This window comes from Serinus canaria, chromosome 4 (genome assembly GCF_022539315.1).
Source record: "Serinus canaria isolate serCan28SL12 chromosome 4, serCan2020, whole genome shotgun sequence".
Lineage (NCBI taxonomy): Eukaryota > Metazoa > Chordata > Aves > Passeriformes > Fringillidae > Serinus > Serinus canaria.
This window is the reverse complement of record NC_066317.1, coordinates 32,923,169-33,060,328: the sequence shown is the minus strand read 5'-3', so window position 1 is coordinate 33,060,328 and position 137,160 is coordinate 32,923,169. Positions and strand designations below refer to the sequence as shown.

The following is a 137,160-nucleotide window of genomic DNA, read 5'->3' as shown; positions in this document are numbered from 1 at the left end:
GTGAAGAGCTATTTCAGTTTTATTTCTGGTGATAAAGCATGAGCCATGAGAGATTAGAAAGTACATCTCAGTGGCTCAAAAAGACATAGCAGGAAGGCATGAAAAGAAACCTTTTACAGTAGAAATAAGGTTTAGCAGTAGTTCTTCATGCTGAATAGAGGTTTAATGGCAAGAACATACTTTTATTATAAAAAATAGGAAGGTCAGGACCTAAGCACAAAATAGCAGGGATATTTCTGTTTGAAACATCTAGAAAGTGGAGAGGAGACTCCTGTGGCATGGATATTTCTGAAGTTGTTTTGTTTTATTCAGCAATGTAATAAACATATTTTAATTTCTTTTTTTCCTGACTGAGATGCAATAAATACAACTGGTGATTTTAGATCATATTTATTTCTCCTTCAGGAGTCTTCACTTCCAGCCTAACAACTCATGGAAGAAATTAACATAATTTGTGTAAAATGCTACCCCTAGAAAGGGTATTTGCATGGGCTGAATCCAATAAAAACATACTGCTGTCTAAGCAGTGATATATTTGAGCAGCTGTATAATGCCCTGGGATATGTTTGATCACGGACTGTAAGGATGTTATGGCAAAGCTTCAATTAAACACAGTGACTTCATCTCAATCTCTGCCAATTTAGCACTTCCACGTCTTTTATTAGGGGTTTGTGATCTGACATCTGCTAACTGGTTACAGTCCACTGGCCAATGGAAATCAATGCCTCTATTCTGAAATGATGTAGGAAATTCTCCAGCTTCAGACCAAAAAAATTAAACTTCCTGACTCACCATTCTTAAAATATTCCTAGAACAGAATAATAACTTAAAATGAAAATTATTGAAAGATTACCAAGTAATGAGAAACTGACCTATCCAACTCATCAGTCCCTCTACTGTGTGGAGCAATATCCCTCAATGGAGGGGATAGCTATAACCATAAACTGGTTTGTGGTTCTCAATAAAATTTCCTTAGAATAACTTCTTCTAAAAAAGAAATACATACATAGAATCTGGCACTAGACTAAAGGACAAACCTTATAATAGTCTACTAGTTTATAAGGTTTGCAAAAAAAAAAAAGCTCTCAATAAACATATCTGTTTTCTCATATGACTCTGTGGGCTCTTTTAATGTGTTTGAGGGTTAATTACTGAGCTATTCATTGGGGGTTGGGAAGGGTGGTAGGGGAAACAGATACTGTTTTATTCTTCCCTTTCCCCTGGGGAAGTAAGCTTTAAAATTGTTTCAAAATGTAATTCTATTCTATTCTATAAATTTTTCATACCTGAAACTTGGTTCCAAGTATAGAATAAGGATAACTATTCACTATGTTCTTGCATTGATGATCCTTGATTTTAACACCTACATCTAGAAATTGAATTCCTGCATTTTTTTTTCCTTTGTCATTTAAATATTTTCTGATAAGTCCTGGTATGAATCTGGGTTTAAATTTCTTGTTAGCCAGATACATTTTCAAACTTCTAAGTTACAGTAATTGACACTAATTATTTAAATTCATCAGAACACTTGTTTAGCTTTGTGTTCTATTTTGCAGTACTGTTCTAACATTTTCTTACAACCAGACTATTTTCTGCCCAGCACAATTTCTTCATGTCTTTTTGGGCTTCTTATGGGTTGTCTAATTGGACACCAGTTCCCATGATTATTTTCTCTTTTGAAGTCATGGTCCTTGTCACTTACAGCAATAAGGCATTAAATTTTGGGAGACTGTTACTTTTAAAATTGCAAATATATAAACTGATCTGCATGAAATATGATCACAAGTACCTGGGTGACTGCTACTTCTAAATCAGTGATTAACTCTTTTCTATCTTTCTGAGTAGGGTCAAACATTTGGTAACACCCTTGTGGACACCAATTTACAGAATATCAACATTTAGAGAATATCAAAAGAAAATTGGCTTCTAGTCAATACTGGACCTAATAAATCATCTAAATTTAATTTACTACTCAGAGGGGATAGCTGGAAATCCTCTCAGAGGAAAAATTGAAGAGCAATTATAAAAATCAACCAATTAACCAAAACAGAAAAACCCCAAACAATCCTAAAAACTCCAAGAACTTTCCAGGATTAAGGTGTTTTACACTGAAAAATTAAGGGACACTGGATTCAGGGCAGGCCCCAAGAAAACCATGGCTCAGGCTACTCTTGGGCTCTGATTCTTGAGCAGCCCAGGTGTTCTTTCTTTCCTGATTGTTTTCTTTGCTTTTTTTTTTTTTTTTTCAGGCTATTTTACTTGAGGCTATCTGTTGCAAAGATAGGATATGGAATCTGAAAAATCCAGGACTAGCCTGGAGCTCTGTATCTCTGGTGGGCAAGAATTCTTGACAATGGATTTCCTGCAAATTCTCCTTGAATGAGACAAAGTGAAGCATTTCAGGACTTGCTACTGGCCTTTGAAAAAGCTCACAGAGATAAACCACACAAGAATTCCAGTTAATTAGAACTAATACTGCAGATAGTTGTATAGCCAGACGCATAACAACTTTCCTTTAGAGAAGACCATGCATGCTAAATGTTTTCAAAACCAAGTTTTTTTGGAAATTTTGGCTAATTTCTAGCAGAAAGCAGAAGAATCATAGCACTCATACAGTTCAATCTAAAACCATCTAAGCAAAATCTTAATGAAAATTAGAAGATCAGAAAATATACTTTGGATCGCTCAACAAGAGTGCAACATCCAAGATGTTTGTTTGTTGCCTTTTTTTCCCCATAGACATTGATGGTACAACTTTCAGAATCAATTTTTCTTATTTTCTAGTGACCTTTTGAGTGCCCATTCTTAAGCAGCAAACTTGAGATGTGTGCTTTCAATACCAACAGCTGATGGATCTCCACTTTACTGAAAAACATGGCTCTGAGTTATCAGGGCTGCTTGTAGCCTTAAAATCCAGAAGCTCTGCTCTTCCTAGTGCAGCCCGAGGCAGATTTTAAGGCTAAGTGAAATATAATCCATGGAAAATCTTTTTCTATAACATGGATACAGTTGTCTTCTTACCACCTTTTTAGTCTTTTATACTTCACAACCTGATCACATGTCAGAGTGGCATGATGGGGAGTAACTGATAAAAAAAACTGGAATTCATTAATTTAAAACTCCTCTGCTGTGTAGAGCAAGAATAACATAGGCATTTCTGGTTGGGAGAAATGACCATCTATTTCATGCAAGGTATAAACACTTGAGTTGCATTAAACATGAATATTTAATGTAGAAGTGCCAGCAATTTGTTGTTGACATAGTCATGCACATGCCTATTACTTACAGAAAGTTAGTGCAAAAAATAGCTGTGTAGTATTTCAAAGAGGTAGGCACACTTTTTCCAGAGACACCTGCACTGACAAATGGATTCTTACATTTGTGCATTGACTGTTGGAGGGTGAACTGAGATTTAAGTGCTTGCTCAGATAAGCTGACATGTGAATCTGAGACTTTACATGTGCAATTCATTTACGTGGCCTCAAATTTTCAAGGGAGAATTATTCAGGGAAAAACTGCCTGAAAAACATTCTTCAAGCAATCATTTTAGTTCCTTGGGAATACATAAATGATACCATAATGTTCAGATATTATTGTTGAGACGGCCTAGAATTACTGATTCAGCATGTAAGGCTTTATAGTAAAGAGAAGAGTTATTGTCTGTCTGACCTAGAAGCAGAAGCTCCCTTAAACTCAATAGACTTTAAAAATTCTCTTTTACCAAGTTACACAAACACAGATGATTTGGCTTCTGGATACTGAATGACAGCCAAAGAATACTGTACTCAGGGATTTGGGTGTGGGGTGGAGTTAAAGTATACAGAATACAGCTTTTGCTCTGTGGTGGAGCTAGCTCTGCATGGGAAGATGGCCCTGGTGAATTTTACAAGAACAAATTAGGCTTACTTATATGAAATTCCATGAAAGATGTTGCCATTTTGCATGATTTTTATGTCTGGCTTCAACTTTTGATCCATATGTCATAAAAATCCAATGGAAAATCCAAAGATGTCAGTAACATTTCCATTTCTGAATGTCTTAAGGGAGACTTATTTCTAGTCAAAACCAAGCACAACATAAGTGGTCACTATTGATCACTGCACAGTCATTTGCTATTTCAGTTCTAACAATATGCTACATTTCTAATACTCTATATTGCAACACTTAACTGTTGACAGAATTTTGTTAAGACTAGGTTTGAGGTAGCTTTATAAATGAAACAAAAAAAAATTATCAGGCTGAAAAAGCAAAGTAACTCCATGATAAACAAAACAAAGAAGTCCTTAATTCCTTAGAGAAAATAATTTGCATGTTGTGAAACAAAATAAGAAACTGAAAAAGCTTTTCTCATCTCAACTAAGCAGCTAAAATCACTTCAAAAGCTGTACCAATTGTCAGCACACCGCATTAACAGGCTGCTTAAAAAGAGACATGGACAAGTTACACAGCTCCTTGTGGTCTTCCCTTGTCAGAAAAATAAAGTGTGTCTTCAAAATTTTTGAGACTGTCTGGCAGAAATAAATTTCAATTATTTATCTCTTTGTTGTGTCCTGCTATGAAAGCAAATTACTCAGCTAAGTTTTCCATCACATGAGTAATTTAATTTCTTGGGTGTTCTAAGCTACAACAGATTTAATTTTACTGTTAGGTTCTTCAGTGGTAACGAGGATAAAACCTGTCCAGAGCTGCTAGTGGCAGGCACTAAATGCAGGTCAGATCAGCAGCAGGAATAGATTTCTATAGCTTAATTGATAAAAATGGAGCTACTTCACTGAGTGGTCATTGCTGAGAACTTTTTGGTCTTTGAAGAATTAACCTGGCAACAGCAACGAAGGTGACCAAGTTAATCTCAAACCTCATGACCTTAAAATGGTTCATCTAGAACTCATTAAGTTCTTGCAAAATCATTTGGAAAATACTTGCAAATTTTAAAGCTGGGTACTGTTTTTTAAACAACAGTTTGCAAGAAACTACAAAACACTGGAAATACAAATGTTTTGTATTTGCAAATGTAAATATCAGACTTTTACACTTGTGTTGTACTCCCATTGCTTTGATACCAGCTACAAGAAAATGAATAATGTTCCTCTTTTTCCCTTCCCTTTGTCTTTTCAAAATCTCTCCATACTTTCAGTACACAATGGCAAAGTTTCAAAAGGGGTTTTTTTCCACTTTTTCCCATAATTATTTTTCTAAGCTTGGCAAAGATTTGAAAAGTCAAAATAAAAGGCAATATATACACAACAGTCCCAGATGACATAATTCCTTCTTCTTTTAATGAGGGAAGAAAGGGAAAATTAAAGTTCAACCTGAAAATACAGGGCTTTAAAAAAAATTATGTACATTCTACTGTAGTTTCCCTTTAAAAAATAGAATTAAAAGCGGTATTTATCAAGATATTTCCAAAGAATAAGCCTGTACTATTCCATAAAAAAAGCCATTACTTTTTCTACTACATCTAAATTATTCTTTATCTATTCCCATCAGCAAAATATTCCTGAGCTGCTATGAAATTCAACCACATACACCAACAAAATTGAAAATTTTGTACTGATACAGACACTGATATGTCTGTATCAGTGTGAAAATGCAGTGCTAATCTGTGAAGAAGATACTAGTCACTAAGTAGTTGCTCAAACAGTGCTTGATCCCTTTACCCTTTGAATTTTAGTTCTCACTTGCTTAACTAATGATGAGATGAAAGAAGATCAAATAATGTTTCTTAAACTCCAACAAAAAGAATTTTTTTCCTTCTAGTTGTACATTAAATGTTCTCTATTTTAATTCTAAGGGCAGCACCTTCGTGACTCTTCCAGAATTTTAGGCACTTGCCTCAGTTGCACTACTGGCAATTAAGAAAATCCCCATTTTCTGGCTTGGAAATTGAGCACAGTCCATCCTCCAGGCATTTGAATTTCCAGGGCAGAAAGCCATTGTGCCTTTTTTACAGAAATCTAATATGGAACTTCATTTTGTGACTGGTCTACTCTGCAATGAAAGGTTTATACTGGGATTTGTTCAAAAGAGAGCTCAGGGAATTTTGACACTTCCTCTGCTGTGACACCACATATGGATGTGTCACTGCATCCCATTACAGATGCATTATTTTTTGTTTGAACATCATAAGTACCCAAGTGTGTAGAAACAAAAAATTATATATGTTCTATCCCAAAGTCATAGTAACATAGATAATTTTTGGTGTAAATCATTTCAATTTGTCAAGGCATTAGTAAAGCTGTTGAGGAAAAACACATTTAGAGTAGTCACAGGAGCTGATAATAGAATTACCAAGAGAAGCAAAAGACTGTTCTATCTGTCCAGTCTAGGCTCAAATTAAAGCAACACTACTTTTTCTTTCTGTCCAGAATCCTGTCATTAAAAATGAGAACTGTATTAAAAAAGGACAGCACTTGCCCTCAGATTTAAATTTAAAAAACAGTTATTGATTTAGGGCACAGAGCCATCAGCATCTCTGGAACTATTTATACAGATTGGAAGAGGAAGAGTAAGCCATTATCCACCTCTTCTGCTCAAACATTTATCACATGATGAGTTAAATGCCTAACAACACACTTGTCTTCCCTGTAGCAGATGTGGGGGAAATTGTGTTTTCCTAATGCATGAGTGTGAGCTTGAGAGGAGACTCAGCTGTCCCAGCAGGCTGCTGTAAAGGAGACTAAAGCTCTTGTCTGTGCAGTGCTTAACTCATTCTGCAAAGGAAAACAGTACCAACCTCTACGCAGTAATGCTGAGACCCTCACCAGCCATTTCTAAGCACAGCAGCAAAACCTGGTGGTGACAGCTCTACATTTTCTGACAGAATGTTGCTCTAAACAAAAATGCTACTTCCTTGAAAATTAACTACCTCCCAGGAATATGTCTTTCCAACAAAATTCCTGGGAAAAACAGACGGGTCTGATCATAAATGTACCTGGTTTCCTTCTAGATTACCTCCTTACCTTTTTGTGCATATGTGTATAATTCAGGAAACTGTGAATCTGGATCTGAATTAACCTCGAACCCCAGGCCATTTTCAGAATGACTGGGAGTGCTTAACATATGTCCCAATAGAGTAAAAAAAACAAAACCCTAATTCGTATGTTAAAAAATCTGAAATGTAGCTGTCGTAGAAATCCTTGGGCCTGGAAGACTTCAGCTGCAGGCTCTCAGCATGCTAAAGACCTCAGAGAGATATAACAGTGCCTTCAAAATTTGTTCATGCTCCAGTGCATTATAAATGCCTCTCATTACTCAAAATAACAATATAGCAGAGCTTTTCAGGCATAAATCCAGATTGAAGTTGCAATAAAATGTCAATGTTTGCATAATACTCCGTCAATTCTTTAGAAGTGCGTTTCTTAGGGATTCTTGACAGTGTGTAGGAACACAGAAATATGAGATTGGATCAATGCACATTTTATTTTTAATCATTGTTCAACTATAAAGCTATTTTATACGTGCAATATATATCACAGCTCTTTTCTGTATAGATGATCTTGTCCTGTTTACTTTAGGAAAAGTTATATAGTGCACTCTGTAGGATACAAATTGAATGTGCAGCAAGACAAAAATAAAAGGATCAATATTATCATTTCCCACAGATTTATAAGGCTTTAAAAGTAATAGTTCTTTCAAAACTGAAACAGACTTTAATAGCTTAGAGCAAAATGCCTGCATGTTATTTGAAACCTTGCTGGTTTGTGACTATTGATCCAATATAATTTTTGCATGTGCTTCCACGAATAATTTATAAATGCCTCAAGCAATAGCTAGATGCTCCTGATGAAGAAAAATAAGACTATGAAATATATTTTGAATGGATTGTATGCTGAAGTACAAGGTTAGCTCCAACTCTGTTCAAAGCTTGGGAATATACAAAATACAGAAACTGTCCCAGAGTATTCATTTCACGTGTGGTATCATTAAAAATATGGTAGCAAGGAGTTTAAATACATTAAGATGTGAATGAGGGGTTTTGAAACCTCTTGCCTCTCTATTTAGGAATGCAAGGACAAAGTGTTCAGATACAACTCCCCAGAGCAACCCTCAGTGGATGCAGTAATGAGATCTGCATCTGCAGTGATGACAGCAAACCCTGCCTTCAATGAGCACACTTTATAAAATGAAATACTTCAATAAACCCCGAAAGACTCACAGCATTTTAAGCACTTCTGCACTGGTCAAAAGAGAGGGACAGATTTACTAAACGTAGGATGTGGGACTGCTGCCCTGGCCTAGATACTTTGGGTATCTCTGCACTGCACAGTGCTGTCTGATGGGAGATTGCCTGAGCCATTTTGGTTCCAGGAGTGTATCCTGGTGCTCCTGCATGGCACATACAACAGCCAGCTACCTACCTGTCTTACTGCCCACAGGCTTTGTTAAACTGCTGTGCTGGGCTGGGGCACCAAATGCTCACTCTCAGGCTGACTTCCATCATATTTGTTCCAACTTAAGACAAAATGGCAGGTGAAAATCAGTTCAGTGACCTAATAACTATGATATTTTCCTAAGCATCTGAGGCAAAATAAAAAGAACTAGGCAGAATCCTCCAAGTTCTGACCTGAATCACCATTCAGCTGCTGCCTGTGCCTACATTTGTTGAACTGCTGCAGGAGATTTGAGCTGCATTTACACTGCCATGGCAGGGTATCACTTGCCCATCTCCACAGCCACCCAATGTGCTTCCATTCCTTTTTGTCTGGACTCCACTCTAAGGGGAAATACAGAGGTAGCATGTTAAGGAAAACCAGGTGCTAGCAAGACATGCTGGTGTCCTAAACATACAGAAGGTGTCAACACAACCTGCTGCAATTTCTTTTTTCCCCAACCTGCCCAAAATTAATATGTCAGTGTGTCTTAAAACATGCTTCATGTCCCAGTGCAACAGAACACAACCAAAAGAGCCATCCACCAGGCTCCTTCTTCTCACACACACTGCTGTCATGGCAGACAGAGACATGCACAGCAGGCCCCATCTGCATCTAGAGGTTTCCTTCTAGGAACATTTCCAAGTGGCAAAATGAGAAGACATCAGCAGAGCTGGCACACACAGACTGTGGCATCGTGTTTTTAAAGATTTGTTATTATTATTAGTGTTAGTTGTTTTGTTTTAAGAAAATGGTTTGGTCCTTAGTTCCCCCCATGTTCTCCCCTCACGGTGGTTTGTCCCAGGTTGTCTGTTACTTTCCTTTCCCGCCACTTGCCTGCCCATCAAACCCAGTGATCCTTCCCTCCTCCCTCCCTGCCCTTATCAGTCCTCTCCCCTCCCAGTGGTGCCACCTACTCCCCTTGTCACTCACTGTAACCACCCCCCTTTTGTTCGAGGTTTTTCCATGTCAGTCACCCTTACTGTGCTGTATGATTTGCCCCGGGGCTTTTCCCCTCCCATATATGATCTTTATTGGTTCAGATACGTTGTTCGTTCCTCCCCTACCCTATTCTTATTGGTTACTTTGAGTCTCCCCCTTTCACACCCACTCCCTGTATCAGCTCCCCCCCAAGCTGGAACCATTAAGGAATAAAGCCTCCTTGACAGCCATGCTTTTCCTTTGCCTTGGACTCCTCGTGGTCTCCTCCTCGCCTGTGCCACCCACACCACAAATGGCACCACCACCTGGGGTCCTCTAAGGGAACCTGGGGGTGGCAAATCTTGTGGCTTCCTCCAGCCAAGCTTGGGGAGCAGCTAGCTGGGACTGCTTTGCTCCTGTGGCTGCAGGGAAGAGCGGCAACAGACCACTTCAACCACACCAGGGCAAGTCTGAAGCTGAAAGCCACATGCTGGCCAAGGGATGTCAGTCAGCAGTGGCATACAGCTCAAAATTTCCAAGAATTCCTGTGGTAAAGACGTAGCTTGTCATAATCTATGAGCATTTGTGTTGAGGCTACAAGTCCACATGCCAACTGGTTATTTCACCCCTGAATCAGAAAATACATTTTTCAATTGGTAGGAAGACACCTTCCTGTCATTCCACTCCTCTGAAGCAGTTTATGAGAAAGCTGATGGCCAGAAGCACCACAGCCAATAAGGTTGGATCCTGTGCTTATAAAATGAGGCTTTCAGAGACTCCCTGGGCTCTCCCACAGCCTTGTCAGTCTCTGCAGGGAGCAGGACCTAAGGATAACACCTCAAACACATCCTTGAGCCCTCACTGTCCTGGCAAACACTGCCCAGTCCTGGCCCAGCTGAGGTGCAGATAAGGATCTCCACTGCTGCTCTGGAACCACAGGAGCTTGCATGTCATTTCTTGTTTGTCATACAAAAGGATTCTGCTTTTCAGTGTGTGCTGTTGTCCCTTTCGAGGGAAGGTACTACAATGAGAAAACTGTTCCTCTCACAACTTCCATTTTACTAACACTTTTCTATGAATGGCCTCCTCATTGATTTGGAAACTAAATTCATTAAGGTTTCACATTTGATCTTAACTACTTTGAGTTTTGTTTTAAAGAAAAGAAAAAACAAAAAATAGGAAAATCAGTATTACTCCCTTTTCCTGGGTGTGGGGTTTAGACAATAAAATTTCAATCAAAATAAAAACTTGTATCTATAAAATTAAAAAATAATAACAATAATCAGACCTGTGTAGGTACAAATACAAGTTGAATCAGGAAACGTGGTATTTCAGATCCCAAACAACTTGGTTTTAATTGTAAATAACACAGGGTCATGCATGGCTGGGTGCAAAAGGATCTATTACAGAGCAATTTTTTAAAACCCTACCAGCCAAATTATGTGTCAAAGAAATTTTGACAGGATTTAGCTAGCCAATGGACTTTTCCTACACCCATCAGCCAGAATCACTATTGGCCACACTCTGCCAAAATTATTACGTACTGGTGAAAGAATTTGCCAATAATAACAGGCTAGAGTAGGGCTAGAATCCATTACCATGCCCTGTGTGATGTGCTGAACGCACATTAAAAGACTAATCAACTTACAAACCAGTAAATATTCATCTTTTAAGGTGCAATATCACACACATCTAACTGAAGTTTAAAATTACTTTTCATTTCAGCAAGTTTTTCACTGAAGAGATCACAGTTTGACAAGGTCAGGTGTTTTGATTTCTCATAAAATCTGATGGGGTTTGATTTTTTTTTCCTTAGATGTAAGGATGCAGTTGAAGAGAAACATTGGCTGCCAGTCCTCTGGCCAGCTCATGCATTGACTGCATGTTTGATAATAAGATTGGAAAGGGATTAATTTTAGACTCTCAGACAGGAGGTACTGTAATGGAGGGGTCATGTTTCAGCTGCACTCTTGTGTACATCCCTGCAGGGAGATCCATCCACCACCTGTAATGCCTGCTGGACCTCCAAGAACGCAGGAATTTGTTACCAACACCAGCTGCTGCAGAGCAAGCCCAGAGACAGAGAAGGGGTGTCTACTTCTGTGTTCTGAAAAACTCCCTGTGAACTATTTCCTGGCACTGCTGTCCAGGCAGGACTACCACTCCAACAGTGCTATTTCCACAGTGCTGCAGGGGCTGCTGAGGAAAGAAGGGCAGGACACAGTACGTGTTGGTCTCTACTTAGTGCTTGAGATAATTTTCTTCTGGCCTTGCAGAAGAGCTGGAGTGTTTCCATTACCCACCTTAATGTCCATGATAAAGAAATTTTAAAAGCCATGTGCTACCAAAGCTCCCAAGGACAGTCTGCAGCCACAGGCTGAGCAGTGCCATTTGTATTTAGGGGCTTTGAAGACACCATACTTCAGCCCTCATGTTATCAACCATGACTATTTGCACAAGTGCTCTTAATAAAACTCTACCTCCAAATTCACAATAGCAGCTCATAAATTAGTAACATAACATCTGCATTATTTTTGGGTCTTTTCTACAAAGCATTGTTCCTATAAACATAGTTGTAAGCCATTCTCACCGAGGCTAACTTGAGAAAGAAAACAGGCACAAGTAATTACAGAAAAACATCTGAAAAAAGTGCCAAATGCTATTGCAGCCCAGCCTGCCTGTGTGGGAGAAGGTAACAGGGAGGGAGGTGCTGCTGAAGCCATTTTGCCTCAGTTAGGAAAGAACAGTTACTGATTAAAAATCTGTACATAATGGGAAAACCTGCACTGACCTTAATATTTAGGGACCAGAGTGCAGTGAACATCTTCAGGGGGGCAGAGAGAATGAATAAGAACTTGAAAAAGGAGGTTCAGTGGAACAATTAGACTTTGTCTTTTAATTAGAAGACAGGTCATAGTTTCTCATCCTCCTTTTCTTCCAATCATGCAATACACCATAAAAGAAATAAGTTTCAAAGTTGTACTAGGGGTTTTCATACTTTTTCTTTCTTGTTTTTCTTTCTTGTTTTTCATTGTGTCTTCAGTAAAAATATGATATCAATCATACAGTAAGCTTTTCTCTCAGAAGTGCTATTAAACATGGTATGGTTAGGAAACACATATCAGACACTCTGGTATTTCCACAGAAATAAATACATACTGAAGTAGTATCACAGGGCATTAGAAGGGATAAACTAATAGTTTAAGCAAGCTTCTGAATGTTTTTTGAGTTTGGGTCTCTTTTCCTCACCTAATCTGTGTCAATAATATTAACTAAAAACAGATCTACAAATATTTACCATGTAAAGCAGAAACACATGCAAGACACTTCAGAAAGCTCTGTTCAGCAATCCAATATTTGTTTTATTCAGTTCAACACCGATACACTGGGATGTGTGCCAAGGTTATGCATGCTGTTGAATGAATCCCAAAGTGTCCTTTTCCGCTCTGTTTTGAATCCCCATTCGGATAGTTCACTGCAACAATAAACCTCACCCGCTTCTCACCCATCTGGCTCCCTGTGGGGCAATACTCACTTTGCTCAAGGACCTACATCTACACAGAAACACACTGATCCTGCATTCCCAGCAGAGGACTGGCAATTGCATCAGGCAAGAGAAATCATTAACGCAAGTAATTTCAGATGGAAACAAGATTGCAAACACATATAGCCGATAGATGATCTCTTTCAAAACACCAGCAAACCCATTGGGTAGGTAGGACTGATACCCCGAGGAAAACTTGACACAACTACAAAACCCTTGAGGAAACCCAAGGCTGATGAGTTTTCCCAAATCTCAGAAAATACAGGGGAAATTTATTTCATTAGTAAAACTGGATGGTTCTAGTAAGAATGATTTTACAAGAAGATTTCATCAGCACAGAGGCAAATCCTGCCTCTTTCACGTAGAAATAAAAACAGCAGAACTGGTAGAGCTCATGTTTTCAAGATGAGTATGTGTGTATCACATAGTCTATCCCACACTCTGCTATTTTCCCCACTAAGTACACAGTAACTGAGGAGCTGCCTAGTAGCCTGTGGGCAAGGATTCCCCACTTCCAGATTAGGCAATCCCAAGATCCTAAGGATTCTTTAGTGTTACAAGTCCTGCAACAGCAGAATAGGTTAATGCTTGTTCCACTCAAAAAATCTGCTTAGAGAGGTTTATTTGCCTGCCATAAATAGGAATGTTTCATCCACCCAGTACGTTTCTGTGTTATCATCACTTATATTAATACATGATGCAGAAAAAAGCTTTATCTGTTGATATAAAAATTACCTGTCTTAAAAAAAAAACACACAACAAAATCTGCTTTCTTTATAATAAAGAGAAACTCCACCCTCACCCATCCCTAACTTGCAACCCTAACATTTTTTGTTCTTTCATTTGAGAACATCTGAGCTCCGGTACTCTCATGCCCCTTGTGAGTTCACCATCCAATTACCTATCATCACCCAGCAGTGATTCACACCCTGAAGTTAGATTTAGTAGTTTGAAAATTCATTTCCAGCAAAGTTCAAATGAAACAGGTCAAAGGGACACATCACTGGTAATTCTGAGAGCACAGATGTTTAGCAGAGACAAGTTTAAATTTCATTCTGGCAATAGTTTAGCCTTTGAACTCACAAAGAGCGTAGTCTGTTTTGCAAGAGAGTATTCATGACGATTTCATTTTCATATATTTGTTTGAGTCAAATTAAACAAGAGCAGTGGGGTTGGGGTTTCTTTTACAATGAGAAATTACTTTGCAAAACATGGAAAATTAGCATTTTGTTCTGTGTGACACATTCTATTGAGCAAATCAGATAGGGATGAAAGAATTCAGTGATTTTTATCTCTTAAACATTAGTATTAATACTCTTCCATACTTCTGTGTCAGTACAAGACTTAAGTACCTGCTTATGCTTCTCACCTAAAGAAATAAGTTTGAAACATGCCCTTGTCAGGAGACTGATAGGAAGTCGTAAATTAGAATGCAGAATAAAATGTAAGTATTAGTCACACTGAATAATTCTACTATGCTACTACTATGAGTCAGTGTGTTGAAGACACACTGACTATGAAACTACAAAACTTATACTTTACTCTGTCATATAACTGTCTATGTTCTACAGACCCTAACCCTAAATGTGTTATAACTCTTTTTGTCTGCTCCTTGATCTGTGGCTAAGGAGCAGGGCTGGGTTTGACAGGCCTGCATCTCATACCAGAAAATATGACACACAATTCTTTGGGGATTTTGCCAGGTCTCTCTGAACATTATTCCCAACAGTTGCAGCCCTCATTGAAGTATTGCAGTGCTAAATTGCTTGTGAACTGCACTGATCACCTGTGGAGGAGAGTTATTAAAGATGCAGCTTCAAGGACTGACACCAGTTAATGAAACAAGAAAAGCCAAAAATAAAGGGGAAATTGTCCTGGCCAGAGGAACATTTAGTCCACTTTATAAATATTGACCTCTACAACAGGCTCAAATAAAAAGCACAGGATCCTTCTACTATCGTTCTGCGTGTTTAAAAGGTATGGTTTCCCTAACACAGTGAGTTTGCTATTACCTTTCTTTCTTCAATTTAAAACATAATATCACGTACATGAGATTAAAAAATAATACAATTTTATTTGAAAGTATTTATTTCATAGGAAATTGGGGAAAATTATCCTTCTAAGTCATCTACTTTTCCCACAATGTGTGAGGAAAATATTTAGTGTATTCAGTATATATACAAAAGAGATCCCAGATTGCATGTTCTTTCTATTTTGGTGCAAACATACAAAGAAACATTAGCATGATTCTGTTCCCCCAAAAAATCAGGTGAGGATAAAGGGCAGGATAATATTTCTTTCTCTACCAACATAGCCTATGGAAAGGGTACAGCATTCATCATGAACTCAGATTTGAATTGAAGCAATTAGAATATTGAAAGATAATATTCTCAGAAAGTAAATTCAAATTCTAAATCACTGAATAGTGGAGGACAAAAATAGAAGACACAGTAATGTGTTATTACTCTAAAACCTGGAAATTGGAACCCTTTCCTCACACTAGTATTTAGATATCTACTTTGGTCTGTATCCTGCCTAAGAATTTAAAGGATATTAACACATCTTGTGCCTTATGCCTCACCTTGTGAATGGCACTTAAGTTCCTTTGTGATTTCAGGTAAAAAATTGAAACATCTGTTGGAAAAAGCTAAAGTAGATTCAATATTTTCTATTTGGTTTTGACTGTACTCCAAAACTCTTCTCCAATAACAGAAATATTTTCTAACATCCTGGAAAAGCATTACTCTAGTTTAGGGAATGGGAAGAAGGGGAAGGAGAGAAAGCGGGTTTGGCAAGTAAGGTTTGGTCAGTTGCTGGATAAAATACTATAAAATTAGTAAGGGGACAAAACTTTTAGCAAGGTCTGCTGAAATAGGACAAGAGATAATTTTAAAATGAAGATGGGTAGCTTTAGAATAGGTATAAGGAATACATTTTTCTACAGTGAGGGTGATGAAACACTGGAATAGGTTGCCTAGAGAGGTGGTAGTTGTCCATCCCTGGAAACATTCAAGGTCAGTCTGGACAGTGCTCTGAGCAACCTGGCGTGTTTGAAGAAGGCAGGGTTTGGACTTTTAAAGATCCCTTCCAACGCAAACTATTCTATGATTTTTTTCTATGCTCTGAATGTAAATTTGTAGCCAGTAACAAATAAGCTAATGGACAACTTAGTGGCCCCAGAGTAAAGTGGCCAGGCAAAAAACTTCACATGGTATCTCAGTCTTTGGATTTTTATCATAGGGTGCAGAGAGATTCCAGGAACAAATCCTATGAGCTGAACAGGAGGGGATTTGATTCAGTGCTTTTGAAGATGGAATCTACTTTCATGAGTGGCTTTTCTGCAGGAAATTATTTCAATCTGCGACTAATTGCAGTAAACACAGTATTTCTATTCAGTTTTTGTTAAATGGCATAAGGTTGGCTGAAAGTGCAGCCAACACTCCTGTGTTGTTAGAAGAGGTGGAAGTTTGATATTTTCTCGAGATTCACCATTTCAGTAGTTTTTCACCATTTTAGTAGTTAACCATAAGGAAACACAGAGGCCTCGTGGTAAGAGTTAATTTCTGACCAGTACTAATTTAACATGTATCTTATTTCACAAGATGTTAATGTAAACCTGAGAGTGCAATTATGCCCTTTAAAATATTTTTCTTAAAATGAGATACAGTTTAAACAAAGGAATCGTAAACATCAAAATTAGATTAAGCTGAACTGCTAAAGAGTATTAAGAAAAAGTATCAAAAAGCCAGCGTATATCTGATCCAGGGAAAAATTAAGTTCTGTGGCCACCAACCAATAAAAACTCTTTGGACTGTATATTTTTTATGAGCCATCTGGATTCAGAAGAATAATTCTGTTTCTTTGCAACCCAGATACTAATTGGAGTCCATTACCACTTTTTTCAACAGGAACACTACAATGCCTTCAACACAAAAATCAGCCTCCTGAAAGTTTCACATTTCATTGTCGCTTTGTAGTGTGGTTTCAAATCCCACACATGAAAGGCAAACCCATAAATATTAAAATGGAGCAATAAAATATTTTCATATATTCCATTACAGTCCTGGGAGGCAGTGAAAATGCTGACCTTTACTGGTGTCAAGGAAATTTTACACCATACAGCACCTTGCAAGACCTGCTCCTTCTTTTCTACACACATAATAGATAACTGTGCAAATCCAGTAGCCAATGGAAACTGGCTGAACATATCAAAATCTCATTAATATATATAATGATAAACTAGAAAAACTGTGAAACCATCAACCCTAAAAAATATTTTTACTTATGCGAATAAATTATCTGCTCATTGACCTAGTTTCAGTCTAGTAGGGAAATTCAGTCATATCCAAGGGGAAAAAAAATAAAATTCAGGACTTAAATATACTCAAAACAATTTTTAGCTCCATGGCATCTTTCATCTCATTATTTCTTACTAACATTAATCCTGCACATAACACATACTCCCTTTTATATAGAAAAAATATATACAAGCCCACCAAGAATAATAAATAGAGATTCCAGTATCCAGGCCATGACTGAACTATTTCAAGCATGAATCAAGTTTTCTCAGTTCAATTGTGCTAGGGACTCATTCTTTGAAGTTTCTACCACTGTCTCAGTGAATTGATTCCCCCTTTTCTGAGGCACTAGGAGGCAGGATATACAGAGTCATACAGAGCTGTCATAGAAAACTGTGGAAAAAAGGGATGTAAAGCCCTTACTTGCTCTCTATGTAATCAGAAGATCTACTTTTTAATTAAAAAAACACCCAAACAAAACAAAAAAAAACCCTCAAACAACCCAAAAAAATTTGGCTGAGGATGATATTACAGTGGTTTGTAGTACACCACCTCAATCACAAAACTATCCTTTTCTCATGAAGATATTTTACTTCCTTGGAAAAACAAAATCAGAAAAAAAAGCCCACAAAGTCAGAAAACTTTTGAGTACAATGGGATTCTAGCACTTCAGAAGGATTAAACTGTGCTCACCTATGTGAGTAACCTGTAGGGGGACAATCCTACAGGTTACTCACACAGGGCACAGCAAAGTAGTCAGAAAGCAGGAACCTAACAGTTCTAACATAACAAATAAAACACCCCACACTGTAAGAAACAGACAATAGGAATGATTGTACCTATTGGACAGTAACTCCAAGTAAATTTTTAACAGTTGATGTCCAGTAACCAAGTTGGCAAAGTATGACTAATGTGTGGTAAAACTACACTGTAAATTTTTCTCCTTTCCTGCTTTTCTTTTTGTTTTGGTTTTGGGGTTTTTTTTGTGTGAATTTATAACTTTGTATCACCCCACAAGACTGAATTGAGTGCTTTATTTATGATTTTTGCAAATAAAATTGATAAGAAGACTGATCTTAAATACAAAAATCTGAATACACTATTTAATAACACTGGCACTTCTGCAGAATAGTATCACCAGTTGAAAGCACTGACCTAAATGCAAATTGATTTTTAAAGATAATTTTTAGAAAGATAATTCCCTCTAAATGGGCATTAGTTTTGAAAACTGAAGTTTCAATCAAAAAATAATATAAGTCAGTATCATGGGATCATTTCAAAGTCCACTGTTGAAACATCTCTTGTAGGTTAGAAACAGAAAGGGAAGTTTGAGAGAATACTGAAGTGTTAAAGGGCAGTTGTTTAAGTTTAATCTGTCTTATAACAGATGAAAATTCAGATGTCAACATAATAGATAAGAAAAAAAACAGGCTGATTAGATAAACAGATCAGTAGATCGTTTGGAGTCAGAGGAGATGAAAAACATTTCAATTTATGTTCCCTAAGAGAATTATTTATCTTGGCAAAGGGCTGACAAAAGTTTCTGTATGAAAAATATAGAAAATCTGACATAGCTCCAGTTTCAAGAAAAAAAATAAGACCAAATCTAGAGCTGGTTCAGTTGAAAGCAAAATTATTACTACATGGCATCCGAACTTCACACCAAGGTCATCAAATGTAGAAAATGCCATTATCCAGGGCAGACCTATTCTGGCATGCCATTCACTTCCTGACAAGGGGACTCATCCCATCCAGTTAAAACCCAAGCACCCAGAGCTGAGTGGGAGCCAATGTTGAAGATCAGACCTTCAACACCTCTTGAGGATTTGGTTTTAATATTCGACTACCTGGCAGGCCACATCTCCTTGCCAGAGGCCCAGATCAGTAATACAAGACCAGGTAAGATTCAGAGGTCTGACAACACCCTGGGGCACTGCTCTGGCTCAAACTATGACCTTCAGACTTGACAAGATGCAAAGGAAAAAAGGGTCTTTTAAATCCCACCAGTCCTTCAGACTGGAAGAAATTGTATGAGAATTACTCTGAAAAAAATCCTGCAGTAGTATTATTGTGGAAAATTCAAGGGCTGAAAAAAAGATGAATTCATAATAATTCAGGCCCTGAACTAATGAATACAGTGGAGGATACAATGTTGTCAGACTGAAACAAAGAAAGTGTTTTCTTTCTTTCTAAGTTCATTTAAAAAAAAAATTATCTTCCATAACTTCACTATTATGTACAGAATTTAAGCCCCATTTTTATTTGCAATAATTAGTGTTCATTTTAAAAGCAAATTATCCTTTCAAAAAAAATACTTCAAAGATACTAAATCAAAAAAACACAGAATAAAATACAAAGGCTTTCCTGAAACTGTTTCGTTGGGGGTTTTTTGGTGGGATGGTGTTCAAATATCCTTATAAACTAGCCGTACTGTAACCAAAGGCTCACTGAACTAAATTGTTAGAAATTCTTTCATCTTCCTTCTATATCTCTTGCACAAGTGCTTCACATATATCACAGCAGTCCATATGGCACTAAATAGGGAAGTTTAGGCGACCAAACTGAGTCCAGAGAGTCCCAGAGGCACTAGAGAAGCATTTCAGCAGCCAGACAGTTGAAAATCTTCCTGAATACTAAGAGCTAAGATGATGGCAGAAACAAGGCACACAAAGAAAGAATCTAGTTACAAATTGAGAAAGGTTTTTCTGGAAACCCCAGCCCAATCCGTCATTTTGGGACTGGCAGTGGTCTAGAGGTGGGCTGGGTGGAAATGATACCTTCACTGAGATTAACAGTAGAACTCTTTTTGACTTTATTGTCTCCTCAGTGATACCTACATCCTTTAGCACAGGCTTTGTTACACATGCTTTCCTGTGACACTGTCATTTCTATATAATAGCTCAACAATGTATGGCAGAATAGAAGCTATAAATGAATGTAATCCAAGCTGTCACTACTGACAGTAAATGACTCAAGTTTTTTCCCAAAGCAGAGTTTTCATCCCGAAAACAAAGATTAACTTCTGACCTTTATAATTATTCAGCCTTTAAAACTCTGGTAGTGCAAGGCATCCTTAAGAAAATACATTTCTTTCATCTCTGTGTGCTGGTCTTACATAGCTTTTCCTGAACAAATTGGCAACTTCTGACTCACTCATATTTATGAGAAAGACTCTGAGTAGGCAACTTCTAGCACTGGTTCTCAGCATTATATTTCCTCCTCTATGAAAATAAGGAAGTATATTACGTAAGAAAACAACAAAAGGGGAATAACTTATTGCCCTTTTGGGGAGTCTGGGATATTTAAAAATCTACATCCTTGCTGACACAGTAAAAATACTAACTAGTAATCTTGAGAGACTTACTGTCCCCAGGGCAACGCTGTTTTTAATTCTCTTATTGTTATTTATCTAGTCATGGGAGAACCGCAGACTGGGAGGACTCACTTCATTTAATTCATGTTCCATCCATAAATGAGCAGATAAAATTTACAGTGAGACTTCCGAAACATTTGCTTCACTTTTTGGAGGACTGTCAACTGTTGTATATGCAACAGCAGTACCGAGAAGACGCAGATGTCATTTTGTTTCCTGCAAGTTCTTCCATTTATTAAAAGGAATATTCCCCCTGTTTCTTTGCTGCAGAAGCACTTGCATTCCCAGCCAGAGAAGAGCTCCAGGTAGTGCTCAGCACCTTCTCTGGCTGCAGGGTCCTCACAGCAGAGGGTTTCCTCTGTCTGTTAGCTGCCACGTTGCAATAATGATTAGTGCTTTGCAAACATCTTCAGGAAGTGGGTATTCAAACCAGCAGATTTTATTTAAAACCAAACAAAGCAAAACTAACTGCTCCCCAAACCTTGCCATTCCCAAACCTCGTAGTTAAAAATCTAAAAACCACAAAACTGATAAAAAACCAGGAGACAGTAAAGACAATATAATACTTTGACAGTAAAGTTCTTTGGTTTTTTAAAGCAAGCTGGATCATTCTGAAGGGGCTGTGACATGTTCAAAATCAAAATCCATCTTCCTTGAGAAGCAACAGAAAGACACAATTCCCACTGATGGTCCAAGACCCTGTTTTTCTGGCCCCTTCCACTGTTATTCACTCAGATACTACGTCTGAGTTTTTTCATCTAAGTCACAGTCATGACACATGAGAGACAAAAAAGTTGGTGTGAGTCATGAACATATTTTAAATTGTGGTTAGAGTTTTATACAGAAATTCTTGCACAAGTCTTTCCTTTATTTTAGAAACCGCAAAAGGGCAAAAAGCTGCCATAATACTACCAACAATTATTTCAGTGATAAGAGTTTTCATCTGTAGGACTGAATCTCTGATATGTGCTTGCTTTTATAGACTTTAAATTAGAATTTAATTTTTAACTTCACAAATGAGTGTTGAATAAAACACTTATTAACTTACTCTTTTATTAAAAAAAAAAATTAAATTACCATCCTGGATAAAAGAATACACGCCCTTTCCCTTTAGAATTGGCCACTCCTATTTTTGGGCAAAACCAAAAGCAGCACAAAATGCTTTCCCAGGCAACTGAATTTCCCTAGCTCCATAGCAATGAAATTGCAATGCCCTTTTCTATTTAGAGAGGAGCAGCCTAGAACTACCTGAAATAAGAAAAATTGCTCAGGATCATATCACAGATATGATGCTAAGCTTTTTTTGCCTGTGCTCCAAATGCACAGAAAGTAAATTCACAGCTTTTGCAATGAGCAGCACAGCTCAGTCTCATCCTCCTGACTCAGAAATTATGTAGGTGATTTCCCATGCTATTAATAAGCACAATGAATTTACTAAATCTGCTGATATGTAAAAGTACTGATAAACAGAGACATCGAATTCTGATAACGTTTTTCATTTCCTTCAAAATTTAAAGTATTCAAACCACTAAAGATACAATGGCTATTCACAAACTTGGCTCTAGGAGAAATACTTCTACCTTTAATACTTAGAAATTTATTCCTATCTGAATGAAACCATCTGACATTTCAGGGACACCTCTGACCACACCTGCAGTTTTATAGCATTACTCTACATACCACAAATATGAGCTGACCCAGCCAGTCAAGGAAAAAAAGCCCAAAACAAATCAACCCCAAAAAACTAAACCTGCTGTTTACACCACTGGTAAATGAATAGGGGTCCCCTTTGACTGTTTTATATAAGCTCTGTTAAAAATCTTCACTCAGCTAATTTCCCATCAATAAAGCACAACCTAAAAATAACAGATTATGCACTTGAGAAATGTTGTGCTCTCAAATTAATCCAAATTCCCACGAAGATATACTCAAACATAATTGAAACTCACTAAGATATATTCAAACATATCCATAACCCACTTTTTATTGATTCCTTTTAAAGGAAATTAAAATATTTTCCTTATACTTCTCATGTTTATGCAGCTACAGTACTTTTGATGTCCAGCTTACTGGAAAAGGTGAACAGTGCCAGAACAAAAATATCTTTAAAAATCTTAAACAATTTTGAAATGCCAGGTTAGAAGTATAATTTCTGAGCTTCTCTTGTCCAAATAGATTGTATATTACTACCTAGCAATGTTAACATGTAGAACACATTGCTTCATATGAACCTTCTGCACTTTTTTTTTACAAGCAAGAGAACAAAAATATTTTCATCTTAAAAAAAGAATAAAAGAAGAAAAAAAAAACACAGAAAACCCTTAGGCTTTTAATTTCCTTCCATTTATTTCATGTGTCTTTTCAAAAATTGTTTCTATTCTCCCTTTATAATAATAATAATATTTGGATTTCCTAAATAAACAGTGAACCTACATATTTCCTTATTCATAGCTCAGGCACAATCAGCATAAGATCAAGGTGTTGGGCCCTGATAGGTTTTTTTGATAAAAACTATCAGAAAATAGTTTTTATATAGTACTTTTTCCCTAAGAGCAACTCCAAGTCATCCATAAGTTTTCTTATGTTCAGAACAAATTAATTAATAAGAGAGAAGTCTTAGAAATAATCAGAAGAAAAAATATTAAGAATTAATGAAATACATGTAGAACTGGTTTCCTAGAAAGAGTTAGAATCAGCCATTATGACACATTCAGCTTTTAATCATTATATTTCATAATGATTCATTTTAGTATACCTACAACATAAAATGTAAAATAAGAAGAAGATTTTAGAACTTTTATAGACCTTCAAGAGGAAAATATGTTGAGGAATCTTACCTCAGAAGTGTAAAAAGTCAAGAAGATTGACTTGTGAAATTATGACAATTATTAATGAATTGTCAAAATACAAAGTATAAAAGGTTGGTTTGCTTAATGCACATCCAGTTGTTTAAAGATGCTTGTAATGGCTGCATTTATTCATTTACCAAACCTTGAAGATATTGCCTTTTTCCTTCAGTTTGTTTTCATTTCTTTAAGGTATGCCACCTTATTATTGCTAAGAAATATCACAATTCATTCATTTTCAGAGAATTAGGTGGTTGAGGAAAACTCACAATGAACCTGATAACAAAAATTTCAATAGTATAGTAGAAGAGACTATTCTTTCTTTTGCTGTGGCATTCTTCATGCACCAGTACTGATTTTACTGTATCTGACACCTAGCTGTGTCTACAAATACCCTTAGATTTCACCATTCTCTTTTTACTTCCTAAGGAATTTCTTCAGCATTCTTCTGCTTTCCTGGTGCTCAGAACCAAATGGATTCATGTAGCTATTATCATATTTAGGTACAGAGACATGAATACCATCATTGCAGCTAAATAAATCCGGTCCCTTCTTATCACAGGTCACAGGTTCAAGTTCAAGCTGTACATGAGCTCTAATCTCTATGTTGCATCCCAAATTTTTCTTTCACTAGAAAAGTTTATGTTGATTTGTGTTTTCCCAGACTAACCCCACCACCCCTACACTACCAAAAAAATGTTAAATTTCCCAGATCTCACATAATTCCCTAGTGATCCAGTTTTTTTGCCAGTAAAAGCACCTAATTTTCTTACTGCCTCAGTAAGAAAACTACTGCCCAGATCATTACTAGTTACACTGACTGCCCAGTAACAAACTTTCATCAACACTGTAGATTTATAGGTTGCTTCAGCTTATAGATCCCATTACTAAACACAGATTACTCCTTTGTTAATAATTTTTCTCTCTCTTGTTTCTGTTTTTTGTAATACTTGGAGAAGTATGTGGTGGTGTCATGTATTGCTACACACAGATAAACAATCGTGAATTCACAAGTCTCATATTCAAATTAGCACAATGAAAACATCCAGATTGTAAAAACATTTGAGCTTGCTGTTCAGGTCACTAGCTCACACTGCAACTAATTCTCTCACAAGAAATGTGTGCTGGGCTTGGAGAACAGATTGGAAAAGTGCTAGATCAGTGAATGATATTTTTAAAAATTTGAAAACTAGAACACAAAAAAAAAAAAAAAGCTTTTTTTATGCCACCTATCTGAATCCATTCTGAGTAAAATGGAAGAATCTGACTGATGGGAATGCAACAACCTGTAAAGCCTATTCCAACCAATAGAAACCCCTAGTAACCAGAAAAAGTCGCATTTAAACCGGATGAAGGCATGTTGTAATGTAGAAATATTTTCTTTAGCTGGCAGCCACATAATTGCATGCTTCTATTAAGATTTTTGTACAGAAAAGTTAGACTTTGACTGTCTGAAGAATAAAACTGGGCTTCTCTTTCTGTGTGGGTTCAATTTCTACAAATCAATAAAACCAGTTCAGCAAGAACTAGAGGCAATTAAAATCCAAATCCTGATACTTTACCTCTCCCCCCCTCCTCATTTCCCCCACTGGAAAAAAAAAAAAAAATCAGGCAGTTATGTTTCTACTTTCCAGATGTGAACAACTGGATTAAATTCTATGGAGAGCTTTTAAAAAATCATAACAAGTCAATGGGTCACGGTCTTCACAGCATAAAGCAAAAAAATGCTAAGGGCTCATTGCTGAGACAAAGCAACATGGCTACAGCAGCTGCAAGGTCACAGAGACTGAAACACAACCATGGAAGAGAAACCACAGCCGCAGGAACGACAACAGTTACTTGGAATTGATGTTTTTTCTCCCAGCATAGCGATGGAAGAACTGCATTCTTTTCTATAGCTATGCTGGCTCGATTGCTATACCAGCAAAATTGCTTCCCTGGTTTGGGAATGAAAAGGTTTTCCCACCTCTGTGAAGAGTTTTTGATATTTGAGTCAAGATCATTGAGAAGATTCAACAGAGCAAATAATGCTCTCTGAAACTTGTGAAGATTATTTATTGTGACAGTTATTCATGTTGAAAATAAAAGTGCCTGGGATGAAAGAAAAAGATTGACAACACAGGAGACGTTACCCAGAAATTTCAAAAGCACTTTTCCCTCACCAGCTTGGACTCTTCCTGTGAGTTCTGTCAAAGGTATAGCAAGATAAAAAAAGCCTATACTCTCAGCAGAAAGGTCTGATCCTTCTCCCCTCACTTCTTTGAAGAGGCTAAATAAAGCAAAGGCATGAGCAGCAGCCTTAAGGGCCAGAGTAAAGCTGCAGGAACACCACAAAAAGCTTTGGAAAAGGTATTTGAAGAGGAAATATTTAAAATTTTTGACTTGAGCTGTGAACAGTCAATAATAAAATTGCTGATTTTATTAGTGTTTAATAAAGACTAAATTTCTTTATGTGATTAAATATATAAATAATGCTATGATTTTTAAATAAACCAGCACATATGATCATACCAAAATGCTTTTTTTTTTTTAAGTACAAATCAAAGTTACATTTTGACTTGTCAAAATCTAAGTTCCAACATGTTCAATTGTTCTACTTTTTATACAGTGTCTGAGACTTAAAAACAAGAAGGACATTTCATAAGCCCTTTTATTGTCTTGTACTGAATAAAGAGAAGAAATACAAAAAAATACACCACGGAGTAACTGGTACTTTTTTTACATCTTTGGGTTTCTTAAGGAACTTTATATGTTTAAATACACATGAAAGCATAAAGGCATAAAGAAGATACCAAAAATATATCTATCTTTCTTTATCCAGAATTTTATCTTTCTCATAGGATACTAAATTAACTAGATTAACAAATCACACTGGCTTTGAGTAGCATTTTTCTCTATATTGACTTGCATTCAATGCACAAAGAAATAAATGTTTTTTTAATGTGCTTGCTGTTTCTGCAATGCAATTCTGTAATTACATAACCCTAAATGTTTACTGTTTCTAGCAATAAGAATTTAATATAAAAAATTTATACTTCACATCAATTAGCTGTTGGACTTGACCCTGTTAGTGGTCTTTTCCAATCTAAATGATGTTATGATAATTAATCCTATTGAGAAGATATATATATATGTATAACAGCAACACTACTTCATACTGAGCACTTCAATTTTTAAGAAGGCTGCAGGGAGAAATAGCTAAAATCATAATCACTTAAACATGCTCTTTCCACTGGGCTTTTCCCATTTGAGGAAAGAGTTCTTATCTTACAGGTAGAAAACAGACACACAGGGAAAATTTTGTCCTTTGTGTCCTATTTTTTCCTATTTCTCTAGGAGACAGAAATAACCTACTGAGCTCTTAAATTCTTAAAATGAAATTCAAGTTTTAAGTCAGTTACCCACATTCAAGGCCAGATCTATCTGTACATGGGTCGCAACTCACTGCCAGCAGCTAGTCTCACTAGTATTTTATGCTTCTGCCATGACATAAGGATTCATCATAATTATTTTTTAATAATTGCATATCTAAAATATAGTATACCTAGTAATTTTGCCTTGTGCTCAACTCCATTAGCATGCTCATTCCTCAGAAATCTTTGATCGTGCAAAACTGCCAACAGCTGGTTTACAGAACACCAACAGCAATGGTATACTAAATGGAAGATGATTCACTGTCCATAACAGTGTTATTTTCAGAGGCATTTGATTCTTGACTGACCAACTTCTTCTTGCTGTGCAGCATTCATGCTTAACCATTAAGATGTTCAAAGTTCTCCAGGATGCAAGGTCAGGAGAAGTAGCATGTGGCAATGTGATATGCTTGCTGAGCCTCAAGCAAGGGATGGAAATAAAGCAATACTTAATATTTATTCATATTTTCATGGCAGCAAATGTGAGCTGCCTGTATTTGCTGGCAGGTAATTTAAGTGGAGATGGATAGCTATGGGGCAAAGGAGAGCATCCTACTGCACAGTCACATACAGCTCCTCTCACGTAGGAGTTCAGTCTTTAACCTCATCTGACTTAAGCTGGCTTATCTTTGAAAAACTCAACCAAGAAATATGATAATGAGATACAACAGGAACTCCTTTTTGATTTTAAGGGTTCTACTGTGTTACATTTTTTGGATTTACTACTTAAAATCAGAAGGAAACCTGAGTATGATTCAGCAGCATCTATGCAAGCATAACAGCTGCAAGTGCTTAACCCACTGTTCACTGAAACTGGAGGATAAAGATATTTCACCATTTTTTACTTCTTAATAGAAATTGAACTGAGATTAGGGAAATATATCCCCAATGGAGAGTCAGTCCCAAATTATGTCAAGAGCTTTAGAAAAACCAATACTTTTCTGGCAGAAAGCTTGCTCATAATATGATCCCTGTGTACAGAGCATTGTTTAGAGATTTTTGAGCAGTCAGCTTTGATTTAAAAATATGAATAAATGTCATTTCTGTGTGAGACATATAGGTTAGTGTGTTACCCTCTGGCAAGAATTTGAAGTCCTATAAGACTGGAATTCAATCTGTAAAAGAAACATTTATTGTTCAATGTAAAGGTAACGGCCAGTCTTCCATCATCACTTTTGTCATCCTTCAATTTCAGTAAGTTACAGTCTGAGAAAAATTCAATCACACAGAAAATTATACTGGTCTGCTATTTTGATTTACTTTCTAAATTTGTGAAATATCTTTGAAATGCTGTATTTGCAGGAGCACCTTTACAAGTGCTGTGTCACTTGGAATTCAATTCAGGTCTAGCACTAGCACATAAATACCACAGACATCAGTTCAAGAATAGGCTTAGGGTCAAATTTCAGTATTTAAATCAACCTCATGCTAAGCCACTGCAAAAAAATCAGAATTGCTCTGGCCTTGTTTCCATATTAATACCTTTTTTCACTAATGACCTATACTTGAATTCCGTACTAAAAGTCTTTTCTTTAAATTTATACTTTTCCCTCTTTGAATTAACTTTTCACCTGCTTTCTGTATATTACAGTAGTGAAGTTAAAATGTTTAAATGTTCATGAAGCTAAAATGTTATTTCATTTTGGCATTTTTATTAAGAGAACTGAAAATGTCGCATGAGATTGTGAACACTTGTGGTTGGGCTCTGGCAGATGTTTTTAGAGCTCAGACCAAAAAACTCATTGGAAGGTCGTTAACAGAACTAACAATTTTAAAGCAATTTGCTTCCATATGTCTGGTGCAGGAAAACTTTATGACAATGTTGGAAAGTTAATCTTTCTTGGCCCTCTTGATCTTCAGCAGAAAGTTCTGACTGCAGATCAATGGAGCTCAAACCTGCATTAAGCTGACCAGCAGCAGGGTATAGTTGAACCAGCAGCACAAAGAGAGGTTATTCTTACTTTCAGCTCTGTGAGGAATCAGCTGGAGTCTTTCCTTTGACTCTTGATTGCTCTGACATTTAAAGGATATTTACCACTTTCTTGACAAAACTCTTAAGATTTGCAATACCTATAACAAGTGCTTAGGATTCAGAAATTCACTGTCAGAAATAACACTGTACCTAAAAGCATAAAGTGACCCTTTAATTTTCTTCCCTACTTGAATAATTAATTTTACAGAATTTCTTACAGCTCACAAGATACTTGTCAGTGTCTTGAGGTACTGACGTTTTAGAATTCCATATGTAATAATGTTGCTAGTCAGTGTTAAACTGAATTTCTGGTGCTCTGAGGTTTGACCTTTCAAGACAAGATCTTCCAGCTGAGTGCAGATTAGATGATAGGCTAGGAATCAAATTTCGGAATTATTTCAACAGCATCAATCTCAGATTTTTCATTAAGCTGAGATAAAAATTATATAGAAGATACTTGAATATACACATCTTAAACAGAAACTTTCTTTCCTGAAACAAGAGGGTGTCTAACAGGCTGCTGGTAAAGGCATGAACATACCTTAAAGCAATGTCAAAAATGTCCGGAAAATTTTGAGTTTCCACTAGAGTTAATTGGATTTAAAATGGTTGCCTTGGATTTAGTTAATAACCACCACCAGTAGATGCATGAATGTCAAGTGGAATGAAAAGATCATTTAATAGGAGTGTCTTGGGTAAGTCCTTTTCCTCAGGCAGAGTTCTTCTGCTCACTGTCAGCTTTCCAGCAAGAGAAAAATGTCCTTGCTTTAACCTTGGGCAGTCAGCTATTTTCCCTGTACTCAGTAGACAGCTGGATTGCAGTGCTGAAGAAAGGGAAGGAAAAGGTCCATTGGCAACAACTATAATTTATCAGAACAGTGAGAACTCTCATTGGGGGAAATGGAAGGCAGCCATCAGCACCAAACTAAACATCAGCTAGATCTGCAACTTCACTTTAGCACCAAGTACCGAGGTTGTACGTCCTATCAACAGTTAGGCAGATAAAAAGGATGAGGGAAAATAGCAAGCATATGTCTTAGCAAATACAATGCGATCACATTTCTGCTAAGTATCTGGGTGGGAAGCTGGAACTGAGAGAATTTCACAAGAACATTCAGAAACTGCTTCAGTTCCTGCTTTTCCAGCTCTTTGGTTCCAGCTCTCCAGTTATATTTCCTTTCCTTTTCCTATTCTTCATTCATCACCATTCTTTTGTTGCTAGTCAAAAGTAGTTTGTTTTGTTTGGTTCAGTGCTTTTCTTCCAACAAAATAATAGGAAAAAAGGTTGAACAGAAAATTTTCCAAGTATTTCAACAAATTATAAACAGCTCCAGGCTGATAGTCAAATAGGTACAGCTAGACTTCCCTCAGATGTCAATCTTTTCAATTTCATGCATCCTTGCTGTAAACCACCGTCCCCAGTAAATAAAAAAGGAATGCATCTGCCATCAGGAAGAATAAGTGGTATAATCCTGAACTATGGAAACTGTAGAATGGATAAGTAAAACACAACACTACAGAAGTATTTTGTGTCTTTAATATCATCATCTGAAAGATGATGCTAATTTGTGACAATTTTTAAACAATGGAAAAAATTAGAAATAGTGTGGGAAAACGGATACATTTTGCTATTCAGAAATAGCTAGCTTATTGAACTAAACTTATGTTTTTCAGGAGAAAGTATGCAGATACACGTGGCAGAAGGAGAACTCTTCATAAATCCAAAGACAGGACAAAAATTTAGTTCCAAACTTGAAAATCTCAAATATGGTAAGTTTAAAATTGATCCATTAGAGAGTTTAAATCTTCTTTTCTTTGGCTGTCTATGCATCTCAGTTAGCAGTCTTTTTTCCCTAGCACTTGGATATACTTAGAGCTCACTGATTAGAGGACACATCTTTTCTGCTTGCCAAAAGGACTGGGCACCTTGGGGCATCTGCTCTCTGTTCTCAGTTATTAGGGTCACTCATCTACCAACAATAGACTCCAACTGCAACAGAAAGAACCAAAGCAGGCTCTGCATTAATTTTATGATTCTATTTATGTGATAATAATATATAATCACAGCAATGGGAACCTCAAAAAAATACCTCAACATGATCCATTTCTGTTTTCTTCTACCAATGCCAGCCATCACAGTCATTCCTTACTAATTCAATGTTGCTCCCAGGGTTAGGTTTCATAGGCAAGAAGAGCCAAATAATCAAAAACTCTCAAGGGTCTTGGAAGTCCCTTTCACCAAAATACCAAAGAACCAAGGTTTTCATATTTTTTATTAGGAAAATTATTGACTTCTCTTGCTCTGAGGTCTTGGATGTTCCAGTTACTTGCAATGTAGAAGCATAGTATATACTAGTGTGTAATACCATACAGGGTAATATCTTTGAAATTAGATTAGCTGGTATAAGGTATTCTCAATATTTCTGTGGAGGTTTGTACAACAAACAAAAATTTCCTAAAATGAAGAAAAAAGCATCTTGGAAAAAAGAATTGTATTCACCCTAGATAAAGGAAAAGAGAAAGAATATTGCCCTCATCTTACTGGCTATACGCCCTGACTCTCCTTTTCATTGCTCTTTTAGCCTTACTAATAGGCTGTAATTACTCAGGTGTGTTTTAATCTTGTCAAGTATAGCCATGGTCTGGTTGCAAACCAGAAGAAAAGCAATGTTTAGGTAAGTGGAAATTAAATGTTTTCCATCCACTAACTGATAAAGAACAATGGCCCTGTGCTAATTGCAGTCAGTCATGTGATTTACAATCCCCACAAACAATCTTGTTAGGGCATTTCTGTTGTGTGTCTGTTGGGGGTTTTGGTTGATTTCCTCCTGTTATTTTTGCACTCCCAATCTGTATACCTAGATCTTGAGAATAAATAGTAAAATCTGAGAGCAAACAGCTCCATACACAATGTCCCTTCTATACCTATCCTTCCTGCCAAGAGCACTTGAAACCACAAAACACAGCATCTGCAAAATTTTTTTCTATTTAAAAAAGTATACAGAATAAAGTTAGCTGAAAATTGGCCAGAATAAATACTTGATCCAGTGACTGTTTGTTTTCCTCTCTAAACATCCAAACTAAATACTAGTTTGAAAATAATTGTTTTGCTGATAACATACAAATAATAAAATTCCTCTTCTGTTAAAAAAATTATCATACATTTGGTGGGAAAAGTTTGTGATTCTTAATAGTAACAATCCCTTTTTATATTTTTTTATATAACTATCTGGGGAGTTTCACTCTAAAACCTTAGGCTTAGGAAATTTCCATCTTGCTTCAGTGCAAACAGTACTTCCAGCAAAAGCTTCAGGTGAATTTCTTTAGGCACACAGATGGCCTCACTATATAATCAGAAAAAAAGTACAAAAAGAGTAGGAACAAAATCTGCATGTTTTAAGAGTCACATAACATGATAGTGCCCCCCTTGTGTGAGATCTACAACATCTCTGACAGCCCTCCAGATTTTTCAATACAATTCCATAGCTTGGAATCACAGTATCAAGGTTTGACTTCACATGGAATATCAAAATATATTTTATAAGTACAGCATGCATCTCAACTTTTTATAGGCAAAAGTTTAAAGACATCATAAGCAAGCAAACTCCAATTGTTTATAGATTACATTCCTATGAATTTAATAACATTTTTAAACTATTTATGATCATCAGCAGACACGACCTTTTGAATTTTGACTGCTGTACAGACAGTTTCCTCCTACATTGAAGAGGTCAAGCTGTCCCCAGTTACATCACTAGTTATCCCACAGACTTTTCAGCTTCTCATCTGGAAATCAGGCTGTGTTCATTTTTTACAGCAGTGTTGTCCTCAGGCCTTATCTGAGATAGGAAGCAGTGTCAGAAATACCATCCTAGGCACTGCCCTGTGATAGCCCCGACCCTTGCCATGACTGCCCTTTTGTTTCCACTGCTCTGTAGTGCTTAGCTGCAGTTAGCTGCACACCAGCCACAGCTGAGCCTGCACAGTGAACCAGACAAATACAGAACAGAATTTGTTAAATAGCACCTATAAAATCTTTTTCACTCCCGAATGTTTCTCTACACAACTCTACAAACAACTGCGTCGGCACTGCTGAAGAGGCAGCAGAACAGGAGGGCTGTGCACATTAAGGAGGTAATAGATATTGGCCAAGCTCCTATTGCATCTGATATCTCTCAGCATCAAAACACGTGTGATGATCTGTCTGGAGAACTAAATGGAGAGATAAGTACCAGAAGGGCAGAGGATAAGAAATGAAATCTGTGGGGAGGAGGATAAAAAAGAAAGGACATTTGCATAGAAGAAATAGAACAGGGAAGAAGAAACATGGCATGTAAGATGAGATTTTTTTTCTCTTTTTATAGCAAAAGAGCATCCCTTAGCAGCTATGTGCATCATGATCATACATGAGCATCACACACATATGTGCTAAGGGATGCTCTTTTCATACTCATATCAACATCTGTAGATTTGCAGAATTAAAGTGAGACACATGTATAAGAACCCTCCTGAAAAAAGTCACAGCTAGCACCTGTGTTAAGAAAATGGAACAAAATGTTACAGTCTTTTTTTCCCCTAAATTGGTTCCTAAGGAAATTGCACACGCATTTTAAATTAAAATTGTTTATTTCTTAAAGGCTCAGTGTTTGAAGGTGCAATAGAAAGTTCACAGTTCCTGCTTTGAGGATCAATTTTCTAAGGAAAAAGAAAGATATAATGTACCAGTTTTTCTGTACTAAAGGTAGTATCTCCCATTAGCCTGTGAAGCTGTAATGTATTATTAAACACTTGTAGGTACTGTTGATGGAATATACTACAATAATAGCATAGCTGGAAAAGACTTCTTTTTCAGGGTAATTTATTCCATATTGGGCCAACTGGAAAGCTTTCCAAAGACTGTCAGCACCATTAGCTCTTTACTGTTGAGGCAAAAGCAAGAGTATTGGATGTGTATTGATTTGATGTTATTCTGAGACTGCACAAGAATTGGAAGCTGGACAGAAATAGATATGTGGGTGTACCAGGAAAAAAAAAAAACACCAAAACCAAAAGAACCCTGAAAAACTACTCATCCACACCAAAGCACTGCAGAAAGCTTATCCAGGCTCTGAAAGCAATTTGATTGGGGATTTCTTATCAGCACATTGATTTCATTCTTCCTCTTATTTATATATCCAGATGAAAGGTCCATTGATGCTCAAAAACAAACAGAAAAAACCATATAAATAAGAACCTAATATTATTGATATTTTAAGCAGATTTATTTGATATGTCGTCTCTTGTATATTCAGAGATCTTAGATTTACAGCACAGAGATAATCACTGTTAGAATTTATTGCCAAGAATATTTTCCAAGAATAATTTTTTTCCGATATAGATTTTAACTGTAGTTGCTTCATCCACGTTACATCCTGCAATGTTTAATTACTGATATGTTTAGGCTCAGTTAAGACCATGTTGTGGTTGTATACATGAACCTGATCTAGATGGGTATATGAAGTATTTTTTACAATACATAGCTCTTCAATTACAAGTTTCAGAGGATGGAGACCCCTTGCACTGAACATACTTTATAAAGAAATTATGCTGATGAATAATAAGACCTTGAGGAGTTTGCTCTTAACCTGAACTATGTTGTGGACCTGTTTTATAACACATCCACACAAAAAGCTGTAACCACACCTGAGATGATAGCAAAGTGAAAATCCTGTCTGAATTATTCCAGTAACCAACCAAAGGCTTTCACATCAGTGTTTCCTTGAAAAAGAGGATACCTTGGACACTGACAAGATCATCAGGCCTTCCTTCCAACCACTGTCACCTGCAAGCTAGTCAGATACTTAGGATGCAGACATGACTTTTACATACAAAGGAAGGACAGACTCCTAGTAATTTAATGGGAAATTTATCAAAACCTTCCACCAAAAATTTAAACATGAAAGAAAATCAGGATCTGAATGGAATCCCTGGAAGACTCCAAGAAAGAATCTGGCTAGAAATGGAAGCACATTTCACATTTCCCTGGGAGTGGGATACTTCTGTGGAAATCAGTCACAGAATAAGAGAGAATTACAACCCTTAACAGCCAGAAAACTACTAGCAGAGAGCCAGACCTCCTGAGACACCTTGTTGGTTTGATCTGTCATTAAGTAGATCATAACAGTGGGATTTCCTTTCAATATGTTACCTATCTGAACAAACTTTTTGAACTATATTTTTAGTGTATTTTTGTTGTATTTTATCTTATGGTTGGCTTCCATAATACCCATACAAGTAGTTTGCATCAAGCAATTCTTCACAGAGTGAAGTGAGTCCACAAAGGTAGGTTTCCAAATACCTCAAGGTGTTCCCTGCTCCCCAGTATATTCTTTTTCTTCTGGCATAGAAAGAATACAGGCCTGTTGGAAAGCAGTTTCTTCCAGGACAGGGAATGAAGAAAAATAGCAAGAGAGAGGCATGTTTAACTTCTCAAAATCTCAAGGGAGTTGGAAGTAGACCAGAACCTTCTTTAGAGAAATAACTCTGATTCATGCAACTATTAATATAGCTCCAGTAAAGAAAACTCATTATAATAAATATCTGTCAGGATTTTGATCGTTATTTCATCTTGGAAAAGCCAGCATCATCACATGCTTTTCATTTTTATTTGATCCACAGTGTAGAATCTGGCCTCTATTAGAAAGATCAGATTTTATTATTGACAGACAAATGAGCTTTCAGGAAGTTCTGAGTCCTATCAGAAATGACATCTTGATTTGTTCGTAGTTAAAGAAGTTCAGAGACTTGGTATCTGAAAGAAAGCATGATCAGCACTTTACATTAAGGACTGAGCATGTAAGAAAGACATTAAAAATTAATCCTGAAATAGGAGCATGAATTTCGCCAGAGTATTCTGGTGAAATGGGTCATTTTTGGTGTACAAAAATGGATACATTTGCCCAAAAAGATAGGGATATTGAATTTTGAAAACCAGGCAAAACTAGATGTTTATGACTGTTCTGTTTACTTAACTTTCAGGAGTTCTCACTAAAAGTATCCTATTGAGTGAATTTACTTTTTTACCTGCTTTATTGAAGAGTCAGCTTTCATTTTTAAATGAAATTTGATTTTTCTGTCCATGTTATAGTAAACAGCCTTGACTGCTGTCATGCAGTAATGAATAAAAACTCACAAAGATTTTTTTTTAATGGGCATCAAAACTGTCAGATCCTATTTTGCAGCCTTAACCAATTTAAGCATTTTGCTGAAACACTCCGAAAGGAAAGCTCTGCCTCCTTCATGCCACATCCACGAGGGTTTTAGAGACCACATAAGTGAGAAATGGATAGCTGTATGATAACCATGTAGAAGATGATGTTGTTCTCACCTGGTTGCCCATCAAGTATATATTCACCTATTTTACATATCTCAACCCCTATAAGCACGAGGCAGAGTGTGAGCCAAGGGTCACTGATCTCAACAGGTGCATTTGATTCACTGAAATGGTTTTGGACATAAGTCAGAATGAGCACTGGTTCATTCTTTTGCTGATGTTGCAGTTTCAAATGTAGAAAGCCATATTAGATTACTGATTTTGAAAAGAGGGTCCTATAGATTATAGTTCTAATTTACTTTTTTCAAATAGGTATATTTTTATTTAATAAAACTTTATACCCTAAAGTGATTTTATACTCTAAATTTACATTTCCATAATTAACCAGCATAGACCTATGTGAGATTACTACCTGTGCAATATCACACATACCCATGGGTCCTGAGACAGAAGTGTAAGTATAATGGAGTATGGATTTATTGACATCACAGGGAGCCATGTCATTAGCATCAGCAACATCACCATGGCTCCTACTTTTTAATCTAAAATTCAACCAGAAGTGTAACAAAGGAATAACAAAGTGTCATTGGACAGCAATGGTAAGGAAGCAGACTTACTACAGTTTGAAGCTCCTGCAGAAAATAGTACCAATGCAAATAGCACCATTTTAAATCCTACTGCATATCTACAAATTTTTTTTATTTATTACCAAATTTCCAATCATAAATTGATAGTATTATTCTGTGATATCACAATTTTAAACACCTAAATGTTCTAATAAACTAGCAAATTTTAATATATAGTCCAGTTCTATTGTTCATACAGCTTGTGGTATGTAAACATGCTGATGACTTTTTTACATATTGCCTCAGAATTTAAACTACAGTCAAACAATGGAATCTGTTTTTTAGGTTGAATAATATATGGTTTGGGCCCCTGGCAAATTGATAGAATTGCAAGCCTTTTTCAATAGCTTCTCCTTCAATAAAAAAAAGAACACACAGATAAATCTGAAACCAGAAACCTGTGAGTACTTTGGTCTCCCAAACAGCTCCTTCCTAAATGAACTGGACTTACACATATTTAATAAACTAATTGTTTTATCACACTGCCTGCAATAACATCTTCCCTTGCACAGAAATAGACTCTTATGAGTACATTATCAAATGCTACAACCTTTCAACCTAACCAAAGATGTATTAAAAAAGAAACCGAAATTATGATTTTTTTCAAGTAGTATTGCTAAATTTGTAGATAAATCTGAAGGAGGAGTCAGGTTGGTATTTGGTAGAAGCAAATACCACTGATAAATAGAAAGGAAACTCCCTATGAGTGGGAAACTGGACGGGTATCAATATCTGTATATGAGCTGGCAAGCTGTCTTGAAAAACAGAATGAATTTCAGTAGTTCCCCTGCTAGTTCTGTAAACAATTATACAATAATTAGCCATGCATATCTGAAAAGAGAAAAAATAATGTATTTTTTCAAAGCTAAAGATCACATAGAGAAGTTGATGGCTTTCTGACAGCAGATTACTAGCAACCAACAAAACTAATTTCTGATATATGCTTAATGCAATTTCACTACGTTTATTCATCATGCAAACTTAAAAAAAATCAAAGCAAGGAATATTTTGTACGCGGGGGATGGGCCTTTTTCTGACCATTTATGAGAAAATGAATTCATTATGCAAATACACAATCACATGTTTGGCACAAGGAATTTACTCATTTCCTTAGCTTGTCACATTGTGCAATTTGTTTTTCAATGCAGACTTCTGCTTGTTATTAATAAAAAATAAATCAAAAGTTTTGTTTAGTGAATGTCTAGCAGCTGGCCCTTCATAAATCTAAAATGCCGATAACTATCAAGTACTGCAGATACGCCTTAGTGGGAACATTCCAACTGTTTTGGTCATACTGTAATTTTTGTTTCAGAAATATGGTTTTAATAGGGTTTTACTAGAGAAAAGGTTCAGTGGAAATGCTTCAGCTTTTTTTAAACTCAGGCTTGATATTATAAAGCAAATGTGGGAAAATAGGTGGAATCTGTGTTGTTAAACACTCCCCATAAAGTTCACAGTCTTGAGAAAATTTCTAGTACCACAAAAATATCCTCACAAGTGAAATAATATTTCTTTGTTCCATGTTAATCAAAAACCTCCAGGGGAGCCATTTTTATAGATGGGGGTGGGGGGAAAGATCTTTGGAAAGCATCAGCCACTCCATAAATCAGAAAATGCTATGGTATTACGGAGAAGAAGAGTCGCCCTAATTGCTAGCACATTGGAGAAAAGGAGATAGACATCTTCTAAAGGTTGCATGGGCCCATCTTTAAATTTTCTTGGATCTTGTCAAATAAACTTCACATGTGCCTGCTTTCAAAATGTGAATTTTGGCTCTTCAGAACATTCTCCACTGACTGAAATATAAAGCTATCTTTTTGCTCTGGAATCTATATTCTTTTCTTAAAACATAAAGCTGGAAGGGAAGCTAAAAGGTCGATCATTACACTCTCTACCTCCACCAAGCAGGGTCAGAGTGTATGTCAGATGTTCATGGCAAGTAGACACTTCTCTAACTTGGCTATTCAGGCCCTTAGTAATCAAAGCCTTTTCCAAGAATCTACCCCAGTACTTATTTACTCTTATGAGTAGCCCTCACATTTTGCTAAAATCTAACAAAAATCTTTCATGGCATAATTAGTTAATTAATTTCTTCTTGTGTTACCCAGCTTTAGTGGAAACATTTTACTTATTTGACGACTTAACATGCTTCCTTCTTCTCTCCCCTAGACTCAACAAATGTTTTCCCAGTTTCACAGGTTCTGACAATTACAAAACCAGCCACTGACCATCTCCAAGAGCCAATCCCTGCAGAAAGAGGAGTGTCCCAAGGCTGACCCCCCAGAGCAGCTCCAAGGCTCTCCCACCCCTGGGTGGAAGCTGTTGCACGCCCTGTCACACCTCCAGCATTCCCACTGACAGATATCAGTGTGGCATGAGCGTGAAACAAGCTCATCCTGTGGTCACAAGGCCAAACTGGCCTCTTGCCAAAGACAGAGGTTCTGTCCTGTGCTTGAGGGCCAACACCAAGATCCACCCCGTGACAGTGCTTATCTCCAAGTCCAACCCTGCCTGCAGGCTCTTGTTGCCTCTCCCAGGAGGATGCTGCTTACAGAGATAATAAGAACACTCCCTCACCTACCATCCAGATAGGTAATTAAAAGGTTGATAGTGGACTGCACAAAACTGCTGAGTATAGTCTTTGAGCCTGCATTCATCCTCTAATGATTCATTTTGTGTCTAGACTGCATCTCCTTTGCTTATGAAAACATCTACAGCCCTAATGTAACCACATGTAACACCTTTTCTCTACTGACAAGGGGTATTAGTCAGTCCTGAGTGGAAATTAATTAAATTTAATGTATTTTTGACAGGTCTGTATTGACTATAACTTACCTCCTTTTGTTACTCTCCTTTTTCAAAGTTCCTACAAATACTTAGGTTAATTTTTAGTCCCAGTATTTTCCATGGATTGAAGCAAAGCTGACTCATCAATAATAACTCTTTTTCAGTCCACTTAAAGGGAGACACTAGCTTTATCATTTTCGTAGAATATGCTGAGTTGGAAGGGATGCATCAGGACCATCGAGTCCAAGTGCACAGGACCATCCCCAGGAGTCACACCATGTGCCTGAGAGCACTGTCCAAACACTTCTTGAGCTCAGACAGGCTTGGCACTGTGACACCTCCCTGGGGTTTCTGTTCCAGTGCCCAGTCATCTTCCGCATGAAAAGCCTCTCCTGATATCTGACCTAAACCTCCCCTGACTCAGCAACACACCATTTCCTAGACTCCTGCCACTGGTCACAAGAGAGGAGAGATCCTGCTGGAGTAATATCCAATGCTCCTGATATTAAAAAAAAAAAAAAAAAATCCATAGTTTTTCCTGCTAGGCAAATTGCAAGTATTTACAAATCCTCTGCTTGAATCTCTTACAGTATGTCAATTGACACTTCCTGTTCTGTTAGATCATGGCAAAAATGAAATATTTAATTTTTCACTTTAATCAGAATTAGATATATGGGCATAATTCTATGTATTCTACATAGCTACACATTAATAAATTATTTTTAAAGAAAGTTTAAAAGGTAAAACAATGATAATAGTTATATTTTAGGAGTTCCCAGGTAAAATGCAATTAAGAAAAGAGACAATATTGTGAAAGAGGAATAAATTTGTAAGATAAAAGAAGAAAACAAGAAAAAAAAAAATCAGCATAAAAAAAATCCCCCAAAATCCCAAAGCAAACAACATCCTAAAAAACCAACCAAAGACAAAGACAGATGCATAAGTAGAACAAACAAACTGTTATTTAATCTGGATTTAAAGTATCTCTTCAACTTAATCATATTCAAGATTATTCTTTAGGGTAAAACTACTAAGAAAAATGTTCCAAACTGTATTAAAAATAATTTGAACAACTTCAAAAGTATTTCATTTCTGTTTTGCAGCTTTTGCTAGTACATTATTTATCATTTGGATCACAATAAGACAAATTCCCCAAATTAGCACAGCTTCACCAAAACAGAGAAGAAAAAAAAAGAAATATTTAAAGATACCAAGGTCACTCTTCCTTATGTTCCTTGGCCACACACTGCTCCTGAATCCCTTACACCAGCAGAGCTGACAGAATTATTCTGCTTAGCTTCTCATTAGGCAAAGGACAGCTATTGGTTTACAAATTTTTTTTCTACTGGAGAACCAGGCCCTGTGTTTGTTCTTACTTTTTTTTTTTTTTGCAGCAATATTTTAAATAAAGAGAATTCACTTGATATATGATATCCAATAAAAACTTGACATACATATGTGAATATAATTATGCATAAAAAAACCCAACTCTTTTCTGTATTTCAGACATCACATACTGTGACATCATCTTATATTCTTTTTGTGGAAAGCTTCCTATAGGTCCACAAAACATTACTAATACATTTACCTTATAACCTGCAATATTTTTAAGGGTTGGGTGGGTGCAGGGCCTTTTGTCACATCCCTCCTGTTTCGTGGAAATTTCCACTAGTCCTGAAATAGTGTTTTGTTTTCTAGAGTCCAACAGACACTGCACTTGGCAGGTCTTTAATGACCTTGCTGTTGATACTTTGAAGATCATCCCACGGCTTTTGCAGAGTGCCTCTGCATCCCAGAGGCAATGGGATACAGCATCCTCTCTGTGAGGAGCTCTGACAGAACTGTACCATCCTCACTGCTCCATACAGCAGCACCAAGCAGAACACAGTCTCATGCCAGATTATAGAATAACTAAAACCAAGAGAAAAATAAACAAACAAGACAAGACAGAATCCAGCTCTTTAAAAGACCAGTTAAGAAAACATTAAAGAGTAATTGGAAAATAGAGATTATGAAGTTAAGCTGAAGTTCTCCTATATCACATCTGCCAATCTGATAAACCCACGCAGTTCCTCCCCTGCCACCAACGAATGTGAAAATAATGTCTGCAGAGAGCAATTTGTCTTGCTGTGATGAGAAAACTGATCAGCAAGTGCCCAGTAAAATTAAGAACACAAGTGAGATTTTTCAAGAAAGAAGTAAAGAAAGCAATAGAGAGGACATGAAGTTGCTGACGCTGAATTTTTTCATCCAGCACTCCTTTTGGTTGAGCCAAAAAGCTATTTGTGGAAAAATAAAAAAATGCATAAAGCCAAGTAATAAGTGTCATGTCACAGTGGCATTAGACTGCTTTTTGTGTGAAGCAAAATCCTTTGCAAATGTTAGGCACAGTTCAGGAATCCTTTACTAAAATTTTATTTTTAAACAAACTCTAGGGAGGGAAGAATACTGTGACACAGAAATAAAACAATAAAAGATGACACAGCAAGCCAGTAAAGTAGCTGGTCACTCAGTCAGTTCCCCTGGTTCTGAATCACACAGAGGCTTCCCCAACATATCTCAGACTGACACCAACAGGAGAAAATCTAAAAAGAACCTCTCAGTCCTCATTTCTACCAAGCTTCTTCACTTTGTCATTCTGCAGAGGACTTTGGCAATGCTCATTTTATCAATTCTTGCATATTCACATTCTCCCTTCACTATTTTCGATCTGTACCACCTTCAATGCTCAGATTCAACACTGAGGACTCACAGAGGATTTGGGAGAGAAATCTTTGGGGGTATTGCCAGCAGCTTTTCAGATAGATGCTAACACAGTACTTGGGAGACTACTTGCAAAACTGAATGTTATGGAGATTATAAAAAGATAGAAATGCTGAAATTAATCTAATGTGCACTGAAAGAAAAAGCATTCACATTTACCAACAGAACTTCACTGAGCAAATTCACTTTTCTCACATTGTCCTACTCATTAAGGCAAATGTGTGACTGGGTGTTCTGCAGGTGGAATAGCTTGCTGCTGAGGTAGGGCAGCCAGGACACTGGTCATCATGGCAGCAGTTTCCACGGCAGCAGTCACCATGCCGCCGGCACACAGAGGCAGCGCCGGCTGGGAAGAGCACGCTGTGTGCTGCACACTGTGCCTTGCTCACAGCCTGGCTCCTCATTCTTCCATCCTTGCACAGAGGGAGATGCTGCAAGTCACCTGGGAGCTGTGCACAGCCAGCCAGACTGAGCCCTCAGGGGTTAGAGAGCAGAGCCCTGGCCCAGGATGCTGCCCAGGGTTGTGAACACCTGATTCAACACAGGGATCCATAACCTGGGCAGAGGACCTGCCATGGAGCTGTGTGGGCTTTGGGATGCTTACAGTGACCAATCAACATATCCTAACTCACATACTCCCAAACACAAACCAAAATGCAGTGAAAGGAGAGGATGACCAGAAAATTCCCTTTGAGAGGATATGTTTGATCCAAACAAAAAATATAACACAGGCATATCATTAGATCCAAAGAAGTTGGAGATTAAATTGCATTAAAGTCATATGAACTAGCATTTTGAAAACATTGTGAGGAAATCCCAAAACTCTGTGACAGAAACATTTTACAATCAATTTAAGGTAACAAAAACTGTGGTGACATTAAATAGCAAGCATAGTGAGGCAAACTAATGCTTTGAGTGCTGTCAGATGCACTTTATACTCTCTCCAATTTCAGATTCTCCTGAGCTGGGTGCCTAAGGGTGACAAATCACTTTGCTTTTACAAACTTTTGATGAAGCTTTGTTCCTGCACTCCAAATTAACTAACAAGATACACAGCCTGTGATTGCAAATCTTCTTACTGGAATGACTCACACCACAGTTCCTCAAAGCCTATTATACCCCCACAGTCTGTGACAAAGAGTCAGATAAAAATAGAGCAACTTTCCTATATTCCTTTAAATATAATTGCTTGGGTTTTTTAAGGATCAGTATACATTTGGGTGTGTCTGGAAACTCAGTTCTGCAGGAGGGAGGTCAAGACAGAGACAGAAACAAATTTCTGGTGCACACATACACTGGAATATACGATCTGTGTCGGTGCTTTCACCAGAACCATTGGACGGCAGACAGACATTGCACAGCATTAAAAATTATGCTAGTGATGGAAAATCACTAGAAGCTAATCATCTTTTGGAGTAGGTGGAAACTCCTACATCTGAACTGCATTAAGTAGGATGGGATGGACCTGCACAATCTGCTCAAGCCTAGTCCTTGGGAACTCTCTTCTATCCCCTTTTATAGGAGCTGAAAATTGATGGGCCAATTTCCCTAAGGACATAAGCAAAAACAGTTCTCTACTTCCATCAAGATTTTAACAAATGGATGTGTGTTACATTTTTTCAAAAGAAAAACAAAAACCACAAACCAATAGCTAATCATCACATTTAGACTGAAAAACATTGAAATGCATGTTTATAGTTTATTAACTGTTACGAGGACATAGCTTGCTATTTATTGAGTGCTAGATTTGTACAAATACAGAGATTTGGCAGCCATGAAAAGCAGTAATTTCCCTTTTCTCCCCATTTCTGGTCCTGACATGTTGAGGTGCTGAATGCTCATGCATCTTGTGGAATGCTTGAACTTGCATAATTAGATTCTTTCAGGATCAGGCTGAATGGCAATTGCCAAGTAATCTTCCTATCTTGCTCTCCTTAGTTCCTATGAAGCTGCAGGGCTGCTCCATGGAGCCCAGGGCTGCTCCATGGAGCCCGTTTCAGCCCAGCAGCCACACACCAGGAGATTCCTCCTGCCCTGACTTACAGGGCAGCCTTGGGCTGTGCTGGTGCCTCCTGCCTGCTACACCCTGCTGGTCCCACAGCCCATGGGTTAGGAGCCCTTCTCAACAGCCAGACACCTGCACTGCTCTTCCTCTCTGTACAGAGGGAGGAAAAAGGTTGCCTTGTCCATTTGGTACCTCAATAGATGTCGAGGTAGGGCTTCAGATCCTTGCCACTACAGGTTATCAAAAAGGTATTTAAATAGACATTAAAAAACAAGAAAACAGCCTCACTAATGCACTGCAGAAAACCTGCTGGTTATTTTTGTTTCTTTAAAGCTTACTTTTAAATTAGGTGCTGGGAGGACACTCCAGGCTTTATTATCCCCTGCCCCAGAAGCACCAGGGTGGGGAAATCAGCTTCCTTGTCAGAAAAGAACTAAAAACCTGTAGGACAAAGAAGACAGTGGAAAAATACACTACAAAGAAAGATATGTAATGTTTCCTATAATCCTTAGGAAACCAAAAATGACAATATAGAGTCAGATAGTGATCTCTCTCTTTGTGAAGTAGCACCCTTTAACATCAAGGGCCAGGAATGCCTGCTTTGAGTTGGGATTTTGAAAGGGGGCAGAGTCTGTTGTGTGAGGGGAGAAGAATCATCCTGGCTTCTTTAAAGGCCACCCTTACCGAGCTTTTTATCAACAGACTACATTCTAAAAATAATGCAGCATGTAGGATCACTATGAGAGAAAGGTGAAAAATAACCCTGACATTAGCATATCCTGCTCAGAAAGTCATTCCTAGATCTGCTAAATTCATTGTGTCATTGGACACACTGAGGTCTTTTAATTAATTAGCAAAACACTGAGAATGTGACAGTAATTATCAACAACCTTAATGACTTCAGTGCTGAGTTTCCTGGGCTGTTTTGGTTTTGATTTTTTTTTTTTTTCCATTCTGCAAACATCTTTAAATAAAATCAAATCCATAAGACCTGGAAAGATATGGCAAGGAGTTACTTTGTGCCTCAGGCACAGATATTTTCTTAGATACAACAAATTTACTGATGACCTGACATTTCTGTTTAAAAGCTACACAACGTCCACCCTTTTCTGTTGGAATTTGCAATACATGCTATTTCAAATCCAGAGTAGGCAGGGAACCACACAGATGTGCTTGGGAGAATAGGAGAAAACCCCAGACAAATCAGATACAAAAAGTGCGGACTTCAAGCAATTCCAGAACAGCTAGTCACAGACCCTTCAAACACTGCCTTCACTCAAGTTTTACTTTTCAGTCTACTTTGCTTTAAAATACATACATACATATTTACAGAGAGAGAGACAGAGTTGGAAATAGAAGCCATCCTGACAACATGCTGTGAAATGATCCTTGGATTTCAGAAGGTGAGGCTGATCATTCAATTAAATCAACTGAGAAATGTAGGGATATAGTAGCAATTCTACTTGAAAACTATAATTAATGATAAATTAGATTCTCAAACTGGATATCTAGGTGACACTTAAGAGGGAGGCACTTGTAGGATGTTTTCAACAGTATTAAAATAATTTTCTGATTATACTTTTGTTAAGGTTTTTTTCTTTTGTATCTTTTTAAGATCAAACTCATACTTGCTCATTCAGATAATTTAGGGGTTTGATTTTTGGGGTTTTTCTTTTTACATGTGGGTCATAGCTTTAAACAATACAGCTTTATAAGTGAAAAACAGACCTGCAATGTGCTTTAGGCTGAAATTTGGTTTGTTTTGCATTCTTAAGTTCTAGTTGTAACAAAGATGGCTTTAAAGGGTTGCTTGCCCTGAATATGAGAGATTCTGACAAAATTTAAAAGAATTTTTGTTGTAATACCCAGTTGCAGTTTTGAAGGATGCAGAAGACACACTTTGCAGGACTGACATAGATGAAATCTAGTCTGAAAGAGCCCTTGCTAGCTCAGCCAATGAGCCCTTCATGTTCCATGAGATTCAAATGTTCTAAATTCAGCATTTTCCTTCACTACTCTTAATCTGTAGAATAATTTATCTGAGGAGCAGACTGATGCAGAGAATCCAAGTCTTGAGAAGAATCTATTTTTTAATCACCTCTCTGTCTCTTAGAAGTCAGTTTGTTAACAATTTTTTTTTCTAGTACACAGTCAGAGGGGAAAAAACATTTGAGTGCAAAATTAATCCCAATGATGAATGGCAAATTGCCCATAAATGCAAGTGAAAAATAGACAAGGTCCTGCAAGTTGTTTCCATGGAATCAGTGAAAACTACTGATGTAGAAAATAAAGTTCTGTTCCAAAAAGTAAAGCCATTTTACCCAAGGGCATTGAAGACTCTGCTCATCCCAAAGAGCATCAGCAGGTGGTGACCACACCATCCTAGGAAGCCCAGAGTAAGGACACAGTATCAGAAATGGTAAGGCTGGGGGAGATAGAAATGCTTCAGGTTGTACTGGCCTTTAGCTCCCATGAGTCACCAAGGAGCTGATTTGTTATCAGCAGTAACAGCCTCTGTCCCTAGGAGAGGGGGATGACACAGGAAGCATATGCTCCAGGCTATTCATGAGCGTGTTGCCAGAAACGGGTGTAACGTTTTGAACGTGGTGACCTGCACTTGGAGACTGGAATTGCATGTGAAGTCATAAACTGGGCAGAAAGGACATGGAAGAGGGACATGGAAAGGAAATATAATGAAAGCCATTACTATGTGATAGTTTCCAACCCATTATTTTCTCAGGAAAAGAATAAAACGGCATAGTGCAGAGCTCCTGGACTCCACCTTTCAGTTCCTTTGGTCAGGAACAACTAAATTCAGCTCAAGTTTCTGTTTTATCTGTGGTAATGACAAGCAACTCCTCCAGCAGCAGGGTTATTTGCTCCTAGAGATAGCTGTGGATCTCTGGCAATGACTGGGTCACAAGAGCTGCACGGGTGGGTTCTGTGTCCAGAGGGGCAGCCAACACTTGCTTTCAGATACCTACAGACTCTGCACCCATTTCTAGGACCACTCAGAACAAACTGTCCGGGAACTTGTGCCAATTTCTTTGTAAGTTAGGGAATAATTTTCAATAACTTAGGCAAGTAAGCAGATGTAAGGTGGCTGAAATGCAATACCATTTAAGATTCACCTCACGTTCTCCTCAGCTATATCAGACATACAAAAATATTTCAGTGTTCACTAGCCATTTCCTTGGTCTTCACTCTCATGTCCTTCTTCCCTGGCCCCAGGGCTCACTAGAGCTGTGGATATTCAGTGCCTATGACTAGTTTCTCTGGGTTTATTTTCTGTATTACCCTGCTATCTATACCCAAGTAATCAAACTGACTTTTGTATTAGATAGAGTTTGTAATGACAGATAGGCTACAACATCCAATTTCTAACATTTAGGTCCTTCTATTGCTATAGAAGACTATTACTTGTCTTGCAGAGCAGCAGTAAGCACAATGTAAAATAAAATAATTAAAAAAGGCTGGATAGAAAAACCTGAAAGAATCTAATCTATGAAAGAATGAGAAACATTTTAATAAACCTTTGGAGATTTACTGGATGACTGTGCCACAATTAAATTCCTCACTAGAAAGACCTGGAATTCTCATTCATACATCTTTCCATATAAAACTTATCCTACTAAAATTGCCTTGATGTACCAGGAAAAACTCCAAGAGCTGTTACACAGCAAAACTGCCTGTGTGTTTTTAACCAGATTGGATGATCAGCTGTCACTGCTGTCTGATCATATGGAGTTCTGCATAGGAAAGCAGTGTCTCTGGGCCCAAATGCATTAAGCTAGAATTTCACCACAAATAGCATTGATGTGGTGTTTAGCAAGGGGGAGTTTTTTGTTAAGACCTTCATTCCTGTTACTTACTCTGAAGAAACAGATGGAATTCAATTTTTTCCCAACTGTTAAGAACGATGAATATCTTTTCAGTTAATGCTGAGGGAGTGCAAAGGTGTGACTAAACAGTCTGAAGACCAAACTATAAAATACAATTCATTAGTCAGGATAAATACAACCTTCTCCTGATTTGTTGACTTGCCCCATGACTTCCTTACACATAGCAGGCCACCAGCTTGCAAAAACCTAGTTTTAGTCCTTTACTGCTATAGGTGTTCTGACATAATAATTTCAACCCAATTTAAAGCCTGGATTCAAAGCCACTGAAAACAATGAGCACATCTCCTTTGATTTAAAATATTTTATTTGTCCCAAGAAATTTGATCTTCAAGTATTTTCCATTCTCACAGGTGGTCTTTAGTTTTAACCTCAGTTTTCTTACCCTTTGTACTGTTTTGCCATAATCAGTTTTTCTTCCAAGCCTTTCCTCTAACTGAAGATAAAAGCTCTCTTTTTTACTTCTAATGGTTGAAACTTCTAACAGTTCCTCATAGTTATAGTAATTTGGGGGGGGGGGGGGGGGGAATTGGGTGGTATTGTAGCTTCTGATATTGTCAAAGTAGTCACAACATGACTGGATGCATTTCATATTAGCAGTGAGAACCATTTGCATTAAATGTGGTTTATGTTTCCAGTCATTAAAAAGGGGAGGTGGACAGAATAAGCTAAAAAATATGTTCATAGTCTGTTTTCTCCATGCTGAATCTTTCTCTGAAGCCACTTGGAAGTTAGCCACTGATTTAAATAGGAGACTGATAGGGCTCTAAATTCCCTTTTCTGAGATGTGCCCCCGTTTTCTAAACAACACTCTGAATATTTTCCAAAATTCTCTTCTTCCATTCTAGAAGAGAACATAAATCAGAGAACTTTCTCTTTGTTGTTTGTTCCTTGTTTTCCTGGAAATTCATAGCGGGGATTTAAAGGAAGAGGATCAGCAATACATGCAAGATGTGTATGCACATTTTTCTTTTGAACTCACATCTAAGGTGGTCTTCAGTGCTCTATGATTTTTCCTGTTGTATGCAGAGTGGCTCATTTGGCACTGCTTTGGACTTTGGCACTGCTCAATATTTTCCTGCTCTTTGAAATGAAAAAGAAGCGAGTTTGAAGAGGCTGATGCAGACTGGCTCCATCTGCACTTCCTCACTGGCTCCCAGGCTGTCAGAAAGTCAAGGGCGGCTGCAGCCCCCTTGTTCCAGCATCACTTACTCTTCACAAGGCATTGTTCCTAAACACTATTATTGTTTCAGGTTGTCACTTAAAGGAGATGTTACATGCACAGTCACTTCAGAAATGATGGGCTGTTCTGCCCTCAAGAGCCATGTTTATAGCTTTTCTCTCTGCAGAGGATGGCCGGCTGCCACTGCTGCTGGCTGCACTTGGAGGATGGGTGCAAAAAGCTCTTCTTTGACCTAGTGGCTTTTAAAGTTTGTATTTCCCCTCATGTTCAGTGCTAAGCTGTGAAGTTTGCACAGCCATCTCCACCACTACAAAGAGGAATGCTAAGTTGCTTTATAAATTAAAGGATGTTTCATAGCTGAGGTTTAGAGGAGACAGCAGCAGAAATTTTTCTGAAGGTACAGAAAGGTTTCTGTTGGGAGTAGACAACGAGAGCAAAAAGGTTTTGTCAAATTGCTGTATAAATCATTAGTTAATTATAGGCCTTAATCATCTGCATATTGTAGAAAACAGCCGTGCTGCTGATCAGATCCTCTCAGGCAGCTCACAGACTGGCACAGAACTGAGAACTAAATGTACAGGGAGTTCATAATCATAATAATCTCTTTAATCTGGTGGCACTGCTGCACATAATGATATTCTGAGTTCAAATCTGATGCAACTTTAATAATACCAGGGAAAACAAAATACAGATGTTCCTCAAGTAAAGGAATTTACAAACAAATGTACAGAACACTAAAAAGTAAGATTAAAAAGAATTTACCATCTGCAATACTCTAAAAGAATAATAAATCTGACAACCTGAGCCAAACATTTAGAATGCATTTGTATATTTTCAGAACTGCTGTGCTGTTATGAAAAAAAAAAAAAAGATGTCAAACTATCCCACATTCATCAACCTCCCTCATTATCCAAGGCTCTCACCACACTTGGCTCACAGGTGCCAGACCACAGCACAAGCCAGCAGTTGGAGTCCTTCACCCAAGGACTTTCAGCTGCTGTGGAGCACCCATTACCACAAATTTAGTTTTCTGACACATTCATTCTCAGAGAAAAAAAAAATTATGCAAATTCATACTACATGAAAGATAATAAAAAATAATTAAATTCAATTCCTATTCTGGGAGATTTAAAGAACGCTCGAGGTACAACTTTATAAAGAAGTTTCATCTACAAATGTCCTCATCCAACATGTAGTGGGATCAGGGAGGATTTTTCCACTCATGCAAGATGATCTTTTTTAATAGGGACAGTCTTGTTCAGGTTAAATCACTGCTGTGCAAATCTCATGCAGGTCATTATGAACAGCCTTCTCATGAAGCCATTTCTTTCCTTTTATTTTTGTTAAGCAAGCTATTTCTACTCAGTAGGGCTGTGTGGCTGATTACACATTGGAGATATAAAAAAAAAAGGGTAATTGTTTGCTCCCTAATACAGGGGTCTCTGTCACTCCCAACTACAAAAGGGTAGCAATAAATAAGCAGTATCTGGGCACCATAGTCAGTCAAAAAATCCCAGTGAAGTTGAACTTGAATTAACCCATGTCCACAAAAAGTAGACAAGTAAAAAGTGTGCAGCTGACCAACCTACTCGTGCAACTGAGCAGTGGAAAACTGTCAGTAAGACAAGAAAAGGCAAGAGATAGTAACAAAACTTTTTTCCTTGAGTAACCACGAAACAAGCTCCTGGAATTATAATAGTGATTAAAAGACACAAAGCTACAGCTGCCAGCCCAGCCAGCTGCTGGAAACACCTATGTGACACCCATCAGGGCTGGATGGCAGCAACCATCTTCATCATCACTGGGATGACTCCACTTGTCCTTGCAGCATGCCAGTGGGCCACTTGTTCTGCATTTCTGCAGTCATCCTGCAAAACACAGTGTGCTCCAGAGCCAAGGGGAAAAAAAAACCTGTGAACACATTCACTATGGTGTTCTTCCTTGGACCAGGTTTCACAAGCTCAAAAAGAAATGAATTTATGGTTCCTGAATTGTTAAGACTCCCTCTGTTGAACTCAAAGGCAACAAAGAGAGAAAAATTCGTTGTATAATACAAAGAAGATGGAACATTAGCTTTCCAGAATTGGATGTATCTTGCACTTGGAGCTATTTCCAGACCCTGTAGCACCGCAAATGCTAAGGCACTTGGCCCAAAAGCCTTCTGTTCTCTATTGCACTTGTCAACCTGATCCAGTTGATACTTTGGTCTCTGCAGAAGCTGTCAGCTTTCTTTACTGAACTACCCACTTCCACCTTTCCCTGCTTTTACTGCAGCTCAACAAGTTTCTTTGTGTTTCCTGACTGCCATATCTGCTCATTTTTCATCATGTATTTAGATGTTAAATGTTTTATGGTAGGAAGCATCTGTTTGCTGTGAAGAATAGCTAATGAAACAGGCATCCCATCACTAACAGACATCTGATTGTTACTCACTATTAATTAGAAAGATGAAACCTTGCTTTTCTTCTATATATTTTTTAATAGAAAATGTGTTGCTGGCTTTTATTTTGGTTTGTGTGGCTTTTGTGTTTAATTTTAAAGATCTCTAATGAGAAAAAGAGCACACCTTTGCAGAATGGCAGTAGAAAAGTCTCTAGAAAAGAAGCTTCTTTACCTTCTTCAAAAGCACATTTATATTCTTCCACCACTGCATAGTATGTATGTAATATTCAGCAGGTGACAGGAAACCAAGATCAACACCTAAAACTGAACTGCTTTGTGAACCCTTCCTCTTGGCTAAATGTCTTTGCATCATGTCTTAGAATCAGGAAGGCCTGATAACTGGCCTTGATAACTGAATCATTTTCAATTATAAAGAGGCACTATATTCCTGAGGAAGTCAGGGTTGCTTTTCAGAGTAAAGTAACTAGTAATGGGCAATAGGAGAGATACCTGAATAGAAAGTAGCTAGAAGACTAGTAGCAAGAAGAAAAAAAAAAGAAAGGAAAATTGGAAATATGGGGGGGAGTGGGGGAAGAGGAAATATGTATTCTGGTCCAAGCAACATGTCCCTGCAAATTTACACAGTCTAGCTGATTCACTAGAATTAGATTAACACAACATTGCTCATTTCCAAGTGCAAAGTCTGCGTGCAGAAAATGCTTAATGACAATACTAAGAGGAAACTTGCTGAAGCAGTTAGACACAGATGGCCAGAATAAAGTACTGAAGCACCACAGGAGTCAAGTTGTACTGGGGCTGGGGTGAGATTTCCCTGTGCACTGACCTGCTCTGTAGAGGACAAAGAGTGACTGTGCCTACTCTGGAGGAAAAAAAGGCGATGTTAGAACAGCTACGTGCAGCAGATTTAGGGATGGAGATGTGCCAGAAGAAGTTTCAAACCTTGTTTCTCTTGCCAATAATGAGTAAGCAGATTGAACATTTTAACATATAGATAGCATTCTACATGTAGGTAAAAGAAGAATTAAAAAAAAAACTCTTTATCCCTGTATCAAAGACCCTGTGGACAAAGAACACATCAATATGCTATCAGGTATTGCAGGATTTATACTGTCAAACCTTTGGGCATTCCTTGCAAATTAATGGCATGTCTCTGTCAAGATGCAAAGATTTCTTTTGCTCTCACTTGATATGAGCAGGATTTAGGGATTGTTTTAAAATAATGAATATTGTGAAGGTAAGGTGGGGTTAAGCATTAGGGAAATCAAAATCATCTTCTTGGCTTTACTACAAAAAAAAAATTGGATTACATTGAGGCAAGTCATTCCGTTTCAGTAGATTGGTTCTTTATGTACTTAATACTGAGATTAGAATAATACTGCCTTCTCCCTTCTGCTTTTTTTGTGGCTTGTATATTTCCCTCCCTTTAAGACTGCATTTTCTGCTATACTGGCTTCTCCTAGAATAAAAGATCCTACATCTAAACTGAAGACTTTAAGAATCAAAATTCTAACAAGAGCCATTTTTGTAAATCTATCATTTACTAGTAGATTAATTGTACAGCAAAAGAAAAATAGCTGACTCTTGAGCACAATTACAACACACAGGGACTCATATTTAACATTTTTATATGAACATATAAAATATGAATTATATGAATTCCATACAGAACTATCTGCAATATCATTAAATAATTCCCTAAATGTAGATGTTATATGTTGATCCTTACAGCAGGATGGAATGAGGCATTGTAGGTGATATAAAGCAAAAATGGTTTTGGATCATACACATTCATCCCAAAGATTTAAATAGTTGCCTGAAATCAAGGTGTCCCTGACAAAAATCTTGAATACAAGGTACAATTACTGCCACTTCAGAGTACAGGTGTTGCCCTTTAATGCCATTTTAGGGTATTGGATGCTGGTTTTCAGCTATGATCAGCGAAATAAGGTCTGAGGCAGACAGAGAAGGAGCAGCACATTTACTTCCAAATGGAGAAGTAGGGACAAGACAGTGTTTGAGCAGCACTTTCCAAATAGCAGACTGTTACACCTGCCATCAGCACATTTTCCAATGTGTTCCTGAGCAAGGGAAGACAGTACATTGTCCCAAATAACTTACACACTTTGTGTCAGAAACACCTTCATTAAGCCATTTTTAAATGAGTGACATGTCAATGTTTAACCTTTTTATTTACTAGAGGAAGAGGAAACTACTTTGGTTCCATACACGTAGAGAGCAGTATCCAATGGGCATTTTAGAAGTTTCAAATGAGACAAACTTTCTGAAGCTTTCTTGTCAGTTATGTTGAGAAGTTATTCAGAAATAAAGTGTTACTCAAAATCCTATGAAAGTCACTACTTCACAACACACAAAAGACTTTTCCTCCCAACACTAAATTAAAACCTATATTCACATACCTGTTCTGAGTGCTGCAGATTAATGATATTTCATCACAGGAACTTTCCTAAGTTCTACAGACCCACAGATTTCAATCAGACACAGTTAAAATGAAACATGGTATTAAACTCATAAGCCATACTTGATTGGATTTTGCAGAGTTTTGCAACTGTCTTATTCATCATGCTGAGCTTCCCAGTGATAGACCATAGAATATGCTGGGGACAGTCAGCTCATAATCAAACATTCAGACACACAATCTCAGACACTGACAATATAATCCATGCCCTTATGATCCATCATTTAGGTCTCATTCAAATCCCAGAAAAGTTCATCATCAGTCTCTTGTCAGTACTGTATACACTCACTAGCTGAAGTCTCTGTCAGCATTACTGAGGTCAAGTTCTTAGCAAAAGTAGCAGATAGAAAAGCAGCATTTAAGGAGATTTAAAGATGGATGTATCTAAATTATAAATCTATGTATTTCATATTGAATTGGAAGAAAAGGAAAGTTCTGAGAAATTAACAGAAGAGGCAAACACCAAATTAGGTTTTCATTAATGTAAAAAACATCATTTCTGTTAACAGGTTTGTCCTTCAGGATATTCCTCTACAGCAGTGCCCACTTTCTCCCAAACTCAGTGCTCTGCCTGGCTACCAGCAGACCCTCCCATGCCCAGGGCTCTTCATCTTCTTTGCAAATACAGCTTCAACAATCTTCATGTGGGCACTGCTTATGTCCTTTGCTTTTCACTCCTCTTTGGTTACACAAATACATGATCTCCCTATATGAAAACAACCCCTAAATTCTATGTCTAATATTGAGCATTTTGACAACATGAAGAATTTATGTGAATGGGCATGTAAAAGCCAGGGACAGAACAAGACAGAAGTATATGTAATTAACATCTTTTGAAGGTGATGATAACTGGAGAACTTTGAGTTTCAGTACCTAAGTCAAAAGGTACCAATTTTTCAGATGCAGAGAAATAACTGGATAGTAACTATTACAATTAGACAAGCCCATATAATCATTGATCCTGAACACATATTAATGTAAAATATATGCACATTTGTAATGATTAATACTGCAACTTTCTTGCTCCTCAAGCTGGCTCAAGTGATTTTACTACACTACAAGTTCTAAGATAGAAAAAATTAAATCATAATTAACACCAAATAATCTCTACTGAAATGACAAGGTTGTCAAAATTGCAACATTCAAAATCTTGTTATGGTGTTTATACATGAACCTTTCAGTTGTGGTGAATCTCAGCAGAACCTGCTGCTCACCACAGCTGCTGCAGCCACCAAGTCCTTCCCAGAGCTGCTAACAGAGATTCTGCCTGATGCATGACCTGCACACCAAGAACAGCCAGTCAAGAAAGCCCAGTGGCCATCTCTCTGATAAAGCAGAGGGAGGCCTGGGCTGCTGACACCATCCCAGACAGCAGTGACAGCAACTGAGCTGCATAGGGAAGCTCTTCCCATGTATATTCTGAAACAGGATTTATGGAGCAGGCCTGGCATCCACCAACTGCTCTCTGATGGAGAGCAAAGCCAGGTGCCAGAGACAGAAAGTTATATTGCCTGCAATAACTGTTAGAAAATTCAGCAGCATTAGTCCCTCTCAATGATTCATGCAGTAAAGGTGCTGGACCCTCCCTTGCATACAAACATCCTGTAACTGACTTGGAACAAAAACTTAGTCTGGCACAGATTTATTTTATTATAAGGCCCTTATTCTAAGTCCAAACTATTAGATATAGCCCATGAAAAAAAAACTCTGGGAACTGCTGCTCAGAATTAAAAATCCATTCATTAAAAACATCTTGTTTCCTATGTCAAAGCACTTTTCTAAACATAATTATAGACAGTTCATTGTGCTGTGACTGCAGGCAATTGAATCTAAGAAGTAAATTAATCCAAGACCTTTTCTGGTCATGGATCACTGAATCCAGAATCGTGAAATCCAATAAAGAAAATGGTATATACCAGTGAATGTGACTGTACTACATAAGAACAATAAAGACCACACCACTTTCTCTGCTATTCATAAAACCTTCCTTTAAATAGCCCCATATCTCAAGATAGCATCAAGCAACTTGTTTCATAATATCTTAATCAGATCACTTTTCAGTTTTCTATTTTTTCTATGATCCAGATTTTTCTACTGAAAAAAAAATAGAATGATAATTTAAGTACAGATCAGGTTAGCTTCTTTTGAACCTGTTTTTGAGATTTCCTCCCTTCTGCATAATCTACATAGCTTATTTACAGCCAGGTACTCTCAGACTTAGAGGCTCAAAATATCTTGAAGACACATTCACCGATATGTGGAAAATTGGACAGCTTAAGACCCACTCTCTGAACAGACTGAGAGAACTGTGGTTTGAGCATGAAAACTGAAGTTCTTTTCCTACTGAAATGGTAGCATTCAAAATAGATGTCTTGTAGTGACACCCACCAACCCTGTTTAGATATAACAGAATAACTGAGGGTTTTTATAAATCATCACAATCAACCAACAAGTAACAGACACATTGTTCTGAGCCATGGTAATTCACATTTGGACATTTATTTAGGTAGATGCAGAATCTTTGAAGCAGTTCTACCTTTGTTTGTGGTTGCATTCAGTTGGTCAATAAGATGGAATAAGATTATTATTAATAAATCACTATTCTCTGTTGGCTGGCTCCTGACAAGCTTGTATTGTTCAGTGTTGCTGTTGTCCAAGTTCCCATGTTTTCATTATTATTTTGCCCCTCTACAATCTTTTTTTTTCTGGATACCCTGGGAAATGTCTGGATTCTGGATGATTAAAGTTAATGGGAGCTTTGCCATCAGCTTCACTAAATATGGGATAATACTCTGTGCCAAATTCCATAAACCTTCTAGTAAGCCACAACACCTGTTTTCCTTCTCCTCCCATGCCCCGTTTCTCTTCATTGCACATTTTTTTCTCTGCTCTGACACTTATTAATCCATGCACTCTATCCAATCAATCACATTCATCTTTCCTCACCAGTTATGTTGTTGTAGCTCCGTGGCTGAAATTACTGGGGCAGTGTGAACTCACTTATAAAAGTGCTGCTTTTCATATTGCCAAAATGTCAGCGTATCACAGAACACCAGTCTAAAATGGTATGCAATACCTTTTCATGCATCTTGATCTGATTTTAATTTAACTTTCAGTCCCACTTGGAAAATCACCACCCTATACATTTATTTCTTAAAACGTTCTTACAACCAAGTGTTAAATCTTTGCAATTGTTCAGCATGTGGCATTCCAGTCTCCCCTTCCTAGCAAACGTAATGAACACACTTTATTATCTCTGCCAAAATGTTTCAACATTTAAACTTTAGCAGTTCTTCATTCTTTGTGTTAAAACCCTTCCTGGAATTTTTAGTTTAACTCCCCTTGAGCTTAATTAAAGACACATCCTCTAAAAACATCTATTGAGACAAGCAGAACAAGTGGAACTGTCTGAGGAAAGGACAGAGCCTCAGCTTTGGAATAATAGTGACAAAGCAGAGCAGGAGCAAAGACAATCATTTGGGAACGATCACTTGGGTCAACAGTCTCAAATACGGATTAATCACGGGGGGAAGGGACCAAAAGAAAAAGAGCACTTTGGGAACAGTTGGTTTCTTATTGAAGCAAGACCTACTGCCCTGTCTCTTTAGCATATTCTCTCATTTGTTAAGACCTTTCACTAGCTGTGTGAATGTAATCCACTACTTCATCTCCAAAATGTGCGACAGGCCAAGCAGCAGGTGAAGGATATCCTTTATTCAGTTCTGTCTGACTTTGACTTTATTGGAGTGATACATCAGTCAGGATTCAAATAAATGTCTATCCCAAGAGACTTACTGTATGGCTCGATATTTACTCTAAGTGTTCTTTGAATTTGCTGTCTACAGAAACAAAGTGCAATGCCATTACCAGAAAATTTATTTTCTCCTACTGGAGACTGCTCTGTGAAAGCCAGGCTTCTACTCCTGGTAGTTAGTAAGATACAGATTTTTGGCCTCCCATATTTTTATTGGGAAAAAATGAGCAGCTGGAGTACTAAGTAAAGAGCAAAATATTGCAGATTCATTCAAATTCTAGCTAAACACACAGAGTTCAGAGTGCAACTGCTAAATTACTACAGCTCACTCCCTGCTTTTATAAGAAGTTAGAACACTGCCTAAGGGAGACAATGACATTTCATAATACTATCATTGGAGCTGATCTTTATCATAAATTCCCAAATACAGAATCAATCAGCTTAATCCAATCCAACATCAGCACCAGGTTCCTGGGGTGTCTGGTAAAGTAACCTGAACTGATGTGATGTCAAAGAAATCACACTTCAACCTGGTTGCTTTCAGTGTACCATACTTAATTTTTTTATCATTATTGCTCATTCTTTTGAAGATAAGACTCAATATTAAAAGAATCAAAGTAGCTTTAAAACACTTGAACCAGAGCCCAAGGTTTAAACAGCAGTATCCAAGCAAACTGAAAACCAGGTAGAGATTATTTTCAATTTTCAGGTAGATGTAGAAACAAAGTACAGAAACACCTCCCTCAAATACAGAAAAGAAAAATTTCTCCTGAGCAGCACAAGCACACCAAAACCAGAAAAGAGATAGTACTGCTTCCTCAGCCATCCCCATCACCACTCACTGGCTTCCAGAACTGCTCTTCATCCCCCAATATCCAGACAGGAGCAAGGTTCACTGCAGATGCCCTGATGTGACTACATGTGTTATTCTGTGGGGCTTTTTTTTATTTCCTCATCTCACTTCTATCAGTAATTCTTCTTTTGAGTCCTCTCTTAGGCCTTGATTCTTTTCATTAACCAATATGCTTAAAATTGAATAGTTGTTTAAGCTCTTGGGAAATTTAGAGTTATGTCAGTAGTATTCAAGTTATTTTATGGGTACAGAGAGTAGGAACCATGTTTTTACTGTAGTGTTTCATCTAAATGATTCCTTTATTAAAAAAATAATATAATTTCAGGTATTTTTCCCCAATTTATAAGTTGGGGGGGAGGGGAAGGTCAGTACTCCAAATGTTAAACCACTTTCTTATTTCCCCCCGCCTTTTTTTTTTTAACAATTCGAAAATATTCAGATGTAGATGTTTTTTAAACCATGGAATGAGCTGCTTCAGAGTAGGCTTTAATCCGAGTCACCATGCTGCAAAATAGTTCTTGTAATATTACTTATCTAAGTTTCTTTCTATTTTGAAAGTGCACTCTGTACAGCAATCCACATCAGTCTAATTGATATTCTGCAAAGCCCTTAATCCACATTTGTGCACACACACTATAAACCTGTGAGTTTATGGCAGTGCAATTTACTTCAGTGCCAACTGAATTGTATGGAACCCACTTGCACATCAATGGGATCACCCATTGTGAATTGGTTTTGTGCAGACAGGGCGTAAATCACCTGATAATCTGATGAGGATGGACTGTGTAAATAGTCCCGCAAAGAGCAAATGTGCATAGATAGGGCAATAAATTGGAATGATCGATGGGACAAGCACCACGGTAAGATCAAAGACAGGAGGCTGCAGCAAGCATTTTAATCACCAGACCTTGCACTCCCATTAACCACTTCCTGTAAACGCTCTCTCAGCACTCTGAATTGGAGATTTTCCACTTTTTTTTTTTTTGCCTTACACCATTCAAGTTCAGTAGGATACAGCCCCGAGCAACATCAGAAACCAGTTGAAGTGCAAACAAGATCTGTCTGAAGAGGTGTTGGCTGGAGTTAGGCAGCTCTGCACTCTGCTGAGGGCTTCCTACCCTGGCTTCCTCCCGAGTTTGTTTGCTGTACACAGTCCTTCACTGAAGATATTAGTTAAAATTGTGTCTGCATCCTTTGGGGACCAGGGTACCAGGAGCTGACCCCCTCCCCATCCCCAAACCCTTGGTGCTGTACCAGGCTTTGTTTCACAAACCAGCATGGCAGCTGTGCCAAGAGCTCAGCACATGCCAGAATGAGCACAGGCTGCCCCTTCTTCCCTTCACCATCTCCTCAGAGCTGTGCTCACACTGCTGCCTCTAATCTTGAATTTGTTGTTGGTCTAAGCTCCCAAGTTCTCCCTCTGCCTTGAAAAGCTGGTCTCCATTTTCCCTCCTTAGCTCGTACCTCCTCCACCCCTACATCACCATCTCTGTTGTTCCCTTCTCAAATATCTTCTAATCTTTATCCTTCTCATATAATAACCTACTGCCACTTTAAACCCACTTGTTTTTCCTTCTTGAATTTGCAATACCACTGCCTTATTACCCACCAGAAACTTCTTCCTAAACCCCAAGCTCCCTTCCCAGGTGCCCTCCATTATTTCATCTTCCCCAGACTTTGGTTTCATTTCTGGCTGCAATAGCAACTGCTTCTTTCTCATCTAATTATTGCAATGAATCTGTACAAGATACCAGAAGATAGTTCTGAAATGCAATGAAAAATGTTTGTTTACTCACTACTCTTTCTTCACCAGATTCAAAGTAGTTTATTTACCTAGAGTTTTACAAATACTCAAATTATCTCTTCTTCTTCTCAAATTTTTCATAATCCTACAGACATTTCAGCTACCAGCAGACACAAAATATGGCTTCTTAGAGAGGAATAAAAAAACAAGCAAGAAAAAAATTGCTCTTTTCACATAATCTATCCATATTACATCACAACTTGGGCAAAATTTATTATTTTATTGGGTTTTTTTATCGCCTCCAATTCTTTTTCTTTGCATTTTGATTTTATTCCACTGACAGAATTAGCAACATCCTGACTGTGCCTCTTCAGAGCAAGGCCAGTTTAGCTTTGTGTGCAGCATAAACACAACCATTGCTTAGGAGAAGGGAGATGGAATTCAGCTTGCAACATAGGCATGATGTACTTCCAATAAACTTTTGTTTCTCTATATCACTGTACTACACATACAAAAACATTAAAGAATTTTCTTACTTTAGAAAACAGCCATATATTTGGATACTGAAAGAAAAGAAACATTTTCTCTGAGTTGGTGGGCAGGAGGGTATTTTTGGTTTGTTTCATCCTTTTTTGTCTTGTGTTTAAAGCATAAAGATCAAAGATTGTCAATGAGATTTTTAAAATAATCCCGAAAGCCTCTTTCACTTTGAGAGCATAACCATTACCACCACCGGCTTAGCAAGGTGGGGTTTTTAAAGAATTGTTTTGGAAAAAGGTTCAAAACACCCCAAACTTCTTCACAGCCCACGTGGTGTCCTCAGGCACATTTCATGGAAGTCTGGCTTCCAGATACCATGGCTTGGATGAGCTCATTCTCAAAGCAGGCTCCCCGAATAAGCCAAGAAGACAAGGCAAACGCAAGCGCTTAAAGAAACAATTGCTCAACAAAGGGTTGCAAGAGTTTTTTCCAAACCACACAGGTCAAATAACTGGAAATGTGAACACAAAAGTTATTACCACTTAGATTTTTCAGACATGACTTGCTTTCAAGGTAATAGTCATGTGGCTTTTCTCTCTGGGAATTTCAGTCAGCTGCTGCATCTGCTCAGCTTAAGAGCTCTGCAAAACACTGTGGGCATTTCTTGCTAAATTGGCCAAGATTAGTTTTTTAACTCACTCCACAGTTAATGCATTTTAATCTAGAAAACAAAGTCAGATAGGAAAGCTGTCCGGTCTGAACATTGCAACTAGACAAAAAATGCAGAAGACTTGCAGTAGGAACTATCTCTACAAAAATTTTCATTTTAGGAAGTAGAGCCTCATAATTAAATAAAAACCATCATGGGAAAGACTTTGAACTTAAAGAAAGGAAAATACAACCAACCATAACGCTTGATGAGCCAGTGTAAATCCAACCTAAACAGAAAACAAATACTTGCTACTGCAATCACCACAGTCTGGCTACCTAACTTACAACAAAGGAAAGAAAGATGATTCACATCTATTTCCTATGTTTCACTATGTAAGTGCCACAGAGATGGGCTGACATTCCACTGCAAAACAGTTATTTTAGCATTTCATTCATCCATGCCTATTAGATTGTTCTTACTTTTGATTTATCTTGGGAATTTTTGATCAAAGAGGGTCACATACAATTTTCATTTTATCTCAATAAGTCAGTAATTCTGGAATCAAATCAGTTTACCAGTGAAGCAATTTTTTTCCCCTCTTCCTTAAGAAAACCACTTTGCAGAATTTTCTAGTAAGAACTGTGAAAATTATTTATGTAGAAGACTTATGTCTGGAGGCTAAACCAATTACACTGACCTTTCCCTCCTTACCTAATGCACATTCTTTATATGTTAAAATATAATAACATATGGAATGGCTTCTGCTCTTTTCCAGCACCTGAAACTGTGCAGTAGCTCATAAAGCAAGGAAATTTGTCTGATATAGAATATTCTGAGGACATAAGATTATAACTCTAAAATTACAGAGTGATACTGTCAGCTTGCAAAGGCTGCCTTGCTTCGCTACATTCAAGCAAAGACTGGGGTTCAGTTGTGTGAAAAACCTAATTGTGTAAAATTAATCCCTTTAGTATAGCCATCTTCTGCTCTATATGCAGGTATGAAGACATCTTTTACCCAAGGCTGTCAACATAATCTCTCACTCAGAAACCAAAAGGACAAACACCTTTCTGTCAAAGAGTCAAATCAAAATGTAAATCAAATAACAGATGCTAAAATGCATTCTCTAACTAGCTGTGGTCAAAGCAGAGATATTTTTAATATATACATAATAGGCTTTAAAAAATTGTATTTTTAACTTGCTGAAAATATGACAATAATAAAATGTCTCCTCCAATCAAAGATTCCCAATGGTATGTGCAGCATTAGGAAGGAGGAATTTATTCTGTGGTCCCTTCAGCAATCAAAAACACCAAAAGGATTTCACAGAGAATTTTCAGTCGACTTTTATCTAAGGCCATACTACCAAGATAGGGAAGGCATTTTCCATAAATTAATGAATTAATTCAGTTTTCACTTTCTGCTTCACCTTAAAAGAAAGCCCTGAGGCAAGAAATACTGAAACTCATGCTGGTTTGGAATAGAGGTCCCTGTTCAAAGATTGGTCCACAGTCAACCTTGACTGCAAGAGCAGGTCCTTGCTGGAAAAGTAGCTAAGGAAGGAGGCATGGCACAGGAGCTTTTATCACTTAGATAACAAGGAGGAAGATGCCCCATCCCTGGAAGCGTTCAAGGCCAGGTTGTATGTGGCTTTAAGCAACCTGGTCCAGTGGAAGGTGTCCCTGTCCATGGCAGGGGGGGTGGAACTGGATGATCTTTAAGGCCATTTTCAACCCAAGCCCTTTACCGTCAGGATAAATGCATGACAACAATTACTCCTGCATGAAATGCAGTGTTGTTCATTTCTGTATTTTAATGTGTAAGTTTACATTCATCTGCCCTATTGAGAAAACAAATGATCAACTGAACATGTGACAGGGTCAAAGCATAGGTATAAAGAAATAGTAATACCAAACAAAGCCATCCCAGGACTTAAAAAAAAAAAAAACCAACTAAATATTTCTGTTAATTCCCTTTAAGCCACTATATAAAGTCCTGTTCCCTGTATGTTCTATACAGTGAGAAAGGAGGAAGGAAAAGGTAACTAGAAAAAGCAGATGGGTGGATAGAACAGAAATAATAAGCAGAGAGAGAGGGGATTGTTCTTGGGGAGGGGGGGAATACTAGAAGAATTAATTGGGAGACAGAAAATGAAAACCTGAAAAACAAAGTTGAGCAGCTATTTGGGATACAGATTGATATTTGACGTGGTGGATTCTTGAGGGTCATGTGGGATTACTGATGGATTACTGATGGTTGCCTTCTGTTACTGCAGCTCTTCACACACAGACACTACAAATACTGAAGAAAACCACCTGGAATGTCCCACTAATCTTTCATTGACTGAAAACAACATCAAGAATTTCACTAAGAAGTATTTAATTATGATTTCACAACAAAACTAGCTGCAAAGGGGCTGAATTGAATCTAAATTTAGACTAAAAGGTCAACATGTTAGAATTGCAATAATAACTTATTCTGTTGGCATTCAAAAGCCACAACACAATTTCCCTGTTTGAGTATTTATGATAGCCATGCTACAAAAGAATCAATTAGAATTTTTGCTATGAGCTCTGGAGAGCAGGTGTCCCTTAAATTTTACTTAAATAGTATATGACACAAATAGTAACAACTGAAAGAAAAGAAACCCAAAACAAAATCTACCCCAAACAAAAAAACCCCACAAAACAGTTGAGAAAAGTCTTCTCACTATAGCACAAAGACATCCTGAATATTCAGCACTGGTTCTAGATGAATGAGGCAATCACCTAAAGACATGAAAAGCTAAAGTACAGTACAGTATATGTTAAATCAAATATTATCACAGGTTTATCCACACCTGGGCTAAATCCAGAGAGGCACAGCAAAGTCTGAGATGGAGGTGAACCTGATGTATACATGCAACAAATCTTCCTTATGTCCCAGAAACATTACCAAGCTGTTACCCAGGCTTTTGCTCATCAGACAAAAAAAGAGGAAATGAAAATGGAACATCTGCAGTGTCTAAAGTATTCTAAAGGGAATATACGGGAAGGACGTTTCAAAGCTCTTTGAGCTAGGGTCAAACCAGGATAGGAGATGCAAAACCTAACAAAGGTCAAACTACATACTAACAGAGCTTGCATTCTGAAACTATTATTAAGCTCTGTGGTAAATAAATACACTTTTCTGAAAATTATTAAACAAATGAGAGTAAGCAAGACTAATTCAGTGGTCCTTTACTGATCTAAATTGGTGCTGTGTTTTACCCCTTGTTAGACTATTTGGTCACTGTAAATGAGTTAAGCTAAAGCTATTACTTTGAAAGAGCTCCTAATACCTACCTGAAAGCACTTTCCATTGAATTTGGGGGTGACTTCTTTAGGCAGGTATTATATTGCCATCTAGTGTATGCAGTATATATTGTAATTCTGTTTCCCAGGGTTTACACCATCTGAGGAATCCAAATTTTCCCCTTAGCTGGCTTTCCTCAATTCATTTTTTCTTAAAGCAGAACAGATTTCCTCCAGGCTACTCAATCCCAAGAAACCTGTGACTGGTGCCAGTGAGAGATTCAACACTGTTAAAAAAGCACTATTCCAGAAGCAGCCACTTGCTGAATCTCAGTGTCTTTGACAGGTTCATCCACTGAAAGTTTTAGGAATTCAAACTGTTCTAATGCAGCAGCAGGTGTTTTGGATTCAATTGTCCTCCCCTGGAGGGGCTGGGAACTCTCATCCCTGACAGCAACACAGCTACCTTGCTCTGGAGCAATACTGGGTGGAGGAGAGGGGAGCAATCCCAATCTTTCTGAGGCCACTTTCAGGAACTAATTAAACTGTTATGGAGAGAAGGACAGTGGCTAAACTGCACTGCCAAGTCCTGGGATGGCAGGGAGGCAGAGCCCACTCTGTGCAGGCAAAGGGCTGCTCCACACCACAGTTGCAGGGTGCTCCTTCCATGCACCACAAGCCATGTGTCACTGACCCAGGCAGGTGCATGACAGATTCCCAGTCCTGTTCTAAGAGAGAAAGTCTGGGACACTGGTGTTTCCCACAGCCCACCACACTGTGTGAGCTGTTAGCAGCTACATCTCCCTGCTCTGAGCACTATCCTTCTGCATTGCTTGGTAATGGTTGTTGAATTGCCCAGCTGTGACCACTGCAGGAGGCACAGCACACCCAAACTAAGAACAGGAGACATTTAGGTGCTTGTATAAGTGGGGCTTAGCCATCTCAAAATCTCACAACAACTGAGTGCTGAGCAATGCCCCACCACTTTGAACACTCCAGCCTCACTCCAGTTTAAGAATCTGAGCTTTTACACCCAGACTTAGACCTCTGAAGCACATTTCCCCAGTATTTATGGTAAGATTTATCTTTTCTGGAAGAGTTCTCTCAAGACACAAACTGACCCCGGTCCAGAATGCAAAGGTTAACTTATAAGACAGAGAAAGCTGCAAAGGAACACATTGCTCTGGCACAGTGCATGAGAGGCCCTGGCCACCAGGTTCTCAGGAGGCCACTCTGTCACTGAGCATTCTCACCTTCCACTCATTCCTCTCTTGGCTACCATATGCTGCAGTATATGCTTAGTGCAAAAGGAAAAAAATAAATGTTTTCACACTCACCCCATCTGCCAGTGCACATGAGGGAGAAACAGGCTCTTCACTGGAAAGAAAGAACAGGAAAATAATCCTTACTATTACCAGAAAAGGAAGTGTCCTCTGCTTCCAAAATCCAGCTTCCTGCTGGATTTTGCTATGGAGCTAAGGAAGCTCCTTTGAGCCCCAATAACAGTTACAAATACCAAGTTGTACAAGAACTGGCTACAGCTGGGTTATTTTTCTGAGTCTTGCCATTTTAACAATATAGCAAGGGCCTAATTTTACGCATAAATAAAGAACTTTTAATGCATAATAATTTATGAATGAATAAACGAGATTTTAGCTTTTTTTTGCTAACTGTTTGGGCTTAAATTACTGGCTCACCTTGTTAACACATTTGCTCACTTTACTAGTCTTATGATACTTTGCACCCTGTGTAGCACCAAAAAATGCATTTAATAGACCATAACCTGTTATTTGGCCACTGTGTTACCCACTTATATTTGTTATTACTATAATTAATATTCAAAACATATCCTTTACCAAATTCAGGTTTTGTTTGCTATTGACCCATGGATATTACTTACCCTGTGCACCAGGATGTGAGCACACATGGAGCCCATAAGCAGCTGGCCTAAGGGGTGGAGGTTGGCAGGCACCCTAATTAATTTCAGTCTAAAAGAGTCAAGTTAGCAAAACCCCACTGTTTAAGCTAACCAATGCCCTTTAAAATGAAACACTACACTGGCTCTGTCAGCAGATTGGTCCCTTCCAGCAGGGAGGGAGGTGAAGGACAATTAGGGCTGATAATGTCTCTTGTTAGTGCAGCTGCTGGGCATTAGGCCATGAGAAAAGGTAGCAAGTGTAAATAGACTTCCAGGGTGATAATAATTCCTTTTTTTCTAAATATGTTGAACACAAATTCAGCAAGATACTGATACAGTACAATCACCAACTGTGTAAATATTTCCATTCTCTTCAATAGGACAGCAACTCAGCTAAGTCTTTAATATTAAAGTCTGTAATAATCTGTAGGTACAGAAGTAGTGACAGATTCTAGTACACCTCTTCCATCCCCTCCTGTGGACTGTTTTCCTCATTCTGCCACCATCCTTAATTTCAGCCCTAAATTCACAACTTGTCACAGGCAGGCACAGCACCATCCAAGTTTGTCCAAACATGTCCTTTTGGCTTGTAGTTAGTAAAAGCTGCCACTGCTGTAACTGGAGATTAGCTCCTCACCCATTTGCCAGAAATAAAATCACTTACAAATTATTACCTTAATTATCACTTACCTAATGAATTAATAAATAAACAGAGATTTTTTTTTTTCAGAGCTCAAGAGGTAAAAAGAAGATCATTCTTTTTATAACAACTTGTAGTATCTGCCTTATTTTTCAAAAAGATTAGTACATTTTTGTTAACTGAATGAAAAAAATTATAAACGCAAGAGATTATATATAAATGGATGCTTGATAATTTTCTGATAACTTTTAATGGGTTGGGTGGGGCTTTTTATCCAAAGTGGAAATAGCATGATGCTTAAAATTTAGAGGAGAAAGAATGCCTCTTGATAGAAGACGCAGAAAATGACAGAGAATTCAGTGGCATACAATTGATGAGCCTCCATTTGTTTGCTAGCTCTAGCAAGGCTACTCAGCATTTAAGTTAGCAGCCAGCCTCTCATTTACACTCTGCTGGCATGGGGCAAATGTTATTCCAAGCAAGTAGAGGAGAGTCAAGACATTTCTAAAGACAGTGTTCTACTAATTCCTAAGAACAGAGGATGAAGCTTGCACTAAGAGCCCCTCTGTGTGTCAGTTTGATGTCAAACATCAGTAGGCTGTTGATAAACCAACAGGTTTATCAAGCTGTTCACACTACAGCTTTAAAAGAAACTGCTGATCATATGGCCATACACAACTTTTCACAGTAAAAGTATACAGGAAAACATTATTTCTATCCATCTACAGTTCTGTTTCCCAAAGCCCATAACCTGCCACTGAGCATTCACCACAGTGGGTGACAAACTCTACTTCTGAATTTAGCTGTGGGGGTACGTGTTCTCATCTGGAAGCCAATCTTACATCATTGTCCTAAAAAATAACATTTTTCATTTAAGTTTCTGTGGTATTTTTCATGACAACTATAAATCTTATTTATTAATAAATAAAGTAGTAAAATATTTGAGGCAAAATTTTAACATAGAGGGAATAAAATTAATGGAATTTCCTATGGCAGTTGTGAGGGTTTTACTCACAGAAGGGGCAGCCATCTCAAATCTAATAACCAGATGTATCCAGAGCTCAGTGTTTCCAAATGTTTCAGGTATGTGAGGTTTCAGAACATGACACATTGTTCCAAAAATGCACAGAGGAGAGGAAATGGGTAATTGGGAGGGAAATGTGCAGCGGTAGCACGTGCCAATCTGTCCTTGCTCAACATGGGAAAGCTGGAAAGAGGATCTTTGTGGTGGAAAGAAAAGGGACACAAGGTCATTTTCTACTCCCAAGGATGACATTTATAATCCAGAGTGATTCCACTGAATTCATGGGTTTTGAAACCAGAGTGGAAAATGGACTCTGGCAGTTAGGTCTTTTTAATCACAATGGGAGGTAGACAGTCAGTTCAGCACATATTTAGTCTCTCCTCCTCTCTAAGGAGACCTAGGATAAGGGCCAAACAGGTGCTTAAATACCTAGATTTGATGACTTGTAAAACATTAGATTAGGGTGATGCAGAGGGTAATCATGTCGTTCAGCTGTATTTCTATCTCTCTAGCACAGGATGCTGCCCAGCAGGAAGACTGGTTTGAGACATATTTCTCCATTCACAGGATTTCAAGGTGGAAACATAATGGCATAGATATCCAGATTCTCTTTAATTTTGTTCATCAAGTAATGATTAAAAGGTATTTAGGGATTTCAAGTTCTTAATTTTATTCCGCATACATATAATCCAAGTTCCAAGGGGTTTTGTAACTTTTGTTTGTTTGCTTTTTAGTTTTTTAAAGCAAGGTTTTCAAACATTAAAGACTTGGGGAAAAAAAAAAGAAGCTGTAACTGGAAGTGATTGCACAACTTGATTTTTATCTTTTGGTTGTTTTGATCAGCAGCTTTCTAAAGGGAAAACATTCTTTGGAAAAGTATGATGTGAAAATAATTGAGATACATTCCTTGAACTAGAACACAGATGAGAGCTGAAAGATTGTATGGATAGGGCCTGTCATCTCCACACAGCTGTTATTTCCCATTGTGTCTCTTCACTTTGCCTCTTCCTAACCTCATTGTAAACAAATCATTATGGGCATATACATTCCACAGAGGCAGAAATTATACTGTTGGTATAAGCAATATTAATGTCCACTATTGCTTCAAAATATTCCTGCAAGTTCCTGCCTGGCTGCACAGAACACAAGTTCACAGCTGGTACCTATGGGAACATCTCTGCTACCATCCCCACAGCTGTGCTACTGGTGGCCATTGCGGACCTTCAGCCTAATCTCAGTATCCCAAAGTTTCAATGCATAATCAAGTTTCAAGGTTTCAACATCATTTCTAGAAGAAATATCTGGAAGACTTAAAATGAAAATATATGCTTGAGATTGGCAGAATCTAAATAACGTGAGTTGTGACTCTGATATTAGAGGAAATATTGCTAAGGAGTTGTAGTTACTTATTTGATGACAGAGAAGTGTAAAGAAGAGTAAATCAAGCAGAATCCCCTTTCCAAGCTTCCCCTCCTCCCCACTGATTAACTAGCCAGGTGTGAAAATCCATAGTACAGTTGTGCCCAGAGAAGGGACAGAAAATTATGTGGCTTAAAATAAAAAGTGTGGTGTGTCTTTGTTATTTTCCTTCACTGTACATTCAGGGTCTCCAAAAACACAGAGCCTTCCAGTTCTCAGCTCCAGCTGTAGGCAAGAAAGTTTTTCACTGGATGTGCTCCTGGATGTTTGTGTTCTTAGCTGCTCGCCTACAGTTAATTTAGCTTATCCTGATATTTCCTCTCATTACCAAGCATGGTTTTGATTCTAAGATTAAGACTATCCAGGTCGTAATCCAAGACTATAAAACAATAAAGCAGCAGTTCCAACTATTTGGAAGAGTAAGTTTATTAAGTATTGAAACTGTTGTGGTGGGGATTAGGGTAGGTCAAGTAAAGCCATTTCATGGGTCATCCTCTCTTGGAGGAAAAATATGCCTTGCAAGGCAAAATGAGAAATTGAATAAAACCATGAGAATCAACTACAATTGACTGTAATATGCCAAGAAAAGTGCTGGGCCTTGCACCCTTTTAAAAGTCTTTGTTTTCCTTTTGTGAGTGCTTTTTCGTGGTTTCCATGGCATCCACCTGAGCAACCATTTGTCTAAAAGAAATTGTAAATTGTCATGGAATAGTTTGGTCTAATATAAGACTTAACAACATGAGGAACTGAACCACATTCTCTGATCACACCTTTCTAGCCCCATCTTCGAGAAGGATAATTCCTGAGAGAAAATCTGGTAGAATATGACCTCATTGCCTTCAACAATTTCTATCTAAAACCCCAGATTAACGATGTTCAACAGAAATGATAAAGCTGTGCATGCTCTGTGACTCTATGACTTTCTATTACTGCCAGCAGCTTAGTTTCACCTTTCAGGTAATAGATACCATCATTTGGTAACCTCTTTCACATTTACTGACTTGGAAACATGCACCTTTTGCAGTGCACAGGTCTTACCAGGATTTTAACATCCATCTTAGAGTGAAAAAATGAGGGTATGGAGAAAGAAAAACTAGAAAATTCTGAAATGGGGAAGAAAAAATGTATGGCTTTGACATCTCATCTCTCCCTATGGAAGAAGATTCATTTCTGAGGAATGCAGACTTGCAATACAAAATATTTTCTTAGATATTATAGGAGTGAAGCTGCTAACAATAAAAATATCATGCAAGCAAGCCAGTCTTTAATTAGTAAATGCTAGGAATAGTATGATTCCAAGAAAACCAAGAAACATATAAGACTGAAGGAGGAGAGAAAGCCTTCAGAGCATTTTAATTGATATTGATCTGAATATCAAATGCATTTCTGTAACACTTCAGCAGGTTCTGTTGTGTTTGAAAATTCAGCTCAGAATCAAAGCTAAAAAAATCTCACTCAGCTTCATTCAGATCACAGACAGTAAGGGAAGTAACTCAAAAGCAAGCACGGAAAATCAATACCCAGATATTTTTAACAGCATACAAATACTGCCCACAAAATCCAAGGCTGAATTTTCAGAGCTCTGTAATTAGTGAGTCCAAAAATGCTCTCAGATTAATGAAGCAGAAGCTCAAAGGGATGTGTGATTATCTAAAATCTCAGGAAACAATTAAACCAGGTGGGACAATCAACTGAAAGGGCGTACCCCATGAAGAACCAAGTGGCTCAGCCAAGGAACACAAAAGCATTTAAACAGCTTTTCAAAAGGACAACAGCCTTACTTCAAAAAAAATTATTGTGATGAAAAATCTACTGCACAGCTACATGAACTATCTCAAAGGTAAATTAGCCTCACTGAGAAAATACTGAACATCAGTTCTGCTTCTAAGTTTGCCTAGTTTCAGCTGCCAACTATTTGATCTTGTTCAGGCTTTATTTGCTAGACTGTGGTTTCAATTATGCAGCTACATTAATAGAAACTACAAAACTAGTAAAAATGTTTTTAAGTGTAAACATTATACTATAAAATATTGAAAATCTGAATTTTCATTTTTATAGATGAAAGAATCAAGTTGAAGCAAAATAGTTTGCTTTTCAAAATTTTGCTCTTAACCTTTCAATAGCCATTTTTAAAAATTATTTTTCAAACCACAGTTTCCAATGGCATCTAAGGCATCTAGGAAGCTTTATCATAAATAAATTATTTTGGTACAGAAATATTCATTGCAATATTTTTCTACTTTTAAAAAATTTGTATTTTTGTTTTGAAATTCATAGTGTTTTCTATTTTTAACTTGGCCCCAATTTTCTTAAATTTTAAATAAGGGGTTTGAGATTAATTACTTTGGAAACAGTCTGTGAATACATCTCCATATTTAAGTGCTTTGTTGAAAAGAAATCTCACTGAATAAAAATTTCGTTCTTCTGTGCCACTTGTTCAAATCTATTATATATAATTATTATTTTTTCATTTGAACTTTGTTTTCCTGGCAACTATTTATCTGAGAATTCTTAACATAATGTGCCAGCAACTTATGTAAACCCACAACCAATATGACTGCATATTTTTCATGTTCATTTGAATTTATCTTGGCATCTTATAATACCATCCAGTGCATTGGCAAACAAATATTGAATGACTTAACTTGGGATGTCCTCCAAACTTTGTTTCTTTTCAGTGGAAATTCCCTGCAAGCTATGTCTAACTTTTCAGACATTACAAAAATGATCAGAAGATTTTGCAGATGTTTAACATCTTGCATGTTACCACATATGTTAACAAGCATCTGATGTTGAGTCCTGTCAGACATACGTGGAAATAGAAAGCTGAAGGCAGGATCTATATTTATTTGGAAGGGCATTTATCATGTCCTGGTATAAGAAGAAGTTTCTTTTCATTTAGTCTTTCAGTTTCCAGAAGAAGGCTCAAGAGAGAAGTCCCTTTAGAAGTTTCTTTTGCAAAAGCCCTGCTAAAACAGCTGGTGAGATTTTTAGGTCAAAATGCAATAAAGGATTCAGCTCTACATCCACGAAGGCTTCAGCACAGAACATGATGGGCACCTGGTGCCTCAGAGGCAGTGCAGGGCAGCCACACAGTTTGACACAGCCATAGATACAGCAGAGCTGCATGATATGCATTTAAAACATTCTTGAAAGCACTAGCTGGATCCCAGGCTTCCACAGCCCCTTTTGGAGGTGCCTGCCTGGCTCTCCCCAATCAAGGGCACCTTCTTTGCCCTCTGGAGGCACCCAGCCCCCTAACACAAGGGTCAGCCTGGGGTTCACTTGCCTGCCATAGGAGCCTAATTTAGACACAATTCATAAAACAAGGAGCCTGCATCCCCTTTATGGCAAGCAGAGTAGGTGCCTTTAAGGATTTCTGGGCAGCTAAATGACTAAAATAGCCTGGGGAAAATGACGTACATTCTTGCCCTGCTGCCTTGCTCCCACACTGATGTATGGATGCACACAGTGAATCCAAAAGATAAACTTTGCTGCAGTGCTTTTCTTTGCAGTAAGACCTCTCTGGGTCCTAAGTTTTTATACATTAAATGTGTGCAAATGCAGACCTCCAAAACTTTTATTTATGTCTATTGAAACCTAGTAGGGCTGGGACTGGAGTGAATGCCCTCCTTTCCCACACATTAATAATAAATGCTGAGCAGCACAAGCCAGTCAGTTGTTTTCCAGTGTACTGCTCCCAAAGCTGCTTCTGTATTTCATCCAAAACTTCTTTAAACTGAAAAGTATTCCCTTCCCCACAGGAAACAAAGCAGATATGCTGATATATGCACATACAGGGATAAATACGAGAACCATGATAAACCTTCAAATATATTACCTGAATCTGAAGGGGAAAGTAGGTGGTATGACATTTGCTGATATTCCTTTACAGATTTGAGTTTCTTCAGTCACTTCTCAGAAACCATGTCTTGATCATGTCTAACCTATGGAATCCAGGAACAACTCCCACCTTCCAAGTCCTAATGTGTGCCTCCCACACTCTGGTGTGGAGTCACAGGCACAGGCCAGCTCATCCCTTCTACACCACCAGGGAAGTGCAGCAGCTGTGTTCTGCTGAAGGAAACCCAAGCACACAGGCCAAAAAGAGGCTCCTGGTGGGGTCCCTGTTCTGGAGACCTGAAGATTCACCATGCCAGGCCATGCCAGGGCACCTGACTGAACAGGACACTGCAGCACGCCAACAAATTCACAGTTGTGCCAATTACGGTGTGGACAGTAGACAGGAAGCTCTGACAGCCTCACCCCTGGAAGTGTTCAAAGCCAGGCTGGATGTGGCTTGGAGCAACCTGGTCTAGTGGAAGGTTCCCTCCCCATTGCAGGGGGGTTGGAATTACACGATCTTTGAGGTCCTTCCAACACAAACCATTGTGTGATTCTGTAATTCCAAGTGCAAACTTGGGCTCTTTGTAGACCACAGGAAGCCCTGCAATCCACTCCTGATGGGTCTTGGAACAAGTGATCCTTGAGCTTCTCAGGCTGGGCTAGTTTTTGACACACCCTGCGAGAGAACTGGAAGCAGCCAAGAAAAGCCACATGAGCGGATATTTAGTGAGCTGAAGGGAGGGAAGTCAGACTGTAATTTTGTACTGTTCTTGGCAGCCAAGTTCTCTCTTGAGTGTTGTCCATACTTTCTGCAATGTGTTTAATTTACCTTTTGTGCAAGGGGTGCTGGAATATGGGGGAAGGATGTTGTTTCTGCACCCTTGGATACCAGCACGTGCATCACAGCACACTGCAGAGATGATGCTCTGCTGAGCTCACCAACTGCAACCTCCCACTGCAGCATGGTCCTGCAACACTGTGGACCCCTCTTTTGCTGCCATGCTACTGGCAGGTAAGATGTTCATCTAGCTCTGTGTTTTGTCTCTAAATTAAGGCCCTGACCACATTCTTGGTGGGTGAAGGTAACAAAAATGGCACCCAGCTTTGCCTTACCTTTCACTGAGCAGCAGTTCAAAGGCTTAAGGGAGCTGCAGGTTGGTACTGCTCCAGCTCACCTCCATGATTTCTACCTTGTGCCTCGCAATGAAACTTCAGTTCCATAACCAATTCTGCACATTGTGAAAGTAGACTTTATTTCTTGTTTATTATTTTGCATCTTTCTCCTAGAAAAGATGAAAACAACTACTGCTCGTGCAGAATGAGCAGCCCTGACAGCAGATAGTTCTGACTACTCAGATTCCAGGCTTGAAGGTCTTGTAATAACAGGAACCTTTCCAGAGCAGCTTTACCTTAACACTGAATACATGGACATACTGCACTCCTAAAATCCCACAGCCACATAACACTATCCAGCCTTTACTAAAGAATAATTAGAAAAAAGGTCTGTAAAATCCACTTATTTCTCAACACCAGACTGCTTCCAATGCATTTCCAGATGTCGAATTCCCTCTACATTCCCAATGCAGGAGCCAAATTCTTCAGCTTCTCTCTTTGACAATTTCCACTGTGCACAGGGATGTGTGATTACAAAAATCTGTAGTGGCTTAACTGAATATGAAAGGAGAACCAAGATAAAATAACATGGATTATTAGCCATTAATTCAGGGAAAATGTAGCACTGTGATAAATGATGCCTAATCATGGATGGGTTTAAGTCATTGCTGAAGAGTGTCTGTGGCAGAGAGGTAAAATAAGGAGGGATGAAGAAAGATCAGCATTGTGAGGCCATTTAACTCAATTAATACACTCCCATTATCACAGTTAATAAAGTCAAACGGCAGTTGTTTCTAAATATCTCATTTTTATACTGCTGATTCCAGTACTTGCTATACTGCTGAAAGCCTTGGTCTCTGGACATGTAGGATTACATCAACTTCTCTCTGTTGTCATCCACTTCTCTCCCTAAAGCAGGCTTTAGGAACAAAAACTTGAATCAAGTTCACTTGGAACCCTCAAAGCTAAGAGGCAAACAAACCCACTGTTTTGGGGTTTTTTAATGCCATGGATTTCAGAAAATCTCCTGAGTGTTTTTGTTTTCTGGGTTTAATTATCTAAGTCAGAAATAATGGAAGAGGGGCTATGTCAACAGCCAAACCTATGAGCCAGCTTAACAAGCAGTAAATTATTCATAACAGACATAGCTCTACACAAACAGAAACATACACAGGGAATAAAATACTTGCAAGGAGATGATCAGAACAAGTATTTTGCAAGATTCAGGAAGGTAGAAAGCAAGCACTGCAGTGGCATTTCTGAGTCCTGCATTTCCAGAGCAAACCACAAGCAGGAAGCAAGGGACTCCTCCAGCAGAGCAGGTTTAGTGGGAAGCTCTAGAGAGCTGTTCTATGCAGAGAGGCCATCATTAAACTGCTGCTATTCTACAGCCTCCACACACATGAGTCAAACTAAACACAGACATGGGAGAAAATCAGCTCACTGGAAAGGCACCTTTTAACTTTAAATTCCTAACGTATCTTCCCTGAAACCTCTTCCTTTCATGGCCTAGTTATTAAGTGTTCCTAAGACACTTGTTAAAGCTGTTAAAAAAAAAAAACTCAGAAAAATCTGGTAGCAATTCTTTCTAACCTACCATCTCAGTTTCAATTTACACTTTAATTATGTCATTAAAGCTCAGGACTAGCCAGAGCTGTATGTGAATTCACATATATGGACATGAACACCACAACCTAGCTGGGAATCACAATTCAGATGCAGTGATTTCATTTGACTGACTTCTATATTTCTATAATCCTGACCCCTGCAGTTATAAGGAATGTGTAGCACCACAGATTTGCAGACACACTGCACAATGTGCTTTCTAATCCTAAGGATCAATATGGAAAAAGATTTGTAAATACTGTAAGACAGACACACAGAAGTGTATGCCCTGTCCCCCCCAACCCTGCATAGAGGCAGAGCATCTCATTCATGTCCCTTACTTGATTTGAAAGCCTCCATGGGAGAAGTGCTCAGAAAGATGTATACTCCAAAAGGAGGATGTTCTGGCTCAAAGCTAAGGAGCTGTGGATGGCTCTCAGTGGGATATCAGCACTAATCCTGGTCTCCTTCCTCTGTTCAAACAGCAAATTAACTGGCATACACACCCACTAAGGATGTTTATGGCATACTTTGCAGACATGCACAGCCAAAGGGTCACATCTTGAACCTGCAAATTACTCACACATTTTACATTTTAAATAAAACTGTAGATTTATTGTACAATAGTACAGCATGTGTCTTTTTAACCAAAAGCTCAGCATCACATAACACTTTAATCTTCCATTAAACATACACAGTCCTACAACACAGCTCAGCTCAGCAAGCTACATAATGAATTAATTTATTGAGAGGCCTGGCTATGCTGTTCTTAAGGATGTTTACCTAGAGCAAGAACAGTGGCAGTGGTTCTGGTGCTGTAACATTTAATCACTTTAACCTTTTCTCAACACAGTAATAGCAAGCAATCATCTAGAGCACAACAAACAGATCACTTAAGGGACACCACATTTAATTGCAAATGTATGGAACAGTAGACCAGGGGATCTCGCTCACATCACACAGGTGTGGATTAGAAACCCGTTATGAGATCACTTTGATGTCATGTCTGCACTAACTATGCCACAGGAAGACTGAATGCATTACAGGCATCATACCATGAAGTGTCATTTGGATTGAAATTCTTAGGTTTGGAAGAGGCAGACCAGGGTGTTCTGTACAAATATACACTTGCCTTATTACATTAGTTTACACTCCTGTAGCCATTTGCCAATGCGACAGCAAGATCTTGTTATAATTCAATTTTATACCATTTACTTCAACTTTACCTGGGTCAATTAAAGACAAGATCATTGTTTACAGACTGTGTTCTGTGCCGCATATTGGCCTTTCAAATTGTCATAGACATCCAAGTTGATGTAACCAGGCATCCTTTATGCAGGCTCTTGTGCACAGCTAGCTACAAGGTGTTATTAAGACATTCAGATAAGATTCTTTATTTGCCACTGGGGTTTTCCATTGCAATGGAGAATCAAAGCTCATCATTATATAATGACTTAGAGTAAGTAAATTTCCTCTGAAATTTGGAGTTAGACATCTACAACCCCAATGAGCTGCAGGTCACATCACAAACTCTTCACCAGAGAGAGAAAGTTTATGCTTTTTTATTGCTGTTCAGTTTACCATTGCGTGTCAAACCTTAAGCCTGTTCCTTAAGAGGATCAGGTGCTATTTTTATTAAAGAATTTAAAATTATCAGAAAACAGTATTTGCAGTAAATTTTTTAATACCCAAAGGAGGTAAATTTTGATCCTGCACCTGAATATGTGATTTTTCACTTACAGCAGAAGTGTGATAGTCTACTCTTGATTGGTTCCGAACGAGCACCAGCTAAAATAATATGCTAATCAAAACACAGAGAGTGGTATTAAAGAAACAGAGGAAGGAAATCTCTATCAAATATCTGATCTTGAATTAAAATAGACTAGCAATATATGTAAGCTTTCAAACAGACAAGATCCTTAGCTTATCTCAAGTAGCATACCAGGAGTCACTTCCGAAGAATTACACCAAACCTGCACCTACTATGGTCCACATGTATTCTCTGGCTCTGCAAATTTCACTCATCTTTGCCAAAATACTATAGCATGTTAATTAAGGTTTAAAAAAATCAAAAAGTGACCAAAAATAATTGTTTTAAATCAAAGTTGCTTTTGTATCACCTTCAACATTTTTCTGAAAATTTCACCACACTGAAAAAAATTTCACTTATCTGTCTTGTTTCTAGTTTTAGATAAGGCTAGCCAGCAGAAGAAACAGAGCTTGAAACATATCCATTATTGACTTGCAACGCTAAAAATACAATCTCAGTAGATTTCCAGTTCAGTGTCTAAACTGTAATATTTTGATAGCCTTCAGTGAAAAGATGACCTCTTATCTGATTATCTAGGCATCACTGATACAAGTAAAGATTGTTGAAAAGGTAATTATTTAATTAAAACACACTTCACCTGATATGATTTTTTTCTTGCCGTAAAACAAGCACAAGCAGCCTATAAATGAGATGCACTAGATGATCTTCTTCCACTTCCTAATTTGTTTAACAAGTAATGAGAAATAATTAAAACCTGATCTCCAAACATTATCAACTGTTTAAGGAATAAAGCTCTGCTTTTTCCTGAATTCATTCTATGCCATCTTTTATTAAAGCGTTTACGCAGATTCTTTCTGCTTACTAAAATGAAGTCAGCTTGTGTTCCTTACATATTTAAATAGCTCCAACACCAGAGACATACAAAGTGTTATACTGAATTTTAATCCTTGTAAAACATTATTTCACCACACACTGTTATTATAAATCTTTTCAATAACATCCATTATAGAACTCAGTAAAGAGCACTGTCTACTACTATGCACTGTCAAATATTTCTGGCAGCATCGGTAATCGACTACAGCATATTTATTTTTTAAAATCAAGTGTTAACCTACATATTCTGAACTTGCAAATAATACACAACAGATTTTACTGTCATATAGGCTGCATATTCATTCATTTTTTCTGATTTTTATAGAAGAGTAAATTTTCTATAACAATATGAAAGAAAATTAATAACTTATTTATCTACCTAGGAGGCTAGTAGTTATTTGTAATCATATTAATCAAAAGATGACTGAAAAATTCAAAGTTAATTATTGTGAAGTGCACAAAATCTAGAATATAGGGAGTTTCCACAGTACATTATACTAAGTCAACATATAATAGATTAAAAGCTGTAAAGCCAAAATCATCATTTAAAAATTTAGTGTTTCTGACATCATCTTCCACCATTCCATCAACTCTTCTTTTTCCTCTTCTTTTCTTTCAGACAATGACTCCAGCTCAAAATCAACCTGATTAAGAGAAACAATCAAAAACATCAGTAAGACTTACAGATTGAAAGAGGATGCTCAACACAAACATAGGGCTTAGAAAGGTACCTTCTGGTCCAGGCTGGGTTTATTCCAAAGTGTCTCAAAACTGGTTTAAGTATGTGCAATACTAGTATATTAATGCAGTAACTTATCCAAAAATACACACAGGTGAGCAAAATTTCCTAAAGAACAGACATCTGTCCACTGGTATTTGACTTAACTAAAAATTCAGAAAATATGGGCCAATGAAATAAAACTGAATAACAGCCAGCCACAAAAATCATATGGCATATTATAAAAAGTATCACCAGCATATTGCCAACACAGATCACAGAGTATTCTCAGTTGGAAGGGACCCACATGGGTCATCAAGTCCAACTCTTATGAGCTCCATTCTCTAACCAGCTGAGCTAATCTCAGCTGACACCTAGCACTGCAGACCCCCAGCATATCAAAACATGCATTCAATGTTATGCCATCAAAATTCCAGGGAGCTTTTCCTAACACATGGCTCATCAATGTAGATACCACGTGCTAGTTTCACAGAATTCACAGAATGGCTAGGTTGGAAGAGATCTTCAATATCATCGAGTGCAACCCAGCCCTAACACCTCAACTAAACCATGGCACCAAGTGCCATATCCAGTCTTTTCTTAAACACAGCCAGGGATGGTGACTCCACCACCCCCCCAGGCAGACCATTCCAGTACTTTATCACCCTCTCTGTAAAAAACTTCTTCCTTTAGTATATCTTAACATGTGATTCACACTAGTGAAATAGCATTTGTTTTAAATACCTCCACATCTGCTCAGAGAGTGAATTAAAAATGCTTCTGAGGTTAATAAGACCTAGATGCAGTCTAGGTCTTATTAACCTCACACACTGGATATCTGTGCAAGCCAGTGGCTTATTCCTGCCTTCTGCATGGAGCTGGCCACTGTTTTTAACCTAAGCAGGTACTCATTTGACAAATTAAATTTAAAAAATGTCTTAATCAAAACCTCAACATCTCTTACTTTTTATGTTGTGCTATTAAAAGATATTCCATAATATTCTCATTGGTTATTCAGACATGTACCAACAGCAGGTTATCTCAATATTTCCCTTCTCTGTGCCTTTTTATTATAAATAAGAATGCCAAGAGATTAAATGAGTTTACAGTGAGATTGATCTCAGTGGCTGGTGCATCAAGTGCTAGAAGAGTAATTTCCAGACTCTAAATTATCATGTTCTGGAATATCCTGAAAAAACACCTCCTCCTTACATGCATATCACAAAGGAAAAAATGTATTACAGAGGATAAATGAACACAAGTGGTGAGCACTTACCACAACAGCAGGGCTGAAGGGCACAGCCACTTTTTTAGTTATTGCTAGATAGCCAGGTGCTGAGGCCGTAACTTTGTAATTTCCAGGCACAAGCAATCTCCAATAATCACCATCCTTGGCTGTAAAGAAGAAGAAAAGAACCCAAATAAATATGTATGAGACTAATTACACAACTAAGAAGAAAAGCTCATATATCAATCTTTATTATTCCTGTCAGTGCTTTCTTTATGACTGCCTGAAAGGAGTCTTCCTTATTTCTTCCTTCTTTTCTCTTTCAGTAAAAGCTCTGTGTGTGTGTATATATATATATATATATATATATATATACACACACAATATTTGCTTCCTTTCAGGTAATAAAAAAAAAAGTTAAATTTTAAAGTTGTGCTGAAGCCCCCATGAAAAGATTGTGCCTGCTGAGGCTGAAGGCTCTCCATCACACTGAAGAAAAGGACATTATGGGACATTACTCCACTTCAGAAGCACCCCTCAGCCAATGTAAAGTCCCTGCCAAGTGTCTGAGATTCTGTTTGCAATGTGATATGGATTTTTAAAGTTCCTCAGTATTCTGATAATCCAAGTGTAAATAAATTTTATTCTCATCAAATTTAAATACGTGGGACTACCTTTCTCATCTTTCAGAAAAAGCTACAAATCATAATTTCCTAGAATATTGCATGTGTATCACTCTTGAAGCATCACTATCTACATGTTTCAGTACCCAGGCATTGTCAAGGGTTTTTCCTTTGGTTCAGAGAAACAAAGAAATGGAAGCTTGATCCACTCAGGTCAAAGAAAGGCTCCCCCTACACTGTTAATTCAGTTTATATTTTCCAGTCACAGAATCAAAACTCATCATCATCTTCTCTAGAAATGACCCTATTGCATTTTCACAAAGACTCAGATCTTCCCTGCACCAGCATCAGGCAATTATCTCATTTGTCACAGGCTAATAATTTGAATTTCTCTACCTCCAGAAAAGATTGAAGAGCTATTCTAAAGTTCAGCTAGCAGTGCCATTTAGAAGATTTGGCCATGCTCTTAGTACTAGTCCCTTAAATGCTTTTTCACCTCATCTGCAGCTACACAGTGTACAAAGGGAAAAATTACTTAAATATCTGCTATTTGCATGGTCAAAAAAAAAAAATGTCAGTAGTCAGTCCAGTTGTTCCCAGATTTTTCTCTTCATAAAACAGAATGGGAAAAAAAAACTGCTGTAGAACTACAGCAATGATCTAGTCTAATTTCTGTCACTGGAACAAAGCAGAATTCCAACTCATGAATAAAGAAGCAGGAGAAAAGCCAAAGAATATTTCTCCCCCATTTTGACTGTGCTAATATTCAAGTACTTGTTTTCATCCTTGTTTTGACAATACATGACTTTAAGTCTTGTACACACACAATGATGTGAAAAGATTTATAATTAGATGCAATTTTTGTATCATAGAAACAGAAGCTCCTCTCTCTCAAATACCTCTTTGCACAGTCTATCCCCTTTTTATTATGCCTGACAATTTATTTCCAGTCTCTATACATTTTGTCTCCTTGTTTACAGTGACAGAAGGTAACTCATGTTTGTACAGACTGCTCTCCTGCTTGGCAGAAGTGCTGGGGGTCTCTTTGCAGGTGACGTGCAAACACAAATCAGAGGTGACTAAATATTCTACCAGTCCTGTTCCATAATATTCAGACAATATTGTGAGATATTATCATTAAGAAAATGACCATAAATTAGGCTCATGCATAAAGCAGTGACATTGACTTATTGTTTCTCTAACTGGTATCTTTTGCAAATCAAAACATGTTGTTCAGGACAGGAGAGCATAGGTGTACAGGGAAGGCTGAAAGTTGGCACACTGTGCAAGCTGCCTTCTGAACTCACTCCTAGAACAAAGCACATCATCACTGAAGAGGTGACACGTCATTTTCTGTCAACCAACCAACCAACACAATGCTTTCATCTTTTAGAGTCGCCCTTCTGGAAAAACATCACGTAATTGTAAACAGCAGAGAGAATTTATCTTTGCTGAAGGAAGTTATGTAAATTGGAAATCTGTCAAGAATTTACATACCAAAAGGTATGACTGCATTGTGAAAAATGTAATGCTTTTGGACTAAAATTTAGCCTTCAAACTGAAGGCAGCACTGTTGACAGAGCTTTAAATCCTGTCAGAGCGGTGACACACTATTTGCTTCACAAATTAGAAGACAGACTAGAGCATTAATAACCAAGAGCCACCTGAACCAATTTACACCAGAGACCCCTGAAGTAAAAAAACCAGTCTCAGCTACACTGAGAGCAAAACACAAGTGAAAGATTCATGAAATCCCATGGGCAACAAACTTCTTGAGGTACAACATACCGCCCTGGTTTCAAACTTTTGCTCCCTTGAAGCTGCAGTTAAAAAGATGTGAAATGGCTCCAGGTTGCTAAGCCAAGGAGAAGCACTGCTGAGGTACCACACTCACCTGATGTTACATCATGGCTTATCCCCTCCACAGAAATTGTAGCATTGGCTATTGGATTGCCCTGAAGATCCTTAACAAACCCCTTCACTCCTCGATGAATCTAAAATAAATAAAATCATCAACAAATGGTCAATAAAAAATTCTTAAGAAAAGATGGAGGTTTTTGGCAATGGAATATCTATTGATATATCTAACAAAGCATGCTATGAACCCCACAGCCCATAGGCTGACCACTATAAATGATAAATACTAAATATCATAATGGAACAGGGAATTCAAAGGAAAAATAATTCAGCAGGTAGTTATAATAATATATCCACTCAATGCAAGTAATTCTCAGAAATGCACAGCAAGTCATAATACATGTAAACATTGACTTGCAAATCTTTGTCATATTGGGGATTAATGAATGCACAGAAAGGCTTTGAAAGAACAGCCAAGAGAAACCTTTTCTTAAAAGTTTCATCCACTGTAAGTTGTGTCACTGACATGTTTTATGAAAAATCCTTTCTTTAAGATTTTTCCCTCCTGAGAAGCTGAGAGGCTTCAGGAACAAACTGTAAACAATTCTAATCTGCTGCTGTGGAATGCAACAGGGGGAATCTGTGATTGGTCTCATCAGGCTGTTTCCAGTTAAGGGCCAATCACAGATCACCTGTCCAGACTGTCTCGGTCAGAGACAAGACTTTGTTATTTCATTCCTTTTCTATTCTTAGCTTAGCCTTCTGATGAAATCCTTTCTTCCATTCTGTTAGCATAGTTTTAATATGTTATCTATCATAAAATAATAAATCAAGCTTTCTGATACATGGAGTCAACTTTCTCATCTCTTCCCTCGTCCTGGGACCCTTGTAGAAAATACCACAAGAGTGTAGAGCTAATGACATAACTTCTTAAAGGTGAAGCATTAGAAAAGTCAATGCAGTAACTTGGACTTCAGTGGGCAACCCCTCTGTGAGATGCTTGAGCTTTCTATTGCACACCCCAAACATCCAGTTCTGGGAGCTGGGACCACAGAGAGTCACAACACTCCCTCCTGGACTGTGGGAGAAGGGCAGTGGTGGGTCATGTCCTTGCCCCTTCATGCTCCAAGTAACAGCCCCAGCAGGACCTAATCTGCCTGCTCCCACTACACACGAAATGAAAATGCTGATATGATCTCAGTGTGCAGAGAGACCAGTCCTGCCAGTGTATCTTAAGCACAGCCTGAAAGCAAACTCCTCAGAAGCAAGAGACTGAGGATCAATTCCCTTTTCATCTCCAGAAACAGGGAACTCATGGTGCTGGGGATGAGGGGATGTTGGGAAGCTCTGCGGAGATGCACCTCACTGTGAGCCTGGAAACAAAGCAGCAAAGCACTGTGAAGTTCAGGCTTCTCTCAGATTCCATGTCCTTTGAAAAGGCTGGTGAATCCCAAGTTTTATTGTGAGATACTGATGTTTTCCTTTATGAACCTATAAGGTGAATTCAGGTGCACCTTAGTTCAGCTGACAGCTTTAGTTCAGAGTCCTCTACTATGCATTCTGGGAGAAGCCTTAGAAAAGCAGAAATTACATATTTGCACTGTTCCCAGCTCCAGGGGAGCTGGAGCATAGACCTGGCCATCTTATCCTGCAAGAAGATAAAAACCAATGCCAAACAGACCATCTGAACTTCAAGGATAAAGCCAGTAGCTCTGCAGGAGCAAAGGAAGTTGGCAAAATAGTATCTTATACATGAGCAATTCTGAAAATGCAGTGACAACATAGCCTGCCATGAGTCAGGGAAAATTAACCCCTGTGCAGAGGAGATGAACAATTTGAGATGGATTCCATAAAAAATGGGTAAAAACCTGCAGAACAAGTACAGCTTTTTCCTCAGCCTACAGGCAATGTTTTAACAGAATGGTATAATACTTCAAATATTCAAATATTTCAGATTTCTGGCTAACTGAAGCATTTCTGTATAATTAAGTCCTTAAAGAAATGAATGTATTAATTGATGGGTTCTGCTAACAAAGTGTGTTCCTCATTTCACAATCTCAGGTGTGCAACACTAATGATATCAGATTTATTTGTAAGTTTTAACTACAATATTCAGGTTTCAGAAATTCCTTATGGTCTAATCCAGCTGCCCAGATTCCTGTACATCCAGAGAATGATCCATCTCACATCTGCAAACACACTGGAGTATCTGCAGAGGGCAACCCATCTCTCTGAGCACACACACTGGGGCAGTCAACCAAAGATTATGGAGATTTGTATTGTTTTTTTTCATTGAGGAACCCAACACAAATAATTTAAATTAAATATCAGCAACAGCTTAAGTAGGCTGAGAGGGATGCTATACTGTAAATTCATCCTTCTTTTCCACTCTTCTTCCACTTATTTAGAAATATCACACATTTACCACCACAGAGATTTACCACCACAGAGACAAATGAGAATTAAAGCAACATCTGGATTAATATGATATTTTGAATTAGATGTTCACAAAGCACAAAGTTTAGAAACTTTATGCACAACAGGTGGTTTTTCCATCCTCTTCTCTGTTACCTGCTCAATGTAATTTATAAGAGAGTTCTTGTTGTCCTCCCAGTAGCCCTTCAGAGTTTCTTCAGGTGGGAATTTTTCACAGCTAAGCTCCACTGTGATTTCAAAGCAGTTGCTGCTGAGGTAATTGAAATCCTGCATTCCTGCAATGCCAGAAAACAGAGGCAGTGATACATTTTGAGTTTGTAAATAAGGGGGGGACACATGAAATGCTGGGACTATTAAGAAAAGAACAGCTATAAATACAATTGATGCAGCTCCACTCCATCTGCCTAATTTTGAATTCAGAAGCTTTAAATCAGAGAAACCAATAGGACAAATAATTCCAAAATACATTTTCTTTCCAGGGGAAGTTTTAAAAAAGCCTTGATAAATAGGCTGTATACGTCTTCTTGATGCTGCACGTGACCTACATACTTTTAACTGACACATTTTTGGATAGCTGACATATAAATTACAGTTTTTCCCTTTGGAAAAAAAAATATTTTAGATTATGGCTAAAATATTTTCATATTAAAAAAAAAAAACCAAAAAAAGATGCTCACCTTGTAAGCCAAGAAGAATGACAACTAATTACAAAGCAAATTAAACATAATAAGGTGACATTGAAGAAGTGATTTATAAAGATGGGTCAAAAATGTGTTGAGTTTTTTTTCTGAGAATATAACGTTTCGCATTACTAACATTTTACATGGAAAACATTTCCATGTAAAGAAACATGTCAAGATTTTCTGCTTAGATTTCTAATATTCTCCACCAAAAAAAAAATTATTTTTCCTATAAAATTTATTTATATGAAAATTTTTCTATGGATAGGGTTTCTCCAACTCAATGCCTCTGCAAAATCAATATTAGATAGCCTTTGAAAGAGAGGAGAAGCATCACTATAAATGCAACTTTAATAACTGAAATTTTAAAACATAAGTAGCATAGTGGCATCATCACTAAGAATAAAAACTTGATGGAGAATATGTATTCTTTTACATTTCTGAGTCCCCTCCCTCCTACGACATGGGTATATTGGCTATTTGCTTAAATTGCTCAACCAAAGTTGAAGGTGGTTTCCAGTTTTGTAACTGGATCAACCAACTGGAGAGGGACAGACAGTGTCTGTCCCCAGGAGGGTTAAATATAGATGTTTTGCAGAAGCTGCTGTAGGACTACCTCTCCCCTCCCCAGTCTGTCTAGCCAGCAGAGCCATGGATTCTCAAATGGAGGCCTGAAAAGAAAGCAGCCATCAAACCTTTTGAGCAGCCCCATGGGGTCACTGAGGGGTGCAGAAGTGTTTCTAGGACAGCCAGTTAGTTCATGCAGCTGAGAGTTCATATGAGTTCATATGAGACCTGAGGCACCTCACTAAGCACAAGGGTTGTTGACAGGTCCATAGCATCCCAGAGAGCTGGTGTCACATCCCAAAGAGAACCCCAAGGATGGCAAACAGACTGAGTCAGGTGGGATTTTGCCAGCACACTAAGGTGAAGAGGCTCTTTTCTGCCAACCAGGCAACAAGACTCCCAACAGGCACAGGGATTTTTCTGATTGCTGAATGAGGACACAGAAGGTAAAGGCTCCTGGGAGGGATGGCTCTGATGTTCCAGCAGGCAGAACTCTTAGATGGACCATTCAGCAATACACAGCAAGAGAGCAATAAAGCCATGAGTAAAATCCTGACAGCAGTGCTGACTATCATGCATTTGTTCTGGACACTAGACAATGCTGCTTTTGTTGATTTTTGTACTTCCTCTAAAAGAAAGAAAGAATAGTTGAAGAGGAGAACAGGGAGCCAAAGGGCACAATGTAATTTTACCGTAGTGACAGTAATTCTAGACCATTACTGTTCCAATTCTCAGAACATTTCTCTTTCCTCCCAAAGTATTACTCAGGGGTGCCCTAGTTTCTCAAGAACAGAAAAAAAGAACTAATATATTTTCCAATTTTGTGCACAATGTCCATATCCTATAGTTTGTTTCCCGGGGCTTGGCCTTGTCCAAGGTTTATGTGTTGCTCCTGAAAAAATTCATCTTTTTTATTTCTGGGACAGAGAATGGGATGAAGCTGGCCAAGATCTAAACTACGGCCTACCACATATGCAAACTGGAGTGCATTGGGCTGTGCACTCTTTACCTCCCTTTTTCACAGTGGTGATTAGGTGCAATACACAAAAAACCAAAACATTTCTAAAGATTTATCAAATATTGCAGCAACTTCGCTGCCCTGGTCAACTCCTCCAAGTGCCCTATCCATGGCATGTATCACATGCATGCACATCCTCACACTCCCAAAGCCTCTCACTGTGACAAAGTGCAGCACTGACTTTCCCACACTTTAACAGGAACTGCCCTCTGAAGATCAGAAAGGCTTAGATACCTCAGATATAACTGAGATTCAGCAATGAGTGCCCTTTATTGCTGACTACAAGTAGGACTTTGAGAACACAAAAACTTCTCCGTTGCACTACTCCAGTGACTGAGGGACTATAGTGTCTTTATGTTACTGCTTACAAAAGTAAGCTTGGAATATGGGAAAAAACTCAGTATTTTCAGGTTTTAATAAAGGAACACCAAGCTTCATAAATGAAGTGGAATGCAGGGTGTGCTCCTGGCATCCAGCCATAAGACTTTGAACTGCAAGCTAGAGCACTAAGTTAGCTCAGCTTCTTCACACAGAAAAGACAGTAACCTTTAGCAGGACAGGATGTACTTGAATGGGAAGAACATGAATGCCTCCTACATTAGTGTTTAGTGAAATCCTAAAAAAACCTAACACTGCTTTCAAAACTGGTAATCCAAGTTAGGAACTAGTTGAGTGCCAAGGGTTGATATGAGAGTATCTGAAAATTAAAAAAATACCCTTAAACAATAGCCTAATAGTACAGCAAAGTAAGCTGCTTTGGAAAGCTATTTTTGTAATGACATGAATCTGATTAGACTCAGGTGACTCTCTAATGACAGAAAAAGCAGAGCAGGCATGTGGCTATGTAGCCATTGATTACTATCTGTTCTTCACATTTATGGTTCCAGACATACTCCACACAAAAGGTATGTTAAAAAGTCTTTAAGGATGTTGAAAAGTTATACAGTCAGCAGCCAAAAATTAAAGCTCTTTGTGCAAATTTAGTTTTTCTTGTGCATGAGTGAAGTCATTCATTACATGCTGACAGAGAGAAGCCCTCCATTAAAAACATCATGGGTTTTGCGTACAAACTTGTTTCTCCCCAGAGCCTGATGGCTAAAAGAGCCATTCCTGAACACAGAAGAATGACCTCCTTGCCTTGGCTTGCTGACTCTGAAAAACCTACAGGGATCAGCTGATTACAGATGACAACTACTGCAAGAGTAACAGCATCATGGCCTCAGACCTAGCACAAAGGTGCTCTTGGGGGAAACTTTTCTCTGTACCCCTGCCCTGCAGAAGAAAGCAACTACCAAACAGTAATGTTGAGAAAAACCTCACAGAAACTGTAATCAAAAGAGAGAAAAAAAGTCAAATTTTCCTCTACGTCATCCTCTCTCTCCACCCAAAAAGCCAGAAAGGGGAATTGCCACCTTGCACGAGGTTGGTGAGGAAATCCTGAGGTCAGACAAAAGGGAAGGACAGAGCATGAATGCAATGGAGGGTTCCTCCTTACTTCCAGGCAGAGCAAAGGACTATCACCAGATGTCTCTGCCACAGACGTTCAGCCTTCCTACTGAAGAATCCAGGTATTCAGAAAGCCATGAAAAGAACCCACAGCCACATGAGAGCCATCCATCCACCACCCCTGCAGACTGAAGAACCAGTGAAGATGGCTGCTGGCCCACCTCTCTTTGGTACAAGGCCCTGAGGATCAATTACATGGGCAAAGAATTGATGTGGCACAACTGGGGCACCACAATAAGCCCTGTAGGGCAAGAGCACCTACAGTAATTCATTAGAATGAAAAATCATCCTTTCTACTGTCAAAGGCAGAACCTAGGAGATGGCCAGGAATAGAGACAGAAAGTGGGCAGGAGTGGATACTGGAGCTGTGTTTAGTGCAGAAAGGAATCTTTAGTAGAAGAGTGAGAAAGGAAGGGAAAGGGGAAAGTGGGGTACAAAATCCCAAAGGAGCCCAAGGGTGCAAAGGTAGAGAAGCACCAGCTTAGCTCCAACAGGAGCAGATGCAATGGAGAAAAGGCCTTCAGAGTTTCTTTAGATATATTCCTAACTCTGGTAAGGATGTGCAGTGGAATACTTTCCCTAAAGCAACATAAATGGCTTTTCAACAGTTTATGCTGCTGCTAACTTGGAGTTCATTACCATATGGACAGCAAAAGATCACTGATACCATCAATAACTGAATTGCAAATCTTGGTTTTCAGATGGAACTTTCCCTATTAAAACTTCCCAGAAATTTTCACTTGAACTGAGCAGTGTTGAGTCATTTCCCCCAGCACTAGAGATAGAAAGAGCAGATCTGTTCTCACTGAATTATATTTGTTTTTTTAAGTCAGCAAACACCACCACAGAGGCTTTGTTCAAAAGCCACAGCTTGCCAGCTGATTTCTGCACTTGAAAAAAACCCAAACCAATAACAGATTCAATCTGCATGGTCCAAAGTATATTGTTGCCTCTCTATTTTTTATTACTTGCACCATATGAGGATGAGAGATCCTGCTTAGCACTAGGATTACTGCTTGTTAAGGTCTGTACAAAGATGAGAAAAAGAAAGGCCTCACTTGGGAAATTAGCAATCTAACTTAAAATAAGATCCAAAAAGAGGAACTCAAACTTTCCAAAGACTTTTTCCAATGGAAAAATGTGTCTTTGCCATATGCTGTTTAATCAGAATCAAAGCATTTCATCAAAAGAATGGAAAAACTGCTTTTCATAGCATTTTCTTAAGGAAAAATAAGCTGAAGTTAAATATATCTACATTTTTATGGTTAATATTTAATATTTCATTAAGCTAAATTTTAACTGAATTTAAACAAATTTTAACTATTTTATATTTTATATTTTAACTGTTTATATTATTATTTTTCAGCTTTTGCAAACTTCAGTTTTCAAGTTTTAATGGTTCCAAGAATTTCTTCAAGAATTTTAATGGTTCCAATTTAAAGTCTGAAAAGCTTCACACAAAGAGATATTTAGGGGTTTTAGTTACATTCAGAAATGTCAATATTTTACTTCATACTCAGCCCCTGGTGATCACTGGCTGTGTGAGCACTAGCAGTTGTTCTTTTTTCTAATTTCTTCACAGGAGCTTAAATATTTTCTTCCTTTAGTACCACCTTTACTGTAAAAGAAGCAGAGTTAGGCTACCACTTAGGCTGTCTCATGCTTTGAGAGATTCCTGTTCACTTCAGGTAAAAATTTAAAATTCATTCAGAGACTGTAATTGAATGTCAAGAGAAAAGCAAAGAATAAAACAGTTATGTGTGTTCAAAGTCATCCAGCATAAATCAACAAAGCCAAAGCACAGGCAAATCACTCCAACACAAGCTGGCTCAGAAATCTTCAGCTCAGTTTCCATTCCAAGTTTAGCAGAGGCAGAACACTCTAAGATTTAAATATCCTAAGACCTGTTTGGTTCAGTTTACAAAGATATCAAAATTGTTAATAGAAAGGAATGAAATGTCTCATTTGAATTAAAAGCCTCATTTCAGGCTCCTCTTCTGGACTCCTGGAAAATTAATCTGGACATACCTGTAGTAGCTCTGCTGCTCCTCTTAGCACAGAAGGCTCTACCAAAGTCTAGGGAAACAGCACCTGGGCAGGAATCAGGCACTAACCAAGCCACAAAGCATGGAGACACAAATGCAAGCAAGGATCTTCATGCTGGTTTTTGTTCTATTAAAACCCAAGGCCAAACTCCCATTTCCTATAACACTGCAAGATTAGATAACCAGGCTTCCCTGCTTCCTTCAGCTTGGATGCCTTCATTATTGAGGTTCAAATGAGCCAATAGCCTGTTCTATTGAGGGTTTGTCAGGGGATTTTTCACTCCTTTCGTAACCCCTCCTCCCCAAAATAACTCTCCTAATATTTCATGATAGCAGAGCTATCACTCGCCCACTGTAGACCTATTAAATTTGCAATGACCTGGAGCCTGAAGAAACACTGTAGAAAAAGCAATAAAAAGGAGTATTTTAATAGTTATCACTGTGAGCTTTATCAGATTTTAGAGATGTAGTGTGGTGAGCGATCAGCCTCTGCTTTAGGCTCAACCAGACCAGAAGTTGTGGATAACATAACTCCATCCCAGAATAAGCAGTGACACGGACTCCTGTGGGTGGGCTCACCTCCTGGGACACTGTACCACGCCCCACCATTAGTTGTTCCATCCACAAAGCTGCTGTCATCATCATTTTTACGACACGGTGGTCTGTTCGGATCGGACATGGCAGGGTTAAAAGAAGAATAACTGCGAGCCAGGCTTTGAAAAATAGCATCATCAGGGCAGGAGCTGTACTCATGAGCACTGCCTAGGGAGGGAAAACATCCCAGGAACAAGGATTATTAAAAGGGCAGTAACAGTGACTAGGCTCACAATTTAGATCATCAGCACTGCACAGCAGAACTGTGCCTGAAAACACCGTGTACACAGGTAAGTGTCCTACAGCACCACAAGTTAACATGGCATTATCTTTTTAACATTAACATTTCCCCATTACTTCAGCAATTGTTGCCCTATCACCAGATGTCTCAATAGAGACATCACAGTCAGTCTCAATATTTATGAACAGTCTCAATATTTATGAAAATACTACTTTAAAAATGCACTGCAAAACCTAAGCTATTCTAGCCTTTAGATATTTTTTCAGAAGAACACAGAGTTCAATAACACAGATTTCTCCCTAAAGAGTTTTATAGTTAGAGATCAGAAGGATTTGCAATTAAACTTCAATAAAGTCAACTGAAAGAAGAGAATCACAAACAATGTAATTTCATTAAACTTCGGTCATGTGCTCATCCCATAGTAGCAGAAAAAAGCAAACTAATATTGCTGTATAATTATGATTACATTTGTGCCACAATGTGATCCTTTTTATAAGGGACCAATACTGGAAACAGCAACAGTGATAGTTGTTCCTGTCAACACACTACTGCTTTCAGAAATTCATTTTTTACAGGTGCAAGAAACCTTAACCCAGACACATCTTTCTCACTCAATTTAAACGGGATACAAACAGCCCCAGCTAATTTAACAGCTAAGTTGACTTGATTAATATATCTGAGGGACTATGATTCCCTCAGGCATAACATCATTTTTATACTGAAACTACCATCTTCAAAACTAGAAAATATGGTCATACAGTGACTACCTTTAATCACGAGATTAGCATGATAAAATCAGTCATTAAAAAACAATGGCTATAAATAATGTTTATAATTTTTCTTCCAATGTTTATATGGCTTTGCGGTGTTTTATGGTTTTGTTTGCAAGGTTTACAAAGGGGATCTTAGCCACCAGTGAAATAATTACAGAATGAAATTTCTATCTCCTACTATTTCATGTTAACTTCTATTTACATACCACTCCGAGTCTCATCATAAGGATAGTTTGCAACAAGGTCTCCTCCATGAAGATTGGCAGAGAGCACAAAGGGAATATCCATAATCCAGTGAATGACACCTTTTGTTTCAGGAGCAAGCTACAACAAAATAGCATTACCAGCAGTTACCAATCAATAATCCAATGCAGAAACATTCAATTAAATACAGTAGGCTTAATTATTACCACATACACTGTGCAAGACAGTTAAGTGAACAGCAATTTTATTCTGGCTTCAGAGAAAATTAAATCAGTCCTTATGTAAGATTTTTTATATTAAGTGGATTAATCTAAGTCCAAAACTGGTGTCAGCTATCTCAGAATAAGACTACAAAAAAAGCAATCTCAACCTTTTACTTCTTCCCCTTATGGATAAAAAAGCCTACCCAATTTTATACAAAGGAATATAAAATATTTTTTAAAAAATGTTGGTGCAGTCTTTTCTCTGCATGGAAGGTAAAATTACTTTATTAATATTTTGAATTTGAAGCCAGAACACAGCTATTAAGGCCACAGTCATATGGGACTGCAGTCACAACACTCGATTTTCTAGAACTTCCTCTGGGGGTAAACACAAGAAGATAAAAATCCCTCCAGATATATAGCTGCATATTAAAGGCTTAAACTTAACAAAAACGCATGTGTTATATGTGAGAATAGCTATCTGGCTAGCAATATAATTAAGCACAATACACAAGTGAACTTCTGGCAATAGTTAAAATGCAGAATATTTGGAAAACCAGCTTAAAATCAAGAGAGGAGGCTATACAAAAAAAATTATAAGATATCTTTTGACTGAGGAGTTGTCTAAGGATTAAGATGGATCAAAAGAGTTTACTACAGCAATATATTTTGAGGAAACAAATCAACAAGCATCAGATGGATAAATTTAACAAGATGAACAAAATACTCAGAACAACATGAACAATTAAGACCATAACCAGAGCTCTTAGGGGTCACTACTGCTTGCTTACATAAAAGGGAAGAGATGGGCATGTCAGTGACCCAACATTCAGCCCCTACTTACCTTGGGATTCTGGTCCACAGCTTTTTTCATGTTCTTCAGAAGATGGTTGTTTGGGCCACCTTCTTTCTCATTAACATAAACTATTCTATCAAGATCGGGGAAATTCCGGTTTAGGTCTATCCCTTGGGCATTGCTTCGACCAACAAACCAGTCTTTAAGCTCACCAGGCTAAATGAGGAAAGGGAACACAAAGAGAAGGGAGATGAGGAGATTCAGGAGATTACATATCAAGATTTATATGGGTATGTTTACTTCCCATGTGCTTGAGAATAAGGGATCATGTGGAAGAAAAAACTCCTGAGGCACCAAGAGCTGAGTCAACCATCCCTATTCCTTCCTAGAGCTCTGTGGGGACAAAACCAACTCCTATTTCACTGGGGTTCTTGTAGGACAGGCTTATTCTCATATGGCACACTTGGACTAAGGAAGAATAAAATTACCAGCAGTATCAGATTTTTCAGTGCCACTGGTGTGTTCCCCCAAGATTTGGCTTTTTCCCATTGCCTCATGCCCTGACTGTGAAGTACAGATCTCATTGTAGCAAGACTCACAGCACCTGTAGGTTTATCTGGAAGCCAAAGAACGTTTGAACTTGTTTTAAGTTCCTCTAAATAACTTCCAGGGTAAAGAAGGACCTTAACCTTTAGCCTGAATCTTTTCTTGTGTCTGGCAGCCTTGTTCACTGAAACGGCAGCCATGAGAATTTTTCGCAAAATTATTTCTTTAAAATAAGTTTTGGATTTCATTAAGGAAATACCTTCAGAATGTGTGGTTTTCCCTAGCTTCTCTCTGTAAGCTTTCAGTACTCTTTAATAGTTAAAGTTAGGCTACTCTTTAAGTAGGTTAAGTTTGGTTACTGATTTTAATTTGGGGTATACTGAATATACTGTCACACTCTGTGTACTGGATCAAGATATTCTAAATTAGAACAGCAGTTCTAAATCGAGTCTTATCATATTTAAATTTTAATAATATTTAAATTTTAGACAACCATATAAAAGTAGGTGTACTTTGGCTAAGGAGCAAAGTTTCAAACAATATTGTGAAACTCTAGAGAGAGATATTTCAAAGTAATAAAATGCCACATCAATTTGAGGACAGCTTCTACTTCACTGCCACGAGAGGGAGATGTACAACCAAATATAAAGAGTCTGTGCATATTTTTAAAGACTTCATGAGAATCAGTTTAATAAAGATCTTAATAAGGTTTGATTTATTTAATCATAAACAGAGAACTTGAGAACGTTCAACATTTCAATATTAATTTAGAAAATAAATATACCTTGTAAGCAAGGAAATTCTTATTTTTGTTTATAACAAAATACACACCAGAATCTGTATAACAGGGTTACTATTTGACTGCCATTTGCTAATTATGCATTTATGTATTTTATGTTTCTTGACTGAGTCATCGCCCTAAAATGCATATTAAATTTTCTTGACTAACACCTTAATTAAAGTACTTCATGCATGAAATTAAGAATCAAAGTTATCAATATTAATAAGATGGCTCATAATGCTTTTTGTTTTGGGACCAAGCTCTGGTGAACATGAATAATTTTTTTAAGTGTATTTAAAAGGGAATATCCTTAAAGAAAACAAACTTTCACTTTTCTAGAACTTCTGAAACATCATTTATTACTAGTTTAGGAAGTTATGTCTTTAGGAAGCAGTTCAATCAGTGAACTTAGTGAAAGAATATGCATGAAACATAAACATAATTATATTTTAAAATCACAGGAGAGAAGGCTGCTCATTGAAAAGTCAAGCATAAAATCCTCCTTGTCAAACACAACAAGCCTACTGTACTATTAGGAAATGCTTTGGTTTTGTTGTTCCATCCAACAATTGCCACCAGGAGTCCATGTATCTGTAAAACTTAGTCCAAGAGCCATTATGGTAAAGCTGACAGACACTGATAGGTATTCTTACACTCAGAGCCTTACAAACCTGGGATGCTGCCTTCTCAAAGCCATCTGGGTTCAAAGACGGCATGATATGGATACGTGTGCTATGGATCAAGTTGATAATAGTATCATTTCCTTTCTGGTATTCATTACACAAGTACTGTGCCAAGAAGATGAGTAACTCCCTTCCAACAGCTTCATTCCCATGCATATTCCCAACATATTTAAATTCTGGCTCTCCTGCAAGAAAGAGAAGAACATGTCTTAGAACAACATATAAAAATCACCCACGGACCGGACCGCATAGCACACCTGAGATGTGGGTATGCCTGTTACTACAACTGGGCATGCTATCCCCAGGAAGCTTCAAAACTCCTTCAGAAAAAGGGATTTAGGGCTTTTTCTAAACTCTGGCTTAACAAATGCTAATTGATATTCAGCTGTTTGCCAAAGAGGAACAGAGGACAACCCAGTGTGCCAAAATAAATGCTAAGCACCAACATTAACATGACTATTGTTGAGATCTAATGCAGTTGATGCATCAATACTACAAAGGTGTGTCTTGATTACTTAGTTTTAAAATATTTAAACTGACACTAACAAAGCTTCTTATCTTAACTGTTCTCTCCAAGATTAGGTAAAACTTATTCTACTAGACATGCATTAAACTGCAATTCTTTCATGAAAGTAAGGTCATAAGCAGCTGTTGATCACAGTGATCGAAAAATCTCACTCAGCAGGTGGTCTGGATATTCAGCTCAGACTTTACGGGCCAAGTGCAACAACCTAACTCATAAAATCAACAACTTCCATTTGACATGCTAATAAACAGAATTAACTATATCCTTAAATATTCCGTATATATAATCTATATTTAATGCATATGTGTATATTTAATGCAAATTTTATACATATTACATAACTATACAATACAAATATTAAATGTGTAGCATATATATATGTTGCAGAACATACAGAATGTGTAAGAAATAGATATTCTCTGTATAAAAAAGCCATCCAATATTCCCAGCTGCTAAATAGTCTCATTCTCATGACCATGTACATGAAAACCACACAACACATCTCTTACGGAGCAGTGAAGGATTTGCCTTTTAAAAGACTTCATTTTGGGATCTCATTCCAGAGAGGTTTTAGTGTACATATAAATAACTAAATGAGATCAAGAGGGATGTCCTGGAAATAAAATGAGGAATATGCTATTTTCTAGGCTGAAGCTCCTTTTTCCTTATGCTTTTCATTTTTAAATGTAGTTCTGTTGTAACTGCTTTAATCAAATATTCAGTTAATTGTAGGCTCTGGATAGTCTTCAACCACACTTTGTGATAGCCTTTAGCACTATTAAAGGGGCAAATTTACGCCAGGAAAAATGTTACACAAACAACACCTAAGTAATTGCTAATCAAGCATGCAGCCGTATCTACTTACAACCCTTCAGTCTGTGCTTGTTAACCTTAATCCAGTGATAAGATGCTAACACACACGGTGCTATTTATACCATGGCTTCCTTTCCTTCCAGCTAAGTTGGTTTTATAAATATGGATTCATCTCTGAAATGTTTTGCTAGACAGGTTTAAAAGTTTCCTAATTTGAGAGAAACAGTTTCACTTTATCCGACAGACAGAACGCCATTACTGTGACTAAACCCCTCCATTTCCTCTTTTGGCATTGAGATCCTATTTACTGTTTCTTTCTATCTGCTAATACCAGGGAATGCAAGAGGTTTAATCAACGAGAGTAATCAGACCACGCAATCAACCTGATCCCATAAAACAGATGGATTCTGTATAATGAAATATGCAGCACTGGACATCACATGCACTCAGAATACTCACACACCTGTACACTGGCATGTTACTTATGAGGAAAATGCTTCACAAGCTAACAGGCAAAATTGTTACTCCACTAAATATCAACACACCTGTGTTTTGCACCTGTGCTTTTCCCTAGGCCATACATAAGGAAGCCTGAAGGAGAAACTTTTTCTTCTGATTCCCAGACCTGTGCATTAATCTCCCACTTTCTCGAACTGAGAATTGAATTTTACAGACCTGGTTCAAGTGAGTGAACAGAAACATATGTTTCCCATAGGGTGTTACTTGGCCTTCCCCCAAAGCAATCTTAAACAGCGTTTGTAAGGGATCATGGAAACAGTCACACAGGGTCCACAGTGAGCCAAGAGCACAGCTTTGGATCTTCAGGAGTAATGACCCATCCCAAATAAGCCAGGAAGAGTTACTAAGTCACTGGAAACACAGAAAGTGTTTCCTATGAAAAGTGATTGAAGACATCAGCCCCATTTTCCTTAGGTCAAATATACCAAACATCACGTCACAGAGGGCTTGGTCAGGAGAACAGTACTTCCCAACACCACAAACAAGGGACTGATTTTCAGTGAAAGGAAGCAATGACAGGTTCTGGAGTGATAAAGAAAAATTACACAATTCATAACACAAAACGTGAAACCAGTATTCAAAGAAGCCTCCTAACACTGAGGTGTCAGCACAGCTCCTAAGTTTTGCTGGCAAATCAAGAGTTGAAGTTTAGTTAAAATATTAAAAAGCAAATCTAAAAAGAATGAAAAGGAAAAGATAACAGAAAGCTGAATAACAGCCCTGCTTCAAAATGTAAATTCTGTATTTATATTTTAGCTCCCTTGGGCATTTTTTTTATCCCTGTCTCTGAAGGAAAGAAACCCACCTCCTATCCATCCTCTGGCTGCAGAAGACAAGGATGCCTGGTCCACACATGTCCACACCTCTGTCAGCTCCCAGCCCAAGCACTTCCTTAATTCCAGACACAGCAACCAAAGAAATACTGGGTTTCTTCTCAATATAAGTACTGAATGTCATACTGTATCCAAAAACCTTAGGAAAATTCATTCATTTCATCAGTGCAATGCAGCCAGCGTTCCACACCCACTACTGCACCAGAAAGAACCAGCTGCTGCTGCTGCTCCTCCACTGCATGGGCCAACAGACACCTCAAAAGCCAAGGGTGGCAGCAATCAGGTCATTCAACCTGAGCACTTCATGGTTTCCCTGGTCTAGTCATAGAATATGTCCTGCCACACCATTTCCACAAGGTCCAGCTTCTCCAGAAAACAGCCCAGCCCATGGAGAAAACAGCCTCGGGGTCACCTATTGCCAGCACTCTACATAGCCAGAGGAAGAGCTGCTCTTCCCATTAATCCTTCATGAGCCATTTAATGCAGACCCTAATCACCCTTTGTAAGGTTCCATAACTGCAATTGCCTCAAAGAATTTTTATTTTTTTTAATTAAAAGACTCTGTAAGCGTCAATTCAATGAAGAACTTTTAAACAGTAGAAAAACTTCTCTGCCACTGCAGAACTGGAAGTGGCTTTAAAGAAGAAGCTTGAAGAAATAATAACTGCCTTTTCTAATTTCTTTGACCCTTACAGAAAAAAAGTAAGATTGTTTTCATGGATTCCCAGGGTCTAAGATAAAATAAACCCAAAGGAACATTTACATTGTCTGAATATATTTCTGACAATATATCTTGACAAATGATAGCCTCGCATTCCCAGTAGAAAAAGTATGTCTTCCAAACAATGTATGGCATTTATAAATGCTTACACCTAATTTCAGCTCAGGGCTAATTTCAGATACAGAGATTTGTGATAAGGAATGAATGAGTGAATTCTAACATAAGAAATGAAATGCAGCTCTCAGGTTTGTAAACATCTTAGTAATTCTGGTGAAACCTAAGCCATCACATCATTATAGCTCTTAGAAGGCTTTTACATCCCTCTTAGACTACGTGTGGTACACTCATTACAACCTGATGAATGATTGAGGAAAAAATTATTTTAAAATATCATGCTTTTCTGGTGCCTGGCAAACATTGGGAATGTCACCATTTGCTTCTGCAGTGACTGTCAGCAAAGGTCTTCCACAGTTTCCCAGGAATAGCCTGTACATCGTTAATGCTAGACAGGTCATCCAATTAACAGTGACCAACCACTGCCATTCTCAGGTCAGGCTGAATTGGTACAGTAAAGACAGTCATTTGCTAAAACACAGGGACAAAAAGTTTACCACCTACTAATTATACACCCTACAAGTCAAGGCAACATCATGTCACCAGCCATGGTCTAATGCCAAGCAGTTAGCCTTAAAATGAACAGTACTTCACTTGTGAAACTGGAAGCCATATGGAAGAAAAACAATCAAGTCCAAAGAAATGCTTAAGGAACTCTTTTGCAAACCAGCCTCAAATACCCTTCAAAATTTGAGTCCTTCTTCTGTCCTGCAATTCTTATGGAAAAGCCAACAACATTCCTGAAATAACAAATTTAGTGTTTCTGATTACTTGCAGTTGTTTGTCATTTTTAATATGACAACCAGCAAACTTCCCTTGTAAATAAATGGCAGAAAAAATCTCGGAACCTTGCTGGCAAGAAATTAATTCATTAAATGTTATTGAAGGCTTTTTTACACTCCAAATTTTTATTAGCATTTCAAAGAGAAAAAAATTATCTGGAGATCAGCTACAGGGAAAACCAAATATTAAAAAATGGGTTTCTCCTTCACATGTGAAAAAAAAAAAGGCTAGTAAAAGAATAAATGAAGATGCAAGGTAAAAGAGTGGTCAAATTGGAAAATTTAGATTTGTAATAACTTGCAAAATAAATGTCTTGAATCTGCCTCATGGCAGCATTTTGATGTAAATGTTGATCTCCCCAATTTGTGGAGAAAATGGCATTGAAAGACAGAGCCACAAGGCAGTAATAGTTTCTACATCACTGGATAGGCCTTACGTAAATTTAGGATGACATTTACTAAGATGGCAGCATCAGCCTAACCTTGCTGAACAAGAAACTACTGGAAGTTTCACAGGTGGCTTCCATGAAAGCAGACAGGTCAACAGTCAACACCAAAGATTTTTGAAAAAAATACTATTTCCCTTTCTTGCCACTAGCTGCTGGAAAATACACTGGAAGAAAACAAGATGAGAAGAAAATCAAGGATCATTTGGCAACCTCTTGTTTTAGAAAAACCACATGTACTTTTAACAGCCATGATTTAAAATCAGTTTCAAGCTCTTTCTGGAAATTTTCATAATTACTTGAACACTACTGCTTAAAATCAAAGTTAAGAATAAATTCTGTACAACAGATTAAACTTGGAGTGAAAGCTCACAGGCAGCAGCTGTTTCTGCTGGCCTTGACATAAAAATTAAGATGCGATCTCCATTCTACTGAGTACAAAGCCTGTGAGCTGGGCTTCAAACGTGTCCTTGCATTGGAAATTAAATTCTCCAGACAGATTACCTCATGCCCAAGACAGCTATTTCCACCACAAAAGTTCTGGATGACTCAGTGCTCTCTCCAGGTTTCCAGCATCCCACTCTCACCCCGGCAGCTACAGGACTTGGCACAGCCTCCCACAAAAAGTGGGCAAAGCATCTGCTCAGCTCCTGCAGTCCCACCTACAGCTCTTTGCTGGCACATCCCTGTGATCTTTGCACAATATGCTGCACTTGCACTGAGCTGTTGCACAGTGCAGCACTGCATCCAGCCCTGTGGGAAAAGCCCACCTGCTTTACCACAGAATGCAACAATTTTTGCCTACTAGGTTGGTGTTACTGCACACAAACTGATGGCTCCATCCAACACAGGCGGTGATGATTCTTTAAATCACAACAAAACACTTGTAAAGGAAAACAAGTTTATTTATTTAATCAAACACTTTTAAATTAGTAAAAAACACTGAAATGTGATATGCAAAACCCCCTCATCTTGTGTTAAAAAGGTCTCTCAAGTTCCAAGCAGATTTTAAAAATCATCAGAACTTTAGAGGCAACAAATAACCTTCTACATAAACATCTGGATTAACCAAATTAGTCTTATAACAGATTGCATTTCTTCTGCCCTAAGAAAACTAAAAAGGACTTTGCATTTCCAGGATTCCCTAGTGTTACAGTAGCAAGTATTGTTGACTCAGCACTGAAGATGAGGTTCCTAAGAAACCAAACATGAAATTGCTTTTCACCCTTACCAATCTGTGAACCACCCTTACCAGTCTGTGGCAGAGCACAAAACAGGGGGTTTTGCCTACCAGTTTCTGCTTTCACTGCTAGGGAAAAGCACAGACCAAAACATACCCTGGCATTCTTTGTAAAGGACTCTGGCACTACAAAGATGTCATGAGTAACTGTCCACAGTGATGCTCCCTCTGGGATGTAATAGATTCATCTCTTCCACCGTGCTCAGTAGGAGAGGAGGATTTTTTCAATTACAACAAGTGAATTTTCATTTCAAAAGCACTCACTGTATCCCTCAAGTTTTGGTTGGCAGACAGAGCAAAGTTTTTTTTATTTTCAATCTATCAATTTATCATTGAAATAAACCCAGTTATGAGCAAGCTGACACATAATTTAGAGATGTGTTCATGATGGTTCCTCATCAAGCTCACTTTAACAAGCTTTCTCTCTTCAGCAAACTCCAGAATCAGCTTTTTCACTTCAGCTACAAAGGTACTTGCCAGTTATCACAGCACTTCAAAAGGACCAAGCTCAGCTATCTCATTCCTTTTGCATGTAACAACCGTGTGGGGAATTTCAAAGCTAAACTAGTTCAAACACCTGCTGCCAGCAGGAGACACATTTGGGCTCTGCTTTTCCTCATCCTCATTTCATGAAGAGAAGAAATTAAAATCAGAAAAAAACTCACATTTATATCTAGATTCCAGGCTCTAAAGTCAAAGAACTGGGCAAGAATGCTGGACAAATGATTGAAAAAATGAAAGTAAGGTCTCCCTTATTACTGGAAACAAACAAGGAAAAAAATCAATGAAAACATGTAAATAATTTTTTTCAGTAAATTATACAGGCCAAACTAAATATTGTTATGTAGGCTTAGACTAGAAGAAATTCTTTACTGTGAGGGTAGTGAGGCATGGGCACAGGTTGCCCAGAGAAGCTGTGGATGCCCAATCCCTGGAAGTGCTCAAGGCCAGGTTGGATGGAGCTGTGAGCAACCTGCCCAGTGTAAGGACCCATGCCCACATCAGGGGAGCTGGAACTAGATGATCTTTAAGACTCCTTCAAACCCAAACCATCCTGTGATTCCCCTTCCATACAGGTGGCCAAAACCACAGAAGTGCAGCCAAGAGCTCGTGCAGCAGCAACTTCCAAGTTGGAAATGATGAACTTTGGGATTTTCCCAGCAGTGTCCAGAGCTTACAGCAAATCTGAAAAGAGCTGAGGGAGTAAAGTCAGGGCAGGGCTCCTCCTCTGTAGCATCATTCCCCAGAAGTCACTGCAAGGCCATTTTGCAGGAGGAAAGCAAGCTTGGGCAGCATTCAGGGCTGCATGCCTTGGGCCATGGGCTGCACCAGCACGTGAGAGAGAGGGAAGCACAGAGTCCATCTTCACCCAGCAAAACTCCTGGCATTGCTCTCTCCATAGAGGAGAGCTATTTCTGACTGAAAAGAACCACAATTACTGTCACAAGGATGCTCTGAGTCTGTGGGAAATATATTTTCTCTGCTTAAGTAAGAAATAACTAGTGGTAAGCCTCCAGACTTGCTTCCTGGATTTCCAGGAGCCTTCCTGAGGCACCACAGTGGCACTTCTTATTCCACCAAGGCTCCTGGTACTGGACGTTCCTTCTGGATTGGTAACTGGAACATTCTTTTATTTCACTGCTATTTTGTCACAATCTGACACTGTGTGAAAAAACCTGTGGGCTGCAGAGCTGTGACTCAGGCAGATGATGCTGAAGTGCATTGGTCACTGCTAACAGAGGGAAAGGGATAAAATTTCCCCAAAAACGTACCCCTGCAACACATCCCTTGTGTAGACACCATGTTACAGAATAATAGTTCCTTTTGCACTGGCATATTTATTTAGCTTCCCTTGTTCAGATGAGCCTGAATATTTACTGATCTTACCTTCTTTCATTATTGACCATGGAAGTTACAGAAAGTGCTATAAAGTGGCCTTTTATAAAAATGACAGAAGGACAAAGGCAAAGTGCAGAAGTTAATTATGCTGTTAATTTGCTCCCTTGTGGGAAAAAAATATGAAAAATTGACTTATGATTGACTAACAGGGACACCATTTACACCAGAACCAACCTGATTTATGCCAATATTTTCAGAAACCAACAGATACCCAGGCAGCTTCTTTGAGTATTAAAAATTATTTTATTATCATGCTTTGATAGAAATAATTTCTAACAGAGTTCTGTCATTTCAAATGCTGGGGGTGGGGGGAGGTTTCCAGAAAAAAAAACATCTGCATTGTAGCCTTAAAAACCTGGCACACTCTGTAAAACCATGATGGAAAAGTGCCTGATTTTAGCATCTAATGCTCTCTTAAGTTTCTGCATTTAAGGCATGAAGCCTATGTGATAACCAGCAGTAAATCACAATTGTACTTGTGCTTCAGACAGGAGTGGTTAAACCACATTAGTATAAAGCAGGAGAAAATAAAGGTTAAATGGGTAGAGAGGGATCAACACTGGTAGAGCAACACTACATATCAAAACATTGCAATACTGGCTCCAAAAAAATTTCAATGTTATGTGAAAATTTTAAAGAAAAATTGGTATTGTACCCTAATAATTTATTTATAGTCAGTCAGTAGAAATGCAGACCTGTATGCTTGGGGAAGGTCTGTCTGTTCACACTCACATATGTTTGAAATATGGATACTCTTTAAAAAATACCCTTCACATCATCTGACACAATAAAAAGAAAAGCAAAGAAGCTATTATTACTCCTAGCAAGATAGCATAATAGTTTAAGGAGAGGAAGCTAAACTGGTGCAGAGGCTAATAAAATCAACCTTCATGCGTAAGAGGAAGAAGTGAATCATACAACAGATTTATGACTCAATAGTAATGATGGAGATAACTGAACCAGACAAATCCTTTGTCTCCACAGCAGATGTGAGTGGATCCAGAAGGCTTTCAGGAGATGTTCTGCCTTTAAATAAGGGAGCTCCAGACAAAAAAAATCTCATATGGACATTGACTCTGACACTGCAAAGCACAGTACAGCTGCATAGCAGACAGAACAGTCTTCACAAGATAGAAATGGCTAACAAAAAAAATCTGGCTTATGGCTTTTAGGTCTGCTCAGAGCACACACTGCTCTGTCCTAAGTAAAACCAGGTATTTTTCCTCACGTAAGGAACAAACATAATGCTTTTTATTTTCTCAGTTTTCGTCAGAACTTCCACTGGGTTTTCCCTCCAAAGAGTAGTAAGGTATTTCTGCATTTACATTTACATTTACAACATGCATTGTGCACAGGGTCTCGGTCAAGAACAGCAGAAATTGCAATCCTGACCTTGAAGAGCACTCTGTAAGTGCAGAAAGTCAACCAGCAGCTGAGCACCCACCTATTTCATAATGAACCCTCTGTATGGCAATAGAGCTCTGTGAGATTTGGTCTAAAATGAACCTGGCTAGGGTTTATTCTAATTACACACACAAAGGCTACTTCAAAGTAACAAGGCACGCTCCTCACAAAAGGGCAAAGAATAGCCATGTTCTGCCATTATGCCCAATATGCCTCCAGTATGCCAAGGACACTGAAGGGCAAGGACCAGCAGGTCAGTAACCAAGGAGTAATTCCTAGCACTGTCTAATTACTGTTTCCACTGAGCAATACAAAGCAGCTACAGAAAATCCATCTTTTGTGGTCCCTTTCATCTCACTTGAAACTTCCTTTCTCTTTCATGTTACTAGCAGTAGATCAGACAAGCTCCTTTTTGACAATGCAGAGGAAACATCATGTTAGTGAAAAAGTACATCTTATCCAAGGACAATTTTGTCCACTAATAAAAGTCCAAGGGCTTTTGTTACTTCTGTCAGTGGTATCTGACATCAGTCCGAGCATTTTCACAATTCCTGTGTTGTCACTCATGTTTTTTAGCAAGTGTAATAAAATACTGGGAGCTGAGATTTTGCCACACTTCTGAAATTCAGAACAACATTAAAGCACTGAAACCAGGAGGAAAACAATGACCTACCTTTCAGATTTTTCTGCATTTTATTTCAATTTTATGCAGGTGTAGAAAGCTGGCAAAGTATAGCAAAGAGGTATAATTAAATCCGGCATGTTTAAAAGCTGGATTCGTACATTTTGTACCTTTATTTAAAATATTCAGTGATTTGTGAAATTACTTTTCTCACACATACTGCCATTATTCATGGCATCAAGTTAGCCATGAAGTATCTAACTAGCCAGCCCACAGAAGAGAGCATAACACAGCCAAAAAGCATCTCCTGAGAAGCCCTAGAGCAATATTCTCACTTGAGGCATTCGGGGCACTTTGAGAAGGAAGACTTCTCCAAGAAAAAAGGGAACCTAGAAATAATAATGCAAATCAAATAGGAAGATGATGTGATCCCTGATCCAAAACTTATCTATCAAGCTCTTAATTCAAGAACAGTAATACAACAAACAGAGGAACAGGACTGAGTAGTGTGGCTGCAAAACCTTTTCTAACTTTACCAGCACTTCTCTACCTTTGTGGTTGCATGTGGATACATACATCTCATTAAAAAGCCCAACATCCCTCACTGAGAGACTCCAGCAACAAGGAGGTCATCCCCAGGTCATGAAAATTATTTTCGTGTTTCTTTTTGCTAACATTGTCTTTGATCTAAAGCACATTTCTAATTTTAACTAAAGAAATTGCATTTGCAGGTACTCAAAATCCTATGAAAAGACAGATTTGGCACAGTTCACAAACAAAATCAAAACCACATGATTACAAGACAGAGAAAAAGCCTTTTGGGAAGTGACCTAGTATTCCCTGTTTTTATTAACCCTGTTACACCTTATGATTCAGTAGATCATTCTTAACTAAACAATCTGAAAGAAAATATTTTTAATGAAATTATTATATTTTTGTGCTAAAAGACAAAGTTGTTTGAATTGTTTCATAAAATATTAGCTTTCCAGTATTTGACACATTTTGTACTTTTTTTTTATATGTATGTCACCTTCTCTTTCAACCTGGTCTTAACTTTTATGATCACACTGTGATGACTGCCAAAGCATGCTTCAGGATATTTTTTCCAGCAGTCTGCTAAACCATAAAGAAAAAAAAAATAGTTACAAAATGTGACTAATTTAAAAAAATTTGTTCAGATTTTAGGAACCCAGGAAGGCAAAGGGACTGAAGATTACTGCACTGAACACTAAAAACCCAACCTAATGAAAGGCAACAAATTTGGCAAAGAGCAGCCAACACATAAAATTCACCAATACAACTACTAACCCCATGTGAAGGAACTATCCTTTCCTCCCCAAACAACCCAGTGATTTTTGACCTGATTCTAACCACAGAACCATTCTTCTTCTGTATGTATACAAGAAGGACATTTTCCCTTTTATCTGCAGCCAAAACTAGCACTGAAATTGCACTGAGAGCTCAGTTTTGTCTGTTTTCCTTTATGGAGGACATGAACCATTAAACAAACACGTACCTTCAGCATATTAGCACTGCAAGAGTTCATCTGGAATGTCAAGTCAAGCACATACTCAGCAGTTTGACAGAACGAGGTACTACACTCAAGCAAAAGCAACTTTGAGAAAAGATTTTCCACTGACTCCTGTAAATTCTCAATCAAGCTTTTATTTCTGAAAAGTTCCTCTCTAGATGCAAATTTTCTATCCACTTTTGGTTTCTATCCACATTTAAAAATTTCTTTTTAAGCAAAAGCTTTTCACCTATTTATAAGTCCTCTGAGGGTAGAAAAATAGAGGCCCAATTCAACAATTCTTTTATTTTCAAAGATGTTTTCTTTCCAATGGTGTACCTAGAAAAATTAATTTTTTACACTAGAATTCTCCAGGTGGCTTGTTTTCACTGAAACCTTCTCCTCAAACCAGGTATGAACCAAAAGATTATTCAAAGCTTGACAACACCATGTTGAAGATGAGATTTAGAATCCTGACACTATTTGAAAAGCTACCAGAAAAAGTGCACAGAAGGGCACACAGGTGTAGTGGGGTGTCAATGCCTAATTGCCTGATTTTGCTTAAAAAGAAAGACAGAAGGCAAAAATCACATCTATGTTCCACTATCGCTATGCCAAGACAACTATTTCAAACTCTCCCCTGTTAGAGAATTACCCTTTTTTTACAGAGGGAAACCAAAGTAACACTTAGCAATAAGGCTGTGCTGGGGCCAAACACATTCCAGGATCCCAGCTTTCTGTCCCCACTGGACTTGGAAGTCTCCAAGTCCCATGAAAGTGACAAACTCAAAACCAAGGTCTGCTCACTAAAGATTTCACACTGGGAACGATGCTGTTTTCACATCTTACACGACTCAGAAGGCCCCATTAGATCTAAATAATCAACTCAACATGTCAAAGGAAGCAGGATATGAGGGCAAACCTAAGGGAGAAAAAAAAAAAAAGAGTCCAAGAGATAATTTCACAGGAACTGTGAGTTTCCTGACTAGGAAATGTTGTTCTTTCACAGCTTCATTAACTTACAAACTACCAAGCTAAAAGATAACACTGTAAAGTTAGGAAGCCAGACTTTATCAGGGTTTCTGACCTATGCATTGCACACACCTTCTATGGCAATCTCATCTCAAAAAGCTTACAGCTTTTTCCAATAGGCAAAAAAAGTCCAACCGTGATGTTTTTCCCCAGAAAAAGAAAGGCTCCATTTAAGATTGCTTAGAGTTAATGGAAAGTGGCTTGAGTCTGAAACACACACACAAAAAAAATCACTTTACTATACTGATCACTAAACAATAGACATTAAAAAAAAAAAAACAACCTCCCAAAACCACACACCAAAACAGCCAACACATCAGTGAGAGCTGATAGTCCCTCCTTGCCAACATGCACAGAGGGACAGTCACAGTGCAGAATGCCATTCTGGGATTTTAACCATGGTTTACTCAAAGCTGCCACTCCAGCAGGGCAAGACTTCCCAAAGGAGCATTACTGCCACTGTCACCAAGCCTTACCACCCTCTCTGACACTGCTACAGGGAATTTGTTTGCCACCTGTCACAAGAGTGACTGCAGGAAAGGTGGTTGGAAAATTTGCTCAGTGGACCACAGAAGTGATCATTAACAGATCAGAAGTACTAATTAATATTTTAACAGTGAGGTTTCAACATCTACTAATTGTATTACCTTACACTGAGGTTTTAACATCTACTAATACTTTGTTAATGTTTCAACAGCAACAAAATCAAGTATCAATCCCAAGTATCCCAAAATCAAGTATCAAGCCTTTGGACTCAGAGAAACTCCCAAATCAGGCAGAGAAGAAATATTAGCTCAATCGGACAACTGAATATGAGTGCATTTTTTTTACAGGAAGAGCTCAAAATGAAGAAACAGACAGGATGGTGTAAGAAAAGCAAGAGGGAGCAAAATGAAATCGCTTCACTGAGCAGTTAGTATAAAAGCAAGTGAATAATGGCAGAGAAAAAAATACACAGCACTCACTTCTCATTACACTGAAATTTTTCTGGAGTATTATGCTAATATGGTTCCAATTAAAAAAAAAAAAAAACCAAAAAATAAGAGCCTTAAGATATTTTTAAAAGTCTAGGCAGCAGTACAGCAGAGCTTTTTCTTCATGGATTTTCACGACAGAAATATCCTAACAGATGCATTTTTGGTATCACATCGATGCACACAAGGGAAAGCAGGATGGCACGTGATGTTCAGCTGCTATTTGCTTATCATTTGGCTTTATAGCTACATGTTTCTATTTACATGAAGGAAGGAAATGCCCCATCTTATGGTTTTATTTTAGCCTAGCTGAATTGGGATTACAGTCACACAAATACACCTCCAAAGAAGAACACAAGGTTTGTGCAAACGATGTCACAACTGGTGAATGTAACATTTTCCAGGTAAATTGCACAAAAATAGAGAAGCATTTTTATTGTGCCCTTCCTGTGTAAGCCCATTTAAATCCCATGAATGTTCTAAATCAATTTACATGAGTGAAAGACAGCTATTTTTTAACCAGTTAAGTGAGAAAGACAGAGAAGCTGACAATGCCTGCACAGAAATTTTGTCTCCTTCTGCCAGAAGATTTTGCTCTGAAGTAGAACTAGACAATTTTTATTTTTTTTCCCCCACAAGTGAATGATGTAAAAGACTGCAAGCATCCTGGAGAGCCAGCATCCAAGCGCCTGTCAAAGGCAATGGTCCATGACACAATAATTTTATTTTTAAAGTGAATCTGGCTATTAAATTCATCAGTAAGAGAGTAAATATTGATATTCAAATGTATTGTGACAGTTCAGATCCTCACCTTTTTTGATACAGAGATCAGAGTGTTACGGCTCCTCTGTGAGCATGCAAACTCAAAAAGCACTTCTGACTTTTGCGAAGGGCTGGAAACATTAATTCATAGAAAACCAAAGCTCTACAGAATACAGAAATATTTTAGCACTTCTGAGATCTGACAAAACAATGTCAAACCCCATTGCTCCAAATCCTGTGCCAAACTGCCTACCAACTGAAGAAGGATTAATGTCTGAAGTGATCAGACTACAATATTGCATTTAAACAAGTTACTGGTGAGCAGAAAATTAGCCTGAAGGAAGTTTGAAGAGCTGGCATAAAGATCACCACACTGATTCTTAACATGATTTATTTATTTGTCCATTTACGACAACTTCAGTACCCACATTTTAATAAAAGGCTAAAACCCAGATGTTTGAAGGTGCAAAACCTCCACACTTCAAATGCATAAGGATACCTCAAAGAAACAAGTGTGAAGATTTGGATAAGTAACATTTTCTGGTTTTTACTGTTTGTTTTTTTTTTTTTTTCCATTACACATGATCCCAGTTAGATATATTATTTCATACAGAAAGAGAGTTTTGCTCTTTAAAATTATTCCGTGCTGGGGTTTTTGTCATTGTTTAGTTTGGTGGGTTTACTCATTCAGTTCTGTGGTATGGGATTGCTCTCTCTCTCTCTCCTAGATTTGACTGTGATTAGTTCTAAAGGCAAAACAGATGCAAACAGATGGGCACAGCCAAGGGTGGGTGGCAGCAAAGCACAGAGGCAGCCCACTGCCTGCACCACGTCAAGCACGTGTGCATTCCATGAATAATGCACTCTGAAGAGAACACTGCTTTCAGTGGCACTGTGCATTTCAGAGGCCTGAAAAGACATGACAGAGCCCCCTCAGAGCACACTTTCTGTTAGATGTATCTTTTCTGCCAAATATAGGAAATTGAGATTTTACTTTGGCATCAATACTCTCTGCCTGGAGATATTGGATACTGAACCTGACACATTTGGCTGGCACAAATTCCTAGTGCTGCTTTTTTCTCACAGAAACTCTGATGTAGGTAATTTCAAAGAATTATTCTTGAAGAAGATTCCTGGGTAGCAGACCAAGTTAAACCCCACTTCTTTCTAAGTTCAAGTCTCTCCACTAGATCTGCACATTGCAAAAAATAGCCAAAAAAGCAATGAAGCAAGCCAAAAGCATCCAATCAACGTTTACATAGCAGAGCTATAAATCCTACTTTACATCACAGTGCACAAAAACTTCATTTCTCATCATACAGGCTTGAAGAAGGGATAGAAAAACACACTGTTTCTCCTTTAAAATTTTTAAGGCTATGGCACTGTAATTATTTTCATAAACCTATATCCTATACATAAGGTATAGCATTAAGACAGTGTTATTTTTCCAAGAACTTATCTTCATTCAGAAACATTTGTGCATTTTTAATTTACCTTACCATTTACAGGATGTTAGAAATGGGAGACAGAGAGGCTTATTGAAACTACTTACTCAGAAGAGAAGTTTATTTTAAAAAATGAAGAAAATACTTAGTATGTGCTAAGATTTCCCCTGGAAATAGAAATGATGCTGTGCTCCTGTGGCACTTCCACATCCTTCATTCTGGGGAACAGGAGGCCAGGATTTCCTGAGGTTAAAATTCAATACAGAAGATAATCACTCTTGAGTTTTTCCACCAAATCAAAATATTTCAAAAGTTATTGTGGATTTTAGGGTGAGTTAAGAGCTAAGCTGCCATAAGAGGTCAAACAATAAAGGCAATTATGGAGAAGAATACAAGACAAGTGTAAGCTACTCTAAGCAGACAATAAGATGGAATATGAAATTACATGCCATGTCAGCCTCTGAAAGGAACAAGCTCAGTTCTGCTGCAAGGCTTTTAAGGGAACAAAGGCAGCAGCCCCACAGCATTGCAGTGACTGGAAAACAGCACTTGGAAATTCAGACACTTGCCCAGAAGGCTATTCCATGATTCAAGGTAATGTTTTTGAGAACAGCAGAGAAATACTTTGATGAAATTGCAAGTCCTCTAAAGTAAAGGGTGACGGAGAAGAAATTTTCATTACAAGGGACCCAGAAAGAGAGAGGACAACAAGCAAAAGGTGCAAACCTGGTAGCCTGAGCTATTCCCTGAAGCCTGAGAAACAGAGGTGCCAGATGTGGAGCCACCCAGCCCACAGCCCTCAGACAAGCAGTGCCTCAAGTGCTGCATGTCCTGGAGATGGAACACAGACCAGCTCCCCCCAGGTGCTGGGCTCACACCCAGACAGAGACAGGCAGCACTGGGACACCACCTTAATGTTTCCACGGCCTTGCCATTACCTTATTCTTACCCAGGATTCTGCTTTCAGAATCATTCTTTGAAATTACCAGCTTTTCATCATCATCCATCTTGCGAGACCCATCAGCCACAGCATCCTGCTGTTTTCACACCATCTAGAACTGCAAAGAGTTGCCACACTGGCAAAAGAAGGACAAAAAGGAGAGGAGGTGGGACATCTTCATTGACTTCTCATGCCACTAACAACACCACCTAGCACTGGACTAAGAACAAACAGAGAATGAACACTTCTGGGGATTTGCACATAGCTTTTTCTTCATTTTACTTTCTTGCTTCAATCCTATTAGATTTTTTCCTGGGGGTTTTGTTTTTTTTAATATGACTGTTTTCTTCCTTCACCTCTTCATTCGCCTTTTGCTTTTAAACCATCTCCTCACTACTAAGTTTAAACAATTAATTACTTTCTCTCTGATCAAGTATTCCACACTGAATAGTGTTTCCACATGTGACCTCACCACTGCTTAATCCTCACCCTTTGCTTTCTGTCCATCCATCCTGAAAAATATTCCATTTGGCACAGTAAGAGCACCATTTCACTGGAGACCTGTTGGACACCCAAGGCAGCAGCAGCAGCAACTCTGTGTCCTGGGCTACTGCCAAATTGATGTATTTGCATCTATATTCTTTATGGCCTTGACAAGCACTGAAGTACAACCAGGGCCTGACCTCCTAGAGCCCCCACCATAATGCTGGGGTTGTTCATTCAAGTGACTGGAACTGATGGAAAATCACATGCATTGGGACAGTGCTGAGACACACACTGTACCAGTTCAGGTGTCAAAAGGTGACATTATTTTAGCTGCTGCCTCTACAGGCTCAGTGCTTCAAAACTTAGTGCTCTCTCTGAGCTATTTTTCAGCCTTCCTCTCTTACATTTTTCCATTATATCCATCATCACAGTAGTCCTACCTCTGGAAAATATCTTGTAACCAATTTCTACCCTCACTAAGATCCATGAAAAGCAGTGCATTGAGTAACTGCTCATAGAAAAGCCAGCTCATTGCTTCCACTACTGTGTTGACTTAACTAGCCAGGATCAAAGCATTCATCTCTCTTGTAAGTGAAATAAACTTGAATCAAGTAAAAAGTATCCTTAACAGTGAGGTTTTGGTCCATGATGCAGACCAAAATTACTTTTCAACTACAGATGATTCTCAAAAGTCAAACTAATACAAAAATTATACCTACTGTGATTTGACTTTTACTAGAATTACAAAGAGTTTTGCCCAGTTCTTTCTCTTCTGATCATTCTAAAAATGGTTAACACTTGATAATTAACTAAGGACACTTCTCAATTCATTGTTTGTACTCCACTTATCAGTGAAATGTAATTCCAGGGTCTTTCTACAAACATTGCTTATGATTCATGGTTCCTGAGGAAATTTCACAGAGACATAGGTCTGAAACCATAATTATGACATTATGACAACTTTATGAGTTGACATGTCAAATGTAGTCCAGCATTTTCCATGGGAAAAATGAAAAGGTCAGGAATTTCCCTCCAGAGCTGTAATTAAAAAAAAAAAAAAAACCACATAAAAATAATGTAAAGAAGTAAGGAATAGAGAAAGAATTTTAAATCATAATTAAGTTTTATAACTAATTTCCAAAGTGCTCCTTGAAGAAAGAAAAATTTTTAAGAAATTGTAATAGCTATATTCAATTTGACTACTTTAAAAAACTTAATTTATTTTGTTAGGGAAATGTGAAGAAAAATAATTCATTTTAAGAAGTTTATTAACACAGTGGTATCAAAAAGAATGAGGACTTCAATCAACTTCATCTTTGTGATATGAGCTAGAGACACTATTTCACTATGAAAATATCAAGGAAAATCTAATAATAATAATGTCATCATCATTTCAACCAAGAATATTTCCTTCCTTGCCTCTTTTCACAGAATACCTGATATTACAATACTTCCAATCCCATTGGGAATTAATGCCTCACACTCTTGAAGATCATTTCTTCCTGAGGGTGCCAACCTCCAGATTATTAGGAAATATAATAAATTCATATCTGTCCTCACTAAAAATTCTGTGATGTTTCCTTTAATGAGTGGGTTGTTTATCCTGGTCCTTCCTTTAACTTTTGATTTGAAGAGCCCCACTGCACAAGAAAATCTTGTCGATGGAGGTGTGAAAGCAGCATGGACAAGTGGGTGACAACTATTTAAGTGGGTGACAGCAGTGATGAAGACGCAGGTTTGAGCACAGGCTAGCAATACAAATAAGCACCAAAAAATTCCAGCTACAACACCCTGGGGCTCTTTTAACAGAAAGGAAAACCTCTGGTAACATATTTTCATTTCTATTTTCTGGTACAACTGCAGCTTTATTATTTAGTGGATACCCTGTGAAGGGATGGGTTTGTGCCTCTCTCTTCTGAATAACTGTGTCCTCCACACATACCATCACCCACATATCAGTAATTCAAAAGAACAAAACTTTCCCTGAACATCTCCTTAACTCTCGTGCGATTTCAGAGTCGGTTTGAGCCTTGGTAAATAGGCTTGCCATGATTCTTCAGAGTAAATACATCTGAAAAGATCTCAAAACAGACAGATCTTTTTAACTGGCATCAAAACACTTCTTTCTCTTTTGATATAGCCTACAGAAAATCCTTCCTAGAATAGCGGGCACTCAGTAAACATTTTCTGCTACCACACTATAATTGTTCACATAGCAACACATCAGCACTCTTGGGAGAATTCTGTTTCTTTTTATCTAAAGAACTTTCACAGACTTTAACATGAGCTAGATTCTTTCATGTCTTTTCTCTATTTGCACAGAACTAAATGAAACAGTTATTCAAGATGCACCATATCCCTCTAACCTATCTGCTCTTACCCCTTCAATACATGAGAAAGTTTTAGAAAGTTACCTCTGGTATTTTTGTTCCCATTCTGTAAGACCACTTCCTTTTTAAAGTTATTTATGTTTTTCCCCTTTGAAAATACTGAATTGCAGACAAAGCAAGCTCTTGACTTGAACGTAGTTTAAGTGCAGCAGACCTTTGAAGCTTTTGAGCCCAATGTGAACATTTGAAACCCTGTTTTCTGGGGTATCTTTCATTTGGCCACCTACCAATGGTATTCTGGTTTGCCTTGATCCTCTGGTGAGGCAGGATCACTGTGGGCACAGTGTTACAGATCCTGACCTCACTCTTGCAAGTCAAGCAAACAGGCTGGCCTGAGAAACCTTCCCTGCGTGCACTGGAACTTTTTAATGGAGTTGATTAAAAGTTCAAAAGATCTTTTTCTATAACGTGTAATAATGCTTCAAGTTTTGAAAATTGGGTCAATATATTCCAGGAAATCACCTGAAAAGACTTGGCAAAAAAACTGGTGAATTTACATGTAAGAATGGCAAACTGAAAGTTGAATTTCAACTATACCTTCATGTCTCAAACAGATTCATAATTGAGTAATTTTATGAGTTTACTCATTTTTATTAAAACTTATTTAATGAAATTGTATCGGGGGAAAAAAAAAATCTTTGTTCAAGTGAAACACTGCCACTGAACAATTCTGACCATTGCAGGAAAGACCACTCCACAGCATCTAGACTGAACCAGGAAAACAAGGAATACAAACACAAGGCAGCAGACTTGATTTTTCCAAATTCAAAAGTTAAAAAAAATTATTTTTTTTAAACCACCAAGACTGTCATGTTTTTTAGATGGATATTTTTCCTCTCTTCTGTTTTGGTAATTTTACACAGAATAATACCCAAAGAAATTTTAAAAATACATTTCTGCTTTTCAAAGATTTAAAAATAAAAAGCAGTTTGTAAAGAGTTTCTCATTTGATTTTGGTGTTTGGTTTTCAGCTGTTGGGGGTTTTTTGATTTCCCCAAGAGCTTAGCAAAAAAGCCAGGTCTTTGAAGTAATCTGAAATTTTAATTGCTACTAGGGATAGCCAAGCAAATAAGAAAGAAAAGCAAACAAATGATCAATTTTGCACATGCTGAAGACCATGAAGGCTTTGCCAATAACATCAGTAAAAGCAAAGTGTCCCAATTCATTGTGTATGTCACAATGGTCACAATTGTCTCTGGATGACTAGAAAAGGGAAAAAGCAAGGGCTTCACATACTGTATCTGCCATGAAAGCTTTTACTGTGCACATTAATACAAAACAGGTTCCCACATGACATCAGGTATAATGCTGTGCTAATTTGTATCTGCACATTCTGACAATCTGGGTTTCATTTGTTTATCAAACAGAAGAATTGACAAAATCTCACAGCCATTGGCGCTGTGCTTCTTTTCAGATTTTCATACCACTGCTTTATTAAAAGGCATTTACAGCATGACTATGAAGAGCTAGAAAGTTTACCAGGTATCTGTTTTAATGCAGACTCCTATCTAAGATAAGCACTAAAGTCAAGTTTTCCAGTCTTTTAATTTTATTTTTTCTTTCTGAGTATTCCAGGAGCTTTAAAGATCAGCTGAGCAATTACCCCACAGATTGGTGGACCTTCACATCCAGATTGATAAGTTTCTGTTACAGAGCCCCAAAACCAGATTCTCTACAGCCAATAGCTGAGAGATTAGGTTTTTCCTTTCTATGAGGACCTTTTGGAAGATTTCTGATAGAAAATGTGCACATACACATGAATATGTCCACACAATCACATTATTTTAATTTATGGTATGTTATTTCATATTATTAATAATGGCTTATGAAGACACATATAGCTCACCCTTGAGTCCTGCTTTTATAGTACTTAATAGTTAAAGCAATATATTGAACTCTGGATCCCTTAATGTCACTGGCAAAGCTTCAATTGACTTCATGGCATGCAGAAGTGAATCCCATAGAGATTTTCAGACTTTATAATTTTGACTGCTTTCCTGGAAGATACAGTGTGAACCAGTTAATGGGAAAGCTGGAAGAAGCAACTCCTGACATCCATTTCTTGAAATGCACTGATGCATGTCTTATAAACTGCTTCAAAAATTAAACAAGGGCTACCCCAATTTGCCAAGGAAACACCATGAGAAATTATTCTGCATTAATTTCAATGTATTTTTAAACAACAAGGAGTAACAAGGGTAACCAAAGGGAAAATAACAGCAAAGCAGGATGTCTGAAATGAACTGGACCTATTTCTAGCCTAAAGCAATCACAGGGAAGACTTTGATCCACAGTCCTGTTTTTTGAATGGTGAAATTATTACAGTATTTTTTTTTGCTTGCTTCTATTCCTAGACACTAGGTTAGACCCTGTGCACTTACTATCTCTGGTAATCCCATGCTCCTTTGCTCAGAGGTTTCTATTTGGACAACAACTGCAATGACAGATCCCAGCTCACAAGGGACTGCAGCAATCATCTTGCCATCTGCTGAACCACTGATGTCATCATTTGTGTATTCCTTTTATGTATTTAAATGTAAATGTGATTTCTATCTCTGTTCAAAGCTTTGAAAGGGACATTTAATGAAACAGCTATAAATAACAGAGGAGGATCTCTATCTGTGGTTTCTCCCTGGCCTTTTTAATGTACATTTCCTTTTACAGCTGCAGCTGCTTCAATTTTCCTGAGATTCTGCTGGAGAATCTCCTACAGAAAGGGTTTCTGCTCTAAACCACAATGCTATAAACAGATTGCTGACTAATGTGCCATGCTCTTATTGTACATTACAACTACAGCTTCCTTCTAGACAGCACAATCTTGATACACCCTATAATGAAGCCTTTAAGGCTGGAGAAAACAGGAAAAGTCTACATAATCTGTAGCAAAGCCACATTTTTTAGTCTTCTCTGTTTCCTCACCTCTATTTCACCCTTGCTGTATTTTTTGAGAGCCTGCTTTTAAAAAACAACTGCAGTGACTAAAAAAAAAAAATAAACAGGTAAAAATGATAGAAATACCAGCAAAAAGAAAGGAAGAAAAGTCGTTTTAAATGAATCTTTGTATAGAAAAATATACATGCCATTCCCCACTTTCTAGGGTGCAATGAGTCTAAATCATAACTGGAAGCTTGCAGAGGTTTTGACCTACATTTTTTATGCCAGCAATAGGCTACAATCTATTTAGCTCAATGTTCATATGTTTAATACAAATAACCTGGGAAGTGCTCCCAGATGCAGGCACTAACAATAAGAAAATTATAATTTGTTCAGCTGTGGATGATCACTTTCCCCTTGCAACATGCAGCACTCTTCCTGACTCTAGTTAGTAGCATGATGCTCAACGTCCTGCCTCACACCAATGTGTTTTATGCTGGAGGAAAAAAAAAAAACCAAAAAACAACATGAGATCTGTAATTTATATTTAAAGGTACATACAGTAAATTTTGATATCAAGTGAATAAAGAACTCCTAGAGACACCATATGCAGTGCTAGCAAGTCCATACAGACTGGATCAGTGTGAGCAGAAGAAAATACCACTAAGTCATTAGAGAGGACACTAAAGAACCATTTTTCTTGTTTAGGTCATCCTAATCTTTCCAGCTCCTTGGAAAGAGAAAATGAAGAATGGACTGGACTGCACCAGACAGTATCTCCAGCTCCTGTGGTGCCTGGCCATCTGAGATGCCAAATGATTCCCTACCACAGGCTGCCACAAGCTGTGCAAGCCCTGCTGCCCCAGGGTCCCAGAGGTGAGCTGCAGCACGGGCACAACAAATACTCCCTGCAACTTCAAGGGGCAGTCAGAGGTATACATGGGCACTAGATCTTCTTCTAGCCTTCAGATCAAATAACTGAGCACTCCAGATTGACCTCATATTGTGATTTCACTGGGATTACAGGAACAGCAGTGGAATGATATCCAAAGGAGCAATTTTCCTGGGACAAACCTTAAGAAGCATATATCCAATAACAGCTCTGTTTATATTTAAACAAAGCATTTTTGGAGCCTTTTGTTGATTCTTCATACAGGGCACACTCCTTCTTCTGAAGATTCAGCTGCTTTGAACTACAAGTTTCTGAAATTGCCCCCATCATATGGAATCATATTTTAATAATCCACTGAATGTAGAAAATCTACTGTTAAAATAAATCTGCTGCATCTACAGTGCTATTGCAGTGGTATTTTGAGAGCAAGGTGCCATTAGCCATCTATGGCTGGCTGTTTCAAAAGCACATTTCCACATCATTAGTTTTCAGGGCTACTGGTAAAATAGATCACAAAACTTTAGAAACATTAATCTATATTAATTCTATCTCACATTAATAGTAAATTTAAAGAATTGTGTTGGACACTCCAGACAAGAAAGCCTCACTGCAACTATTTCAATTTCAGACAGTCAAGTCACCAGACTTTGAAACTCAGCAGAATGTTATGTAGCACAACTGGTGCTATTTCAGATGCTATTGTTTCTCAATTCAATCACCTTTTCTCACACTGAAATATTCAGTGAATAGCTTAATCTGCTGCAGTCAGCTCATTTAAACGCTATGGAAAGGCAGCAAGAATTGATGCAGTGTTCTATCCCTGGAAATGAATGGAGAAAAAACTAAAGTTCATTCCTAGACTATAAATACTGGTATGTCAAATGTCAGTATCTGGAGAACTGAAACAAATGAAATAATGTGAAGGAATGAAGTAGCATCTGGCCAAAATCAGCAGCTTCAGAAATTAAGTTTTTAAGTACAAATAATAAAACAGAAAACCAACAAGCTCCCAGAAGACCAAGCAGTGAAGGTGGCTTACACCCCAGCTCCTCAGGCCAGGATCCCTCCTGATCCTCCCTCATGGATGGAGAAGGCTACTCCTGGCCCCAACAGGGTCTTTAGGAAATACTTACCTGTGGGTTTATCTAAACCACAATCACGCAGGGGTAGCACCACAGCCTCTCAGGGTGATTTCCACACTTTTGCACACGGTGGAAGTGGGACGTGTTGTGAGAGCAGGAAGATGCATGGGAGGCTACAGGACATGACAAGGCACTGCTGGAAGACTGCTTGGGGTGACAGCAGCAAACAGCTCTGTGGCAGCAACATCTGCATCACCATGAGGTGGGTCCTGGGGGGGCACTGACACCCAAAACTGCACCCAAGCTTCGTTTCAGAGAGAACTGAATGGCAGCATTAAAAACAAGCAAACCAAACAGGGAGCAAACTGATTTGCAAACTAGGAACTGGGGGCTGGGAGCAGGCTGGGAATACAAGTTATTTGGCTTTCTTCCCGTGCCCTATATTCACTTTGTTAAAACAGAACTAAGCTGTAAAAACATTAAGCCCCAAACATAATCATTCTAAAGCTATTTGAAGGAGTGAGGACATTCACAGCTATGTATTTCTTGGGTCCTGCTCTTGAAGCAAAATTATATGAAGAATTTGTTTTGGCACCAAAGTCAGAGCTCCAGAATAAAAGCTTAAACCCTAAAGGTTTGTGGAACAAACCCCACGTCCTTGTTTGCTTTTATTACTGTACTACACACTTCACACTAATATCCAAGAAATATCAATCACATCAATACCTGAGGACAAATGTTACACTGCTGCAGAACACTGCTAGAAATTCTTTCCACCAGTAGTTTCAGAACATCAGCAAGCTCCAAAAATGTAACGTAAATGTAAAAATGCCTATCAAGCTTAAGGATAATTAGAGAATTGACTTCAAATTCCATCCAGTTCTAAGTCTATCCAGGAGAACAAAGCCTCCAGCTAGTTTTCCTTATAGCCACTTTTCTTACCATGCCCAGCCTTCAGAAAGCCTCCACACTGGAACTTGAACTCAGACAGCAATATTTTCTGGCTCTTATTTGGTCATTCTAACCATTCATCTCTGTCTGGGGAAAAAGTCCTGACAATAATTAAGTACCATGATAATTATTATCAAAGAAAAAATAGTGAAAATTTATAAGCATCTGAGGCATGTCAGCACTGTCATATAAGCTCCTTTGGAAGATAACTCCCACTCCAGAGTGGTATTAAGGAAAGCAGATGAAGACTCATTGATATAAATAGCTCAAAGATAAGGTTTGTCTTAGTCTCTACAAACTGCCTTTCTTATCAAATCCTTAGCTAAAAAATACATTTTTAAGATATACAGTCAAACTAAAAGAAAATATGTTTTTCTTGAAATCATGGACTCTGAAGTAAGCTAAAGGGACTCCTGTTTGGTTAGACCTTAATTTCTTCATTTAACACTGCAACATTACAACACACTTTTCCTCAATACACAATATGATCTTGTGTTGGTTCAAGGCGATGGAGCTGTAGTTCCCCAGCAGCTTTGCAGTGAAAAGGCTTATTTTTGAAAAAACGTGGCTGCCTTCACATTCACACCTGAAGAAACATGCAGAAGTGTGTATTTGTGCAGAGAATATTTCAAATATGTGCTGACTGAGTATAAAGCAAACTTCTAAAATTCCTCGTGCTGCTTCCCAAAGCCCCACTTCATCCCTGTACAAGCTGTGATTTTTCAGAATATTTTTGTGCACAAGAAAGCTTTTGAAAGACCCTGTAACTCTTTTAGCTTGTCTTACAAACATAAATCAAACCATGCTGGCCAACTCCTTCCGTAACAGGACTGCACCTTTAAATACCACTAATGCCAGATGGCCTCAGCATATAAAGCAGCATGAGACAACATATTAATGCTACTCAAACAAGCAACTTGTGCTAGCAGCAGACCAATGAAATCAGTCTCAGGCTGCTAATCCTATCTGTCTCCATGGCAACATCTATTTCAGACAATTCTTCAATTTTCAAGTCAGATGAGCTTCTTGGCTCCTAAACTTCTCTATTCAGGAGGCGTGCCATTGTCAGGTACTTTTTCATCTTGTATTGGCTACTGTTATAATACTGATTTTATTTTTATCAGCTGCTTCATGGAGTATCAGGAACAGATGCTCCTCTGTTTCTGTTTATTTATAGGCTTTTCCACTAAAGATTTGTACTGAAAGATTTTCACTGAAGGTTAACAATATTTATTTTGACTATAGATTTGTTCCCATATCTGCAACACAGAAACCTTGCAAATATTGATGTCTCTGTTGTGACTCTCTCTATCAGCACCTGAAGAAAATGATTTCGTTCCTTCTTTATATTTATCTGCTATGAAGGCAGATTTTTAAACAAAACAAAAAACTGTGTATCTACAGCAGGCAAATAGGGAGAGAAACTCTTGGAGAGACTCCTCACCATATGCCCACGAGCATAGCTAAGTCAACACAAATATTGGGGCTACTTGCTACTAGTAAAGATCTGACAGGAAGCTGGTAGGAACTGCCTGTTAAAGGCAGATCAAATGCTGAGCCAAATGTTCTCTCAAGTACCTCTACACCTGGCACTTGGCACAGCCACATGTAAACCCAGCATGGAAGCTGAGAATCTCGGCATGGAGAGGAGAACATGAGTCACAGGGAGAGGATGCTCTCACCCAAAACCACAAAAAATTCCCAGCAGAGCCAGGAAAGCAGCCAGCCACCCTTTACCACAAAATAGACTTTCCTCTCTCTCATAATAGCAATGTTTAAAATTTAAGCCTGTGAAAGCCCAGCTCCCAACCACGCAGCTTCTTTTCCTCTCCATCCTTCTATGTACTGATGTCACCAAAGAGAAGGACGACATTTCATCAAGAGCAGCATAAACTTGGACCACTCATTCCTTAAGTGCAGGCTATTACAAAATTAGAGTCACATTTACCTTTCTTTTTTTAGAATACACATGCAAGTTGGCTTGAATACTTAGAATTCATTATTATCAGGATTTATAAGTCTCCTGCTTAAATTCAGATTAATAGCTCCCACTGACCTCAGTTTCATTTGTGGATGCTCAGCAGCTGGGAGGGAGGAAAAATTTAAGCATGGTCTAGTCTTACCAGGTGCAGATCTGACATGGAGAGTCTGCCTCTTCTGAAGTACCGTTTTTCAGGTGTGTAAAAAGTGTGTCTTAGACTCACCCCAATTTTGCTTATGGTTCTAGAGCTGTACTTTTGTGCAATAAGCCAAAATGCTGCCAAAACTGCAAAATATTTGGTTTAGTACAGGAAAAAAAGGTTCATTTTGAGTGATCAATGTGCAAGGAATGCACCACTCATAACACTGAAGGATAACAATGTGTAACTGAAGGACAGTGATGCTGAGTTTGAGGGACCCAAAAATAAAATTCAAATTAATGTTTTGTAGCCAAAAATGCCAGGGGACAAGCATGTGGTAATTCACACATGTATTATCCAGATATCTCTAATGTGATGGTACAGGAAACACAACTATGCAGAAAGTTTCAACCTTTGAAATGTCTCACTGTCCTTCCACTTCCTTTGTATCTTTGAGCTCTTAGTTGTATTTCTCATAGCAAAGTACTGCATGACTTCTCTTTTGTTTGGAGAGCTAATATGGCAAATGCCTGGGCCATACTTTCTAGACACCTCCCAGATCATCAGACTAGCAAGGATGCCAAGAGAACAGTTCAATAAACTTGGGCCAGTCTGATGTCTCCCCTGACCAAACAACTCTTTTTATTTGGCTTTAAGGCAAGTCCATCCCTAAGCATAAGTACTCAAAATGGCATTCAGGTTGTGTGAAAAATGCTTTTGTGATTCGTGTCAATTTGCAATTCGTGTCAATCAGCAAATGCTTGTATCTGCTGTGTTGAAAGTGGATACATTCCCTCCGAGGATTACAAAGAACGATTCTGGAACTTTCTGACCAGATAGCCAATAAAGCATTGAACAAAAAACAGAAGTAGAGTAAAAGAGATGAGGTGGCAAAAACAATTGATGCTTACAATAAAATAGAGGAAGTTGAGGTATAGCTAAGGGATATTGCAACAATGAGACTAAATGCTTATGTATAATAAAAAGCTTGATGCACTTGTAGAAGATGTAGCAGACACCAGTGAAAGGCCTCCCTCCAGATGAGCACAAGAGGGACAGGATGCCAACGACCACCTGGAAAGATTATGAAATTGCTGATCCCAGCTTATTGATGTTTGCTGATTCAGACTAACACAAGCACACTGGAAAATGCTTTGTAGGCTTAAAAGCAGTATATATGCTCTGTGAACTTGTAGTGGTGTGTGCCGTGAGCGGAGCGGTGACTCCCCGGCCATCCAGCGCTGCTCACTTGCTTTGAAATAAAAGATATAAAAATGAAATTTGGTTTGGCTATCGAAATTTTATATCAGGTTGTTCTTGCTTTGGGCAGGCTCTGCAGCCAGAACAGTACCTTTGATCACAAATCAGGCAGCTCACACTCCAAGGCCATGTGCAGCTCCATGCAAAGAACACCTGTCTCCATAGGACTTCATTTGCAAGCAAACAAGGATGTGAGGTTCTGCTCATAATTCAACATGAGCAACTACCAGGAAACAGCTACTATCTTATGCAGTTATAAATGTCTCTCTTTGGAAATTAATTAAAAACAAATGTTTACTCCTTTGAACTGCCAGCCACAGGTTTATGATTCAAGATTCTCTCTTACCTGGCCATTGTAGGTACATAGACATATCTCTAACATATGGCTTCATATTGACCCAAACCTCACAACCCTTTGACAACGCCTGCTGCTGTGACAGGAAGATGTGACCAGTGCCAATTCAGCTAGCACAGCCCTGGCACCCTGCAGGAAACCTCCATTTCAAAGGGAAGGGCACCGTGGACCAACACCTCGCTTTAGTCCAGTGTCCTTTTTCCCAGCAGTGCCCCTGAAAGCAGCAAGAGAGACAACAACTTCATTGCCAGGGGCAGCTACTGCACCTTGGCACATACAGCTGTTTCTTCACAGTAGGGCAGAGCTTCTGCTCCAAAACCCAAAACCCCAGCACGTGAAGCTGGGACTAGCTCGGTTTCAGCTCTGCTGTTCTGCACAGCTCCTAGCCCACTCCCAGAACACCACCAGCTTTCACCCTCATCCTGAGATGATACAAGCTGATGAAAGAGCTCCATTTCCTGCTCCAGCAGATCAAACCTGCCTACTCTGTTTTACTGATAAGGATTTTTTTCCCCCCAACCTTTTTACTACATAGACCCTTGATGTCTTCATTTAGCCCCAGCACACTAAAAAATATCATATATAACACCCCATTCCCACTGAATTCACTGAATGTTGGCTTTTGATGCACACCTCAGTCCAAAATGAAGTTTACACCCTTTGCTCTGCTCCCTGTAACCCTAGCAATCATTTCAATTACCTTCCCCAGATGCCTTGAAGAACATATTGTGGTTTTCACTTTTTTTGATTCCGCAAAATTTTAAGAGAATTGAGTTAGTAGTCTTCTTCACAGTTTAATTTCCTATCCAATTGGAGGAGAAAACCCAAGAAAACAAAACAGCAAGGCTCTGTGGTAATAAATGCATAAGACTTTTGCTTAAAGAGTAAATGTAGACTAAAAAATGACATGACATGATGTTTTGGTTTTGTTTTTCCTTAGGAGGTACATGAATTAAAATAGATATGAGGACTTCAAGTTAATTAATCTGCTGGAAAAAAAAGCTCAGACAGGGTTCATACCCTATGTTTTGCAAAAGCAGCACATAAAGCACAACAAGGTACATTAGATGATGATACATGAAGGCTGGGATTCACCAGATCTTAACCATAAGCTCTTGCACACATTTCTAAGTCAGAAGCCTACCCAAGGTTAGCTCCTCTTACAGTCAGTAGAGAAAACAGATGCTTTCACAGGACACTGCAGCCTAGCCAAGAGGTGCTCCTGCCAACCAGGAAAAGGCAGATTACAGCATGAATATGCATGCCCAGTATGGAGGCTTCTAAATCGCATGCCATCTTTGGAAACAGAAATTACATGTCATGAAAACAAACTCATTCCAAACAAATAACAAGTTTTAGTATTAAATTATCAGCTGAGTCTAGCAGCAACTCCATTGTTACAACCAAAATTTTGTGTTTATTCTGAAATCAGAACACCTCTCTTGCGTTTTTCACCCTCCATGTTATTTAAAGGCTTGAGATATTGATTACTAAATTACAGAATAATAAACAGTTTTTCCAGAAAAAAATGTTTAAATATTTTAATAACGAGATCATTTTTGATAAATCACACAACTCCAACTTACTGGCTTTGACATGTCACAAAATCTTGGGAAATACCCATGCTTTGTAGAGAATTCTCACGAATTCTCTGGAGTTTGCATTACTGCCACCCTAATAAAACATCACTTTAAGCCGAGACGACAACAAAACAGGCTCCCCTTCTGTTTTCTTTGGGAACTGATAAGGCATTCTGGAGGTGTGGGAGGTGATGACAACTTTCTCTTTGAAAGAAATTAAAGTAATCAACTCTTTCAGAAGGAGTGGGATTGTCAAAAGCAGTCGGGGTCAGATCAACAAACCCTGAATAGTCTGCATACTCAGACTCATTTCAAGTCTGAAAAGTAAAACAACTGCCTTCTGTAGATTCATGTTTATTCTTAATGATTACAGACCCTTTTACCCCGGCTTGTTTACCATTTGTGTTATCCCAGTAAATAACACATGAACTGCTGAGATGCAGTAGTGGGATGCACTGCGCTTCCACAGGTAGCACACAGCCTCCATTAACCCTTTCTTAAATATTCTAAGAAAAAGGGAAGTCTTTAAACACCTGTCAGTGAAGGGATTTGGAGTGAGAGCATTGTATCTGTCGGGAGCACTGCAGACTGCCCAGCACGGCTGCCTAACCACACTTACTGGGAATTTCCATTGACATCAATGGGAACGTGAATGGCATGATCAACCAGCTGCCAATGAGATCTGTAAATATCTCTGCCTCTCCTTGATTTGCACCAGTTCTGTGAGACGTTTTTCCCTTTGATTTCTACACCTCTATTTTTAGCTGAACAGGAGGACTGAGAAAGGATGAAATCAGAACTATTAAGGAAATATTATTTAAGAAAGATAAAATTAAGGAAGGAGAATCTAAAAGTCTAAAAAATTCACTCAGCACACACACGCAGCCATCTTCATGCTGCTCTACAGTAGCCCTCCCGGGACCTGCACAACCTACACAGTCTGTGAAGGACACTGAACATCCCATTCTGAATGCAGGCAGCATTAAAATCATCCTGCCAGAAACTACCCCAGGCCAAATCCTGGCCGGGTGACTGCAGCGGGATACCCTAACCGACACAAAAACCCATAAGGGATTTTGCTGGAAAGGTAATTACAGCTTCCCAGCCTTCTGGAGAATGCAGGAGGTACAGCCCGCCCCAGATCTGCACTCCCAGCAGGCGAGTCAGTAGCAAATCCCTGACAGGTTTTGATGAGAAAGCCAGAACATCCTCACAAGCTCTGAAAGAAAATCTGTTCCCTGAGGCTCAGAGGAAAGAAAAATTCCAAATGCAGAGGGCTACATGAGGAGTAAGTTCAACCATGTTTTACTCTGCACTTTCTATCCATCCCCACAGAGACACCAGCAGCTGCCCTGCTCGCGCTCGCCTGGGGCTGCAGGTGCCCAGGCAGCAGCTCACCTTTAAAGAGGATTGCAAACCTAAGCCAGGAGAGCAGCTAAACCACAGGTGACAGAAAGGGTGAAAGCACAACACGGTCAGCACAGCATCTCCTGTGTTCCCGATACAAAGTGCTGACACCGACCTATTTACACTCCTATTTATGCAGTGCAGCCGGGTGAGAATGAACAAAGTGCACACACATCTACCAGCAACCAGCCCTGCACCCTTCAACATCTCCCTTCAAAAAGTGGCCCTTGATAAAAACTGGTGTTTGTTTGACCTTCGAGCACACAAATTGGGCTTGCTCTCTAATATCTAGATTTAATAACAAGCTCTTGCCAGTGCAATTTGTATCAATGCTTTTCAAATATGGGAAAGATCAACAGGTCCAATCAAAGAGCTCATAAGATTTTTATGTTCAGATTTGGGGCGCAAGGAAAAGAAAGATTTAGAAAATCAAGTGCAATTAAGTGTAGATAATGAAGTTAGGACAGTTGTGTCTGATGACATCTCCATGACCAAGAGACAGGCTGTGTGCTTTCTGACATCACCAGGGATACAAACACCCTGCCACCAACCCCAGCACTGCACCCACTCCTCTGAAGCAGGGCAGCCCATAATACCCATAGGTACATCCAGTGGTCTCCCCACTCCAGCTGCCACCTACAGTGGCACAGCTGATTTCTGCCCGTGCTGGCCTGAAACCTCAGCAGCCTCCCACACGTTTGCTCATCCTGCTCTCTCTTTTGAAAAAGAGCAGCACTTGCTCATGGTCCTCTTAAACGGCTGCAGAGTCATTTTGATTACAATAAATCAAGAAATATTTTTTAATGGGTTTTGTGCAACAGTGATGAAGACATTATGAGAAACAATTTTTCTCCCTGTAAATTCATCAGCTTTACTTATTGCAACTTCTTACCACTGAAAGCACCAGTTCACACGGCTGGTGCCACAGCTGAATACATGAGCACTTCATTGACAGAATAAAAACTTGCTTGTATTAGCAGACAGATCTTGGATTTCTCCATTCATCAATATAGAGCCATGATTTTCACTTCTCTCTTAGTCACCCTCTAACTATTTCTTTGCAGGAGGAAATGGTTCTAGCACTGCATGGCTGGGGTGTGAGAGAACTGAGAGCCTCACATCTGGGGGCTCTGGAGGGGCTAGTACAGGAGCTGCAACTTGGGAAGCCTAGAAGCTTATTTAGGCTCAGTGCCAGCAGTGACTGACCCAGCTCATTTCCTCACCCTGCCAAGTGGAGTCTTTGATAAAGTGATGGGTCCAAGAATTATTGTAGCTGAGTTGCACCTCATAAAATTGACTGAAGTCACACCCACAGGGCCCTGTGAATGTTCCAAGTCACAGCTGCACTGCTCAGTTCGCACACGGTGTGCTCACTGCTTCACGATGCCTTGTTTGAAACTGCAAACTATGCCATTTTCTAGAAAATCAGTTGTCTCACTCTACTACAAATTAGTAGTAGTTTCCTTCCATTTGAAGTACTTTTAAAGATCCTTGTGGGGAAAAGGATGAACAATAAAATCATTAACATTCTGTTCAACAGGACATCAGACATCCACAGCAAGAGCCTGTTTCCTCTCTCAGGAGTGGTCAGTATTCTCCTGCATGTGAACTAAGGCAAAGTATTGTCCCAGAAAAAACAAAAATAAATCTGAGCTCTACCATCAAATGTCCTGTTTTCCCCTGGTCCAACATCAGCTTCCCACAGCTTCTTTCTCCTCATTTTATCTGACCTTGCTGTCCACAGGCTTCTGTCAACTTGGCCAATTTTTGGTGAGCACAGGGATGAAACTGTATTTTCTCATGCAATCAAAGCCACTCCAAAATATTTGCATTGCTTCCAGTCTACATTCATGCAACACCTGCTACACATAACCACTGACACAGTCTCATTCAAGTCTTCTCTGCCTTTATGCCTTGCCCTCAGTGACCCAAAGTGACGTTTTCTGCCTTGGTATAAAACTTGATCAAGTTCAAATGCCTTCATCTCTGGGCTGTGTTTTTCCTTACTCAAGGGCTTCTTTTCCATCAGTGACTGAAGGCTCTAATCTCCTGTACAAATCCAGTATCACCCTAAAGAAATTGTTTCCACAATAAATGCCCAAACAAAAGTTTAAAAAAAAAATTAAATAAAACCACCACAAAATGCACAAAATTACAAATATTAGACCAAACACCGTTTGGCACGAAGCACAGTGGAAGCACAGGTAGAGTGGTGTTCAAGTTTGCAGAAAGGCAGTACATTCTCTCAGTGTTTAATGGAGCATCAGAACCTTCAGGCAGTCTCACGCTTCTGGCATTTATCGTGTCCCTGGGAAGAGCTCCGTGAGGGCTCAGCTGGTGGTGTGCAAGTGACTAATTCAGGTTTCCAAGATTTGCAAAGACAAGTGGCATGACTGTGCAAGAAACCAGACTGGCTCATATGAAGTCATTCTGATTTCCAATGCAGTATCAGGACTTAAAAAAAAGAAACCTCCTAATGAATATTTACCCCAGGAAAAAACAAGGCCTTTATGATTTGTTCCAGTTTCTTCATACACTGAGGTTTTTTTCCAGCTGCCTTGGAGGTCTAAAGCACATTTCTGAAGTTTTTCTATTTCTCTCCAACAATTTTTTTTCAAACATTGCACATATATTACAAAATAATTTTCAAAAATAGCTGATACTCAAAAATTGAAGTTGATTTATATGTTTGCATACGATCAAATACATGTGATTATGCAATGGTTGCATGTATATTTGATTGACTCAGTACAAAGCCTCTTTACTCAGTACAAAGAGTCTTTACTGATGCTCTGCTGACACTTTCCTGATCTATTTTGTCATCAACTTGCTCACTAAGTGAACACAAACATTTTTTTTTGTTTCACAGCTGTTCACTAGGCGATTCAGGTATCATCCCTGTGTACTCATCAGCCTTCTAGAAGCAAGAGCTCTCTATAGACTATAAATCTATGAACCACAGCATATATTTTGTTCAAAATAAATCCTGTGACATTCAGGATGCCCTGCAGGAAGAGATTATGTTCAGAACTTACAACTTTTTGGCTGTCTGGGAAGAATGAAAAGGAACTATATATGTATGTATATGTGTGTCTTTGATTCCATCATTTTTCAATAATAATAGTTGATGACAAATCAGATTCTGATCCTGCAAGCTTTACCACACAAAATATCCTTACTCTGGCTGTTGCCCTGGGAATCAAGCATGGATGCTGAGCGTGAGCAGGGTCGCCCCTTCAGGTATGAGCAGAATCAGTCTCACATTTCCTGCCAAGGCTGGTACAAGGCTCCACTTCTTTTACTGCACAGCTTAAAAAAGCTCCCATAGAAAAATAAACAGTGCTGCCTTTTACTACACAGTAGAAGAAAGGGCACATTTTTAAGAAGAAAACACCTCTAATGCAACCATTGGCACAATATATAGGTGCTTAGGCTCTGTAATAAAGAAGCAGGGGTGGTATCAATGCTTTTACAATTCTTTCTAAGGAGTGCAAGGGTAGCTATTCATGAGGTCTTTCTTGCTGCCCTTCCCAAAAAGATCCCAAGTTTCTCCCATGCACCACTGCAGAGAGGAATAGTGCTCCACATTTTGAGAAATGTTCAGAACCTCACTGAATCAAACTGAAGGTCGAAATGAAACAATGGATTTGCTGTGGTTCAAACCCTGGATAATCCCATTCAAAAACCAGCATTTTCAGCATTCACCACTAAAGATTGCCAGGCCTCATCACATTCCCTGACACATGATTTGGACATTGCAACACGTGGCATTTTTGTCTATAGGGCTCCCTTAGTAGGGTGCCGAGCATGTTCCAGGAAATGTTTGACACTGTCTATAGCTTGTATGTGGATACAATCCATAGGAATTTTTCATTTCTGCAGTTTGTTATTCATATACTGCTGGATTCCCTTTAGTTTGGGCTCAATGACAAGCCCTTTCTCACATCACTGACACCAAGAGAAGATGGGGCTATGTCTCCAGGAAGAGGCATAGCCCCATCTCAGCTGCACAGTGTGCTGCTCTTTTTGTCCCTTTCAGCTGGCTTGACACAACAGTCACATAAATGAGCTATAGCTGCTGTTCCCTGGCAGCATCGCAAAATCCCAGGATTACTGTTAACTCTAGTGTACAAATTACACAGCAGCAATAGAATCATTCTTAGCTTCGGGATCCTCACACCCTCTTATCAAGATGGCAACACACCACATAGAAATTTTTCAAATTTTGCTGCATTGCCTAAATTTTTCATTCCAAGACAATGCTCTCCTATCCTGCCTTCCTCTTACAACCCCCTTCTATCCACTTTCCTATAACCTTTAACTGTAGCCCTAACATTAAGTCTTTTGAGGACACAAAGCAAGGTTATATTCGGGCCATATAGCAGAATATTAAGCACTAATTGTATTGGCCAAATCCCCGGAGAGCCACAGAAGCCACACCTCCATCTAAAAGTCACGGACTTCCAGACCTGTGCTGTAACCCAGAGAGGGAAATGTGAGGACATGTCTGCAGAAGGCTGATGGCCGGGCCAAAGGTACTGAGCAGCCCTCACGGTTAAGCCCTTTCACAGACTGACATGAGCGACACTATCGATGCTAAAAGCGGAAACAATGAAATTGACACAATCTTAGGTGGAATACAAGCGCACGGCATCAATCACATTCCCTTTGATCACGGTGTCCCAAACTCTAAGTACGCGCACCCATGTATGCCGAGGCACCCGTGCCGGCTCCCGCAGCGTGCCGCGGTGGGCGACACATGCCCGGGGACAGCCTGCCCGCCTCACGCCGCTCCCCGGGCGCTGCGGTTCGTGCGGGGAAGGGCGGCCGGCGCCTGCCCTGCCAGCGAACCCGCGCCGGGCGCCCGCTCCGGACATTTCACGGGGAATCCAGGCGTTTCTCGCAGCAACGGGCGCTAAAGGCAGCGGCACAAAGCCGCTCCGCGCCGGCTGCGGACGGTGCCTGACAGCCGGTGCCGGTGCCGCAGCGAGCGCTCCGGGGACAGCGCCCGCACCCGCCGCCGTTACCTGCGCACAGGTGCGGGCGGCGCCGGCCGCGCCCCCCTTACCGGGCTCGTGCTCGCCGGGGCGGTCCGAGATCTCGATGACCAGGAGCTCCCGGCCCTCGGCGCTGCGCCCCACCGTGTAGATCCTGCTGATGGCGGGGCACTGCAGCCACACGGCCACCAGCGCCTCCCGCAGCTCGGCGTAGCGGTGGTACTCGAAGGAGATGCCCTCCTCGGCGCTCAGCCGCCGCCGCCGGCTAGAGGCCCCCGCCGCCGGCTCTGCCGCGACCCGGCAGGCAGCGAGCACCGCGCACAGCGCCAGCAGCAGCACCCGCGCCGCCATCCCGCCCGCCTGCTGCTCCGCCAGCGTCGGCGGCACCCAGCGAAGGAGGGAGGGCTGCAGGGAGCGGGAGGGAAGCAGGAGCGGGAGGGAGCGGCGGGCGGGGCGGGGCGGGAGCGGCCGCTCCGCCCCGATCCGCGTCCCGAGCGCTCCCGCGGAGGGCGGGCGCAGCGGCCGCGCGGTGCGGGTGAAAGCCGCTCAAGCTGCTGTCATCAACCAGCTGCGATAAAAACGCTGCGAGAAGCCGGGTGAGCGCAGGGACCGCACCGCCTCGTCAGGCTATGCGGTCCCTGCGGGTTAACCCGCTGCCACAAACGTAAAGTAACAGCGTGCTCCATGAATGATTCAGTGCTATTGCAGGGCAACACCAGTGCATTTGACTGAGAGGGAAAACTATAAACCGTCATCTGCAGGGTCGCTCTGCTCCCCATTTATGAGGCGTCTTTGCTGCATTATGGAAAGGACATGATAAAGCAAGACTTATTTTCTGATACTGACAGTACTTGGAGAGCACACTCCAGTCAGCTCAAAGCAAATGCTCGTGTGAAGAACCATTCACCATATATTAATAAATCCGTTTCTTCTAGACCACAGATACTACAGGACTTCTGCAGCCTTGTTCTTTTCAACTTGCCTTCATAGGCACAGCTGTTTAGATTACGTTGAAACAGCCTGCAAAGGATGAGTTCTGAAAGCAAAAGGCTAAATGCTAAAGAGCAACTTCCATATCAGGTTGTTGATTTGGGCTTTGGGGATTTTTTTGCTTGCTTGATTTTTTTTTTTTTTTTAAGGACACAAAGACATGCTGGAAAATTTTGAAGTTCAAAATTTTGAAAAGTACACATCCAATTCATCCTTCTACAAACAGAATTTTGTCTAAAATCATATAATATATGTTTATTCTGATCTTCTAATTTATAAGGGTGAGCCTGTATAACATCTCATTCTATCACCAATTAATACTGAATCAATTTTCAGGAAGATTTTTTTTAATAACCTTTGGTGATATTATGGGTATTTTCCTAAATTGTGGGTGTCTACTTCAAATAAGGTGATAATGGACACAATCTGTTCTAGGAGAATATTTTCACTGACCTTTGGTGATGTACCAGCTCAAAAAATGATCCCACATCTGAAACACAGACCTGAATGTACAACTGTACAAAAATACTTGAATATCTATCTCTATTTACCTAAACTCATTACCTATACTTGCTATCTTCCAGGGCTCTGAGTGTCAGTCCTGAATGTTTCTTCATAGCAAGAACCAAAGTTGAGCCCTTCCAGTTCTCACCATCTTTCAAAGCCAACTGGGTTCAGAAGCTGCCCTGCCCAGTTTAACTCCAGGCAACCACATGCAAAGGCACCTTCAGAGCACTCTTTGTAGCCTTCAAATCTTCATTCTTACTGCTAGAAAACTGTTGGAGATGCCTGTCATAGCATGTCCCACTAGCTCTGAGGTTATCACAACACTCATTTGCACTAACTGTTTTGCAAGACCTGGATGTAACGAGACTCCTTTTATGGTGTTTTCTCTGACCAAGATCACTGTTTGAATTTAGGATCACAAAAGGGTTCTCTCTCTGACTTCTCCCCTTCCTAACAGCATTAATTGGACTACATTAAAAAAAAAAAATTGTTCATGACATCACACTGCTTTAGAACAATGTGCAAAAACATGTGCAGTCCTCTCAGTACTCCAAACAGGAACTGCAGGTAATGGTAGCTGACCTAACATTCAAAAGATTCACCTTCTTCAGCAGTGCTGGCTACACTCATCACCAGTTAAATATTCCTTGTTTTCTTCATGACTTTTCCTTGCACTCAGTATACAAAGTAAACAAATCTGCTGATGCTGGTTACATTTTCATTTTCTGGAAGAACTTTCTGATCCAAAAAGCCTCCCTTTTGTTCTCTGTAGAAATTGTCATTGGCTTATCTTCTAATTTAATTGACCAAAATACATCACTAAAAGATACAAGTAGGCTGGGAAATGGTCTATTTATTTTTATCTCCTCAAGCAGGGAATTGTTATTCCACTACATAAAAGTAGCCTCACACCTAGATCTGAATGGATTTACTTCTGTTTTCATATTTATTCACCCCCACTCTTAAAAAACTTAAGACAATGTGTATGTATAAAAACACATGCATATCTTGTGTAAAGCGGGGTGGTTCATATACTATCAAATATTTGTGTTCACACATACTAATTTATTTTTAATAAGGGATTATAAAACAATGTTTAAATTCTCAGACAGCATAGGAGCATATGCAGAACTGAGTAGGAGGAATAAATTGATGTCTTCCTTTGTATCTAAACCTTCCTCCTATTTTCCATAGTTCAGGATGATTATCTTCAAAGGCTAAATTTCTTTGTAATATGTAAAAAGTTTTGGCACTTGCCTCAGTCTCAGAGGAATGCTCCAACCCCAAGGGCATTCCCAGCCTGTAAGCATAACCAGGCACTTGGGCATGGCCTTGTAAGCTGATAGTAACAAGAGCAGTTAGTAGAGCACAAGTGCTCCAGTAAACCTACTGATCAACAGATTTTACATTTGCTTTACCTGTCTCTTATATCTGAATACAGTGCAGCAAATAGTAAGTTATATTTTGCCAACGACACAGCCAAAATAATTTGGTAATTACAAAAAAAAAAAAAAATTAGCATTTCCGAAAGTACTTATTTATAGACAAATCTACATGTACACAAAACATACATATAACACTCACATATTTACAGATTACTTCATTCCTTTGGCCAAATAGAATTTGCTGAATCAAGTTTTCCAATACTTTTGACTTGCCTGAATCTGTCTTTTTCAGCAAATCATTATTCACCAGGAATATTTTCCAAAATAAACTCACTCACAGAATTTTGATAACAAGACTTAGAAGTCTTTGAACATTTTTTTTATTTGTGTGATAAGACAAAAAGGCTAAGGCAACTATTTCCTTTTATTAATCAGAAAGATAGCCCTAAATCTATACCCATTACAAACAACTGAAGAACATCAGAACTCCTAAAACTCCTAAAACATATGGAACATCAGAAATCCTAAAAATGCTATATGATTGAGAGCAGATATTTACATTATTAATAACAAACTACTGCTAATACATACAGCATGGAAACAGTAAACTTCTCTGGTTTGTCTTTGGGAAGAAGTTTTAATGCTAGGA

General features: G+C 38.6%; 1 protein-coding gene across 1 annotated transcript; it reads right to left on the bottom strand.

Moving 5' to 3' along the window:
* Positions 1 to 78,056: 78,056 nt before the first annotated feature.
* CPE (carboxypeptidase E) lies at positions 78,057 to 134,315 on the bottom strand. Its single transcript, XM_009101506.4, is given in 12 exon segments — positions 78,057 to 79,798; positions 81,149 to 81,267; positions 83,618 to 83,717; positions 86,152 to 86,291; positions 92,412 to 92,594; positions 93,647 to 93,764; positions 94,692 to 94,859; positions 96,642 to 96,838; positions 133,701 to 134,070; positions 134,072 to 134,205; positions 134,208 to 134,232; positions 134,235 to 134,315. Coding segments are annotated over 12 exon segments (1,734 nt in total). The 3' UTR covers positions 78,057 to 79,699.
* Between the last annotated feature and the right edge of the window lie 2,845 nt (positions 134,316 to 137,160).